At 39.0% G+C, this 144,179-nt stretch overlaps 2 protein-coding genes across 4 annotated transcripts; one reads left to right on the top strand and one right to left on the bottom strand.

The window, feature by feature from the left end:
* The first annotated feature begins 4,822 nt into the window (after positions 1 to 4,822).
* On the top strand, positions 4,823 to 31,375 carry RGMB (repulsive guidance molecule BMP co-receptor b). Of its 3 annotated transcripts, XM_008144517.3 has the most exons (6): positions 4,823 to 4,854; positions 6,716 to 6,957; positions 7,892 to 7,967; positions 11,149 to 11,417; positions 16,404 to 16,912; positions 30,414 to 31,375. In XM_008144517.3, exons 3-6 carry the CDS (start codon positions 7,963 to 7,965, stop codon positions 31,080 to 31,082), a joined length of 1,452 nt encoding a protein of 483 aa, XP_008142739.2. In that variant the 5' UTR covers positions 4,823 to 4,854; positions 6,716 to 6,957; positions 7,892 to 7,962; the 3' UTR covers positions 31,083 to 31,375. The 3 variants fall into 3 exon arrangements, with proteins under 3 accessions (XP_008142739.2, XP_054571016.1, XP_054571015.1); XM_054715041.1 differs by lacking the exon at positions 4,823 to 4,854 and having other exon boundaries at positions 6,893 to 6,957; positions 7,652 to 7,967; XM_054715040.1 differs by lacking the exon at positions 4,823 to 4,854 and having other exon boundaries at positions 6,894 to 6,957; positions 7,647 to 7,967.
* A 29,688-nt stretch (positions 31,376 to 61,063) lies between these two features.
* Positions 61,064 to 141,107, bottom strand: CHD1 (chromodomain helicase DNA binding protein 1). Its single transcript, XM_028149826.2, has 37 exons — positions 141,044 to 141,107; positions 138,770 to 138,965; positions 118,905 to 119,106; positions 116,594 to 116,719; positions 111,539 to 111,603; positions 109,063 to 109,212; positions 108,660 to 108,928; positions 106,420 to 106,645; positions 105,930 to 106,030; positions 105,557 to 105,735; positions 104,571 to 104,698; positions 103,608 to 103,824; positions 102,868 to 102,957; positions 101,694 to 101,884; positions 100,839 to 101,027; positions 98,236 to 98,398; positions 97,253 to 97,405; positions 94,829 to 94,900; positions 94,236 to 94,385; positions 93,924 to 94,072; positions 93,455 to 93,551; positions 93,249 to 93,344; positions 90,190 to 90,366; positions 86,656 to 86,816; positions 85,311 to 85,352; positions 83,842 to 83,972; positions 83,178 to 83,316; positions 82,802 to 82,952; positions 81,172 to 81,294; positions 78,766 to 78,891; positions 78,032 to 78,304; positions 77,559 to 77,699; positions 76,446 to 76,624; positions 69,300 to 69,396; positions 68,332 to 68,383; positions 67,623 to 67,833; positions 61,064 to 63,878 (listed from the first exon to the last, which is right to left on the bottom strand). Exons 2-37 carry the CDS (start codon positions 138,820 to 138,822, stop codon positions 63,533 to 63,535), a joined length of 5,415 nt encoding a protein of 1,804 aa, XP_028005627.1. The 5' UTR covers positions 138,823 to 138,965; positions 141,044 to 141,107; the 3' UTR covers positions 61,064 to 63,532.
* Between the last annotated feature and the right edge of the window lie 3,072 nt (positions 141,108 to 144,179).

Below are 144,179 nucleotides of genomic sequence, written 5' to 3'. Positions count from 1 at the left end.
ATGTTTATGTTTATTGTCTGTCTCTCCCTGTAGGAGGGAGAAAGATTTTTGTTTTTATTCATTGACATATTTCTTAGTTCCTAACTCTTTTCCCTTCCCTAGTGCCTAGAAGAGTATTGGTACATAGTAGGTAGTTCAATAAGTATTTGTTGAAAGCTGACAGACTGACTGGATGAAACAGTGGCTATCTGTTTAAAGTAATTATTAGTGCAGTAATCAAGCTGTGCACTGATGATCTGTATTATTTTCCACTATGATTCTATCGGACTTTTTCCACATCATTACTCCCAGTTCTCTTTCCCAGCTCTGAATGGGGTAGGAAACCACTACTATTACTGTGTACCTGGCACCATGGACACCACTTATGCATTACCATGGGCACACAGCTTTAAATAAGGAAATTGCACAATCTAAGTTGTGAAATAGGCAAGAGTATGTCCATAAGATAATTCTGCTTGTGAATTCATTAGAAACTTGGAGGCCTCCCATTGATGGAGTATGTATCAAAACCTGTACTCCCACGATCATGCCATAGGCTACTGGGCATTTCATCAAGCCAAGAATGGCCATTCAAGTCTTGACAAGAGCTGTAGAGAGTGGCAGATCGTAACTTGAGGAAATAAGATACTTCAGCTCCCTGTACTATTGAGAAGAGAGTCTTGATTAGGCTAGAAGAGGATCACAGATTTAATTTAAAATTTCTAAAAATAATTCTTAAGTTTTTTTTCCAACCAATTCATTTTCAATTCCCTTACTAATCACACTCATTTTATTTATCAGTGGCTCAAAACCTGTATGATGAATCTCTGTGCATTTTAATGCCAGAATTTTCCAATAAATGAAATAGAGCAATGAAGACTAAGAAACAACTGGACTTTCCAATCAGAAAGACAGTTCAAATCCTGTACCAACCATTTCTTATGTATCTTTGAGCAGGTTTTTAAATCTTTCAACCTAAATTTCATCCTCTATAAAAAGAGAATAATCTGTGCTTCAGGGAAAGGTTGTGAGAGTGAAGTTAGATCCCCATCCCCACCCCTACCCCCACCCCCGCCCTACTCTGAGCTGGAAACCAGGTGTCACTCCTGATAGTAATTAAATACATGCTACTTCCTTTTCTTGCCTTTCTGAGGTTTGGGAACAACCAAGAAGTCTCCTTCATTCAAATGCCAACTGGGAATTAAAGAACTGCCTTAGATTGCTACAAATGCACCCAGCAGGTGGTTTTTTGCCAGAGTTTTTCAGTTCCTTGAACACTCAAATATTGTTCGTACTGTTAAAAACAAACATAAATGAAAACCAGACTTGAAAATTCCCTGAACAGAAAAAACAGTTTAGTCGTACAAACAAAGCTTAATTTAGCTTATTTTGCAAGACAAGGGAAGCTAACCTGACCTGGGTCATTTCTTATGCCTCTGAAAATCATAAGCTGAAATTTAAATTGTTCCCTAAAATTGACATAAGGTAAACCACTAACCAATTCTACTTCATTTAAGAAAATTCTAATATTGTAACCAATCACTGTAAAGAATCAACAGTCACTGCCTTCATACTATATAAGCTGCTTAATAACAATATACCTCTGAGCCTCCTTAGTTCTCTGTTTTTATTTGAGTGTTCTTGGTTTGCCAACTGTCTTCTAAAAATTTATGCACAATAAATTTTACCAATTATTACTCCAGTGATCATTGATTTTATTTCTATTCTTTTTTTTTCCTGAACTGTTGACAATACCTTGAAACCTTGACCTCTACCTGCAACCTTTTCTCCATTTCACAGGCCATAGCATATCTTGGAAAGTCCTTCCCATTAATGGTGTTTCTTCTCATCTTAAACTTTATAGCATTATTACAGTTAATTTGTTTATTGACCTGTTGATTCTCCCACCCCCAGAATGTACATTCTTAAGAGTCTTTGTCTGATTGTTTACAGTATCCCCAGGACTTAGAAGATTGCCAGGTTCATTAGTAGGTGCTCAAAAATTTGCTTAATGAGAAAACTAAAACAAAGAATTTGTATTTGGGAATGGGTCAATATCAGATTCTTTCTGTCACAAAGAGTAAGTTTCCTGGATGATGATTGCTTACCAGGGGGCCTGAGAGGCATGCACCCCCATGTCCCTCAGGGGGCCCCCCACAGGGGACAAGGGAAAAGGAAACTCCATCTATTTCACATAGAGCCCTGCACTAGTCATGCATTCTTAGCATTCTTTGTTGATGGACAGTCCCAGCTGGGACAGCTGAACATCAAGAGCCTGACCTCTGAGAATACTTTCCTATGCTAATGCTTTATTGCTCTTCTTTTGAAACAAGTCCCACTCTCAAATTCAGCTGCATTTGTTTCATTCAAACTTCCGATGAACATGCACTGTTTTCATTCTGGGTCCATTCTCAGGCTTGAATCTAACCTTGCTTCTGGCATAAACATTACCTGAGCCTCTGTGTGTGGGTTGGACAATTTGAAATGATAGGACGATGAAACCTGAGAAGATAAGAAAAAAGGAGAATATTTATTATTTTTGTACTTGTGATTATCTGGACACTGATTTCTTTGGCCCCATTATTGTTTCAATTTATTAAAATGAGTTAAAATATATCTCCTTGGAATTTTATCTAATATTGGTAAGATATAAACATATCTCATCTATATGTTATAATACATTTTGTGTGTTTTTTTTAATTTAAACTCTTAATTTGTACTATTGGCTATTAGAATTGAGGGTATCCAATTTCCCAAATATCTTAGATTTCATGGAATTTTAAAGATGGTGGTGTATGTATTGCGTTCTGTCATGTTTTAATAATGTTCTTTTCACTGTGTATACAGATGAGTATGAGGAGAGAGATGTTGCCTCCAAGAGAAACTATAAATTACCATGGTAGGTCTAAATTGTTTCACAGAAGAGTAATTTTACAGTTATTTACCTCTCTAAAGAAGTTCTTTTCCACTTTCTTGAAGTTTATTTTTTATAGAGCAAATGTAATGTAAAAGAATGACTATTTTAGGGATGCATATTTTGCCTCTTAAAACTTATAGCACAGATCTAGAAAAGATTGTGTGTGTGTGTGTGTGTGTGTGTGTGCGCGCGTGTGTAAAATGACTACAATTGAAATAATCAACAAATACAATAGGGAAAAAGGCCGTCCCTGATGTTTCGTGCTCTACTATTTTATACTGTCCTGAATGCCTAAAAGAATCATGACAAGATAGCAAGCAGACAAAACAAGAGCTTTTCTCCTGGCACTTCAAGGAGATTGTTACCTATTTTCTTTTTTAGCACATATTTTTTTCATATTAACTTTATTAATTTAATATGCATTCATTTACCTATTTTATTATGTACATGTGTAGAAATACTTTAGAATTTCAGGGTCTCTCTAGAAAATCAGGCTTTCATTGCTGAGAGAATGTAATAATTTTCATTTGCTAAAGGATATTTAATTGTCCTTGTTATTAGCTACCTATCCAGAGGTATCATTTTTAAAATTTACAATTTACCAGAATTGTTTACCTTAACCATCATGTGATCTGATGGTTCAAGACACCTGTCTTACATCTTTGTACAGAGGGGAAGAAAGCAAAACAAATTCTCACCATTTTAAAAGTAGAAGTAGGTCTTAGATCCTTTATGTTTTTACTCAATTTAAACACTGATCCTATAAAACAAAAAAAGAAAGTAGCATTTTCTCTTAGTATTATTTTTAAATAGTACTACTAATACTTAAAATAGTGTAATATGGCTCAGTAGTTGAGTATTGACCTATGAAACAGGATGTCCTGGTTCAATGCCCAGTTTGTGGGCTCAATCCCACATGTGGGCCATGTAGGAGGTAGCCAGTTGATGATTCTCTCTCATCATTGATTTTCTATTTCTCTCTCCTTTCCTCTCTGAAATCAAGAAAAATATATTTTTTAAAAAGAAAAAATAGTGTAATTAGGATAATAATTCTCTGACAATATGAGTAATAAAAGAATTATTAAATTGGGCATCAATCTGAAACTAGATAGGAATTTCAACAGAACATGCAAGAAAATTAAAATAAGAAATACTAGAAAACAGATCCATATGCTGTTAGATAATTGAGTTGACTCCCCCAATTTACAAAAGGAGAAACAGAAACATCAAAAGTAAGCAAACTATGACCTTTACAACTGGAGAGTTGGATGTATATATTAGCTGAACATTTTAAAACCTGAAGTTCCTATCACCTTTAAGTGGAAATTCAGAAGATGGTGTAAATACACATTGTGTCATCAGAAGGTTTCTTTGCAGTCAATAGAGAAATGCTGAGTCAATTTTACTAAAAAGTGATTTCTTGTTCCCTTTCTATCCCCATCTTTGGTTTATTTTGGTTGATATGAGAAAAAAAGAAAGATTAAAATGAGATAAGAGAAAAATTTGGGAAGCATTGAACAAGATAAAGAAAGTTGGGAGAAAAAAATAAGCACATCTTTTTACAAATGGAACACCCAGTGCTTAATTAGAAATATAAACATTTTGAGCATATATCAATGGCATAGTGTGTGGGGGGGATGGGGGGTGCAGATTGATATAAATGAAAGCAACAGAATTAGACAAGCTCAAAATATTTTTGACCACTATTGTTTGAAGAAACTTATCCCCCAATAAAAGTAAACTTAAGAATACTCTTTAGTAGACAATTTTTTAAGCATGGCTGTGAAGCTAAGCATTTCTGAAATTCTTGTTTTGAAATTGAAGAAGCAAGAGATTTGTAGTTTAAAAATTAATACTTCATTATGAAATATCAACCATTTTTGCCTTGGTTTCAGAAAAGATTCCACAGAAAACAGAGAAGGTTTTCCCGAGGGAGAACTAAGGCTCAAGGTTCCACGGTGAGAAAGGGAGTAGTGAATCAAAAACCCTGGAAAGTATCATAATGCTAAGGAAAAATTAAACATATTGATTTGATGAATTCATTTACGTGATGACTGACAAATTATCATCCAGGTTCCACTGCCCAGTTTTTATGGGGAGGGGGAGGGAGAGAGGAGACTCTGGTAGCTTGGCCTACTATTGATGTACTGTCCAAAGCCAGATTAGCAAGGGAGTGAAGGACTGGGGCTGCCTTAGAAAACATCCTCTGGGCTGGCTCTCGAGCTTGCTTTGAACTCTTGTTCATCATTATTTTATGTGGCAGCTTGTCTTTGTGTTGGTGGAAGGGAGAAGAAAAACAAGACTGCCTTTAGGTTCTAAATCAAATTGCTGCACTGCAGATTGCTGGAGAGGCTTTTCAAAGGCAAAGCAAGTGGGGACATTATGATTCTTTGTCTCTGTGGACTAGGAACTGAGGGGTTTTTTTTTGGGGGGGGGCGTAAATTCTCATTAGAAAAGGTGCTTTTTTAAAAAACATATCTTACATTCTTCCTAAAATATCCTCAGTATTATTTTTTTTCAAATTGATTGGCAGTTGGAGAAGATAAGTAGGAATCTGCAAAGGGTGCGCGGCCTCCCCTGCCATAGAATTTCCTAACCGGAAGAAACCTGGCCATTACCCCTCACACACTCTTTCTTGATGGTGACCTCAGGGTCCAAAGACATTAAATCAGTTGCTTAAGACTCCAACTTAGAAAGTCAGTAGACCCTCCTTGCTGGATCCCCACTGCACCTTCTTTACATTGCCCTATGCTGCCTCTAGCGTTAGGCTGAGGAACTGTAAGAAAGAGTGGGAGCGAGAGAAAGCAATGAAAAAGCTGGAGAGGGTCAGAGACACTCCTAAGAGAGCAAAAAGGAAAATACCTGAGTCAGGATGCTTGAACATCTGCTCGGATAAAGAGAAGCCGCCTGTTCGTCCCAGGCAAGGCGCGCATGGGACAATAGCTACCAGCGGGCCTCTGTGATGCTTCTTTTCAACTTTGGAAGATGAGCCTGGGCAAGAAAGCTAATCTCTTTCCTCCGGCCCTCCACGCCGTCTACTTGTATCCAAGTGACTCTTTCCTCGAACATTTCGTGGGCTTGTTCTTTACAGCACACTTCCTCACCTGTGTCTTAGGTGTCTGTCAATCCTCTCGCCCCTCATAGTTCCCAAGTTGTTATCCTGGGCTTTCTCAAACTGTAAACTCAAGCCTCGCTGGCACCTTAGGTGGATTCCTTATTTCGGCGAAAGTCCAGAGGACCCTTCCCGCCACCCGCCTACCCTCATTTAGACCCACTGGGAAGACCCTCAAAGAGCATTTGTGGAGAAGAAAGGGCGCGTGTTGTGGCCGCTGGTGGGCAGCTAGAAAGCGGTAGAAAGCGGGCAGGGGGCCGCGTCTGTGCCCGTTCGGAGGCGCGGAGTGGGAGCAGCCTGCACGCGCCCGGTGCCTTCCTGGCCCGGTGAAGGCTGGCACATTCACCCGCCGGGACTTGGTGGTGCCGCGGGTGGACCAAGGCAACGGGCAGGCCTGGAGGGCGGCGCAGAGGGTGGCGCTGGCAGCGTGAAAGGTGTCTTTGTGCAGCACTTGGTGGGGTGAATGGGGTGGTGAGAGAGGCCTGAGCCAGGACCCCGAAGGCTGGGGTTCTGGGACGCCGTTACTTGCCACGCCTTAGTCGCGCTGGAAAGATCTGGGTAGTGCCGGCAGGGGGCGGTGTGGTGCAGAAGGGGGTGGGCGGGAGGCCCCGGGGTTTGGTCTTTTTTTTTTTTTTTTTTTTTTTGACACTGAAGGGAGAGAAAGCGGGTTGGAACTGAGGGATGTGCCTCTCCGCCCCCTCCCCTAGGTGTCAGAGAGTTCGCGCTGATTGCAAGGGTGCCGCCTCTCAGCCGGCGCTCACTCGGTGTCGGGGAGCGGGGAGAGCGGTCCCCAAGGCGGAGCCTCCCGCCTGGCCCCCGGGTACCACTGCCCCCACCGAGAGCGGAGAGGCGGGCACCGCGCTGCCCTCCCTCTGCGCCCCGGCCGCGTGGCTTGCGGCTTATTTTCCCAGCTGGCAAGCGTCGCGCTGCAGACAAGGGAATGCCTGTGGTGAGTTGTTTATTTTGTTGAAGTTTGCGGTGGGCCCGGGGACGTGGGGGGCGAGCGGCAGGCAGCGGCCGGGACTGTTTTGTTTAGGTCTCCGTCCACCTGTGTGGTATAAATCTGCCAGCCTCAGGACGGCAGGGGGCCAGGGTGAGAAAACCCCAGCTGCTCCGCAAGGGCCCCCTGGGCCACTGGCAGATCTAGAACCTACGTTAGATTCTCCACTCCCGGAATCCGCTAGATCCCGGCTTACACTCCCCCTTCTCCCCGAGTCCCTGCTCAGCGCTCCCCGCGCCCGCTGCGCACAGGACGGGCGCTCCTACGGGCGGTCAGCAGCCATGGAAGTTCCTCCCCCAGAGGACCGGGGAGCGGGGGTGTGGGTGTGAGGAGCGCTCGTGGAATTAGCGGGAACTTGTTTTGGCTGCTTCTGGCATGCAGTCCACTCAGGGTCTGCCCAGGACTACACACGGGGATCCGGGTTGGCCAGAGTTTCCCAGACTTGAGGCTGCGGGGAGGTCTGCGGTTGGCTCCCGGGGGGGGGGAACCCGGAGGAACCCCAGGGACGGATGGCAGTCACGGCCGCGGCTGCGTTTGCCTGGAAGAACAGCCTAAAACACATTAGCGAGCTGGTAAAGCTTTTAAGGCCTTTTCGGGAGTGAGTGGCTGGCTAATGAGAGGTTAATTTTGTTTCGAAGGGAAGGCTGCGCCGGTTTCCTGAGATAAATGGACAGGAAGCGCATTACCTCCGCGCGCTGGCAAGCGGCTCCCAAATGCTTTTTGCACCTGCCGCTTTGAGCAGCGCGAACCGTGGCGGAGCCCGCAGGGATCGCCGGGGCCGGTGGTGTACGCCCGGGTTAGGAGCTTCGCGCACGCCCCGGGCCCTCTCCTTCCAGGGGCGCAGCGCTCACGCCGGGCTCTGGGGCCCTTCTCTCACACCCAGGGCCTGCGTGTTCCCGAGCTCCGCGGCTCCCTGATCCCGCCAAGCCCCCTCCAGGAGCGGAAGGGTTAAAAATGATGTAAGTACAATCCAGGATCTGCTTGCCACTGGGCAGTCTGACTCCCGGGCTATTTCAGCCGCTGCTTTTCGCACACTGTGGCCTGGGGGAGGGGGGAGGGGCGGCGGGGGAGCCCTCACTCTAGAAGGGGTTGCACAAATGGCAACCCCGGGTCTGAGTCCTGGTTCCCCTGCCCCCGTTGATCTGTTAACCAGGCAGAAACCCTCGTGTTAGATTTCTGGAAATGGAAATATATTAACTGGGGGAACAGAAAAAAGAGACCGCATCTTGTTTAGAATCCATCAATGTTGCTGGCATGCGTTTTAATTCTATCCACTTGCACATTCATACCGTTGCTTTGCCGAGTCCCCTATTTGTACTGTTTTGGCTTCATCTTTCCTTCTTGAAAACAAAGACGGAGGGCGAGAGAATACAAGTGGCAAGAATCGGGGAGGATTTATGAGTTGTACAAGCTGTCACTTCACGGTATTTTTTCCTATTAAAATGTAAAACTTTTTATAAGTCATCCATTTTATGTCTGTGTCCCAGCTCCCTCCCTAGATTTTTCTTTGTGGAGTCCTAATATCCTGCTCAACTTGCAGCATTGGAGCTGGGGGAGTGGATGCTCTATGGGCGACCATTCACCACACTCTTGCTTTCCAAGCGGACTCGGGATCTTGCTAGCAGGCCGAATTTACCCAGCGAGTGTATCAACTGACTTAAAGTTCTGAAATTAGGAACCACCTTGCGGTTTAATTGTGAAAATTAACATTTTCCTCTAGCCTGAACACTTATGCAGCAATAAAAAAAAAGTGAATTGTTAGGCTTATAAATCTTGAGCTTGTCAAATTTTACAACAGAGGAGCAATAAAGCACCTTAGAAGAAGTTTTTCCTCTAGAGCAGTTCCACTTCACACCAGGATTTGCAGTGACTGGAGGGCGCCCTCTATTGATAAGAAAATCAAGAGCACTCATGTACTTAAGGAACAGGATGGGGTCGGGGTGGGGGGAGGGAATAAAGGTAGGGAGGGAAAGTCATAGAAATCACGGGTGAAAAGACAAACTAAACTGAATTTGATCCTTATCTCTTGGTTGTGTGTCTTGAAGTATGTTCAATTCAGTGGGATGCTTCTTTATAGCGGTGGAATTAAATCTTGTGTTAAGGAAAAAGAAACATTTTAACTCTTAATTTTTTTAGCAAAATACTTTGAAAAAGTGTTCACATTTTATTACTTTTAAAAGATGTTTACCAAAATTTCATTAATTTTATTTCATTAATAACATATTGGAATTGTAAGAGTAAATTTTTGGCCTAATAGTATTTACTCCATAGTATTATCTAAACACCGTATCAGCTAACTCCCCCCCCCCCCGCCAAAAAAAGTCATTTCTCCAGTCAACGGTGAAACTATTATTTAGCATATTGTGGATATAAGCAAGGCTTGGAGTATATCATGGGCAATGAAAGGTGTGTTAACCACTGTGTCATCATAGTATGGAATAGGTAATGAAAAGTTACAGTAAAAAGATAGGCATCCTTCATTAGGGATCTAGTGGTTTGTACAATTCGTAATGTGTCTAATAAGTAAGCTGGGGTGATGGGTTTGCCCTCAATTATCCTGGCCCATTGATTTGCACATTGTTACATGTGGAATGTTTACATGTCCGCGGTTGATACGCAATCCCTATTTAGAGATTCTGAGTAATGTAGCGGGTAGAGTTGCCTACTGCGATTTGGATATACCGTAAGTGAATTTAGAATGGCAACCTTGAGCTATTTGGGGAAAGGCAAAGGCGAGGACAGTAGGAAGTGGCTCCCAGACTTTGAGGCCATTCTAGAGATTAGATACCACTTCACACCTACTGATAACAAGTTAGGACCTATTTTCAACCTCTTTTTCTGACAATTAGCTTTTCTCCTCATTTCTTGATCCATCCCATTGCAAAAGTAGAAACTGAGCTGTCATTTAATTAATCTGCTATTAGATTATGAAGTCGTGGAAAAGCCACTAAGCAACAACAAATGATGGCGTAATTACTCTACACTGCGTTAAAAGCTGACTCTCCTCATTAATCTAATTACACTGTAACCGGACACGCTGAAGTTCTCCAACTCTCAGACCCCTCCCAGCCGCTTTCAGGGAGGGAAATGTCAAAGGAACCAATACCGGAGCCACGCACTGCTGCCTGCGGATTTCGCTGGGAGCTGGCGGGTACCTTCCCAGTGCATCTGATCCGTTCCGAACCGCGGGTCACTTTCTGATTTCCCACGCGGCTGGGTGCTAGCTTTACCCGCCATGGGTTCGGAAACGCGGTTCTGCAGAGGTGATTAGATGCGAAGGAATTTGCCACATGGCGCTGGATAAAAGCGCCCGCTTCCTCCAAAGAGCTGGAGGTGGAGGGGCAGTGTGGGGTGATAAAAAAAAAAAAAAAAAAAAAAAAAAAAAAAAAAAAAAAAAAAAAAAACTTGGAGGGAAGTTGAACCCAATAACATTCATCCAAGGAGCGGTCAAAGGCCGGTTTCATTGTAGCGGCGGCCAGAGAGAGCGGCTGCCGCCTCTTTCTACTTGATTCGAGGAAACAGTAAATCGCGGCAGGGTGGACGGGAGAGAAGAGCGAGCGAGAAAGAGGCTGGGCCGGGCGCGGTAGACGGGACCCGCAGCGGGCGGACGCGGAACTCACATTACACTGAACCGCAGGAGGCAGGAGGCAGGAGGCAGGAGGCGGCGTGGAGGGGCGGGCGCTTTGGGCCCTGCTAGCGGCGGGCTGGGTCCAGCGGCCTCGCGCTCGCAGCCAATGGGATGGGAGGGCGGGGGTGGGGACGACGCGGATTGGCGGGCGAAGGGCGGGCGGGGCAGCAGTGAGGGGCTGAGATTGATCGATCCGGGGGCCGCCGCGTAGAGAGATCCGGGCGGCCGGCCGCTGCTCGCCTGGGCTGGGTGCGCCTCCTGTTGGCCCACGCCCGCGCTCCACGCCCGCAGAGCCCACGCTGGCCCGGGCCGGGCGCTCGCGCTCTCGGGGGCCGGACTCCGCACTCGCTCACGGTGTCTTTGTGTCTTCTCTCCCGCTCCCTCCCCCTCCGCCCGCCGCCTCCGGCCGCTGCGATGCCGCTGCGCCCCGCTGCCGCCGCCGTCTCGCTCCGCCCGCGGCGCGCTGCTCGCTGCGGCGGTGGCGGCGGCCCGTCTCCGACGCGGGCCTGAAGGAGGAAGAAGAGGAAGCGAGGCGCGTCCCCCGGCCCATGCAGCAGCCACGGCCCCGGACCCGCCACGGCGCCCGCACCGCCGCCCTCGCCGGAGCCCACGAGACCTGCATGGACGGGCATGGGCTTGAGAGCAGCACCTTCCTGCGCCGCCGCCGCCGCCGCCTCCGCCGCCGTCTCCGGGGCTGAGCAGCGCCGCCACCCCCGGCTCTGCCCGCCGCCCCTGGCGCTGCTGCTGCCGCTGCTGCTCAGCCTCGGACTGCTCCACGCAGGTACGGGGCGCGTGCGCGAGGGGGCCAGCCCCGGGGCCAAGCGCTTTGTTCCCAGCCCCCCCGAGTTCCGCGGGCGCTAGCCGGGGCGGGAGGGCGGCGTGGCGGGACGGGACAGGCCTCTCGAGCCCCTGACAGGCACCTTAGCCGGGCTCGCGGCGCGGCAGCGGGAACCCACCCAGGACGCCGGGGAGGCCTCTTCCCCGCCCGCCCTCCCTCCCTCCCTCCGGCCTTCCCGGCCTTCGGCTCGGACCGTTGATAAATCTCCCCTCTCCCGGCCGCTTATCGGAGATTTAGGGGGCGGGGGTGGCGGGGCTGCGCGCCCGAGACAAATGTTCCGGATGCTTTATTGCTCTCCGCCTTGGTGTTTACTGAGAGTCCGCCTGGGATCAGGTTTCCGCCGCCGCCGCCGCCTCCGAGGGGAGACAAGGAGCCTTGTGCTGCTGCCCTGCAGCTGGGGGTGGCGGCGAGACGGAGAAATCGCACCAGATGCAAAGGTTTTTCTCCCAGCGTTTGTAAACTGGGAGGTTAATTTCGAAGTAACTTACGTGTCTTCAAACAGGGGTGTCTTTTCGTATTTGCGAAAGCTGCTTTTAATTCAGCTCTCGGTCTCTTTGGAAAAACGCGTGCTTCGTGGCTAAGCTGCGTGTGCAGGAGGGGTTGACAGATACGCTGCCTTCTGGAGGTCGGTGCTTCCCCTGTGGAAGCACTAGTGATACCATGTTTCTGTTTAAAATCCTCTCACTAACACAGGGTTAAATCTCAAACTTTCTCAATAAAACCGGGGGGGGGGGGTGTGAATATATCTAGGATGCTCTTTGCAAACAAGACCACTTCTAGGACAAGTTTTTAAGTGCGAAATGGAAATAAATTAATTTTTAGTTTGAGAACTGTTTGTCGTTAGATAAGTTTTTTTTTCTTCCACCTCTTTTTGTCCTGTATTGGTATGATAGCAGTCACAATGCTCCGATCTGGAGAACCCTGAACTTTGAAGCCACCCACATGTATGTGTGTGGGTTGTGTGTGTGTGTAATTTTTACTTATTAAGTCATACCAGCCCCTGCTAAAAATCCTGGAGGTCTTCTAAGTAATGGGGGTGGGGGTGGGGGCGGAATGTGGCATTTGAGGAGAGGGCTTAATTTACTTTGTGTAACTTTGCATTGTGATGTAACAGCAGCTGCATTTTAAGTGTCACTTGGGAAAACAAACTGAAATCTTACTAAAGAATGTAGTGATTAAGGCTTTCAATTAGTGACTTGAGAACCTTGGAAAGTAATGTCAACCTGCTTAACAGTTACATGGGGGGAAAAATTCATGACATGTCAAAAGAAATATTCAGGGTTGTTTTGTGTGAAAAATAAGTGTCTATAATGTTCAGGCGTGGGTTTTTTGAAATGGAAATTGAATTTGCTAGGTGGGACTGTGTGCCCCTCTTGTCCGCTGGGGTATTGTTTCCCTTAGTTGCTGTAGGGTCCCATGACAGGATTGGAATGTGGTCTTTGAAGATTTCTTTGCTGGCCCATGAAAGACCTAAGACGTTGGTTTTAAAGGTTTAGAAAATTATGGTGCCTTAGTTCAAGAACTTGGAATGTGAAACTCCTCTCAGTATCTTAATATGCGCTCACTAAAGTCACCATCAGATTCTACCCAGAATTGCTGTGGTGAGTGATTTCTGTGGACAGCTTGTCGGGAGTGGAGCAATTAATCTGGCTATAGAAAGGAGGGCTCCTTTTGAGAGATCTCTTTGAAGAGCGGCGCTATTGAAATGCAGGGGCTGTTTCTCAGGGCAGGGAGCCTAGCAAAGTGCTCTCTGCAGATGGGCTACCATATGTTTTATGCCTGGATCCATATAATTTGCCTCAGCACCCCATATGGCTCCATATTTCACTTAATTCAGCCTCCGCATATCTTGTTTCTTTTATTATAAACTGGTGATTGTGCTGCAGATTCACACGTGCAGTCCTGGCATTGAGGACGCTGTTTTGAATGGTGAGGTCTTTTTGTCTGAATCATTAAGGAGAGCTCTACAGCTGAAAATCCTTTAGCACTTTCATTAACTAGAAGGAAAATGCTGTCACACTGATCACAGACGATCTGACTCAAGGAAACAGATACCTGTGGTTGCAGATTTTGAACTCTGCCCTTTAAGAAATGAAAAGAGTACTTTTATTTGCCTTCTCTTCAGCAAACCCCTGCAGTTCCTGACTGGCGATCCAGTATGGGAGTTACTTGCTTACTCATACACTTCATGGCCTTCTTGGCTACATCCTTGAGATTGTTTCTGCTCCGCATTGTCTTGGCATGTTGACAGGAGGCTTACTTTACCGCCTGCAACAGGCAAAGTGTGCATTGTCATTATAAATTCATGAAGCCTGGATATTTCTGGGTGTATGCTGCAAATTAGTCATTCTACAGGGGCCTGCGAGGAGGCTGAAACTGCTGACCCAAATGCACTTTCACTCTCATTAGCTTTTCTCCCTCCAATCATCTCGACTCCAAAAGGCTGTTAGAAACCTCATCCAAACAAAAGAGCTCAAGGAGTTGTGTGTTACGTGAGATTTCTCAGAGGAATCAGCACCTGCCTGCTAGGAAGAAGGAATGAGGAAGGAACGGAAAGAGGAGCTGGCATCTCAATTCTGCTGATTCCCCCTTCCGAACAGTTGCATCTGCATTGCCATGCTGTTCTGACTTTTGATATGTTATGACTATTTGAAATAATTATAAGTAAATGTACGCTCAGATATATTTTATAGACCATAAAAAGAACAAATAGGCACTGCAAGTTTAGCGGAAAGTTCTTGTGCTGTCATTTATTTGAAGTCTGAGGGCTCTTCATTACCGGGTGATTTTGGCCCAGTTTTTATTTCCTTGCTTTCTGCTTGCTGTGAATCTGATTTAAAAGGGGAAAATGTGATACTGTAGTTACTTAAACCTTTTTTTTTCCTTTTTTTTTTTTTTAGCTATCAAGTACCATTTTGAGAGTCAGGAATATAGGGGACATGGTGTGTGGAGGAAGGAAAGGCCCACTTCCTGGGCTTCCTACAGCTGTGTATGATCTGCCAGGACAAGGCCTTAACTTAAAATCCCTTCGCCTTGGTTTTCCCCATCTGTTAAATGGCTTTAATGACTTTGGGGTGTTTTGTTTGTTGGTTTGTGATTGATTTTTTTAAAAATTTTGCTTTTGTTTTGTTTGTTTTTTTTTTGGGGGGGGGTTGTGTGTGTGTTTTTTTTAGTAAAAGTAGTTGAAAATTACGATCTTCTTTGGAGAGAGGAATTCTATAAATATCAGCTGCTTTTGCTAACTTTGCAATGAGCAAACATAAAATAGGCCAGACACAAGATGTCTTTGTGATTAATATTTTAATCTCTTTTATTCAAGTTAAAGTGACTATCCAATCAAGACTAACATTTTTCACTTTTTGGACTTTGAAATGTAAGAAAATGTTTGGGGAGATATCTTGAGAAGTGGTCATCTCCTACCCTTTTCTCCCCAGCTGAAGCCAAACACAGATTACAGGCTGTTTAATTTAGATGTAAAAGCAGTTTACCACTGAGAAGATTAAAATACCTTTTTAAATAATCTTTATTTAAAAAACATTTTTAGTAAGTCTTTATCAGATGAAGTCCTAACTCTTGATATTATCCTGAACTTTGTTATGCTTATATTTTTAAATAATTACATATCTAATAGCACTCTACTGACCGACTGTTTCCTCCCACCTAGAATAAGATATTTTATGCCTGAAAAAGGTCCCAAAGTGCATTTTAGAGCAACCTCCTCATTTCTCAGATGGGGAATGTTAGACTAGAAGAGATTGAGACCTGCTCCATTGTTCAGAGGCCTATAAAGAATGTGTAACACAAATACTGTTGCAGTTCCTGTCTATAAAGTTTAAGGTGGATGGCAAAGGAAAGAATTTCACTTTTCAGTAATTCTTAGTGTCCCACTTTATGGAGCAGAATAACAACAAACAAACAAACTGGTGCACGTGACTGACCTAGCATTGGCAAGTCTTGAGATTTTTGTGCTTTGAGGGGTTTTATAAATTTTTATGTGAAGAACTAGTGGCAAAACATCATTTGAAAATTGGCTTTTTAAAATAGTAGGGCAGTAATACTTGGTTTTCCATTACTTAATTTCATCACTTTGCTTGAGCCATTAAGTTTATATGAGTTGTTGATTTAAGGGGAAAATCATTCAGATAACTCTAAGAATTCTGTTGTGTTTCTGAAAAAACATAGTTGGAAACATCTGTTTCTGCAGTGTGATTTCAGTGTCCTTTTTTTTAGTGTACTTTTCCTGGTGAAACTGTTTGGGAGCTGGGATCCCAGGGTGATGGATGTCAAGGGAGAAGTGAATACATAGCTTGGTCAAATGTATCTCTTTTTTTAAGAGAACATTTATACTTTGTGAAAACCAGGAGATTAAGTGATAGTTGATAAACAATTTGTTGATAAACATCTATCAGGAAATGCAGGGAAAAAAATAATGGATTTTTTTTCTTGTTATTCTTTCTCTGTTAGCTATATTAGAATCAGGTAAAGGTGTTTTAGCCAGTCATGCTATAATTTAGGGGTTTCCCCTACCTGAGTTGTGGAAGTTTTAATTGTGGTTTTGTGCATAGACAGTGCTTTCCAAAGCAAATTACTTATGCAGTTTTCAAAATCAAAACGAAGTTCACATCTTTTGCTTGGCCTTAGAGCAAAGGAATCTTAAAATCCATAAACAATAGCAAAGTTGGTAAAATTGCCATTTACAATGGCTGATCCTATAAAGTTTTAAGTTGACTAACTGCATGCAGTTTTTCTCCCAGTGGCTTAATTTGTGAGACACAGAAGCACAATGCAACCCTATTTCTGAAGGCCTTCTTAAAATAGGAGGATATGAAATAGAACAAACAGTCCCCAGAGGAGAATGTCATTTTCTCATGTAGCTCAGGAAGTCATGAAGTGTTTTAAAAATGTGTGGTCTTATCTTCTTTCCCACAGGTGACTGCCAACAACCAGCCCAGTGTCGAATCCAGAAATGTACCACAGACTTTGTGTCCCTGACTTCACACCTGAACTCTGCCATTGACGGCTTTGACTCCGAGTTCTGCAAGGCCCTGCGTGCCTATGCTGGCTGCACCCAGCGAACTTCAAAAGCCTGCCGTGGCAACCTGGTGTACCATTCTGCGGTACTGGGTATCAGTGACCTCATGAGCCAGAGGAACTGTTCCAAGGACGGACCCACATCCTCTACCAACCCTGAAGTGACCCATGACCCTTGTAACTATCACAGCCATGCGGGACTCAGAGAACCCCGGGGAGGGGACCAGAACCCTCCTAATTACCTTTTCTGTGGCTTGTTTGGAGATCCCCACCTTAGAACTTTCAAGGACCACTTCCAGACGTGCAAAGTGGAAGGAGCCTGGCCACTCATAGACAATAATTACCTTTCGGTTCAAGTGACGAATGTGCCCGTGGTCCTTGGATCCAGTGCTACTGCTACAAATAAGGCAAGAATACTTTTTTTTTCCTTCTTATACCTTTCAGGTGTCCGACTCTTCAGACAACCTGGGAAAATGGAAACAAAAGGCCTAGTTTAAAAGGAACTTTGCTTGGTCTTCTTGGCAAGCAGTGTTAGCAGGGTGAATGAAGGATTAAATGAAAATTAGCAAGGAGTTTCTTGGTGAAATTCTAGGGCTTATGAAAAATGTGTGTGTAAATTTGAATAGGCAATGATACAAAAAATAAAAAAGTGAACAGTAATGTTGGATTCTCTTGGGAAAAGGCAGGCCTGCTTAATGAAAAATTGCTTTTTTCAGTGATGTCTTTTTTAAGTGCATATGTGTATGACTCGAGGATATCCGTGTTTAGATTTATCAGATTTGACCGATGTAGGTTTTCTGAATAAAGAAAGCTGTGAAGCCTGAGGGCAATAACCCATCAGGAAATATATTTTATTGGAAATTTGGAAGCTCTGGTAAAAGGTAATGGCTATAAGCCAGCTTCCCAATGGCAGACCTGAAAGTCTGTTAGTCACTGTCCTGTGGTGACCAAGGAAATAAGAATTGGATATGTAGAGCAATGATGTATAATCTCAGGCTAACAATTTAAGTGAGAAGCTGAGGGGAAAACTGGCAAAATTAAGTTAAGCTTACCCTGCCTAGCTGCCAGTATTGTGGTTCTTGTTGCTTGGTTGGTTTTAAAGAAACTAATACTGAATCCTCTAAATCAACTTTAAGGCACCAATACCTTAGTGCAACGATTTTCAACCTTTTTCATCTTGTGCAAGCACACAAAGTAATTACTAAAATTCTGTAGCACCCCTTGCTGATCTGACACACACACACAAAAGGTATAATTTTGATTCATTTTCACCCAATGGCTGTTCTGTTGCTGTTGTCATTTTTTTTATTAAGTCAGGTATTGCATGTTTTAAAAATTCTTGCCCTGGCTGGTGTGGTTCAGTTGGTTGAGTGTCATCCCATGCACTGAAAGGTCACAGGTTTGATTCCAGGTCAGGGCACATACCCAGGTTGCAGGTTCAATTCCTTGTTGGGGTGCTTATGGGAAGCAGCCGATCGATGTTGCACTCTCACATTGTTGTTTCTCTCTCTCTCTCTCTCTCTCTCGTAATAAAACATTTAAGAAAAAACATTCTTGCTTTCTAAGTGCAAGTAGTACATGCTAGGAACTAACTGGGTTTTCAATTGCCAGTTGGCACTAATTCATTCACTAGTAAATAAAGAAGTCGCAAGGGTTTTCCATAATAATAGTGTCCCAAGTAAGCAGCTCCTTCCCTTTCTCCCCAACCACAAAATCACACATGTAGACTATCATCTTGCTTAATTTCCTTTATTTATTTTGTCTATTCATCAGTTGGCTTATACTAAAATATAATTGACAAGGATCAATCTTCTGTAATACTTAGGACTCTTGTTTTGATTCCAGGACACCCTCCCTTGCCTCCAAACCTGTGTGGTATATTTTTAAAGTGAATTTAAATTATTTTACTTGGCATTTTGTGGAGGGAGTTTATAACACCTCCAGAGATATCTGGAGACACCCAGGGGTGTCACACATCTGAGATTAGAAGTCATTGCTCTGAACAAACACTATTACAGTGGTGCAGACATCTTAGGGGAACTGAAAAATGTTTACACTTCAGTCCCAGTACAAGCCCAAGCTGGCCTTTCCAAATCCTACATCTCAAATAAACTTTCCTTTTCTGGTTTTTATAAGTATGCAAATTTTTATATCTGTATATTAAAATATGTACTTGCTATGTTTTGATGTAAAGTTATATAATTATGAAGTTTTAGGACAAGCCATGGCCAAAAATCCATCATTGAAGCAGTCAGGTCACAGAACCTGAGATTAGTCTTTGGGAAAACATAACACTGGAAATTCAAGAAGGCAGTTCCATTGGGAATGGAGAAAATCAGCAACGATTGTGCAAATACTTGATGACTTAGAGAGGTGGTGGTCTTTAAACAATACTATCGAGATTAATAAGTGCTGTGTGCATGGGAAAATGGTTCAATGGAACAATTGACACTGAAGTACTTTATTTAGATCATTCCATTTCAGTTGTGGTTGAGTCTATCATAGTTTTTAGCAAATAAGCAAAAGGTACACCGTTTTTTCTCTTTCAGTTTGTTAAGGATCAAAGGTTTTACCCATTCTAAAGAAAGGAGGTTGGGGGTCTTGTCTTGACATAAATTCAGGCCAATGATGAGAATGCTTGGTCTTTAATTGCACTATTGGAAAGTATTTCCCCACATCTGGTCACCATGCTGTTCAACAAATTACTCTATGGCTTCACGACCTCTAGTAGTTGTATATTTTTTTTCCCCCTTTTTGTTGTAACTCTCTCCAAAGCCCCCAGAAGCATCTGGAAGGTTACTGTTGAAGGTCTCTCTCAGTGCTGGCATGACCTCTGCTGATGAAACTAAGAGAAGAAGACCTAAAATTTTGCAATACAATTTCCTCTTATCTACCCAGGGCCAAAATAAAACCTGTAAAAAATTCTAAGCAATGAAAAAAATGATGGTAATAAAAGTAAAAACATTATGAGGCAAAAAGTACTTATGAAATAAGTTCAAAAAAGAATCTGATTTTTTTCCCCCCTTGATGTCTATGCAATAGTATAAAAAAAACTTTCAGAAGATTTTTTTACCAAAGCTTTGTACACATACGTAGACCAGCTCTTGGATAACCTAGCACTGCATTTTGCAGATACTGTGTCATCCTTGTGATCAAGTGTTTGTTTTTATATATATTTTTATTGATTTCTTACAGAGAGAAAGGGAGAGAGATGGAGAGTTAGAAACATCGATGAGAGAGAAACATCGATCAGCTGCCCCCTGCACACCCCCCCACTGGGGATGTGCCCGCAACCAAGGCACATGCCCTTGACCGGAATCGAACCTGGGACCCTTCAGTCCGCAGGCTGATGCTCTATCCACTGAGCCAAACCGGTTTCGGCGTGATCAAGTGTTTTTAATGACGCATGTGCTTAGTGTCATTAGCTTTAAGACTGACCGATGGTATTGACGAGACTGATCAGCTATGATACTGAAATCATATTTAAGCATCTACTTATTTCCTTGCCTTCAGCACTGAACTCAAGCACTAGACCTGGGTATTTGGGCAGTAAGGTCCCTAAAACAATTCTTCATCCTGGGAACCTGGCTTCTTGAGCAAGCACTTTCATGCTCAGCTTTGTGAGCTCTACCTGACCCTCCATGCCCACTTTTCCTCATCACAAAAATACAGACCTTAGTGGGGGGATATGTAAACAACAAAATGAAAGAAAAGTGAAGTCCTCTGTACTCCAGGGACCATTTACTAGCCAAGCTTCCCCTTTTCCACATGCAGGCAGTGAGCTCAGGGCAGCTAGGCCTGCAGTGCTGGACAGTGTGGCCCGGTCTCCCCATTTGTCACGGTGAGCGCAGGTGTGCTTTCTCAGGGCCTCCAGGGTTTTATGTCCTCTGCCAGCCTGCGAGGCTCCCTCTCTGGAGCAGACTGTGTGGTTGGCCATCTTGCCAGGTAGGTGTGTTCCGAGGCCAGGGCTGGTTTTTCATCTCTCCACCCCCCGGGGCTGCAGGGCTTTCTGGCACAGCTGCACACCTGGGCTGAGATCCACATCAGCTCTGGGCCATCTTCCCCACCTTTGGCTGTGAGAGGCGCTTCAGACCTGCAGGCACTGGGGGAGAGATGAGAGGACAGGCTGAGAACTGGCAGGGTTGGTTACTTGGGAAAGAAAAGCAGTTTTTGTTTGCGGGGAGGAGTAGTTCACACTAGGCTCCAGGCGGACACAAGTCAGTAACTCTCCTGGGCCTCACCAGTGAATAAACAGGTCATCTGTGGAAGTGCTTGACTTCTGTACCTTCTCTTCCACATTCCCCTGGCCAGTCCCTCAGTCTCAGCTCCTGTGTGCTTCTGTGTATCTCTGGATCTCTGTTTAAGTGGACTCAATAAAGATTTGTATATGCTGTGATTATAGAAAGTGATTTTGATATAATTTTATGAAAGGATCTGTACTTTGCAAATATGCTATATTCCTAATAGCCTATAGTATTAAAATAACAGTTCCTGAAAAAATCAGTTCTTGAGGTGCATTTAAAATTACTCCTTTTCCAAAAAACTTCAGGTATGCATTTATTGCACAGCTAAACAATGGTGTTATTTTTTAAAATTATTTTTTACAAGTAATTTAGATACTTCTGCTTTATTTTTTATTTTCTTTTATTGCATGTCCTTTCCCATCACTATAGCTTTCTTATCCTCCAATCTCAGTGAGACAAAATTACAAATGCGGGGGGTGGTAAGCTGGGGATGACAGATTTTCCTGTGCTTCATCCTTTAGTGAGAGAAGGTGGTGTACCTCAAGGCAGTTTGCATTTGGGAAAGAGGTGTGTTCTTTGTGCTTGACCAAGCCAGTGATTGTTGGCCAGGTGAGTGGACACTGAGGTGCCTCATAGGTTCTTGCTGCCGCCACGGGCCACCAGCTCCAGGTTATCCCCATGGGCAGTAGCACTCAACTACCCAAAGCATGGGAAGAGGTCCTTACCCTTCAGGTATCTCTCTATATATATTTATAAGTTCCTAATTATCCCTAATTCTTAAACGCTTTCTAGAAATTCTGAAAACTTTCACTGGGATGATGATGGAAGATGTCGGAAGACTTAGTTTGTTTGGTTCATTCTTGCTTACTATGTTCTTCAAACTGTAAACCCAGTGTGTTCCCTTATTTGCTTGTTGGGTCCTAGAGCAATGCATTGGGTCCTAGAGCAATGCATTGGGTCCTCCTTCTTTCTGGTGCCTCTTTGCATGTAGCTGGCATGTAAACCTGTATATGGCATGTAAACCTGTTGTGGATCCTTCTGTTGGTTACAAAATCAGAGAGTTATGTGCCTGCATTGCGAAGTCTTTCCACTGTCATTTTAAGCATATCTCTGGATCAAGGTTTGGAAATCTGTTCTCTCTTGACCCCAGGCCTAGGGCATTGTTTTTGGAGCCAAGTTTCTGTAACCCATCTGTTTTTTGTATCTTCACGGATAGATGCAGTGTGAGCTACACTGTGGACTAAGGTAGATGCTGCATCCTCCCGTCAGCAGGAGTGTGTTTTAAATATATGAACACTGTTCTTGCATGCAAGGGGATATTTTATTTCCTTCCAGAGAGCACAACTGCTTTGCAGATACATTGTAACCAATCTTTAAAATCTGAGATTGCTCTTTATTTTGTTATGACTTATCTGTTATGCAGGTAATTCTTGCCATCTAAAATTTGCTCCTTGTCCTGGTCCTCCTTGTTTTGCAGAAATTACCAGAGTTGCTTGACTAGTTGAGGTATATTGGGGAGCAGGAGGGAAAGAAGTTTGCAGTTGTAGCTCCCTGCTTAGTATAATAAGTTATCTGATAAAATTTATGATTTAGTTCTGAGTTTCAACCAGCAAGCATCAAAGGACCTACTGTGTGGGGGAGGTGGGGGATGAATGCAGGCTCTGCCTCATTCTAAGCACATAAGTGAAATTTGCAGCAGTCAATGGAGAATTGTGGGGTGTGTAAAAGCAGCCATTTTCAGGGTTTCTTTTTTGAACATTGGTGGCCCACATTCATAAGCTGGTTCCATGTGCAACTACTTGACAAGTTGTTGCAAGTGCCAAGAAGGGCCAGAGAGCCCTAGCTGGTTTGGCTCAGTGGATAGAGCGTCAGCCTGTGGACTGAAGAGTCCCGGGTTCGATTCCGGTCAAGGGCACATGCCCAGGTTACAGGCGCAATCCCAGTAGGGGGTGTGCAGGAGGCAGCCAGTCAATGATTCTCTGTTGTCATTGATGTTTCTAGCTCTCTGTCCCTTCCTTTCTGAATAAACAAAAATATATTTTTTTTAAAGTAATTTTTTTTTTTTTTTTTTTAAAGAAGGGCCAGAGAGATGGGTTGCTATACCCAGAGCACGCTCCTCCATCCTGGTCACTTGTCTCGGGTCATTTTTTTTTTTTTTTTTTTTTACTTCTGGAGTTTGACAGTCTCCCTTTCCATCCAGCCACTGTCAAAGTAGCCCCTTATTTACACCCACATTTCCTCACACCCCTACAACCTAGTAGGGTCTAGAGCCCTGGCTGCCACTTTTGAAAGGTTGTTGGTCTTTGATTTAATCCAAAAAGCTTTCTAGAATTTGACTATCAGAGTCTTCAGTTTTTAAATTCATTTTTCAGGATCCTATCTCACCTTTAAAAGTCATGAAAGCGTGTCTTAGATATCCTTATTTTCCTTGAATTTATTTATTGTAGAAACTATTGAAACATTGAAGAATAGTTTTGAGAAGAGCAGAAATCAGCTATAATTCCAGGTGGTAGTGTTCTTATTTGTCCTTTTTTTGTTTCCTGCATAGCCCTTGTGTATGTATACTGGATTATCAGGTCTTAGGCCCAGGAACTACTCAACTTTGCTTTATATAGTTTCAGCAAATTGCCTGGAGGCAAAAAGGATTTCCAAATGCATGTGGGAAAGAAAGAAAAAGGAGAAGGAATTATTAGCTGTATGGTGTAAGTATAAGTAGAAAAGATCACTTTGTAACATGAATGGGCCTACCTTGGTTATTCTTTGTGCTGTATTTTCCAAACAAGGTTCACCTTTATATTGTCCATACACATTAAAATATTCTGGCTATTGAGTCCTTTTACCATCTTTCTATTCTTTGGAATGAAGAGACAGCAGATTGTTAGTAAAAACTGTCTAAAATTGTGCCAGGTTTGTATCTGCCTCTTTTAAGGCCTGCATTTTGAATCTTCTGGACTGTGTGCCACTCTGTCCCAGATGTGGTTTAGAAGGAGGAGAGGACCTTCCAAATCCCCCATTTGTAAGTGAAGTTAACCCAGGGCTTGCCCTGCCCTAGCCAGGCAGGATTCCATGCGTCCCGTGGGCCTCTGCTGCTTTAAAGCAGATCCACACTCCTCCATAGTTTAAACCAGAGGCACAAGGCCAAGTCTGATGCACAGCTGAGAGTTAGAACTTGTTTTTCTGTCACATTTCCAAGTGTCTCTCTCTGCCCTGTTAAATTTTCTTTGAGTCAACATTTTGAGAGGAAGGGGTGAGAGGGAAACATTGGGTGGTTGGTACTTTTTTTGTTGGCTTCAACTAATGCTAACCAAACATTTTCTGCCTGTGCGGAATGTGGCATGCAAAAAGACTTACCTACAGTGTTGAACAATGAAAAATGCTACCTTACCCATTTTGTCTTTATTTGTTTTGACTGCAGTAGAACTTGCTCTTCCACTGTTTTGAATTTTGTGTTCTTGTGGGTGGGGTAACTTAAGGACTCTTCAAACTGCTCAGCCTGTCAGTGAGTGGTAACTAACAGGAATAGCAACACACTTCTAAGATACAGAATTTAACTGACAGCCTTGCCCTGAAAGCCCGGTGCTGTTGGGTCTAGAAAGAACTTCAGGTGAGACTGGTTCTGTGGAGAGAGGAGTTTATGTCCTGGTTAGCTGGTTATTTTTAGAATTGGAGTCAAAAGAACATTTGGCTAATTCTGTTGGGGTTCTCTCAGTGTTGGAATATAGTATGTGACTGTGAATAGAACTGATATGACAGCATTTCAACACTCACTTTCATAAACGCTGCAATGGGGTCAGGGTTCAATCTTTCCATTTTAGGATGTGTGTGAATACGCACAGATGTGCACGCATGAGCTTACGCAGTGTCGTCTCCCTACCTCGGGAAAATGAAGACAGAGGGATATTGTTTTTGTAGCATTCCTGGTAACCGACTTCTTGAAATATATGGTCAGGGCCTCTAACCACCTTGTGGGCTTTTTTTTTTTTTAATAACCCTGAGAACTTGAACCTAGAAGTGACAAAGTGTGAGTGTAGTATTGTGAAGACCTACAAGCCCTTTTATACCTTTTTAATCACCTCCCAAAACTGAAGGGGAAAAAAAAAAAGATTAAAGAGGCTATGATTTCCTAATCCCCAACGGTTTGGGAAACAGCTGTGCTGAACCTCAGCCCAGAGCATTTGCCCAGAGACCCTCTGGGGCCTGGAATGTGTGGCCCTGCCCCCACGTCCCCTGAGGGGTGAGCTCCCTGAAGGGGAGGGCCAGACCTGCTAGGGCAGATTCTTACCCCTAGAGTTATGCTTCGGGCCCTGGCTCCCACCTTTCAAAATATTTTTAGCCTCTGGTCTGAAGCACAGTGGCAGCCTGGGCCGTAATACTGTCCACACATGCCTAACTTCACATCTAGAAGCATAGTGAGTCCCTACATTTGCTGAGCTCCCAGTATGCAAAGTCTGAGCACAGCCAACCAACAGGAAGTTCCTGTGGAGTTCTCTGAGTGGCTGAGACTTGAAGGACCAGAGGCCTTTTCCTCGTGGCTCAGCACAGCCGTGCTCCGGTCTGCACAAGGAAGCTAGCCGACTTCCCTGTCTCTGAGCCTATTTACACTTCCAGCCTTCCTTGTTTTAAGTGTAAAGAAGTTTTCCTCTTTGGCAGTGGACGTTTTGGGGCCTGTCCCTTTTGTGTGTCATCCCTGGGCCTGCTTCCCTGTCACTCTGGCATGCTCCTCGCAGCCTTGGAGCCCAGCGCTCCTGCCCTGGACCACCCTAGCAGCCTCAGCTGTGGGTGTCCTTCCCTCTGGTTTGGTTTCTTCTTTCTCCGTCTGCTGCCAAGGCGGCCCTTGTTTCTACATGTATTACCTGGGGCAACAGAGAAGAATAAATAAGCTGATCCATTCCATTTCTCTGGATTCCTGTAAGTGTTCCTAGAACAGAGCTCTGTGGAAAGAGACTCTGAGGGGAGAGAAACCTGTTTTGATGTCTCTTTTAAAGGTAGCTGATTCTTAGTCCCATTCAAGTCCTAAAAGGAGTCAAGGGTAAGATTTTGAATCTGCCACCCTCCTTTTAAACATGAATACTGTCTTGTCCTAGTCCAACACAGTCATTTAACAAAATACACTTTTATAAGTCTTACATTCAGCCTTCCTGTAGTAGATAGTTGATACAGAGGCTGAGTAGTGATTGTAAAAGTTCACTTTAGTTCACTGAGATCACACCTTCTTGGCAAATGTTTTTCCTTTAATTTTAAGGAAAATTATAAGGGATATCAGTTATTAACCAACCCAACATTTTTTATTAAATATGCTACATATAAATACCCTCCTGGGTTTTGTTTGAAATTGTTCAAACAGAATGTTATTCTTGTTGAATATGCTTTTTCTCTCCCCTGCTCCTAAAAATGGGAGAGAGTGAGTTCTCCCATCTTTTGTAACCAAAGGACAGGCACCTGCCTCCCAGCCTAGGTGGGTGACTCAGCTCCACCCAGATCCACATGTCCCGGGTCCCTGTCAGGGGGTGGGGTGAGGCTGGGGGTGACCAGGAAAACACTGGAAGGAAGGAGTCTTCAAAGGCCTCTACTTCCTTTTGGTGCTTCCAAGTGTCCTAGGCTTTGACTTCAGAGGTAAAGATCGGGTGTTTGAGAGCCGGAGATAGAGCACGCGTATTTCTTGGAAGCACGTGCTCTTTCTTGTTGGAATGGTTTCCTTTTTGCTCACTCCACAGGACTGAATGTCGAGGCTCTGTACCACTTACCTGTGAAAGGGCCCCTTATCCTCCCTCAGATCACCTATTTTTTCAACCTGTGATGCATCCAGAGAATTTGATGAAGGGGACATATTAACTAATTATATGAAATAAAATTCATTTAGGTTCCTTTAACAAGCAGAATTTTAACCAGGTCCATATCAAAATTGTTTCCCCATGTTCCAAGCTACTGTCTGTGACAATTTCACTTTAGTTTGCTGGCCCATTAATCCAAGAAATGTGAGTCCCTTGACCGAGAAGTCCAGTTCTGGTGTTGGAGGGTTCCCGGAAGGGCCTGATTAAACACTGATAAATGTTTCTTCCAAAAGGCAACGAGCTCACACAGTGAAGTGCACAACCTTTGGGGAATTCTGCTGTTTGAAAACCTGTGCAGAGCACTTGACAAGGCTATCGAGCTTGGGAAAGATACGTCTGTATCTTGGCAAGAACAGTGCCTGAGTTTTCCTTTTTGTTGGCTACCTCGTTTTTTTTTAAAAATACATCCTCCCTGTCCCCCATCTCTCCACTCCCAACCCCCACCCCCTGCAAGAAACTAGAGGCAGATGCCTCTAAATTTTGATATTTCACAGCAAACCTTAAGTCTTTCTTGCTTTTATGTGTGGAAAGGTTGATTTGTAGCTGCTCTCTTTCTCTTCCTGATAGACCTTGTGGGTGGTAAAGATCTCAGGGAGTGAGTATTAAAAATGAATGAGGAGAGCTGGAGTAGTTTGTCTGAGGTGGGGTTTGAGAGGGTCTGGGTGGGGGAGGTTTAACAAAAGGCATTGATGTTTTAAATGCACAGAAATGCCATCCATCAATAATAAATGGTGTGGCATAGAACAGATGTGCCAAATTGAGTTATTACAGCATATGGATCTCTTCATAGAGGGAGAAAAGAAAGCAGCATAGCTGGTGTTTTTAAAATTATCTGAGAGCTTTAGAATATGATTCCGAATACCCTGTTTTTACAAAGCTCTGATAACTGCTAGTTGGAAATACAAAGGTTGGAATTTCCAAAAATTTTTAATTAAGTTTTGAATGTTTTAAAAGAGTTAATGTTCTTTTCTGAAGAGGGAGACAGAATCTGAAAATGCATTTCTGGCCCTTTATGTCTGAGTGCTTGCTGTTTAAGAGCTTGTATTGTAATTATATGAGGAATGAAATTGCATTACAAAACTTAAGTCACGTGAAACTATTAGCTAGTGTTTTCTACATTTACATGGATGGTATCTCTAGGTACGTACTTAAACTACAGAGGACCACTTAGGAAACCCCCTCATGCTTTGAGATCGATGATGCATCACCCTCAGCATTTTGATTCATGAGCTAATTGTTTACAGAGGCTCTGTGAGAATTATGAGAAATATCAGCTTCAGTGTCTCAGGGAAAATCACTCCCAGGGAATTGGACAGATAAAAATCTTTTAGATAAGCTGGAATATTTTGTAAGTGTAGATACTAGTGCAAAGGTCAAGCTTTGAGTTTTACTTGATCTTCACAAGGTGTGTCACAGGCATAGCAAGGGACAGTATGTGTGAGGGTTTGAAATGAGTCCTGGTAGGAATGGGTGTGCTCGGTGAAAACAGCAGAGCCCTGGTAAGACATGAGGAAGGACTCCACTCATCTCAGTATTGACCCACGCTTGCCTTTTTGGAAACTTCTGTGGAACTGGATCTCTGTTTTCCCAACAAAACTAATTCCTCTTTGTTTTTTTCTAAGGTGAACAAAAAGTACTTAATTCTTGCAAATAAGTCGGTTTAAATTTGAGGTTTGTTAGACTCAAAAAACAAATTACTTAGCTGTTGCAGAAGAGTTTGTGGAATCTTTGGGAATGTTCTAATTGAAAACGAGGATACTGATTATATGAAAAGTCTATTACTATTATTTTAGCCATTTATATTAGCATGTTAAGCGCCCAGTCAGTCACCGGTGTCTGATACTATACTTTCCATCCAGAAGAAAAACAGGCTGAGCGCTTAACATGTTAACTTTGAATCTTTCAGGTGCAGAATTTATTTGAATTAATCTTTTCACCTGCAAGGGATCCTAGCTTGCCTTAAAAAAAAAACACACCTTGTCAAACTGTCTTTAGAGCCACCAAATAAATCTATTTTATTGTCCCATTAGATACCTCGCTCAAAGTCCCATTCACTCTGGGAGGTCCTATGTTTGGACGCACAGCCCATGTCCTGAACTCATCCCTGTGCCCACTTGGGGTTGTTAAGGTGTTGAAATGGGAGAAGGCTGGTGGTGAAATTAAATTGTGGCTCAGGGTAATTAGGAAGGGAGAAATCCAAGCACTTCATAGCACATTGTCTGGCCTTAGTTGCAGCTGCAAACAACGGATATGAATTTAACCAATTGCTACAGTGCAGCTGGTTCAGATCTGGCTTTACAACTGGCTGAAGTAAAATGAAATGGCTGGAAAATTCCAGTCAAGTAACACCAGTGGGAACATGTGGGATTAAATAGTGTGAGCAAATGCTGGCTGAGTTCAGGAAAAAAACTTCAGACATAAACTTGAGGGTGGTGGTGAGGACTCAGAGAGAGAGGGGCGGGAGGGGGCCGGGGCATTTTCTGGCCTTTTTAACAAGGGTCTATTGTTTTGATTGGTTTCCTTGCAGGAGGTGGTTTCCTCCATCCAGAGTAATTTGTAGTGTGCCGGCCTGTCTACCTTCCTCCTTGACTGAAGTCACCTGATACTTTTTTTTTTTTTTCCTCCAAGAAGAAAGAAAAATAAGCTGTTACCTCAGTGACTGACAATAACACAAATCTCAAAACGTAGCCCTTTTTTCTTCGGGACCGTTTTCCCACCTTGTGAGACCAGGAGGTCCTCTCTTCCTTCCACCACCTGCACGGGAGATGTTGAGTGTGTTAGAGGCCTAGGTGCTCAAAGGTTCCGTTTTTTAAAATAATTGTTCTGAGGAAAGAAAGTGGGTTCACTAAAGGGAAGCTTTTGTGTTGTCAGGTTTGTTGGTTTTTCTCCATGAATTGTCTGCTTAGTTTGGAGAATTGAGAGTTGGCTGGGAGAATTCTGAGAGGCTAAAGGGCCGTGTGCTATTTGGGGAAAACATTTGCTGTAACTAGGTTTAGGGTATTTATTCTCTGCCAGTGCTTGGGAGCTGTATCTGCCAAGTGATTTTCCTGTCGCAGGGATTAGCCAGTCATGTGAAACATTTGATTAAGAGACTTAGAGAAATCTTTCCTGAGGCCCTTGCTTGGTAGCTGTGTGGTAGCTGCCGCTGGGATGACCCCTCAACTCCCTGCTACGTCCCCAGTGGTCACAAGTAAGTTTGTAGTGTTTAGTCATGGGATATTTTTTTTACAGTCCAATGAAGAAACTTTTAGGAATCAAAGTTCTGGTAGGTATATTGTTAATTGCATCATTTAGAAAGGAATCTTTTCTTAGAACTATACCACTCATCTTAGAAAGAGACAAGATATTATAAACCAGGCGTCCTCAAACTACGGCCCGCGGGCCACATGCGGGTGTTTTTGCCGTTTTGTTTTTTTACTTCAAAATAAGATATGTGCAGTGTGCATAGGAATTTGTTCATAGTTTTTTTTAAACTATAGTCTGGCCCTCCAACGGTCTGAGGGACAGTGAACTGGCCCCCTGTTTAAATAGTTTGTGGACCCCTGATAAACGATCGCTAAAAACCTGCCTATATCCCAACAGCAACACTGTTCTCAGTCGAGACACATTTTCCTCGTGCACATTCCCTGGACTTGTGTTACATGTTCATTCTAAACACACAGGACTTTCTAATTTTCCCTCACAGCAACATTATTCTTTGTGGGGGGGTGAACGTGGAGGTTCCTTCTCTAGCTGTTCAACTCCAGAGTAAGGAAAGCCCTTGCTGCAGAGGGAGGCACCGTCCTTTTCCCTCCCATTGTGTTAAACCCTGTGCATCTTCCTCCTTCCCACAGATCACGATCATCTTCAAAGCCCACCGCGAGTGTACAGATCAGAAGGTGTACCAAGCTGTGACCGATGACCTGCCGGCTGCCTTTGTGGATGGCAGCACCAGCGGTGGGGACGGCGACGTCAAGAGCCTGCGAATCGTGGAAAGGGAGAGTGGCCGCTACGTGGAGATGCACGCCCGCTACATAGGGACTACGGTGTTTGTGCGGCAGCTGGGTCGCTACCTGACCCTCGCCATCCGCATGCCCGAAGACCTGGCCATGTCCTACGAGGAAAGCCAGGACCTGCAGCTGTGTGTCAATGGCTGCCCCCTGAGCGAGCGCATCGACGACGGGCAGGGCCAGGTGTCTGCCATCCTGGGGCACACCCTGCCTCACACCTCTCTGGCACAGGCCTGGCCTGGCTACACACTGGAGACTGCCAACGCTCAATGCCACGAGAAGATGCCGGTGAAGGACATCTATTTCCAGTCCTGTGTCTTCGACCTGCTCACCACTGGTGATGCCAACTTCACCGCAGCTGCCCACAGCGCCTTGGAGGACGTGGAGGCGCTGCACCCGAGGAAGGAACGCTGGCACATTTTCCCGAGCAGCGGGCACGAGGCGCCCCGAGTGGGCAGCCATTGGTCTCTCAGTCTAGGACTCACATGCTTGATCCTTGTTGTGTTTTTGTAGGGGTTGTCTTTTTTTTTTTTTTTTGTCTATAACAAAATTTTAAATATATATTGTCATAATATATTGAGTAAAAGAGTATATATGTATATACCATGTATATGACAGGATGTTTGTCCTGGGACACCCACCAGATTGTACATACTGTGTTTGACTGTTCTCACGTATGTTGGATGTAGTGTTCTTTGATTGTATCGATTTTATTTTGCAGTTTTGTGAAATGTTTTATAATGTCCCTGCCTGGGGACCTGTTAGAAAGCACTTTATTTTTTATATATTAAATATTTATGTGTGTACCTGGTTAGTATGTATAGTACATATACAGAGACACCATACCCAGCAACCCTTTGAATATGACCAGTGATGATGTGTGTAGCTGTTCTTGGCCGCCCCCTTCTGCCCTTTCCCATTGCTACTGATCCCCACAGTGTACAGCCTCCCCGTTCCTTAAAGCTCCTCACCTCTTCTGTCCTCACTTGATTGGAAGTTAACTCCTTACGGTGCTTTTTGGCAGTTAAATACCGATGTTGAAGAAGCCTCTCTAACAACTCACTTTCCCAGGGGGCAGGGAGAATACTACTATGACCCGTATTAAACTAGGATTGTTGTATGTAAGAACTTACAGCATGTTAAGTTGAACCATATGAAACTGCTGTCTTTATAGGTCAGAAGGGGCAATTTCATCAATAAATAACGAGGCATTTTGCTAGACTCCCATAGCTCTCAGCCTTTCTTATCCCATGTCCCTTTTTAAACTATCGTGTTTTCCCCCGCCCTCTTTCCACTCTTATTTTGCATTGAACAAAAAGGCAAAAAAACAGATTTAGCCTTGCTGTAGAATTAATGCGAGGCCACTTTCTTAGCCTTCTTTACTGAGGCCCAGATCCCTTCACAAAGTCTCCCACTCTTCGTGCCCTCCACACAGTCTGACCTGTTAGTCTGCGTGATGGAATGGACTGGGTGTCAATGACAAGCTTCCTTGGCCTGACTCCAAGTGCCACCTAATCGAGACATTCTCATTAAGCAGCATTTCTTCCCAGGTGGTCCTTTCTAATCACATTCTCCCTCTTAACATTTGTAGGCGAATATTATTCAGTCAGTTGCTCATGTAACTTGGTAAAATCCCCATAAAATAGAAAAACTCCTTACCTCCTCACGTCCATTGTCGGCACCCCCCTGCAAAAGGAAAATAGCAGGCAAGGCACGCGCAGTAACTGAGAAAGTAAACAATAGGTAGGTTTATATAGTCGTATCTCAAATGTGTTTGGTTCCAAGAAAAAGTGATAGAATTTGTGCTTTACCTTAAGTTTCCATTAATGTAAGCAACGGTTAATAAACTTTAAATACCATAGCAGTTTGGGTCAAGACTGTGCTAAATTTCAGTTAGCCAGGTAACGTCTTCCCTTTACCATGCGCCATGGATTAGCACTGCCAGAGGCCCAAACTGGCAGGAAGAGAGGATGTCATTTTCCTGAAGTTCTTTTGCTTAGTGAACTGCTCTGTCATCATCCAGTCCCAGGATGGAACTGTGGGTTCACCCAGAAGTGGCAAACGTCCTCTCTTTCTTGTGGCAAATGAGAGAATAATCTGGCCGGGGGGGGGGGGGCGGGGGGGCGCGGAATGAGGACATCCTGCTGCTTAACAAACATTCAACACCAGAAAGTTGAAACTCAACCTGTCATCCTTTTATAAAAACTAGGGGCCTACCTACCATCAGCTCCGAACTGTGGCTGCTGCTGCTGTTCACTTAGGGAACCATGTGCCTGGGTCAGAAGCTACAGCTAGTAATTTTGTTTTGGAATTGAGAAGAAATGGGGTACTTCTAACCACTATGTTTGTGCAAATAGTATAAAAGTAAAAACGAGTAGAAAATTCTGTAATATCTGGGTTTGGAGTGTGTATGATTAATATACCTTGGTCTTTTGTAGCGAAAGCAAAACAAGCACCTCTACTAATAGTTGGGAAAAGAAAATTGGACCATTTTGCCATATTGAACTGGAAAGGATGCTTAGAAGCACCCTACACCACTAGGATGAGTACCAGTGTACTTAGCTATTCTCTCTTAATCACCAGTGTCCCTGTACAACATTTACAATCCTCAGAATTGTTGCAGAAACACCGGTGTTTCTCTAGAGAAGGGCCAGCTTTATTTTCTCCTGTTTCTTTTCTGGGATTTCTAGAGAAAATGCAACTTGCACATGTTGGTTCTTGAAATTCTCCTAAACCAGACGAGTTTGGGTGACACCCAACATGTGGACGGGCTGTAGCTGTTCCAAGGTCTCCTGGGGAGCCTCAAACTTGGAGGGAAACACTGGATTTCACAGATGCTCCACATGGCTGTCTTTCAAAGACTCAAAACATTTTTGTCCCCTTTTTATGCTTGGAAACCCCACAGTGTGTCGAGTCTTTAGATGTGGTTCATAGGTATATGAATAAGTATCTGTGTAAAACAGTGAGTGTGCAGTGTGTAAATACTTTAAATTATTATGCTAGAAAAATAAAGTTAACATACCAAGCTGTGGAATGTTTGTTCTGTGGTTATAGTGACACCTGCTGGAAGAGCTGAGAAACAGCAGAAGGAAGGAAATGAGGGTGTTTGTGCAAAGTCCTTTATGGCTATTGACAGCAAGTTGTACCACCTGCCCAGGAACTGACTTATTTTCTGAACTGTATGATTACAGTAGTTTTTCCTTTTTTAATTTTAAGCAATTGCAAATAAGTATCTGCTTGACTGGTCCACTGGTGTTATCCCAGAGGTCTGTCCTGAGTTAATAGTTTTGGTCCCTCGCAGACATGGGACTTACACTTTGGTTCTTGAAGGCAGTGTACACTGCAGCAACTTACTCCTGGTGGGGAAGGTCGTGGGGGCAGGACTTTCTAGCTTTGCAACTTTTAAAATCCCTGCTTCTTGGGTGTTCTAAAAAGAGACATCACAAGAGCACACATTTAAGAAACATGCCAAAGGGTAAAAAAAGTTTGAAAAAGAACCCAAAGACACAGGAAAGCACTGATACTGCTACTAGGTAGAATGGTACATGAAGCAAACGTTGATTGAGGGGAGCAGACACGTAATCGTTGCTTAAGTGAAAAGCTGTGTAGACCAGTTCAGAACAAATGAAACAGGAAAATAAATTGTCAGTTGAACCACACAAAGACTGACAGCAACATAGCCACTGAGTACCTAGTACATCGGTCTGTACCAAGTGAGCACTAAGAAATAATCTACAGCACAATGAAGTCTGTGCTTAAAAGGCAAACATTCTTTTCACATACTCTATGGCCAGATCCTCCAACTTTGCAAAGATTGAAACTTGAGCAACTGTCCAAAAACCCAAAAGGGAGGCACTTAGCAGCATTCTCTTGCCTGGAATCAGCTATAACAACAGTCTTGCATTGCTTCAGTCCTTTCTGAGCAAAGATACCTTGAACAGTTTTCCCTCCTGTTCCCTTAAATTTGCACGTGAACCAAGGAGCATTCCCCCCACCATTGAAGAAAGAGGAACCACTCCAGTGATTTCACTGCCTTGCACACCAGTGCTTCTGCTTCCATGCATTTTCTGTATGTCTTCCAAATGGACAACTCATACTCATACTATCATTATTTAAACTAGAGGCCCGGCGCATGAAATTCATGCACGGGTATGGTCCCTAGGCCTGGCCTGCAATCAGGGCCATCTTCCCCAGCTACTGGCAGCCAGCCCCACCCCTGCCACCACCCACCCCCAGTTCCCCGTTCCCCATCAGCAATCAGAGCCTGCAGGCCAGGGGAAGGGACCAAGAGGTTGGCCGACAGGCCCCAATCAGGTGATCGGGGCCTGTGGGCTGGGGGCAGCTCCTGCATTGAGTGTCTGCTCCCTGGTGGTCAGTGCACATCATAGTGACTGGTCGTTTGCCATTCAGTCGATTTGCATATTATCCTTTTATTATATAGGATGGTCTTTTCCTTTGAATTGACTGCTCTTCTTCCCTTAAGTACCCCTAGTAAGCAAGATGTTTGACATCAACAAAATAAAATATATAGTCCCTTATACCCAACATGTGATGTCTGTGAGGTATGTGCATGGAGTGGGGATGTCTTTGTGTCTCCTCCCCCTTGTACAGGTGAACAGGGAGAGTGGGGCCTCCAGTGCCCAAGGGGATACACTCACAGAACCTTCCGAGATGGGATGTACACCCTTGGCCTCATTAGAATGAGGTTCAAACCAAATGAACAAAACAGTCCTATCAACTAGAATATATCAAAATCAGTCCATCCAACTCCAGCAAGAAGAAAGCAACAGGACAGTTTCCTAATTGCGAGTTCCTCATGGGGGACAGTTCCATGACCCATTTTTTATTTCCACTTAAGAAGAAAAAAATGCTAGCATTTTGCTACCAGATTGAATATACATGATCAACCACATGCAAATTAACCAAGTAGAAATTGCATCTGCCATAAGTGACTTTTCTTAAAAAACAACAACACAGGATTACCTCCACAATGCTATGGGATGGCACCAAGGACTTACAAAGCCTTCCAACAGGAAGTAATAAGGTAGGAGTCATTGAAAGTGAGGGTGAGAGGGGACAATAAATTTACTTTCCAGCAAGACTGTCTTGTGAGCTGCCAAAGATGTAGCACTCGGAGACAAAAAAAAAAAAAAAGACCCCAAATAGCTGCAGCAATCCTGAGAAAGAAGAACAAAGTAGGTAGGAATCTCAATACTAGATATCAAGCTGTATTACAAAGCCACTGTTCTCAAACCAGACTGGTACTGGCACAAGAACAGACACATAGATCAATGGAATAGAATAGAGAACCCAGAAATCGACTCAAACCAATATGCTCAATTAATATTTGACAAAGGAGGTATGAACATACCGTGGAGTCAAGACAGTCTCTTCAACAAATGGTGTTGGGAAAATTGATCAGATGAAACTAGACCACCAACTTACACCATACACAAAAATAAACCCAAAATGGATAAAGGACTTAAACATAAGATGGGAAACCATAAAAATACTAGAGGAATCCACAGATAGCAAAATGTCAGACGTATGCTGAAGCAATTTCTTCACTGATACCACTCCTAGGGCAATGGAAACTAAAGAGAAAATAAACAAATGGGACTACATCAAAATAAAAAGCTTTTGCACAGCAAAAGAAACCATCAACAAAACAACAAGAAAGCCCACTGCATGGGAGAACATACTTGCCAATGTTATCACTGATAAAGGTTTAATCTCCAACATTTATAGGGAACTCATACAACTTAACAAAAGGAAGATAAACAACCCAATCAAAAAATGGGCAACGAACCTAAATAGATACTTTTCGAAAGAAGACAGAAGGAAGGCCAAGAGACATATGAAAACATGCTCAAAGTAACTAATTATCCAAGAGATGCAAATCAAAATGACAATGTGGTACCATCTCACACCTGTCAGGATGGCTATCATCAACAAATCAACAAACGACAAGTGCTGGTGAGGATGCAGAGAAAAAGGAACCCTCGTGTACTGCTCATAGGAATGCAGACTGGTGCAGCCACTGTTGAGAACAGTATGGAGTTTCCTCATAAAACTAAAAATGGAACTCCCATTTGACCCAGTGATCCCACTTCTAGGAATATATCCCAAGAAACTAGAAACAGCAATCAGAAAGGATATATGCACCCCTATGTTCATAGCAGCACAATTCACCATAGCTAAGATTTGGAAACAGCCTAAGTGCCCATCAGCAGATGAGTGGACTAAAAAACTGTGATACATCTACACAATGGAATACTACACTGCCATAAAAAAGAAGGAATTCTTACCATTTGCAACAGCATGGATGGAACTGGAGAGCATTATGCTAAGTGAAATAAGCCAGTGAGAGAAAGATAAATATCACATGATCTCATTCATTTATGGAATATAATGAACAACATAAACTGATTAACAAAAACAGATCCAGAGACAGAGAAACATCGATCAGACTGTCAAACCTCAGAGGGAAGGTAGGGGAGGGTGGGGGTAAAGGGGAAAGATCAACCAAAGGACTTGTATGCATGCATATAAGGCTAACCATATGTAATACCTTAATCAATAATAAATAAATAAATAACTTAGCACTCAACAAACGTCCTTCAAATTGTTCCCGAGATGGAGAATTCTATGTTCACTTGGAGGAGCACTTCCTAGCACCACACTTGCATTTACACCCCTTATGTTCATTCTAGAATTTAGAGCTGAGTCAACGATCTGTAAGCATCTGAAGTTAGACATATCCATGAGGGGAATGAGCTACAACAGGGTTCTTAGGAGAATAGGCAAGACCAAATGCAAAAGCTGTACACCAGGTGCCTCCCGCTTGCGTCCTCACTGCAGCCACCCAGGAATCTCAGCATGAACTCCCTAAGACCCCTGCAAAGAGAGTAATCCTGACTGTGAGCAACCATTTGTCCCAGATAGAAGTTCATGGATTACGGGTGGCCTGGGAACAGGAAGAACTCTAAAGAAAAGCTGCCACTGGTGAAATTATTGCAAGAGATTTCTGGTCATGTATTATACCCCTCAGCAAACAGGAGTCCCAATGGAGAGAGAGACAGCTTTGGGAAAGGACACTGAAATGCTTTCACAGATTGGGTTGCATGTACTAGTAAAAGGTTTGGAAACAAGGCCTCCAGTGATCCCATCATAACCTTCACTCTTATCCATAGATCCCTGGTTGTTCACACTAGGCCAGTTACAGCATTCCTATCCTATCAGAATTGCTTGTAGCAGGAAGTGGAGAAAGTAAAGAGGAGAGCTTACCATGGCCACTGAACAACATAGATTTGCTCAATTGAGCAAAATCCTTCTGCTCTGTGATCTTAGGATTTTTTTCTAATGTAAGAAGTGAGAGGAGAGGAGTTGTGAGAAATTGTCACAGGCACTCAATAAAAAGGCATCATGGACAGAAAGTTAATGAAAAGAAAAATGTTGAAAAGACTACAAAAATAATAGAAATGAGAAAGAGAGAAGTAAATGGTGAAGAAAGGATGTTTGAGAAAAGTTATAAATAAACACGGAATAGAGACACAAAAATGCAGGCAGTGCTTGAGGTATTTATGGAGAAAAGTAGTGGCATAGAGGAATCAAATTATTCTCTGGTTCTTCAGAGAAACAGAACCAACAGAATATGGATATAACCATATCTATACATGGTTGGCAAAAGTAGGTTTACAGTTGTTCATATGGAAAAATACAAATCAATAAATAATAATACAAGAATAAACTGTTTCATGTATTCACAAATGTAAACCTACTTTGTGCACCCCTGTATGTATGTATGTAGGTATGTATTGTTACAGGCAGCTGGTTTAAGTTCCAGAGTTTGAAGGTCCAAGAACCAGGAGCTGAGGATCAAAAATGCAAGGAGAGAGAGAGAATGCGCTTTTCCAATTTTTTGTTTCATTCAGACCCATAATGGAATGGATGATGCCCACCCACCTCACTCACATCAGGGAAGGGGAACTCTTTACTCAGTCTACTGAATCAAATGCTAATCTCTTCAGAAACACTCTCATAGACACACCCAGAAATAATGTATAACCCAGGCATCCCTTAGTCCAGTCAATTTGACCCTAAAATTAACCTTCACATTCTCCTTTTATATATATTTAAAGGTTATTGTACATCCCTCGGGCATTAAAGGGGCAATAATTGGTCAAGTCTTTTTTATTTCATCAAGTACAATTTGAACTACCTCAACACAAAGAGGGAAAGATTTATTGAAAGGTCCCAGAGGTATCTTGATGGAATCCAAGGGCAGAAATGGAGCCACGCCCACAGGCTAGAAACAGAGTCTGAGAGGCTGTTAGGGTCTCGTCGCTGTTTCTGACTGTACAACACTTTCTTCTCTCTCACTTTGCAAGCTGATTTCTCTACCTCACAAGTAGTCTTGGTGGAATATGGCCACCTCACAGAGTTATGGTTCCATCCACCTACAGAGAGTTCACATTCCTGGTGGGGCTGGGAGGATTTCTTTGTGATAACTGAGTATAACACAAGATGGGCAGTGGGCATCTTTCTCACTTCGCCACAGGCCTTTGTGATGTTTTGGCTCTTTGGAGCTCTAGGATATTGGTGTAGAGGTCCACTTTAATCACTCTGTGAGAGGCCCACTATTACCATCCTACCTAAAATGATATCCCCTCCCTCACCTTCTGCTTCCAAACCCTGCTTTGTTTCTTCACAATCTTACAATATACTGCATCTCATGTTTATGTGTTTAGTGTCCTTGCTAGGATGTAAACTCCATAAGAACAGAGATGTACTAGTTACTGTTTTGTCTCCAGAGAATACAATGGTGACCACTATGTATCAACAGAGTATTTGTGGATGGATGGAAGGAAGGAAGGAAGGAAGGAAGGAAGGAAGGAAGGAAGGAAGGAAGGAAGGAAGGAAGGAAAGCTGAAATTGAACTTAGGGATGTCTAAGTAGTAGGACAAAGGCTGAAACAAGAAAAAAAAAAGAATGAGGGAGTTAAGAATTAGCTGACAGGTGTGATGATCATAATCAGGAAGACTTCAAGCTTAGGGTAACCACTTTCTGTTAGCACTATCCAGATGGATGTTATGTGAAAGGGAACCAGCTGATTCTAGAACTAGACTGATCCTGCATCCAACAGAGGGGAAGCAAAGGGATCTAATATTTGTTGATCATCTACTATGTTCTAGACATAATGCAAGCCTTGCAAACTTTATGAGATTTGAGGAAATTGAGCAAAGAGGTTGAGTAATTAGACTGTGGTCACCCAACAATGAGGGATAGAACTTACACTGAAATCCAGACCTGCTGGGACTGTAAAACTCATGTTTGCCATGTGAAATCATGCTCTAGCTCTGTAATGTTTTACTATTGCTCTATGATTTACACTAAACTTTAGTAACTCCTTGAAAGAAAATGCTAACAGAGTCTGGATAAATAGCCCTATTAAACAGACTTTCGTTTATAGATAAGTAAATACAAGTTACCATTTTAATTTTTACTAACAGGCATATAAAATATTTGAGAATATTATCATGAGATAAATAGCAAATCTATAATCTTACTTATCAAATACTTAGTTTAGACATAAAAATGAACCTCCCTTTGTATATTTCAAACCCCTTGTTTGAGTCACTGGGGTCAAAAATCATGTTTAGCCTGTTTTATGTATAAATACCTATATAAACTCATATGTATATTTATGTAACATTAATAAAATCTTATATAAGTTTTAACATTACTAATCACCTTCCAAATATGTGTTGAAACTTGTCATCTTATCAGAACCACATTCTTTGGCAATCATGTGATAAAATTATGACTTCAATTTATAAAATAACTCATTGCAATTGAGCAAGGATTTCAATGAGTGAGAAAATTGGATTGAGTGTAATGTGAAAGGGAAGAGATATTCATTTAGCAACCATTTATTGAGTATCTACTAAGTACAAAACATTACTAAATGTTCAAGATTCAAAGCCGAATGGTCATATTTCCTTACCTGGAAGAATTTATAGTCTAGGAATAAGGAATGTTATGTTTAGCCCTCTGAGCTCAACTTTGAAAGAAAATGTTTTTAAATGGGATAATCTAGTTTTCATGTATCACATGTAGTTCATTTCTATAATGTCCATCCACAATTTCAATAAGGTAACGTACTTTCTCATGGTTCTGTGGATTGGCTGGGCTCAGCTGGGTGGTTCTTTCTTGGGCTCTTTCATGCAGTGGTCAGAGGCCACCTGGGAATGCAGTGGTCTGAAGGGTCCATTGGGCTGGACATCTAAGATGGCTCACTCAAATGCTGACAGTCAATGGTGACAGCTGGGAGGTCAGCCAGAGCTTGTGAACTAGAGTACCAGCACATGGCTTACCATGTGACTTTGGCTTGGGCTTCTCATATATAGCATAGCAGCTCTGAGGGAAAGCATGTCAAAAGTAAACATAGTGCAGGCCCTAGCCGGGTAGCTCAGTTGGTTAGAGCAGTGGTCGGCAAACCGCGGCTCAAGAGCCACATGCGGCTCTTTGGCCCCTTGAGTGTGGCTCTTCCACCAAATACCACGTGCGGGGGTGCACGTACAGTGCGATTGAAACTTCGTGGCCCATGCGCAGAAGTCCGTTTTCAGCCTGGGCGAGTCTATTTTGAAGAAGTGGTGTTAGAACACTCAAGGGGTCAAAGAGCCATGTGTGGCTCGCGAGCCGCGGTTTGCCGACCACTGGGTTAGAGCATCGTCCCAATACACCAAGGTTGTGGGTTGATCCCCTGTCAGGGCACATACAAGAATAATCCAATAAAGATTCCAGTCAAGATGGTGGTATAGGTAAACATGGTACATGCTGCCTCCCTCAACCACATCAAAATTACAAATAAAATGAAGAACAACCATCATTCAGAACCACCTGAAATCTAGCTGAATGGAAGTCTTACAACTGGGAATAAAAGCAGCAGCACATTGAGACTATTGGGAGGGGTGAAGATGTGGGGCAGAATCAAGGAACCAACTGGTTCCACACTACTATGTGGTGGTTTAAAAATCAGGAGGGATATCTTGGCTATGGAGGTTTTGTTAAGGAGTGAGGGGTCCCAGCCCCATATCAGGCCCCCCAGCCCAGGGTTCCAATGCCAGGAAGAGAAGTCCTCATAACTTCAGGCTGTAAAAACCAGTGGGGATTGTGACTGAGTGACCAGGAGGCTGCTGGAGCCCCGGGCAGTTCCTCTTAAAGGGCTGGCACACGGACTTACTCAGACTCACTCCCTCTGAGCTCTAGCGCTGGGACATTTGGGGAAGAACTAACTTGCCTGGAATCAGGTCAAGAGCTGAAGGGACAGCTTTCTTCCAGCTTAAAGAGGTCATTATTCCATTGCTGAGCCCTCCCTACCACAGAGCTGGTAGACGGGGCACCATATCTGAATCCCCATCAACCTGGCTCACATTTTCCACCCAATCCTGGTGATTCCCTGAGACCCAGTCCCTCCCTACTTGTAGGCTCATCCAAGCCATTTCAAGTGGCCTTTCCATACAATTGGCCTCTCTTGTCTCATGTTTTGGATTTTCCTAAAATCTCTCAAACAAGAAGCAGCTGGCCTCAGCATGCCCAGTACCTCTCAATAAGTGGCCCCTCCAAGGTCAACACACGTAGCAGCCATCTGCAGTTTGCTTTGTGGCTTTGGGAAGGGTACAAGCAGTGGTTGACTTTGCACCTCCCAGGAGGCTCCAGAGCCAGTGCATCCAGTGGTTAACTTAAACCACATTGGATTACAACCCTACCACCTCCACTAGTGACACACTCAAGGGGCGGACTTGGTGAGCACCAAAGCCCCACTGAAGCAAGTCCTGCTCCATAGAGCTGGCTCCTGCAAGGAGCTCTTCTCTTGTAGTCATAGCCAGTCCTCCCAACCAATTGGCCTGGGGTCAATCCCTCCCAGGGACACCGACATTAATCAAGGCTCAACCACAATAGGACAGTGTACACATCTCACTCAGGGCACACCTGGAGTGGCCAGCTCAGGTGACTGGGGAGGCTGAGCCTTTGGGTCCTACAGGACATCAACTACACAAAGCCACTCTCCCAAGTCTGGGAAACATAGCAGATCTACCTAATACATAGAAACAAACACAGGGAAACAGCCAAAATGTGGAAACAAAGAAACATGTCACAAATGAAAGAACAAATCTCCAGAAAAAGAACTAATTGAAATGGAAGCAAGAAAACTACCAGTTACAGAGTTCAAAACAATGGTTATAAGGGTGCTCAAGAAACTTACTCAGAACTTCAAGGAACTTAGTGAGAATATCAACAACATAAAAAAGGACCAGTCAGAAATGAAGGCTACACTACTGAAATAAGGAATAATTTGCAGGAAATCAACAGTACAGTAGAGGACACCGATAATCAAAACAAGAATTTGGAATATAAGGAAGCAAAAAATACTCAATCAGAACCGCAAAAAGAAAAAAGAATCCAAAAATATGAAGATAGTGTAAGGAGCCTCTGGGATAACTTCAAGCATACCAATATTCACATCATGGGGGTGCCAGGAGAAAAGAGTGAGCAATAAATTGAAAACCTACTTGAGGGGCGGGAGAGATGAAAAGAGATGGCGCCCTGTGTGTCCTGGCCGTGGTGCCCTGGGCAGGGGAACGTGCATCCTGGGTGCCTTACCTGAAAACAGCTGGTTCTGATCCTGCAACCCTGGGGTGAGGCGAGAAGGACCCACCGAATAAAAGCTGGCCTGACTTTGACCGCTGGAGAGCTCTTCGCCGCCCACTCTGCGCGCTGTTCTGCAACGGGCCCCAGCTAACGCCACAGAGGCTACAGGCAGCTTTCCCTTCTTGTGGGCAAGGCTGCAGGGCACCCACGCCAACAAACTGGCTCTTCCATCATCGATATGAATGGACATCCAAGCTGGGTCCACAGCACCCCCTTCAGCGTCAATGGTTCACGAGAAGGAGTCACAGAACTCAGAAGAGCTATTACACTCCTGGTTATGGTTCATTGCAGTGAATGGCTACGGATAACATCAACAAATGCAAACGGCACAGAGGACGGAATCCGGGAGAGACCTGGGCGGGTGTCCTGCTATCCTCTCCGTGGAGTCAGGTGGGCAGTGCTGAACTCTCCCAGCAATGGCGTGTGACAACACACGTGAAGTATTGCCAACCAGGGAAGCTCACCTGAACCTTGGTGTCTGAGGTTTTTTGTTTGTTTGTTTGTTTTTAAATTTCTTTATTGATTAAGGTGTCACATATTTATCCTCATCCCCCCATTCCCATCCCACACCCCTCCCCATGGATGCCCCCGCCCCCCTGTTGTCCTTAACCATTGGTTAGGCTCGTATGCCTGCACACAAGTCCTTTGGTTGATCTCTCCCCCCGACCCCCACCTTCCCCTGCCCTCCCTCTGAGGCCCGATAGTCTGATCGATGCCTCCTTGTTTCTGGGTCTGTTCTTGTTCATCAGTCTATGTTGTTCATCATTTCCCCTAGATGAGTGAGATCATGTGTTACTAGAAATATACTTATAAGAACCGAATGTGAGACGAGCAATAATTAAAAGTAGAATAAAAAACAAACAAACAAACAAACAAACAAACAAAAAAAAAAAACCTACTTGAAAAAATAATGACAGAAAACTTCCCCTACCTGGTGAAAGAAATAGACAAGTCTAGGAAGTGCAGAAAGTCCCAAACAAGATGAACCCCCACACCAAGACACATCATAATTAAAATGCCAAAAGTTAAAGACAAAGAAATAATCTTAAAAGCAGCAAGAGAAAAGCAGTTAGGTACCTTCAAGGGAGTTCCCATATGACTGACAGCTGGTTTCTCAACAGAAACTTTGCAGGCCAGAATGGAAAGGCAAGAAATATTCCAACTGATGAGAAAGCAAGGACTTATAACCAAGATTCCTCTATCCAGCAAAGCTATCATTTAGAATTGAAGGTCAGAAAAAGAGCTTCCCAGACAAGAAAAAGCTAAATGAGTTCACCACCACCAAACCAGTATTACATGAAATGTTAAAGGGTCTTCTTTAAGAAGAAAAAGAAAAAGGAGATCAAGAATAGGAACAATAAAATGGCAATAAATACATACCTATGGACAAGCAGAACAGAAACAGACTCATACATACAGGAGACATTTTGACATTTGCCAGATGGGAGGATAATGGGGACTACTGGGGGTGGGGGTGGGGTGGGGAAGGAAGGTGAAGGAATTTAGAAGTACAAATTAGTCATAGCAAATGGACAGGTGAAAGCTTGGGATGGGGTGGAAGATGGGTGGAGGTGGGCAAAGGGAGGAAATGGGGGACATCGGTAATACTCTCAACAAAGGAAGTATTTTAAAAAATAATCAACCAGTGAGTGCATAAGTGGAACAACAAATCAATGTTCCTCTCTGTCTCTCCCTCTTTCTCTGTCAAATAATTTTTTTTTAAAGTAAGCATAGTGCAAAAGCAGTTTCCTAATAGCAGAGTAGGTAATAAATCAAACACAGTTAAGGAACCAGCAGTGTCACTTCCACTGTATTTTATAGTCAAAGCAGTCACAGAGCTTATTCAAATTTAAGAAAATAGAGAAATAACTGTCTCTTGATGAGTATCAAGATCACATTGTAGAACATAATGTGGGATTAGAGTTATCTTTAGATATCTTTGGAAAATGCCATCTGCCACAAATAGAAAAGTCATTTGTTTTGAGCAACATTTCATTTCAAATTATTTTAACCTAGTATTAAAACTTTAAATGCAGTAAATCATCACCTATCTTGCAACAAGGTTATCCTATCTATACTTTCCTAAGGGAAAGATGGAAATACCTTAGTTGAGGTAAGAACTCCCCTTAGATTGTTAGACAGGTACTAGTTCAGGTCTAACATGTACACCACACACCCCCACATCACACAGAGCACAGACACAAGGCTTTAATATCCAGCGCAAGGTAATAAATTCAAACACAGTCCTCAGTGATAATAAATCTAAATGCTTATCCTAGAGTACATTATCCTTTCAGCTCTCCATCAATTCAACAGAAATTAATTTATTGAAATCATCTATATGATATTGTTAAGTGTATAAAAGCTTGTAATCCAGAAATTGTCTTCATAAAATTTACAACCTATACCAAAGGGCAGAAAAATACTGACCCTTCTTAAGGATGAGTCTCAGTGGTTGATGGGTCTCTTATTATTGGGTGTGTTGGGATTTTTTTTTTTTTTTTGGCATTTTTCTCCCAAATGGCTACCAGAATAAGTAGCTCAAAATAAGAATTAACTTTTGAGTAGGCTGCCTTTCAATTTGCATTAATTTAGAAACAGGTTCATGCATCTCTTGTTTGCCCATCAATAGAGAAGATCATTGTAAATATCTCAACATTTTTTCCTAGTGCTCCACATAACAGAGAAATAAATATTAATAATTTTAACAATAACCAACATAAATTAACTTTGGGAAAACGGTCATCAACTCTTTATGTTTGAAATCATTAGGTAGGCTTGGAAAGCACCAACATATTCTCCCGATGCTTAAAACTTTCTAGTTCTCTGTATATTTTAGTCTTCTTCAAAGAATAATTTACTTTAAAAAAGTCCAGGTGAGCCCTGACTGGTTTGGCTCAGTGGATAGAGCATTGGCCTGCAGACTGAAGGGTCCCAGGTTCCATTCCGGTCAGGGGCATGTACCTTGGTTGTGGGCATGTCCCCAGTGGAGGGTGTGCAAGAGGCAGCTGATCGATGTTTATCTCTCGTGGATGTTTCTAGCTCTCTATCTCTTTCCCTTCCTCTCTGTAAAAAAAAAAAAAAAAGTCCAGGTGGTAAATGTGTAAGTTTTGGCATGTCGGGAAGAGAGAAACACTTCAAAGAAGGTTGCAGATTTTCCTGACAAGAACTTCTTCCTGCCTCACTTTTTGGTACATTGGAGAGCAGGGCTTTCCTCACCTCGCACTGTCCATGAGCAAAGATTCCGTCCCCTTTCCCAGCTCCCATCTTCAGCATGAGCCTGGCTGCCATTTATCAGGATGGACAGTCCTGATGGCTCCCAAGCTTTCTGGTTGATGAGGTTAAAAAGAAAGTCATAGGAGGCTGGTTTACTGGAGGGCACTTTGAATTGATTGTGAACATGGGTTATGTGTGTATGTTAATAAATTCTGGGAGTGGGCTCAGGTGGCTCAATGAAGAAGGTTTACTTCCTTTGGGCTACCTTTGACCTCAATTTAAGAAATTTGTTTACAGTTGTAATAGTGTAGTTTGAACATGACCTTAAATTGAACAAGCCAATTGGCAATGCAATGATCACCTCTTATGAAGCACACATTTTTTTTTTTTTTCCAGGAAAGAGATGCATTTAGATTTTTGGAAAGAATTTGATAAAGACCAAGGTGGTGGACATGTGGGAAGAAACTTCAGAAACAAAGGTAAATGATTTATTTTTAATGGAATAAATGGATTAGTGTTCCAAACACTATTTCATCAATCAAGTTGGCAGCAGCATCAACAAGCTCAATTGCTAGCAAATGATTATCTGATTGAAATGGGAAGAATATGTCCAACTAAGTAGAGTCTGGACTAAATTTTATAAGATTTAAAAATACTCCTAATGCGTTCTTTACTATGTCATGCTGAGTCACCCTATTTTTTGTGAGAGAAAAAAAAATCTCAAGGATTTGCTTCTTCTTTACAGACTACACATTCCTTATTCTCTTGAAAATCTTTAGTTCTCCAGTTTACTGAACTGCAATGGTCCACTTAAAAAACAAAACTGACCTTAGTTAACCTTGTTCATGCTGCTAAAAATGAACTCCTTAAGGTCATTTTGTGTTATACTGTCCATGCATTTTGTTGTGCCAGACCCAAATATCTCTAGATATTTAAAAATGTTTAGGGTAAACAATGAAATCACTAAGTGAAAATTGGATGCAATCTGCCCAAATTTCAGAGGAGAAGGAGTGTTCTTTCCACTCACCCAGGAAATGTGAAAATGATAAAGAGAAGCACTGACTCTTTCTCCGTGGCAGGCAGGTGATGTTTCAGGTGGGTACAGATGGGCATCTAAGACTTTCAAGCTCCAAGCCCCGGGCCTTCAACGTCTCTTGGCAATACACTTGGATGACTCAGTGTGATAGTCTGGTTTATCTGGTCCCTACTCACCTGGAGCTCTTGCTTAACTGATCTATAATATATATAACAAGATGACTTTCCCAGAAACACTCCTGCACTCTCCTTCTCTCATGAAATATTTTGTAAGAAAGCCCTCCCGTTGCCACTTCACTCAGCATGACACTGTATCCTGTGTAGATTAACATTGCATTTGTCCCAAGATCATCTATCTGGCAAATTCAACTATCCAAAACACAGTCAAGAATAAATAGAAAGATAAAAAGTCACCTGAGCCACCGAAGGATTCTTACAGAAGAATATGTGCTCAAAATCTTGTGCATTTTACTCATAGGAGAATCTCTGGCCATCACTCAAGGCTTCTTATATTTTTTGATGCAGTTCTTACATGCTAATCAACCAACTTCTTTTTCAATATCAGAAGAGAAGCAACAAATATACAGAGGGAATAAAGAAGGCTGGTAGAAGCAGGCACACTGGCAATAACAAAAAATAAACCTGACAACTGCTTTGGATGCAGAAGTGAGAACTTTAAAAAAACATACATTGGAATAAAAGACACAATATTCTAAACTAGAGCCGGGGAGCAAGCAGGCTTAGGCACCTCAGCGTCTGTGAGGCCACCACTGCTGTTCATTACAGTGAAACTGAGCCATCAGGAAAAAGGTTAAACTATATTTTGAATTCAGCAAACAAAAAGGCAGAATATGCATTGCCCATTATATAAGTTTTTGTCAATAAAAATGGCTGAAATAAAGGATTTCATTCATTTTTTTATTAAATAGACATGGAGTGTTTACCATAAGCCAAGCTCCACTCCCAACCCCTGCCTTTCGTTTTTAACTTTAGATAACTTGAGGCCTGGAAGATAAGCTATCTACTCATTCCTAACGACATTCTCAAAGCTACTCCTAGACTAAGCCAGGTCATAAAGATAGTGCGTAACTGACCGGTGTCCCACCTTCTGCAGGTTTGCTGCTGCCCCAGTTGCTCTCATGAATTATTTATGATGTGACTGAAGGGGGTGATGAGACACTGCCCAATAAAACCTATTGCTTCATTAAGTATGATAGACTTTGTGGAAATCATAGACATTAGGACCTGGGGATGCATGTCTCTCTGTTCTTAATATAAGAAATAATACTATCTCTTGACTAAGTTATGGGCTCTATGAATCATGGCACTGGTCACCTTTCCTCTCCTGCCTTGGTACCATAAAGCTCAAGGCTAAGATAGTCTGATCCACTTCTCATAAATGTAAGGGCATTAATAGATAATTAAAAACTAAGGCACACTGCCCTAGCCAGTTTAGCTCAGCGAATAGAGAGTCAGCTCTGGGACTGAAGGTCCTGGGTTTGATTTCAGTCAAGGGCACATATCTTGGTTGCAGGCTCCAATCTTGGCCCAGGTCAGGACACATGTGGGAGGCAACCAGTCTCCCTCAAATTAATGTTTCTCTGTCTCTTCCCCTCCCTTCCACTCTCTCTAGAAATCAATGGGAAAAAAATATACTTGGATGAGGATTAACAGAAGGAAGGCAGGAAGGAAGGAAGGAAAAATATAGATTAGATCTCTAGGTATAGGTGTAAATATAGATATGTGCTTAAATTCAAATGATTTTTAAAGTGATTATTGGACTCCGGTGTATTGACACTCTTGTGAGGGGGATACATACAAGGTAGCAAGGTGGCGTGAAATGCTGTCTTGTATTATGGATAGTAAATGTATTTTGATGCTTCTGAGCCCACAGGTGATATAGGAGTTACTTTAAGATTAAGGTAGACTATCAATTGCTGGAATATTTTTTCTATGATTTGCAGGCATGTTTTTTACATGGTGGGTCATGTATCACTGTAAATGGTATTAAAAATTATCTCATACCAAAAAAATAAAGTGGTTATTGGATTCTTGAAGACCCTAAGACACTCTATGAACTAATCCAAGACAACAGGGTGGGAAATCACTGTAGTCTGAGGCTTCGTGGACTTCCTCCTGCCTCCTGAGGGATGGGCTCCCGCTTCCTGATCAGGTGGTCTGTGGAGCCTGTACACGTGTCGGCAGCAGTGGTCACACAGCTTTCACCTTGTGTCATGTAATGAGAGTTAACCACCACTTGGTGAATGGCCTCAGCTGTCCATCTAATTGGTTAATCGTACTGTCAGCTCAGACAAGACTAATCTCACTACCAGGTACAAAATGGCAAAGAAAAATACCTTTTGAAGCCTTACTCACTTTTAAATAAGCCCCAAAATGAGAACAGAAAACAAAAAGTCAAATTTTGATGATTCTAAAATAAATCCATATTCCCTAAAACCCATGTAAATCAGGTGTGAATTGGAGAATGGTCATCAGAGTGAAGAAACACCCAATGCAGGTAAAGAGATGAAGGGAGATTTGGTGGTAAACAAGTCGGTTTGCCCCATAACACTTTTTGAAAGACTCAGGAAGGGGGAAATCTGGTGCCAAAAAAGGCCTGGGTGATTCTGACAACTGAACACAGGGACATTATATGTGAAGCAATAAGACCCCACGTTTCCACTCAAAAACTGAACCAGAGAAACGACCTAATTATTGGGAAGGCCAATGAAAAATGACAACTGAACACACACTGCCCTACAGTGAGGCTGCAATTGGTAAGACCCACTATGTACACGTTGCTTTCAACGAGCCTTTGAGTGCTCACGCCTTCACATGAATGGAGAACCTGGAATCACCAGCAAGTCAAGGGACACCCCTACATGACTGACACCAAACTTCCACCCCAAGCTTGAGAGAGAGAGAGAGAATATGGGGACAATACAGGGGGGATATACTCAGATGTATATCCACAGTCAAGAAATTGGATTCTATTTTTTATTAAAACTAGAGGCCCAATGCATGAAATTCGTGCACTTAGAGGGGGCCCCTCAGCCCGGCCTGAGCCCTCCTGAAGTCCAGGAGCCCTCAGGGGATGCCAACTAACCGCTCGGCTCAGCAGTGGGACATCCTTAGCGCTGCCGAGAAGGTGAGAGAGGCTCCCACCATCACCACTGCACTCACCAGCCATGAGTCAGGCTCAGGGCTTCTGGCTGACTGGTGTTCCCCCTGTGGGAGCACAATGACCACCAGGGGGCAGCTCCTGCATTGAGTGCCTGCCCCTTGGTGGTCAGTGCACGTCATAGCAACTGGTCATTCTGCCATTCGGTCGATTTGCATATTAGCCTTTTATTATACAGGATACTAGTGGCCTGGTGCATGAAATTTGAGCATGGGGGGGGAAGTGTCCCTCAGCCTGGCCTGAACCCTCTCCAATCTGGGACCCCTCAGGGGATGTCCGACTGCCAGTTTAGGCCTGACCCCTGTGTGGGATCAGGCCTGAACTGGCAGTCAGACATCCCTCTCACAATCCAGGACCGCTGGCTCCTAACCACTCACCTGCCTGACTACCTGATTGTCCCTAACCACTCTGCCTGCTGGCCTGCTCGCCCCCAGCTGCTCCCCACCACTGGCCTTCTCGCCCCCAACTGTCGCCCCTTGCCAGCCTGCTCGCCTCTAACTGCCCACCCCCCCCCACTGGTCTGCTCACCCCCAACTGCCCTCCCTGCCAGCCTGATTGCCCCCAACTTCCCCCCCTCCCCGCCAGCCTGATCACCCCAACTGCCCTCCCCTCCTAGCCTAATCACCCCTAACCACCTCTGCCTCAGCCCCGGCACCATGGCTTTGTCCGGAAGGACATCCAGAAGGTCTCCTGGTCTAATTAGCCTATTATCCTTTTATTAATATAGATAAGAATAAATAAGGAGCTATGGGCACTTACACATAGCAGAATTAAAGACATCACTTGGAGAACTGGAAAACAAGTCTAGGAAATGTTAAAGAAGGTACAACAGCAAAACAGTGTGATGGGCAACAGAAGAGAAAAATTTTGTTTTGTTTTGTTTAGAGCCTCGGTCCTGGATGTGAACATCGACTCTCAGGCCGTCCAGAGTAAAAGTGGAAATAGAAATTGGGAGGAGAACTGTAGTGTGAATGGCTATAGAATGCACCTGCAGAAGCTAGAGCAAAATCTAACCTGCAATGATTCTGCACACATAGCCAATAAAGACAAGTGTGATTAAGTATGATGAGGAATATACAATGAATGAACTTTATTGGAAAATTGATCCCCTGACACCAGTCCCAGTGCCTTATCTGTTAAAAGAATCTCTAGTAGCAAATATCCCTAGAGGATTTCATGCATAGTGACTGTTCTTGTAAAATCAGTCAGAGTTTTATAAACTATGCAAAATCATTCTATTTGCTTAATTTTTTTCTGATGGCAGAGAAATGACCAAACTACAGACTGATATCTATTCACATTTATACACTTGCTACCATTTATTGCTGTGAAACCTTTGAACCCAAAAAGGTCAATATCATATGTTATGTGGGAGAGAAAAACAATAATTTTGAAGAAAAACATGTCCAAACATGTCTATCAGGTATCAATAACTTATAGAACACCATGACAACTAAAACAATGATAGTGCTTCAGAATGAGAAAAATAAGTTAGTGAAACAGAATAGAGGCCAACAGTTGATCCTAACCTACAGAGGAATTTGATATGCGATGGACTTGATCATTCAAATTACTGGGAAAAGAAGAAGGCATTTAACAGTGTGCTTGAACTGTTTGCTCATTAATATGCAAAAAATTATCATCGTATCTTACCTCATTCTACTTGAAAATAAATTCCAATGGTTTAGAAACATAAATGTCAAAAGAAAAAGACATTTTAAATGTTAGAAAATATAAATGTTTTTATAGAGAACAAATTTATAATGAAACTTGAATACCAACAATTAAATATTCTTATCTGCCTGCCAATAGAGATAAAAATTAAGCCATTGGTAAAATTCCTTTTTCAAAGGACACTTTTAGATGTTATGTAATATCAATGCCATTATAATATAGTATATGGAAGGGCAATCATTTTCTTCTATGTGCTAGCAGATAAATTTACTTCATTGTTCACTGAGGGCCAAGGTATGATTCAGATTTGGCCTCTATGCAGTACATATAAGGCAGAAGTATTTGATGGTATCTTTTTTGTTTTGCTTATCACTTAAAACGTGGACTACGTACGAATAGAATTCTGATTTTGTGATTTTTGTTTTGTTTTTAAATATGTTTTTATTGATTTCAGAGAGAGGAAGGGAGAGGGAGAGAGAGATAGAAACATCAAAGATGAAAGAGAACCATCAATCAGCCGCCTCCTGCATGCCCTCTACTAGGGATCGAGCCCGAAACCCAGGCATTGCCCTGACCGGGAATTGAACTGTGACCTCCTGGTTCATGGGTTAATGCTTAACCACTGAACCACACTGGCCAGGCTTGTTTTGTTTTTTTAAGCCATGACATAGGGCAGGGGTTAGCAAACTATGGGCCACAGGCCAAATCTGTTCCACCACCTGTTAGCCCACCAGTTAACAATGGCTTTATTCTTATTTTTATTTTTAAATGATTAAAAAAATGTTTTAAAGAATGAAGTTCCTGATATGTGAAAATTATGTGAAATTAAAACTTCAGTGTTCATACATAAAGTATTTTTTTAAATACAGGCACATTCACGTATGTATTGTTTATTTCTAGTTTGATGTTACAAAGATTGGGTAGTTGCAAGACAGACTGTACGGCCTCCAAAGCCTAAAATATTAACTCTCTGGCCATTTACAGAAAAATTTGCTGATCCCTGTTCTAGACTATACATGTATCTCTTAAAACACTGCAGCTGATATGCAGGAAGAGACAGACACTGCAAGTAATTTATAAGTTAGCGCTAATGTACATACACACTGCCTTATTCACAGAGAATGGTTATGTAGAAAATATAACATTCAATCCTGATTCAGCACTGAATGAAATTGTGAAAATTATTAATAATAATTAAGTTGTGGTGATGACTAACTGATTTTTTCATGTTATGTGAAGAAATAACGTGTAAGTAAAAGGCTCTGCTGCTAACATCCCACGGTAAACTGGCTTTGGAAATGAAAGTTGCTTATGCAGTGGATTACTACATGGCCATAAAAAGGAAGGGAATCTCATTCTTTGGGACAGCATGGATGAACCTGGGGATTACTAAGTGAAATAAGCCAGTCAGAGAAAGACAAATACCATATGATCTCATTTATTTGTGGAATCTAATGAACAAAATATACTGACAAACTAAATAGAAACAGAGGCATGGATGCATGGAACAGACGGACAGCTATCAGAAGGGAATGGGGAGGGGGGACTGGATGAAAGAAGATGAAGGAATTAGCCAAAGAACATATATACATAACCCATACACACAGACAACAGTGTGGTGATGGCCTGAGGGAAGGAGGGGTGGGGGCTGGGTGGTGGTAGGCAAAGGAGGGCAAAATGGGGACATCTGTAATAGTGCCAACAACAAAAAATAAAATAAAAAAATAAATAAACCAATTAAGTGCATAAACAGGTGGAACAAGTCAATGTTTCTCTTTCTCTTCTCTTCCTCCTCCCTGCCCCCCCCCCCCAACACACCAATCAATCAATCAATCAATCAAAATACAAGGAGAGGCCAGGCAGGGTGGGGCTAGAGGGGCACCACCCACAGAAGCACGGGTCCCTTGGAGCACTCCCTCTCCTGCGCCCACCATATAATTTTTAAATGGATGGTAATGAGTATCAAGTTGCCATGGTATTTAGATTTGGCTTTAATATAAAAAAATTTTGTTATAACATATAAAAATTACCTACTTATCTCAAAAATTTTTGGAAATAAAATTAAACTGTTGGAGGAAAATTTATAATTTTGAAATTACTTTTCTAAGTCTGAGAGCAAAAAATTTTCAGAACTCCTGCCAAGAAGTAACAGCTTTTCTGTGTTTTAGTTTAATGAGTAGGTTTATACTGCCCTCCGGTGGTTCAAATGGTTGGAACATATGACTTACAAATTTGGACATGTGGCATCTTAGAAACACAGGAATTCTACTTCCTTTTGTTGCACTATGTTATAGAGATGACTACATCTCACACATTCTCACAAGTAATTATGAAAGGATTTTGGAAATTAGAATTTTGCAATGGATCAAAAAATCAGCTTGTTCTCCTTTAATAATTATAACTTGGCATTGACCAAGCACAAAAGATTTTTGCTTATCAGAGACATCCAGACAGTACTACAGAGTCCAGAGAAGTGACACACTTTTTTCAGTGGAGAAAATTGGCCTGTAGATTGCTCTCAGTGCAACGGTGGTGAAGGTTTACCTGTATATGTCTCCCAAAACGTTCTCTCTTTGCCCACCTCTGTGCTCAGGGACACCAAGGCTCTGCTGCTATTAGTAACTAGGATGTTCATAATGCAGAAAGCATTCTATAGCATAAAGAGCAGTAGATACAGAAATTTGAAAGAACTATATCTGAATTTTATCACTAGCTGTGATCTTGGGAGAATTAACTCCTCTTGGTCAGTTTCCACAGTAAAATGGTCAAAATACTGGCTTCACAGGTGCCATGTAAAACTGTAAAAACACATAGAAAAGGTGCTCAATAATAGCAACCAACTTTATAGAGTTGAAAGATAAGCCAATTTGCCTACTTGGAGGATACAGAAGAGAGTCACAGGGAATCACTTGTTGGAGTATCTTGGTCATTTTTACTTAATCATAGCATAACATCACATACTATATCTTCTAAAATATTTTCTTTCCCATTCTCCAAGAGAAATATTTCCCTTTTTCATCTTGATTAAACTTCCTTCTCTCTTATCCTACAATCTTGTGAGCCTTAAAATCTCAGATAGATAGATAGATATTCTGTATGCATAATGTTTCTCTGGGAAACCCTAATTCAAACACAAAGAACAAGCTTGGTCATAAGAAGTCTTCCCTGTGATTGAAGAGCAGGTTTAAGAGACAAGATATGGGAGTGGCTCAGCTGTATTTTATGCAATGGTTGTCAATCATTGCCAGGGAACCTCCTTTTGTCAGCATGTATTTCTTGGAAACCTGTCTATTCAGATCTCCTGCCCATTTTTAATCAGATTTTATTGTTTTTGAGTTATTCATATATGTGGGATATTAGCTCTTTATTGGAGGTATCATTTGCAAATATTTTCTCCCATTTGTTGGTTGCCTTTTTATTTTGTTGATGGTTTCTTTTGCTGTGCAGAAGCTTTTTAGTTTGATGTAGTCCCATTCAGTTATTTTTCTTTTGGGGTCCAGTTCACACAAAATCCTCTGAGATCAAGATCTATAAGTTTAGGGCCTATGTTTTCATCTATGCATTTTATTGTCTCGGGTCTTATATTCAAGTCTTTCATTCATTTTGTGTTAAATTATGTGTATGGTGTCAGAGAGCAGGTTTGTTTCTCTTTTTTGCAGAGACCCTCAAACTTATTTATAGCCAGTTGTACATGCTCAAGTAGAGATTTGCCAAAATATTAAAATCTTAGCATCTATTCATTACTATTCATTATGTCATCATCAATTCAAATAAAAACAATTAATATTAGTTAAATTAAAATACCAATCTCCTTTTTCAAGCATTTTTTTCTATTGATATTGATGTTTCGTGACTTTAGTGGTTAGAATTAAAGTAAGAAAAATACGTTGGAACCCTCTGAATTCTTGAAATGAGAGAGGTGACAGTTTCAAAAGATATCCTATGTATAAAGGGTCCATTGTAATGGAGCAAAGATGTGAGAGGCCCAAAGAGAAGAGAAAGGAATCTGACCACACATTCTGGCAGCGGCAGTCACTGGTAGTCTTCGCTAAACCTCTACTCATTTTTCCTTAATTCTCAGAAAACTGAGATTAGAAGGGAAATTCCTAAATAAGATAAAGGTCATCTACAAGAAAACCCACATAGCATACCCAATGGTCAAAGACTGAATTCTTACCTCCTTCAAACCCATACAGGAATAGTCAAGACGCCCATTCTTACCAACATACTAGAGGTCATAGAAAGTACATTAAAGAGAAGAAAAGGCATAAGGATTGTGAAGATACAATTTTCTTTTCATAGAAGATATGATAATTTATGTAGAAAATCTCAAAGAATCTGGAACCAACTATTAGAACATTAGTGAAATAGCAAGGTCAAAAGAATAATGATCAAATATAAATATCAGTGAACACTTAAAAATTGAAATTAAAAAGTAATTTATAATAGCAGAAAAATATGAACTACTAAGGGGTAAATTTAACAATAAATTGTGCAAGATTTGTACACGGAAAAAACACACAACACAGTGATGAGAGAAATTAAAGATCTAAACAACTGTGTCCATAGTCAGAAGTCTCGATATTGTTAAATTGTCAATATTCTCCAAATTGATTATAGATTCAATAAAACCTCAATCAAAATCCCAGCAGGCTTTTTGGTAGAAATTGACAAGTTGATCCTAAAATGTCTGTGGAAAAGCAAAGGAATTTAGGAGACCAAAACAATTTTGAAAGAGAACAAAATTTAGATAGTGTAGTACTGGCATAAGGACAGAAATACAAATTAATAGAACAGAACAAGGAGCTCAGAAACAGACCCACACATAATCTGAACTGATTTTCAATAAGGCAAAATGAAAATTCAGTGGACAAGATAGTTTTTTCAACAAATGGTGCTAGAAAAAAATGGATATACATATTCAAAAAACAAAACCCAAACACAACTTGGATATATACTTTACACTATATACTAAAATCATAGACTTAAATGCAATTCCGAAAAGTATAATTCTTCTACTAGTAGAAAAAAACAGAAAAATCTTTGTGACCTCAAGTTAGACAAAGATATTCTACACACACACAAAATGAAAAAATGATGGATAAACTGGACTTAATAAAAAAATTTTAAATTCTGTATTTCATCCGGCTGGTGTGGTTCAGTGGTTGTCAACCTATGAACCAAGAGATCACAGTTTGATTCCAGGTCAGAGCACATGCCTGGGTTGCGAGTTCGTTCCCCAGTAGGGGCATGCAGGAGGCAGCTGATCAATGATTCTCTGTCAGCATTGATGTTTCTATCTCCCTCTCCCTTCCTTTCTGAAATTAATGAATGGTGTATGGTGTCAGAGAGCAGGTTCGTTTCTCTTTTTTGCAAAGACCCTCAAACTTCTTTATAGCCAGTTGTACATGCTCGAGTAGAGATTTGCCAAAATATTAAAATCAAAGAGAGAACAATGGCAAATAAACACATTTGCCAAAATATTAAAATCAGAGATAACACTGGCAAATAAACACATTAAAAATGTTGAATATCATTAGTCAGTAGGAAAAGGCAAATTAAGTTACCACTAAACACCCAGCAGAATGGCTAAAATGAAAAAAACACACACACACACACAAAACCTTCAATACAAAATGTTCACATGGCATCAGAGTAATAAGAACTCCCATCTGTGGCTGGTGGGAATGTAATCCACTTTGAAAAAATAGTTTAGTAGTCCTTATAAAGTAAAAAAAAAAAAAAATACACTTTATCATCCCAGCTTCCAACTACAAGGTATTTACCAAAGAAAAATTAAATATGTCTATCCAGAGACCTATACACAAATGTTTATTGCATCCTTATTCATAATAGCCAAAAGCCTAGAAACTGAGTTGGTGAATGGATAAACAAATTGTAGTACACCCTGAACAAAGACTCCTACTCAGAAATAAAAAGGAGTGAACTATTGATAAATGCAAAAACATGTATTTTTAAAACATTATGCTAAGTGAAAGAAAGGCTCAAAATACTAAATCCTGTATGATTCCATCCATGACATTACAAAAAAAGTAAAACACTAGGGTAAAATCAGTGGTTACCAGGGCCTAGGTTGGAACTATCTTGAATATGTTGGTGGTTGCACCCATAGTATAATATGTCTAAGTTCCTCATACTGTATACCTAAAAAAGAGGAATTTACCTTATGTAAAATGACCTTTTTAAAAAATCTACTTAAAAGTTTTAAATGGGAAAAAAGCAAAAAGCAGTTACCAGTGAGAGGGGATTATTTTTTTCTATTTCAATTTAAAAGCATTGAAATGCAATGTATTTCTTTTGCATTATAATGTCTTTACAAGTAGGGAAAGATAGTGTATCATGCTATTTTCTTTTCCTGGCTGACATGGCGGAAACTTACATGCATATTACTAAGTGAACAAAGGCTACAAACTGTATGATTCCAGCTATGTGCCTTTCTGGAAAAGGCAAAACTAAGGAGACAGTAAAAAGATTAGGAGTTGTCAAGGGTTGGAGGGAGGGAAGGATGAAAAGATAGAACACAGAGGGTTTTATGGCAGTGAAACTATTGTATATGATGCTACAATGGTGGATACATGTCCATCATACATCTGTCCAACCCCATAGAATGTAAAACACCAAGAGTGAATTCTAATGTGAACTATGGACTCTTGGGTGATCATGATGTGTCTATACAGCTTCGATTGTAATAAATGCACCACTGTGGTGGTGGTGGTGGTGGGGGGTGTTGAAAGTGGGGGAGGGGGATGAGGAATACATTGTGGGGTGAACCTAAATTTGATCTAAAAGAATACCAGTTTAAAAATAAAAACATACTTTCTTTCAAAGGATAAAGAAATAATATAGACAAACCAAAATGATTTTCTTATTCCATACATACATCTCTTAATATCTGTTCAAAGAATCATACTTCCTAAGTAGCCATAAATAAGAAATCAAATTTTCATTTATGTGTATTATCTACCTATTAAAGTGTAATTAATCTATTATTCAAGTCAATGAAATAAATAGTAAAACCCCTAAAACCATATTAGTTGGGGCCTTTCTCTGCCAATTTTATTTTTTAAGTACTTTTTATTCATTTCAGATAGGATGAGGCTCAACCATTGATGCCAGCTGGGCTCTCTTCTATTTTAACTCCTAGAAATGAGACCTCGGTGTTTTTATATTTCTCAACACTTCAGGTGATTCTTATTAATTAAGTTTAAAACTGGAAGGTAGTAAACAGATTCGAGTAACAGAGATACTGATAAAGCATATAAAAGTTTCCAATAAAACTAACAAACCAGGTAACAGTGGCAAGAAAAAAGTCAGTTAATGAGGCATGGCATTTCTTGGAAAAATACCAGAAAATAATGAAAAAATACAATTGTTCTGGGGTACTGTTTCACATGCTGGGGATACAGCAGTGAAGAAAATAAAGTTTCTGCCCTAATGGAACTTACATTCTAGTGAGGAGGCACTCAATGACAAGTGATAAAATATAAAGACAAGTACTGGTAAGTGCTGGAAGAAAAAGCAAAATAAAGAATATATAATGACAGGGACGTGAGCACTCCTAACCACTCTCAGTTTGGCGCTGAGGGCCAAATATATTTAGATACACTTTTACTGAAATAAACTTAAAATTAACAAGCCTCCACTTACCTTTGAACAGTTCTGTTGTCAGAAGAGGAAACCAAAGGAGACATCCCACCACGGTCTCAGGAGCAATGAGCAACCAAGCAAATGTACCTGTTCAGTTCCATGAGCTTGCTGTTTCTAGAGGTGGTTGGTGGGTAAGTACCTCTCCAATGCTGGACCCTAGCTCTGCACTTTTGCATGATGAGCTTTCAGACTTTATCTGAGCATTTCTTTTTCCCCACCAGATCTGGAACCCAGCTGGAGTCAGACTGGGTGCGTGGTGGGGCCACGTCCGACGTAAGCTTATGTGGGGATTATGGGAGGCCTCAGGTGAATAACATTTGTTTTAAGGCTGAATGAACAGGTTAACTCAATCAAACAGATGATCTTTAATTACAGTTGCCATGGTAAAGTTAACCAAGAATTCATTGTTAAACAAGGAGGCCTTTAGACTCAGGTGGCTCCAATGCCATGTTGCTCACTCTACTTTGAGTCTTGATAGTTTGAATTATAAATCTATGACATTTATGGTCCAAAGATCATTTTCTAGTAAAAAACAGTCATATAGTGCACATATAAGAATTATGACGTTTATCTCTAGTGTATACTCTTTTTTAAAAATATATTTTTTTAATTGTTTTCAGAGAAGAAGGGAGAGGGAGAGAGAAAAACATCAATAATAAGAGAATCATTGATTGGAATTGAACCTGATCTCGTTCATAGGTCGACGAACAACCACTGCACCATGCCAGCTGGGCCCTACTGATAAATCTCAAGAAAGTAAACTGTGTAAATCAGTATAAAACCTACACAACCCTTTCATTATTTAACTACAAAAAGATTACAACCAGAAAGTTATCATATGTAACCTACTACAACTGTAAAGGTTCTAATTTTAAACCACTCACTCTGAAAATAATGAACGAACCATTCACACTCATTTTCCACAGCTTTCCAGTCTGCAAATTATTTTCTAACATATCCTAAACAAAAATATTTTCTTTATAAGCAAACAGGCCATTGCTTTTCATAAGAATCATTTATTGTAAATTATTAAAAGTGTAAGGTTAATTGGTACAGTACTATGCATAATCTCTTATCCTTGAAAAATTAAAACACAAATAGATAAAAATGCAAAGCAGAATGAGCATGTAAAAGACAAAAATAAGCATATTTTATAGAGAATGTTCCCTATTATATCTATGTACTAATGTTCTTCCCCATTGTTTTAATAAATTTATGGCTTATTCCTCTTCTATATAATTACTTCTTACAAATGAACATATTTTCCATCAGTTAATAAATGCTACATAGTTTTAGATATTTCATTCAACTCCACTAATTAGTTGACTGAAATATCCAACTAAATGTAAAATTGTTAAGAATCCATTCCATTGTCTCAAAAAATGCAATACTGTTCTTTTATGAAATTTGCACAATAGGATCTAATCCAAATGTCCCAACTACAAAGTGATGATTTAAAAATGTCAACCCTGATTTGTTTTCTGTATTATGACCTCATTAAGCATTACATTTTTTTATTCACTGCTATCTTGTGGAATAAATAATCACTTATACAGTGAAAAATCTTAAAAAATGTGTACCAGTACTGAACTGTTTTATCACTTTTATATTGATTTTAAATGAGATATTTAAAAATTGAATTATTCCCCATGTTATGTGAGATATCAGGAAAAAAAAAAGACCATCATTCTTCAGAGTAACTAAAAGAAGAATCACTGCTTAAAAAAACAACAAAAAATGGAAAGCAAGCTTTATTTTGTACCCTTAGTGTAAATTTTAGACCTAATTAGATAAACAGAAAATATTTTAAAAATACATCTATGAACAAATTTCTGTAGATTGCTCCCACAGCTAAATCAACAGGGACACACTTAAGAATATTATTGGAATATATCAATATATTTGTCAGTTAAGATTCAAATTTGTTACATTACAGCACACATCCAAAAATGTATGCTATACACGTCAAAAATTCCCATTGAATATAACAAAATAAAAATCTGTGAATAAATATAAGGCATTTTGAAATAATATCTGCAGAAAACCAAAAAGAGGCCAACAAAAATTCCTATGACCTAAATTTTACGTCATAGATTCATATGGTCTTCAAAATAGATTTAGTTGTAGTGCTATACATTAACTATATCCAACTGCTTACCAAAATATCCATTTTCTGGCAGCTAAATGTTACTACTTAAAAAGAAAAAAAGTTAAGTGCCTTTTTTCTTAAGAGAGGGAATAAAAATGCAGCAGAAAATTACAGGAGCCCACATATCCTTTTTCTTAAATTTAATTTGTCATATATAAGGTTTTTATATACAATCAGTGTGCATTGTAACAGTTATATTATAAAAGTCAATCAAGTTTATCTAAAATGTTACCTGGCTGCATAGCACATTTGACATTATTGCCCACATGAAAAGGGAAAACAAATGGATTTACAATAACTTTTGGCTATTTTGAATTCTGAAAGTGTTCATACACTTACCCCTTTTTAAACCAAATGCATCTGAAAATGTTTCCAGAGCATGCAGTTTAGATTTTACGTATTATCTCACCATTTTGCTACTACATACACACTATTGACCAAAAAATAAAATAAAATAAAAAAAGTAAAAGGAAAGAAATAACATGTATCTAATAAAATAGTCAATATAAAAAGAGGACTAATGGAATTAGCCCCTTTCCCCATTTTTTACATTCTAAACAATGATTCCATCAAGACAAATCATTAAAAAGTGTTGTTACACTGATTTTTTTTTTTTAAACAATAAGAAGGCCTGAGTTGGTAGGGAAAGGAACAGTCAAAAAAAGCCTGAGAAAGGGAAGTAAGTAAGGAAAGCTCATTTAATCTATTTACAATAATTTACAATTTTTTTTGTGTATGTAAAAAGGCATAGTAATAGATCACAAACAGGAAGTTCCTGGCTATTTTACAGATATAAGTACAGAATTTAAATATTCAAGCTTGTGATGAAAAGCGGCAAGGTGGTCGCAGTGTACAATGTAAACAAGTAGCTTTGGAAAGTGAACAAAATCCTTGAGTGTTTTTTCTTTATTAAGAAAAGAACTCTCTTTCATTCCTTCCTGAAACATGATCACAGGTCAGAGTAAAGTTCATATACAAACATAATTTAAATGGAGGTCAGTCTAAAATCACTGACTTAAAAACAGTTTATCCAGCCTATATGGAAGGGCAGTGTTGAGGTCCCTGTAAGAGTAAACATTTTCCATTTCTTTAAAAAAGAAAAAAAAAAGTACTACAATATTTGTAGCACAGTGCAGCATAATCCTTAAATATAAAAATATTTTCTCTTCTGTTGGGATAATAGACCTTGCATCCTGGAAAGAAGTAACAATACTGCTACTGATAGAAGATCTGTTTATATCTTTCAAGTCATGTAAGGCAATTACTGTGTTGGTTTATGATATATGGCTAAAAGAAAAGTCCAGAACGACAAAATATCAGTTTTTGTTATGTTTTCCGATTACTCCAGGTATGCTCAGGTGTACTTTTGTGTTCAATTGAATGTTCAAATGGAGATCTGGAGCCATAAGGAGACCTCTGATCTAGTGGTGATCTAGGCCCACTACTGGAAGCTCTGTGGTCCATTTGCCAATCTGAGTGATACCTATAATCCCTGGAAGATTTATGATGTGTATATTCAGAACTTGACCGATGATCTGAATGTAACCGATGATCTGAATGTAACCGATGATCTGAATGAGATCTATCTTTTAAACTTCCTTCCAAATTTGACCTGTGATCTCTGCTTCTGTGATCATCCAGTTTTCTGTGTTTCTCTCTATCACTGTAGTATCTAACAAAAGAGAAATTAGAAATATTATTTAAATTAATAATACAAATTAAATGTTTCCAAATGAATAACATCTTATTAAAAATAAAACAAAATACTTTAAAGTATACTTTTAATTGTATAAAAGTTCAGTATTTCATTACTTAAAAGTCACTGGAAATAACTGTGTGCTTTTGAAAAACTATTTGATTCATAAAACTAAAGTGAACCATACAGACCACCTCAAAGAGCATCTAATTTCACATGCCCATTTTATGATGTTTGGTACTTTTTATTTTATGCATCATTTGTATTAATGCATCTTAATTATCTGGAAGCTAGAATTAAGATAAATACAACTATCTAGAATACACTTGAAATCAGAACCTTTTTATATGAGCCTCTAAGCCAGTGGTTCTCAACCTTCCTAATGCCATGACCCTTTAATACAGTTCCTCATGTTGTGGTGACCCCCAACCATAAAATTATTTTTGTTGCTACTTCATAACTGTAATTTTGCTACTGTTATGAATCGTAATGTAAATATGTGTGTTTTCTGATGGTCTTAGGCGACCCTGCTAGCGGTTCTCAACCTGTGGGTCGCGACCCACAGGTTGAGAACCGCTGCTGTAGAGCCTAAGACCACTGGAAAACACAGATATTTACATTATGAAAACAGATATTTACGATTAATTAACAGTAGAAAATTACAGTTATGAAGTAGCAACGAAAATAATTTTATGGTTGGGGGTCACAACATGAGGAACTGTATTAAAGCATCGCGGCATTAGAAAGGTTGAGAACCAATGCAGCAGAAAAAAATAAAAACCTCTAAAATGAAGTCTATGAAATAACTTGTAAAAGAGAATTTTCACTGGTTTGCTGATGACTTTTAAAAGGTTTCCTGAGGTTTGATTAATAAATTGAACATTGATGTTTTTTGGTTCATGAAAGATCCTTATTATAAACTAGAGGCCCAGCAAGCGATTGAAATTGCGCAAGGAGGCGCCCCGCCGTGCGAGGAGGCACCCTGTGGGGGGCCAGGACCCACGCCTGACTCGCAGCATCCCCCGGCCCCCCTGCCTCTGTCTCGGTCTCCGCTCTGGGCCTCACCTGCACACGCAACCTCCTCCTGTCTGGTTGTGACCCGTTAAGGAGTCCCAGCCTAATTTGCATATTACCTCTTTATATTTATATATATAAAAGCCTAAGTGAGTGTTACAACTGGATGGTAGCTATGACCTGCACTGACCACCAACGGGCAGATGCTTGATGCAGGAGCTGCCCCCTGGTGGTCAGTGCACTCCCACAGCCAACCTCCCGCTGTCCCCCTCTCCCCCCGGCAGGCCTGCTCTGATCACTCCGATCGCTGGCCAGGCCGATGGACCCCACCTGTGCACGAATTCGTGCACCAGGCCTCTAGTATATAGATAATATAAATTATTTCTATAAGTCTGTGAAGTTATAAATATTTACTACTATAAATGTGGTCTTTTCATTTTATGCCCTTTTCTAAGTTTAAGAGCTATTCTACAATTATGCATTTATAATGTGACTGTGCTTCTCAGAGAGAATTATTGCATTGAGCACAGTTAAAATACAAAGAAAATCTACTGACTTCTTTCTCATCTTTACTTTTTTTTTTCTCATCTTTACTTTTATTCATTTTTATTTTGCTTCTAGTAATGATTACTAACTAGTAAAAATATTCTTTTATTAATAAAGGAACAAAACATATTATGTTGTCATTATAGTCAGGTTGTTTAAAGGCTTTAAAAAAAACCCCAAAACAATCCTAGATAATAAAAGCATAATATGCTAAGTGTCCAGTTGGCCGTTCAACTAATCAAAGCGAAATATGCTAATGATATGCTAAGGCCATGCAACCACTCGCTATGACATGCACTGACCACCAGACAGTTGACCGATAGACCAGTTGCTATGACATGCACTGACCACCAGGGGGTACACACTCAACACAAGAGCTGCCCCGTGGTGGTCAGTGCGCTCCCACAGGGGGAGCGCTGCTCAGCCAGAAGCTGGGCTCACGTCTGGCGAGCACAGCGGCGATAGCAGGAGCCTCTCCTGCTTCCATGTTAGCACTAAGGATGTCCGACTGATGGCTTAGGCCTGCTCACCACCAGGAGCGGGCCTAAGCCGTCAGTTGGACATCCCTCAAAGGCTCCCAGACTGCGAGAGGGGCAGGACAGGCTAAGGGACCTCCTCTCCCCAAGTGCATGAATTTTGTGCACCGGGCCTCTAGTCTATAATAATGGGTAACATGCTAATTAGACCGAACGTCCATCCGGACAAGGTTGGGGCCAGAGTGAAGCCTGGATCCTGGGTGCCTGCCAGCGGTGGCCGGAGTGAAGCAGCCCGGGTCCCGGGTGCCTGCAGGTGGCGGCTGGAGCAAAGCCCAGATCCTGGCTGCCGGAGGGAAGTTGGTGCCGGCAGCCGGGGGAAGGAAGGCCTACTCTTGCACGAATTTTTGTGCATCGGCCTCTAGTCCACAAATAAAACATCCTGATTTCAAGGCTATCTCAGATGCTGTGATTAAATTTAACTGCAATAAGGTGTTTTCAAATAAAAATTTTCCCCATGATTTTTAAATAGAGTGTAATAAAGAACTCCCTCCATCAAATTTCAGCCATATTCCACCAAGCTTTTATTTTACCTTACTAGAGGCCTGGTGCACAAATTTGTGCAAGGGTGGGGTCCCTAAACTTGGCCGGTAATCAGAGCTGATCAGGGCTGTCTCACCCAGTCCTGATCAAGGCCGGGCCAATCAGGGTGTGCCAGCGGAGGGCTTTGGGGGGGGGGGGGGGGGGAAGGGACCACAGGAGGTTGGCCAGCCAGTGGCGGGGAGGGACCAGGGGAAGTTGGCTGTGGGAGCGCACTGACCACCATGTTGTGTGTCTGCTCCCTGGTGGTCAGTGTGCGTTATAGTGACTGGTCGTTCTGTCGTAATGGTCGCTTAGGCTTTTAAATATATAGACTACAGGCCCGGTGCACAAATTCGTGCATGGGTGGGGTCTGGCTGGCCCTCCCCGATCAGGGCCGATCGGGCCAAGCTGGCTGGGGGGAGGGATGTAGGCATTTGGCTGGCTGGCCCCACCCCATGATCGAACTCCCAATCGAAGGAACAATTTTCATATTAGCCTTTTATTATATACAATTATATTTTGAAGAGTTTTTAAGCCAATATTCTCTAAAACCAACAACGAATCCTGCGACATAATTATAGAACTCCCTATGCTTTTTTAATTTTTATTTTATTGATTAAGGTATTACATATGTGTCCCTATCCCCCCATTACCCCCCCAGCCCCCCACTCATGCCCTCACCCCCCTGTTGTCTGTGTCATTGGTTAGACTTATATACATGCATACAAGTCCTTTGGTTGATCTCTCCCTCTTACCCTCCCCCTCCCCTACCTTCCCTCTGAGGTCTGACGGTCTGATTGATGCTTCTCTGTCTCTGGATCTGTTTTTGTTCATCAGTTCCTCCCTATACTTTCATCTCTTATTAAACTTTGATCTTAAACTTATAATTTAAAAAAAAACATTTTATAGAAAAACCCAGTTCTTAATATTAACAAAAAGAATTAGAGTTCATATTTTTCTTATTTATAAATAAGCACCTTTATTTCACATAAGGCTTGTTTGATTAGTTGATGTTTGAAGTGATAATAAGGTCAAATATAGTAAATAAAATAAAAAACAGAAAGACACGAATAAGCAAACTTTAAGAACTGACTGTCAGGTTTACCTGCTGTCTTGCTTGTAGTGATCCCAATCACGATGATCTTTTCCATTACTAAAAGAAGAATAGGGCCTTTTCCTAGAGTCACTCTTTTTGTAAGAATCTCCCTGATGTCGGTCTTTATGATGATCATGATACTGAGATAAGTGTCTATCAGAAGAATAACTGTCTCTGCTGCTATCATCGTGATTTGTATTCTCTTTTAATCTTTCCACATCTGTTAAATTAAAAAACTCAACTTTTGTTAATGAATTTAACTTTGCTGCTACATTATAAGAATTTCTGTCTTAACTCCAGCTAAACAAAATCAGTTCCCAAATATAGGTAGTTAAAGCATTTAGAAATGGTCTATTAAAACAGTACTAAGAGTTACAAAAGGGGTCACTTTATTCCGAAATGTGAAAAATCACAACTGAAACATATAAGGCCCATTTCCTTCTGAGACAGACTATACTTTTGTGATTCTTGTGTAGAAAAAATGCATTACTGCATTCTAAATTGATTTATTATCATTTTAATAATTTATTATATTTTAACAATTACATACAGTTTCTATAAACTGGTAAAAGGTGACTTATGGAAAGGTTAACAATAAGCAGAAACAGATTAAGATAATAGATTCAATATAATGATGTGAGTATGTATTATCTAAAACCCCAAAAAGGAAAACAATTTTAAAATGTGCTTTTTAAAATAATTAGTAAGACTGACTTACCTGGATTTCTAACCACTTGAATATTCACGTTGCTGTTCTGGTCATTATTTTGCTAAAATAAATGCACACATGTAAGAATCTTTTAAGTGGTATAATAAACTATAACAAAAAAGGGTGGGGGGCCCTAAAAAGAAAACCTCGAGGCTGAAAGAAGCCCTTACATAAGATACTAGAATGTATACATGTAGCATTTGCAGGTATCTTTTAAAAAATCATAAACTATTTGTCACATGACATTACAAAATTTGACTTTCCCATAGGTCTTTCTTACAGCTGCTCCTAATGTTAGTATCTTATATAACCATGGCATAATGATCAAAACTAAGTAGTTAACATTGGTACAACACTATTAACTGAACAACATACTTCATTCAGATTTTACATTTTTCCACTAAGATCTTTTTTCCACTCCAGGATCCAATCTGGAACTTCATATAACACTTAGGTTTTATGTCTAACTTATTTTCCTTCAATGTGGGACAGCTCCGTTGTTTTTTGTCTTCCATGATCTTGACACTTTTGAAGAGTACTACAGAGTTACTGTGTGGAATCTCTCTTACTTGCCATTTTTCTGGAATTTTCTTATGCAAACCACAGAAGTGATGTACCTTTCTAAGTGCATCATACTCAGGTGGTCCATGATGTCAGTATGTCTTATTTCACTGTTGATTTTAATCGCTTATTTACAGTGGTGTCAGGCAGGTTTCTTTTCTAAATGTTATTCTTTCTTTTTGTAATTAATAAACATCTTAGAGGAGATACTTTTAGACTATGCTAATATCTCATTTCTTGTTCACTAATTTTAGCTTCCTTCAGAAGCTCTTACCTGCAAAAGTTCTTAATGTGGTACTCTAGTGGTAATTTTCTATTTCATTCATTCCTTCTACATTTATTAACTAAATTCTCTAAGGAAGAATGTCTCAGTTTTAGTAACATAAATAAGGAAAAAAAATGATGTGTTACTTTACCTGAGATTCCTGCCGTTTTTTAATAGCATGTTTATATAACTTATGTAATTTTCTTGCATCAAACTCAGTAAACTTAGATACGAAAATCCACAGGTTTCTAGAAGAAAAAAAGTCTAATTAGTCTGGTGAAAAATATTTAGCTTTTTCATAATCCCCGAAACACACAAACACACATACTTTGCCCTCTATGTAATAAAGCCTAAGAAGATTATTTCTAGTGTTTTTCAAAACTTCATATATGGATAAAACGCTAAATGAACCTAAACATTAAGTTTGATTTCTCTTCCAAATCCCTTCATTTTATAATTTTTGGAGTGAAAAGCACTAATCAATCCTAATTTGAAACCAGAGATGCAAATTTACAAATCAGGAAAGGACTCATGTTATTCAGATTAGTTATAAAAGGAACAAGCTATGTTCCTAGTCTGAACAATTATACCATCAGATAATATCACTTGTGAAAAAAGGGCCCTAACAGTTCTGCCCGGCAGTTATACTTTAGAAAACAACTGTCATTTTATAATTGTAACTAGTAGCCCATTTGCAGGAAGAATCCTGCAAGCGGCCGTTGGGGCCGCGTACGCTGCCGCTGCCCTTTTCAGCCACCGTGCCTGCACCAGCTCGCCACTGCCGCCCGCCCAGCTCCACCCCGCTCCGCCCCGTTCTGCCCCGCCCGGGCTTTCCCTCTGGCAGCCACCTTGCTTTCCGCTTTTCCTCCCTCTTCCTTCTAAGTTGTCTTCAGTCTTCACTCCTCCCTCCCTCAGCGTATGCAAATTAGCCACCATCTTTGTTGGGTAATTTGCATACTCGCCTTGATTGGCTGGTGGGCGTGGTTTTTGGCGTAGCGAAGGTGCAGTCAATTTGCATATCACTATTTTATTAGGTAGGATGTAATGGTCATGAGAATAACATGACCAGACACTACAAACTATGGACAACATGGAGTCTTTAGGCCTCTCTTCCTATCCCAAGGCAAGAATTAGTAACTGATCATAGTACTTCATGATAAATTCAGGTGCAGCCTATGAATACTTCTTAACACGGCTTCCTAAACAGTCATTCATAATCAGTGACACTTAAGTCTATCTGCTATCACTGAAATAGTAATGGTTTTACATATTCACAATTTTTTTCTTAAATATTTTTCAGTAGGTATTATAAAGTATGACTTGAAACTTGCTTATATAAACAGGGTAGAGAAATTACTAATTAGCCGATGATAGAGTTTAGCAGATTAGCCAACATCAACATCTTCAACGAGCCAATCAATTAATTTTAAGGAAAAAAAAACATATATATAAAATCCTCTGTATGAATAATGACTTCCCAAAAGAAAGCCATCTTCCAATGACACTGGTTGAAGGAAGATGGTCTTAGAAAGCAAAAATTCTTAGCTGGAAAATAACTTTTCATTCTATTTTATGAGAAAGTATATGAAAGCACTTAATTTGGGGATTTCTAAATGGCTGACACATTTTTTAAATATCAAGCACCTATTACTTATAACTACAAAGTAGACATTAAGTTATAAAGCCTTGCATGGGACACTATTGGTGACAGGTATATTAAACTGTTTTTATATTTTCAAAGCTCTTTCCTATTATTTAATTTCACAAATAACCTTTAAATAGGTATAGTAAAAATAGCAGCCAATTTTAAAAATAAACAAGCAAATCAGGTAATGAGGCTAAATGACTCATATAGCTAAGTAAGGCTAGAAGACAGGGCTCCTAATTTGCTTTCCACTAAAATAAGTAATTCTCAGCTTTCTGATTTTGAGCATTGATATGTAAGAATAGCTGCTGGCTAGTAGACTACTAAGAAATTGCTATGTATTAGTAAATTTTGGGATATAAGTCTGTGAGTTATAAATTAACTGCAGAATTATCCCCAGCACATGTGCATAAAGAAATGTCCGTCTGGTGATTTTTCTAGACGAATTCTTATCAGTGTTAAGTCAGTTGTGGCTTTCTGTGTTTTATTAAATAACCATTATTAAATTTTGTTGAATTACCATTAGTATTATCAATTTAGTTTGTGAAGGTTCTTTGTTTAACTGCAACATACAATGATACTTTTTTTCATCAATATTTTGGCCTATAATTTTGCAAAAATGCATTGCAATTTAAAGAGCCATCACCTATGTCTTCATAGTTAATGGGCACATATATTCATAATACTCTCAAAATCTGCTCCTTATAGTGAGCGATACTTCATAGCCTGTAAAACCGGGGCACTGAAATAAATTGCAGCATATTAAGGTATCAAGACTAACATTATCAGGCTATTTTAAACGAATGGGACACTTTCAAAATACATATGCATAGATTATTTTGTTTCTTAATTTTTTTCAACCTCATGAAAAATTTTCAAACATACATCAAAGATGAAAGAATTTTACAATGATTACCCACATACCTACTACCTATATTCTATTATTAACATTTTACTATGCTTGCTCTATGACATATTTCATACATCCATCTCTCAGGCAATCATTGTAATTTTTGTTTGCATTTCAAAGACAAATGGAGGTGTTGGTATTTCTCACCCTAAATACTTCAGTATGCGTAACATTAACTAGTCAATACCTGTTATTTTCTTTTAAAAATAAAATGTACATAGGATAAGATGCACAATTTTTTAAGTTTACACTTGCTGAGTTTTACAAATTAATATAGTTTATAACCCCAAAACATATTTAAAAAGTTCTGTTTTGCCTTTTCACAATGTCTAAGTCCTTTTACCAATGGAGAGTTTTAACAGACAATGGGGTATGTCAGAAATGGTCCAAAAATTGAGAAGCATTCCCTATATCAGCGGTCGCCAACCGGTGGTCCGCGGACCACTGGTGGTCCGCGAGGTCTGAAAGGTTGGCAACTGCTGCCTAGACTACATTTCCCCATGTAATCGATTATAAGTGAAGTCAAGGTAGGTAAGAACTAAGTGGGAGAAAAACAAAAATAAGTTGCTCAACTGGGTAAAAAGAAGAATTAAACCTTTGGAGGTCAAGACAAACATAAAGAAATAAGTCTCCTGGCTACTAGTCTCTTTTGCTTTAGAGATTTTCTCTCCCTGCCCCCATTTGTGTTTATAAACTAAATCTAAAATAGCATATATCTGTATTAGTCACTATATAATTTCAACAAGATACTTATTACTAATCTTTCTAGCAAGCAAAATAGATTTTCTCCCTCTCTACGACCTCAAAAATCTGAACTCTAATTATAAGGTTTCAAAATATAGTACACTGAAATATTTTCAGATGGAAACCAAGCTCCTTTACACTAAAAAGTAGGAAAGACGTTTAATATAATCCTTTAAATTAACGAAATTTAGCTCTAAGAATAATTCACTCCATTTCCTTTATTTTCCCAATTTTACCACAGCTAAGCGACAATCAAGAACATGTTTGGGAGCCAACGGCAGAGAAAATTTAGCTTTGGATCTTCAATGTAAAAAGATAGATTCCCATGAAAGCCTAACATATATAATTGAACTTAACTGTATTCTTGATCTATGGCTCTGAGCTTGGAAATCGTAAGATGAGTTGAAAAGGATGAAATAACTGTTTATGGTATTTGAGGAAAGAGTTAATGCTCCAGTCAGTATATATATTCTAACAAAAAATAAAAGATTAAGCTAGAATATATGAATATATCAATATAGTACTTTAAAATTACTGTCTCCCATTCCTCACAACATATCTTCTTATTATTCAATAAGTGAAAAATATGTAATGTCTTACAATTTATAAAGAGCTTCATGCCTGGCCAGTGTAGCTATGAGGTTGTGGTTCAATTCCCAGTCAGGGTACATGCCTGGGTTGCAGGCTCAATCCCCAGTAGGGGGGCATGCAGGAGGCAGCCGATTGATGATTCTTTCTCAACATTGATGTTTCTATCTCTCTCTCCCTCTCTGAAGTCAATAAAAATATATTTTAAAAAAAGAGCTTCAAATACAGGGCTGGCTAGTTCTGCTTAGTGGTTAATAGCGTCGGCCCACGGTCCGAAGGGTCAGGTTTGGTTCTGGCCAAGGGCACATACCTTGGTTGCAGGTTCCCCAATTCTGGTAGGAGTGCCTATGGAAGGCAACCAATCGATGTATGTATGTCTCCCTCTCTCCCTCCCACTTTTCCTAGAAATCAATGGGAAAAATATCCTAGGGTGAGGATTAAAAAAATATATATAGCTTCAAATACAGATGTTATCATTTCACCAGTGATAATACCAGGGGGCTCAGAGATATTGTTCAAGGTCAAAAAGCCCCAAATGAGCCAAGGTGGGGACTGAGCAGATCTTCTGATGCCAACTCTAGTGACTACTCCATGGCATTATAGGCACAATTTAAGGATATTATTGTTCATACATGGCTTTAGTTTCTTTAGACATAACAGCAAAATTTACATGATCAATTTCCTATCTCCTCTCCCTAAAATGGGTCCTGGTTGAATTTAAGGATAAAAGGAATAAGTGTAGAATTTTTTTTATTTTAGCGTAATCATAATCACTCCTCCAGAAATATATTACCGGTTTTTTGTTGTTGTTTTGTTTTGATGTGTAGCTGTATTACTATCAGGGACTTGTTTGTGTTTATTTTATGTTTTTCCCAAGTTGTGTAGTAGTTTGGTTTAACACTGATCTGGGTCTGGTAATCATTACGTGATTTGTATAATAATATAGCAGTTCAGTTTTACAATGTTAAGATCAACTGTGTTGCTACTGCTTCTAAAATAAAGGATGATTCTCCATTTTACATTGTTTGAGGATATTAATTTTTACAAGGTGTTATACTCATACTCAAAGACAAATTGCTAAGTATACTTACATAATAATAAATTTATTTGTTTGGCATACCAATTTCTAAAGATACTACTGAGAATAATGTATTGAATTGTGAAAATTTTTAAAAAATAAAATGCAAGAGAGAAACCAGGGTGGCGGCATAGGTAAATACCTAAACTACTGCCTCGCACAACAATTTCAAAACTATAACTAAAAGACAAAAAGGACATCATTCAGAACCACAGGAAGGCTGGCTGAGTGGAAATTCTACAACTAGAAGGAAAGAGAAAAGCACACTGAGATTCAGAGGAGCTGCAGAAGGCAGAGGTACAGAGGCGCGCACGTGGAGAGGGCTGGCAACTGAATACGCAGCTGGCTTTCTCAATTGGGAGGGAGACAAAAGCTCCTGACGGCTCTGAACTCCAGTTCCGGGCGAGAATCTGGGGACCCAGACTCATTCGGGGAGAAACTGGACAGTCTGGCAGCGGGCAAAACTCGAGAGCGGCTTTCAGAGGTGCTTGCAGTGATTACTGTGGGACACTGAGACCCAGAGGCCTCTTAGGGAAGGGCTGACGGGAAACCATTGCTGTCTGCTCCACCCTGAGACTCCGCTCCATCCAAGCTGAGCATAGAGGCTTTTGCAAGTCTTGTCTCATAAGGGTGTCTCCAGCACATAAGTTCTCCCAGCGTAGACACAGCTTATCCTCACAGCCAATTGGCCTGGAGGTCAATTCCTCCCAGTGATACCAACAACAATCAAGGCTTAACTACAACAAGACTGTGCACACAGCCCACAAAGGGGTACACCAAGAGTGTCCATCTCAGGTAATAAGGGAGGCTGAGCCACTGGGCCCTATAGGACACCTAGCACACCAGGACACTCTATCAACACAGGGAAGCAGCCAAAATGTGAAGACAAAGAAAGAGGTCACAAATGAAAGAAATGGAGGAAAGCAAACGACTGGATATAGAGTTCAAAACCACGGTTATAAGGTTTTTCAAGAATTTTCTAGAAAAGGCTGATAAATTTAGCGAGACCCTTGAGGATCTGAAAAATGACGAACTAGAAATTAAGCATACACTTACTGAAATAAAAAATAATATACAGAGATCCAACAGCAGACTAGAGGATCGCAAGAATCAAGTCAAAGATTTGAAATACAAAGAAGCAAAAAACACTCAACTGGAAAAGAAAAAGGCAAAAAGAATCCAAAAATATGAAGATAGTGTAAGGACCCTCTGGGACAACTTCAAGCGTACCAACATCAGAATTACGGGGGTTCCAGAAGAAGAGAGAGAGCAAGATACTGAAAACCTATTTGAAGAAATAATGACAGAAAACTTCCCCCACCTGGTGAAAGAAATAGACTTACAAGTCCAGGAAGCGCACAGAACCCCAAACAAAAGGAATCCAAAGAGGACCACACCAAGACACATCATAATTAAAATGCCAAGAACAAAAGACAAAGAGAGAATCTTACAAGCAGCAAGAGAAAAACAGTTCGTTACCTACAAGGGAGCACCCATACAACTGTCAGCTGATTTCTCAACAGAAACTACGCAGGCCCGACAGTAGTGGCAAGAAATATTCAAAGTGATGAATAGCAAGAACCTACAACCAAGATTACTCTACCCAGCAAAGCTATCATTCAGAATTGAAGGTCAGATAAAGAGCTTCACAGATAAGAAAAAGCTAAAGGAGTTCATCACCGCCAAACCAGTATTATATGAAATCCTGAAAGGTCTTCTTTAAGAAGAGGAAGAAGAAGAAAAAGGTAAAGATAAAAATTATGAACACTAAATACATATCTATCAACAAGTGAATCTAAAAATCAAGTAAAGATTTATAAAATAAAATGCAATCTAAATTTTAATGAAACAGCTTTTATTACTTTTTATTTAAAGGCAGAAATAGCCCTAACTGGTTTGGCTCAGTGGATAGAGCATCGGCCTGCGGAATGAAAGGTCCCAGGTTCGATTCCAGTCAAGGGCATGTACCTTAGTTGCAGGCACATCCCCAGTGGGAGGTGTGCAGGAGGCAGCTGATCGATGTTTCTCTCCCATCGATGTTTCTAACTCTCTATCCCTCTCCCTTTCTCACTGTAAAACATCAATAAAATATATATTTAAAAAAAAAATAAAGGCAGAAATACCAGCTATGATTATCATGATGCATAATTAATTGATCACTCATGAATAAAAAAAGCTTTAAAGGGAAAATAGTAAAAACAATTATCCTCAAGTTACCTCTCTAAACATTACTATTACTAAATTTCAAAAGTAGAATAAATTGAAATATAAGAGACAAATAGATTATTACATACCCACAAATTTAACACTTCCTAAAAAGTACATTACTTACTTTCTCCACTGCTTGATTTGTTCAGGATTTGTATACTCTTTCAGACATTCTGTGATATGGTCACCAATTTTTATTAAACATTGTCTAGTATGCTCTAGTTGTTCTCTTTCTGAAAGGCCTTTCTCAGGCCTATCAAGTTGTTTCAAAGCTGCTTTAACAGGCCTCATTCTTTCTTTACACTTTTAAAGGGGGAAAATAAAAACATAAATAGATGTATTAAACATAAATTCAACAAACATCTTCTTTCAATATTTACATGAGTAAATATAGCACTGTTTGATGCTAAAGTAACCATTAAATATCACCTCACAGCTCTTAAATGCCAGGGATTTCCCCCTCAGATTCTCTTTGGAAAGCAAGGCTTTCCTTATCAGTCTTTGTGTGAGTAATAACTTTGAATTTTATTTATCTTTTGTAAAAATGGTACTTTTTACATTGGAACAAGCCATTCTAAGCAGGCTTAAGCACAGAATGATGACAAGCATGGTAGCATATAAAACCAATATATTTTAGACCAGTGTTACTCCAAGTGAAGTCTATGAACCTGCACTTGGTTCCAGGGAATAGGCAAAGAAATTTTAGAAACCTTTATATCAATCTGACAGGGCAATTTTTGTCTACTGAACCTAGTAATAAAACATTAGGGCTTGTATTTTGTATATTTTTTTAAGTGTTCACTTTTTTTCTTTATTATACTTCCTAAAATACTAAAAAAGAATCTAGGTACTCCTTCACTAAAGATAAGAAGCAGTATCATATAGTTAATAGGTTCAGAAATTAAATGGTTTAAATTCTATCCTTGGAGAAAAGAAGTTCATTCAAAGTAGTCGTTAAATGCCTCTCCTTCGAGTTCTTCATTTATTAAAGATTTCCCAAATTGATTCTAAATTTAAATTACCTTTCAAACATATTGTTTTTACAACCTGAATTACAGTAGCAACAAATTAAAAGACATTTCTAAATTAAAAGCAGCAAAGAATAAAACTGCAATTTAAATGTTATATGGATTATTACTAATAACCAGTCTACTACAGCGGTCGCCAACCTTTCAAACTTCAAAGACCACTAGTGGTCTTCGGACCACCCGTTGGTGACTGCTGGTATACTACTTACAATGCTGAATGTCTTCTGATCCAGCTCTTCGGATTCTTCGGATATGGGAACTGGTTCACCACTTGCAGTGATATGAACTAGAGGATCAGACACTGAAGATTTCTTGGATCTTTCCTTACTATCAGATTTGGATTCGCTCAACTAAAGAAAAAGCAAAAATAAAAACCCAACAGTAACAAAGGTAAAATGATTAACACTTCTAAAAACAATTGTTTATTCACTTTTAATATCCCTATCTATTTTATCTTTCCTCAATTTTATTTGGAGAAAACATAAATAAATAAGGTTACTCTGTTACCCTATAGGTAAGGAATTTTAAAAAGGATTCAAGCCTATTTTTCTCTTCTATGAGATACCCACATGAATTGAACTCAGTTATTGAGACTAACATGGGCTGATAGGCAATTTGTTCTCCTAAAATATAAATAAGCTGACTGTGTAACTTTCTAAATTTTACATTATGATTTGCATACCTTTTCTTCCTTTATGTCTTTTTCTTTCTGCATAGCTTCTATAGCTTCTTTTACTTTCTTTTCTCTCTTTTCTTTAAAATCTTTTTCCTTTATATCTTTCTTATCCTCTTTTTCTTCTATCTCCCTTTTAAGTTCTCTTTTATTTTCCTTTTCTTTTGCTTCCCTCTTTTCTTCTGGTTCCTTCTTTATAAAAACATCTGGCTCAGGTTTTTCTTCACTGTCTCTTTCTGTTTTAAGTTTTTTATTTGGATGTTTCAAAGAAGTGACCTCATCCTAGAAAGTGCAAGTATGGCCAATGTATTACTAACCAAATCTTGACAAAAATTAAATTTCTTTTCTTTGCATGACTATGATTGCATGTATGCAGATTCTGAAAAATAATCCAGAATCCTATTAATAATGACACATGCAATATTTACCTTCCTATAAAAACTAATGTAAGCCAGTCCCATTCAAAATTCATAATAAAATTGAAGGAGACAGAACCTCACTCAAATGGTAATGTTTGAAAGGAAGGACCTTTGCTCTTTCTCTCTAGTGATATATGATCTTCTATTGGATGGGTGAAATACTGTTCTGTAAATGAGACTGCATAAGAAGCTACTTTTTAAAGAAAATTTCAGTACTAAAAAATAAAATTTCAGGTCTTAGTTCAAATTTCAAATGTAAAACATACCAAAACATGCCATGTTCCTTTCTATTTAATGGGTTGCTTTTCTAAAACACATTCTTACCTTATCATCTTCATCGGACTTTTCTGAGAGCAGAGGAGAAGAATCACTCTTTATTTCCTCTTTCACTTTTATAGACTTCATTGATTTATTCTTCTTAGCTCTTGCTTTTCTCCTCTTTGAACCTCCCTAAAAAGAATTATTTTTATTATAACCAATTCCACAGATTCCATTTATTAAAAAAGCTTCTTAAATACTGAATCAAAAAGGTAAAGAAACGAATAGTTTGATTCAATCCTTAGCCTGTTGGTAAAAAGCTATACACCAAGCTTAGAAGGTCAACAAACGTCATATCTATATTATAAAAACCCAGTGGTCCTAATGCCGTAACGACCAAAGACTGGCAAGGGTGGGTGGGACTGTGCGAGTGGCGAGGTGCGTACAGGTGGGCAGGGCTGCGCGATTCGCACTCTGCGCTTCTAGCAACTTAATAAAAATGAAGTAGAAAGAAACAGAAGGAGGGTTTTGTCCCATCCTTAAGTTATTATCTTCAACTAAATTCAATACTACCAGAGTAGCATTAGAAATTATTTTTAATGGTACATATGTAATTATGACATTGTAGTCATAGGTAAATTTTTAAAGATTTCTACAGTTCCAATCACCTTTTAGTGTCTTCTTCCTACTTTTTTTGAGCCCCTCATAAATAAGCTCAGTGATCTTTAATGCTACTACTCCTTAAGCTTTCCAATATCTCCAAATAACACAGTAATGGAGGCTTGACCTTTCAAAAAGGACTCCATTCTAAACAAGTTACCCCCACTCCCTCTCTAAATACTAAAGAAAAAAAGTAATCTCACTTCCGAAAGACATAACTCATCAGTGTTAACATGAATGCTGAGATAATTTAACCCTTTGCACTCGCTTGCTTTTTTCTCGATTCCTTTATTCTACTCGGGATTTAATTTTTTAAATACCCCAGATTTTACAAAGCGCAGCAGTAGAATAAAAAACTGGAGTTTCTTTTCATACAAACTTATTTATTTGGATTTTTTTATATTTCAAATTATTGATACATTCAAAGAGTATAAAAAGAGCTGCTACCGATGCTAACCGTGTCAAGTCACACTCGACATCCGAGTGCAAAAGGTTAAGGCAAAATATTACCATATTCAAGTGACACTACTAAATTATGGGAAAATACACTTGTAAGTTCATATTAACCACAGATGTCTTTCTAGGGCAGCGGTTGTCAGCCGGTGTGCAGTGGCATACTGGTGTGCTGCAAGAGACACACTGGTATGCTACAAGAATTTTTAAAATATGCAATACTGGACTATGTAGTCATGGGCACTTGCCTCTTTTTCCTTAGATTGTCAGATATAAGAATGACAACAGCCAGCACAACAACAGCTGTCTGGTGTGAATGAATAAAAATTATTCCTAATTTTTTGTCAGATCAGCACAAAGTATAATTTTTAGTAGTCCTATATAATAAAAGTCTAATATGCAAATAGACCGAATAGCAGAACAACCAGAACAACTGAACAACCATTCACTATGACGTGTGCTGACCACCAGGGAGCGTGCATGGAACATGTCAGGTGTCGGCTGCGGCGGGATGGCGGAACAGGTGGGTGGAGGGCACCAGAACGAGGCGGGGCACTGATCGCTGTCATCAGGGCAAACCCCGGGTGGTTACTAAAAATTCTTTGTTCCCGTGCGCCACAGTCCCGCCCAGTGCTTGCACCTGCTGCCAGCGCCAGCCCTGCTCGCACCCGCTGCCAGGATCAGAGACACCATTCATACCCACTGCTGGCACCGTCAGCTGGTGTGAGCAGCAGCTGCCAGCCCCAATCGCCCCTCAGGGCTTCTCCACCTCCCCCTGGCTCCTGAGGGGAAATCAGAGCCAGCAGCTGCCTCTCACACCCGCTGCCAGCGCCAGCCCCACTTGCACCTGCTGCTGGCACCTGAGCTGCTGCTTGCACCTGCTGCCAGTGCCCAGTGCCATCAGTAGGTGCGAGCAGCGACTGTTGGCCTTGATCACCCGACGGCTTCTCCACCTCCCCCTGCTCCTGAGGGGCAATCAGGGCAGCAGCTACCACTCACACCTGCTGCTGGCACTGGCCCCAATTACTCCTTGCCTTCAGAGGTTGCAAGTGGGGCCGGTGCTGTCAGCGTGTGGGAGTGGTGGTGGCAGGTGCAGGGCTGCCAGCAGACAGGGACTGAGGGCCGCGGTGGAAGAGGCCAGGTGGGGGCATGGAAGATGGGCCGAGACCCACCCCCATGCCTACCGCAGCCCCACGGCCCACAGTTCCTTTCAAGGTGCACAAATTTGTGCACTGGGCCCCTACTTAGTTTATGTTTATCATGAGAAGAAAATGGTTGAAAATTGCTGGTCTAAGGCAATCAGTAAGCTAGACTTGTCTTAAAAGTAAACTGCTCTTTAGCATCTGAATTTTAACTTACTGCACCAGAAAGTCTTTGAGCTTCTTTTTTTGCAAGATCTCTACTAAGTAATTTGATGAGGTAGTCTGCCCGAGTCTGCAACTGTTTTGCTTGTGGTTTTTTATCAGGGTCATCTGGAAGAATCTGAAAAGCAATTATTTTTTTCAGTTTGTCTTTAATAAAATGAAAAAATTTAAAGCTAAAAAGTGCTTATTTATTTTTTTAAATATATACAATTCACTAACTAATTATAATTATTTCAATATTTAGGAATAAATTTAGAATGAAAAATACATTTTTTAATATCTATGACACAGTAAAGATCAGTTTACCAGGAAAGAATTTTAAATAAATACACAATGGAGGGGGAAAAAATCCCTCTTCAAAATGTGAATACACAGTGTGAGGTTAAAAATTTCATCCAAATATACAATAGTGTATTTAGCATCCAGTGTTTATTAAACACTAGAGGCCCAGTGCATGAAAATTCATGCACTGGGGGGCGGAGTGTGTCCCTCAGACTGGCCTGCCCCCTCTCACAGTCTGGAAGCACTCAGGGGATGTCCTACTGAGGAGGCGACTGGCCGATCAGGGGAAGGCACTACCCCCATCACCCCCTCGCTGCTGCTGCCTCTGGCCTCCCTCTGCGGGAGGCGACTGTGCCAATCACGGGAAAGCGACACCCCCATCATGCCTCTGCTGCAACCACTGCCGCCCACTGCGACTGCCTGAGCCTCGGCCCTCGCAGCCACCTCGGCTTGCCTGAGCCTCAGGCAGCCACTGTGGCTTTGTCCAGAAGACGTCCGCCCTAATTAGCATATTACCCTTTTATTAGTATAAATTATGGTATTCTTAGATTTCCTTCCTTTCTCATTATAGTATATGATCTATAAAGTACACAAAACTTCCTAGAATACAAGGTAGCATCTATCTAGAAGATGACCCACAACAGGCACTGTGGAGGAAACTTTTACAGGACTCTAGTTTTGCTTCAAAGAAGCAAATGACAAATTTCTAGTATCTCAAGATTCCCATTTGTCTGTGAAGAAGTAAAATATAAAACGGGAACTTAAATGATAAGAATAAGGCAATGCTTTCAGTGGTTTCCATTCTAGGCAAATAAGTGATTTCATTAAAGTGGTAATATCAAATAATCAGAAAACCTAAATATGGTTTGACATTACAAAAATTATAAAAGATTTCAGAATCTTTTTTCCCCATGAATAATCTAGTTAATTATGGAATGAAAGATTTACTTTTAAGCTAAAGAAAAATGTCTTAACAAAAATATAATTTTAGAGGTAAAGCAAAATCTCAGAGAATATTTAAATTAATGAAATCCCTTCATGAAAACCAGATTCTAAAGAAGCCAAGGTCACACAACTATCTAGAGCCTTTGTTTCCTGACACCTAGTTGAGTTTATTTCTAACATAATTTAAAACATTTTTTGTATAATTTGAGAGAGGAAGAGAGCAATAGGAACATCAATGATCGAGCCCGCAACCCAGGCATGTGCCCTGACCAGGAATCGAACCATGACCTTTGGGCTCACAGATTAATGCTCAATCCATTAAGCCACACCAACCAGGTTCTAACATAATTTAAAAGCAAAATTAAATTCAACATCAGAATCAAGAAATATGTAAGTACCTTGTGTGTTAGACTGAGGTCAGGATCCATTTTAATCATTTCCCAGCTTCCATATCCATATTCATATATGCCAATTAATAAATTGGAATCATCTTCTTTGCCCCAGTCTATATCAAAATGAGCAGCCTTTGTATGGCATGGGATAGTGTACCTAGCATTAAAGTTAATAACCAATGTCAAGTTTACAATTGCCTTATTAAAAATTAATTTTTAAAAATATGTTAAGAACATATCTGAATCATTCAAAATTTAATTTTATGTTCAAAAACATGTCAGTCAAACCAGCCAATGACATAAAAAACATTTTAACCTACATCCATATCAAAATTATTGAGTAACAAGAAATATTTCACAATGGAAAAAGTAAGCAACTCACTGCTTTCTTTCTTCTGGATCTGAAGGAATGGATTTATGTAATGGTATTAATTCTTCTTCATGGGAGATGACTAACTTGGCATTCACTTGTACTCCTGATATTCGGAATGTTGGACCTTTTACTTTTCCAAGTCTACCACCTTAATTTTTTTTAAGAAAGAGTAAAAAAAGTATAAAATATATAACTACAAAATAAAAAAGCAATGTATGCTATTATTTATTTTAGTAAGTATTACTTATATTTACTTATTAGTATTATTTATGTCTGGGGGGGAACTTGCTGGCAAACTTTAAATTTTCACTACAAGATTTTTTAATACATATTAGTGACTGTAATATAGGAGATGTGGATTCATAAAAAGCATTTCATGTACTTGAGTGTTTTATCTACTGCAGAAGGTACATCAATCTATTGATATGATCAATTTCTCAGTAAGATTTCCGGTATGATTTTTTTTTCAGTACATCTGATTACTAAATCTTATCTAAATATTTTTATTTAGTGGATGAATTATAAAATAAGCATAATGAAGTAACTATGCCCCAAACTAATATTCTTTTAAGACTGATGAACAGGTAACTTAAAATATAATACCTAACTCAATAAAAGCATATTTTAAAAGTTCCATTTACCTCTCTTTAAATCATTCTCATTTTAATATTACCTGTCCGTTCTGTTCCTGAAGAATTATCCTTCAAAGCTTTAATGCAACCATTATGTACCAACTCTCCTAGTCGTCTGAGGTCTGTCTCTGACTTATCAACTAATTCAGCATCTCGAGCTATTGCATCCAATCTATAATAAAATAATACAATTTTCAGGTAAATATGCAGACTAAATTTCACTTCATCTCAAGTTCTACAAATCACACTATTTTATGCTTTACAAATTTTAGTTCATATAATTGGCATAAGATAAATAAAAACCATGAAGATTTGATGGGGAAACAATTCATCTATATATTCAAAGATAATAATAAAGTAAACTAATTCATTACAGAACAAGTGGTATGCTCCACATTTGAAGATTATGTAGTAACTAGAGGCCTGGTGCACGAGATTCATGCACGGAGGGGGGGCGGGGAGGATTGTCTCTTAGGCCGGCCTGCGCCCTCTTGCAGTCTGGGACCTCTCGCTCCTTACAGCCTGCCTGCAGCAGAGGCGGGAGAGGCTCCCACCACGGCTGCTGTGCTCACCAGCCATGATCCCGGCTTCTGGCTGAGCGGTGCTCTCACTGTGGGAGTGCACTGACCACTAGGGGGCAGCTCCTGCATTGAGCATCTGCCCCCTGGTTGTCAGGGCATGTCATAGCGACCAGTTGTTCCGCTGTTGGGTTGATTTGCATATTATGCTTTTATTATATAGGATTTTACAAAACCTTTTTATAACTGACCAGGTCTTAAATTCAAAAGAAGTGCTTACTATGTACAGAGTAGATAATATGATTATTAATGTTCACAGTGTTTTCATCATCATATAAAATAATTATTCAAGTCTTGTATGCAAGTCATCTCAAAATAAAAAAGAAAATATCTTTATTTTAAGGAGTTGTGTAGAGAAAAAATGTTAAACGAATTTTAGTCTTTGCTATTCTATATCCAGACAATGGGTTTACCATAAAAAAGAACAAAGAATATCCAAATCACAGACAATGACTAAAATTAACTGATAACAACAATATAAAAACCTGTCTTAATTTTATTTTAGTAGTTTGTGTAAGAGGAAGCTGTATTTAGGAAAACGAGGAAATTTCCCTAGTAAGAGAAAATAAAACAGGTCTTTAAGTAAGGTGGCTAGGTAAGCAACTCAGTTTTTCTAAGAATGAAACTGCTAGTTATATGTTTCTCATTTAAAAAATGATAAAGCCTTTGAAAGTACCTTGAAAATTATAAAAATGAAAAGTATTTTATAGAAAAATTCATTGGCAGGTAAAATTTTAGACTAGGAAGAATTAAGGATGGCAGTAAAACATTTTTCAAAACTACTTGAATTTTGCTTTCTACAGATTAACTTTGTAAATGTCTGTTAAAAGCAAATTTAACAAAGTACCTAAACTAAATATTAGTATAAACAAAAAACCCTGACAAGAACATAAAACATACTATGATTCTATGAGAATAACAGATGTATTTACCTTTCTAGAGGGCCACCAAATTTCTTGTAACTCTTGATAAACCTAGCAGAAAATAATTGTTTAATTTAAATGCAGGCTTCACTACCCATTAAACAATAAATTTATAAATATATAGAAAAAAGGAAATACTTGTTAGAATCAAATTAATTCAAGGTAATTACTGACAAAAATGAATAAACTATGCTAGAAACCAAAATGTTAAAACATTAAAACATACCAAGTAAGACAAGAAATTAACACCCAGGATGATGTTTAGAAACCAATATAAATAAAACAATAGAAGCTAAATTTTATTTTAGAAATTACTTTATTTTTTTTCACAAGACAAAATAAGGTTCAAGGCTACCACAGGAAGTGTCTCCAGAATTATCAATCATATTGCACCTCCTAACATTCCAAGTGTTGATAAAATTTACTGAAAATAGCTTTAATTCAGAATTAGGGTATTATACCAACAATGGAAAATAAAAATTTTACTTAAGAACAAAGCTACCCAAGTGGTTGATGGATGAGGAAAAATATCCAGGAAAAGTTGAAATGCCTCTTCAACTAAAGACAGAAAGTCCAGCAAATCAGGTGGTCATAAAATACCCTTAATAAAATCTATAACATATTTAATTTTCTGGTAGAAAGAATGAGGAAGAACTTTATCGGTCAGGTCTATGATGTAAAAGAAAAGAGTTACAATGGCTTGAAAGAAACAAACTCTCAAAATACAATAATGAACAACCTTTTTACAAATTTCATAAGCAAAATTATTACATAAACAAAAGTAAAGTTATTCTATTCCCCTTAAACATATCTGTATATACACATAAATATATTTTGAAAGAAAACTACAATTTATCTTACTACCCAATCTTACCTCAATTCCTACTTGAACATATCAGAAATACCCTTAACATGGTTAGTTTCAAAAAACCAATTACTCGAGAATTAAAAAACTAGAAAAATATGGAACTAAATTATCCCCACATAAAAATAGTAATGTTGTGAGTCAGAAGTGCAGTGAGAATTTTTATTAAATAAGTCTAATGTATTGAAATATACATTCATTATTCAAAAAGGCCACTGTTCTGAACCACATTAATAAAACCAAAAGATTTTAACAGTCTAAATAGATTATCAATAAATAAATAATATGCAAAGATTAGATGCCAAACATTTTTTTTTCTCAGTTATAATGAACACACAAAAGCAGAACCCACCCAATTCCTCAATAATTTTCATATATTTGCTTCCTCTAACACTTTCACCTTCATCTTTAAAATGTTGGGATTTCTGTATTTTAGTTTCACCCTCTAATAAAAATAAAATGAAGTAAAATGGTGTCACATCATCTTACCGCCGAATTTCTGCATCACTAAATCCTTTAATATTCTCTCGAGGGATAGTTCGTGGTCTTCCACGTTTCTTTGGCCTTTTCCTTTCTGAGATTGAATCACTATCAGATCCAGAATATCTCCTGCTTCTACTGCGCCTCCCTTCACTTCCATTGAAACTAATCTGGAATTTGAACAAAAATTTACCCAAACTTATAGCAAAGAAAATTATACAAGATTGACAGAATTTAAAAACTTCAAATGCTTTTCTATAAATCAAAAATATTCTATAAAAATAAATTTTAAAAAGCAAACAGAATAATATAGCATGTTAATGATAAGAGTTATCAATAACCTTAATACGTAACACATTCTTATAAATCTAAAGGAAAACACTACTGTCCTTTTGTAAAAATGAGAAAAGCTTATTACCAAGCAATTAATCAAATAACATAAGCATAAAAATCATACAAACTCATTGGTAACACTTTTTAAAAATGAGAATTAACAATGAAATGGAATTCTTTTATTAATCCATCAATTTGACCAATACCAACTAAGCAATAATAGCTAATATTAGTAATGGGATAGAAAAATGAACAGTAATATACTTCTACTGGGTATTTAAACTGGGACAGAAGGCAATTTAGCGATATTGTATTAAAAGCCTTGAAAATTATCATTCTGCTGACACAGCAACATCATTCCCAGGCATATTTCCTGAGATGAGAAATGTGAGGGAACATTGGCCAATAAAGTCATTTACAGCAGATTTCTTTTTTAAATAGCAAACAATCTAAATCAGGGGTCCTCAAACTTTTTAAACAGGGGGCCAGTTCACTGTCCCTCAGACCGTTGGAGGGCCGGACTATAGTTTAAAAAAAACTATGAACAAATTCCTATGCACACTGCACATCTTATTTTGAAGTAAAAAAACAAAACGGCAAAAACACCCACATGTGGCCCGCGGGCCGTAGTTTGAGGACGCCTAATCTAAATGTTCATCAAAGAAATTGGACAAATAACCTATACAATGGGAAGTTTAAGAAAGCCATAAAAAACTGTGTTGTAGCCCTGGCTGGGTGGCTCAGTTGGCTGGAGCACCATCCCACGTCCCAAAAGGTTATGGTTTCAGTCCCCAGTCGGGGCACATACAGGAGGCAACTGATTGATGTTTCTCTCTCACATCAATGTTTCTCCCTCTCTTTCTCTCTCAAATCAATAAAAACATATCCACAAGTGAGGATTACAAAAAAAAAAAATTTTGTAGAATAACATTCATTATATACTGTTAAAAGAAAGAAAGCAACTTCCAAATTAATACTCCAATTAAATTTGGCAGATATGTATAAAAAATATTGGAATTATATATACCATATTATTATATTATTAGTGATTACCTCTGGGTGGACAGATCATGTGTCATTTTTATCTGTTCTCCTAAGTATCCACTTAGTAGTATTCTAATTAGGTTGAACAGATATTTAAAAGAAAAAAAAAAAGCCAGTTGAACCCACATAAAAATAACTAAATATCCATTAATTGTTTAACAAATATACCAAAGCATATTTTCTGTAAGTCTTTAGCATTTTTCCAAAGTCTCAGTATACATTCTGAATACCTTTAATATGCTGAAAGCTTATTGAAAGTTAAGAATGGGCACTTAGTTTTTACTGTTCTAACCGCCTTTCATAAGATCTAATATAATGCTATGCTTCCCATCCACTGTAAAAGGAAACCATTATAGTTTGAAAAAAATAAACACAAACAAGAAACTACAAACATGGTCACTTTCAGGCCAAACACATTGTTTGGCTCCATATCTGCGTGGTATGTATGAAGTTGGCAGGTTGCTCCTTCCATAACAATAAAAATCATAATCTCTAAAATCTAATTTAAAAAATCATCACTTTTTTTAAACACATAAAAATCACAAGGCAACCTAACAGTCTCAAATATAAGGAAATACAGCAGCTTGTAAGAAGAGATGGGGCTCAAATACTGGCTCACTTGGGAAGAACGTGAATGGTAGACATCAAGTACTATAAAAGCAGGTAAGAGGAAGTTAAAAATTTGCTAAAGGCTGAATGTGGGCTGCCCTGAGAGGCATAGAATCCCTGGGAACCAAAGACAAAAGGAGAACCTGCACCCACTCACAAGCACTTTTCTACAAACCTACACCAGGTGCTCATGAGAGAAATCAGAGAAAACTTGACTTTGTGGTGCAGCCATGAAGAAAGGGAGCAGTCACCTTTCAGAATACAGGCAGGAAATCTTGCCAGACCCATCGCAGCTACTGAATTGAGTGCATAGGAGAAGACCTAATATAGTTGTAGGAAAAGAAAACTAAAAACCCTACCTTAGGAGAAGAGTAGCAGGCCAAGGACTAGGGTGAGGCAAGTCCCTTAGTTGCCTCAAAACTTAAGGAGGCACCAAAAAACTCAGTAATAAAGACAACTATATTATAATGCAATATCCTAAAAAACAAAAGTTAATGCAAAAAATCTAGTATTAAGGTTTTTTCCTTTAGCAGCAGGATTCAAAATAGTTTAGCATGGCACTGTTACCATTATCTAAAAACCTGACTATTTTGTTCATTTGGGCCACAAAATAATCAACTATTTTTTAAAACTTCAAACCATACAGGGAATGCTCTCTGGCCATAACAGAATTAAACTAGAAATTACTAACGAAGATATTTGGAAAATCTTCCAAATATTTGGAAATTAAACAACATACTTCTAAAAAAGAAACCAATGGGTGAAAGAGGAAGCCACAAGGGAAAAAAAAATATTTTGAATAAATGAAAACACACCAGATATCAAAAATTGGAGATTCAGAAAAGCAGTACTTTGGGGAAACTTGTAGCATTAAAAGCTAATATTAGGAAAGGAAGGTCTTGATGCAATGGTCTAAGCTTTTATCTTAAGACAGAAAAAAAAGAGCAAATTAAAGCAAAAAAAAAAAAAGGATAAATAATAAAGAGCAGAAATCAATAAAACTTAAAACAGAAAATCAATATACCAAAAGGTAGTCCTTTGAAAAGATAAATAAAATAAACCTCTACCTAGAATGATCATGAAAATATATAGTATTAAGAAGAGAGGGGAATATCTTATAGACACTAGAAGGATAACAAAGGATATTATGAATAACTTTATGCCCATAAATTAAACAACTTGGATAAAATGGACCGATCTCTTGAAAGAAACACACTACCAAATTCACTTAAGAAAAAGATATTCTGAATAATTCATATTTAGAAAAGAAACTGAAGTTATAGTTTAAAATTCTTCTAACAAAGAAAACTCCAGGCCTAGATAGTTTCCCTGAAAAATACTACCAAACATTTAATTAAGAAATATTAACAATTTACACAACTCTTACCAAAAATAGTAGGAGGGAACACTCTTCAACTCAATTTATGAAGCATTATCAAATCAGATGAAGACATTACATGAAAACTATAGACCAATATCTTTCATTAACAGAAAAAAGATCAATCCTGATATGAATATTCTTTCATTATAAAAATATCTTTAAAATTAAAAAGTCACCTGCTTAGCACAGTTTCTCATTCTTGGAAGCATATAAATTTCTTCAAGTTCTTTTTGTCTTTCTTCCTCTTCTAATCGTCTTCTTTGATCTTCTGGAATGATTTCTTCCCAATTCTTTGAATTTCGTTCAGGTTCCAACTCAATGTCATCCTCATCCATGTTTGAAAAGTTGGCAACCTAATGAATTCCAGAATATTATCAGAGTAAGCATTAAAAAACGACTCACATTTAAATTTTATTTTTCATTTTTTTGGAGGAGGAAGTGGCATAAAAGGATAATGAATATGACTATGAAGTGAACCAAGTATGAATGCTGAATGCTAAACTATCTAAGTTTATTTCTTTATTAGGTCAAAGTAGATCAAACCAAATGACTTCTAAGAATTCTTTTTCAGGAATGATTCTCTTTTGTCCTGCTATTCAATAAAACTATTACAACAGAACTAGAGAAGGTTAAGAGAATAATAAAGTAATTTATATTAGCAACATGCTAAATTGCCTTCTGCAGGAATTACCACACCAGTCCATTAACTACTATCTGCTATAGAACAATCCAATATTCTTATTTTTATTTTAATAAAAATAGTACCTCAAGAGCTACTGACAAGCTACAGGAGCCCCGAAACACTAAGTTTATTTAGGTTCCCCAACTCCTAGTTTTTCATCTCTAAAACAAAATAGCAATAGTACACTAACTTTTGTGAGGTTTAGATAAGATTCTATATTTAAAGAACTGTGCTGTCTGGTATAAGAAAGTACTCATTAAAGCTAATTGCCAATATTAGTACATTAAAATTTATAGATAACTGGATGAAGATAAGAAAACTATGCTTATTCTCTATAAGGAATGAGGCTGAAAACAGTGTTTATTCTCTCATGTCTATTATTTAAAGCCAGCTTTGTGTGAGTTATCAAATCACTGGTATAAAAATAAAAATCAGTCTCACATAAATTTATACTCTAGTTAATTTATCAGTGATTTTTTCCAATTTTTCAATTATTCAAAATAAAAAAGCAAATAGTGTATCTTTATGTAAAGAAAGTTAATTAGACTGTAGCCAGAGTCAGTGCAAGTTTCAGAAACATTCACTTCTCATAATTACTGAAATAATCTTCAAACTTATCTCCCTGCTTAATTCTTTCCTCAATACAGTACATCCTCTACTGTGCAGCAGAGTGATCAATTAATTACGTAAGTTTGTATTCACTGTTGTGTCCCTGAACATGGCACATTACATTGCAGGTACTCAATATATTGTTGAGTGAACAAATGACAAACTGAACTGATCCTTAAAAACTTCAGTTCATAGACACTAGCTAGAATACAGAGAAACCTGCTTTTTTATACTAGAGGCCCGTTGCACAAAATTCATGCACTCGGGGCATGGGTGGGGGAGGGGATGTCCCTCAGCCCGGCCTGCGCCTTCTCGCAGTCCAGGAGCCCTCAGGGGATGTCCGACTGACAGCTTAGGACATCCTTAGTGCCGCCACAGAGGTGGAAGAGGCTCCTGCACTGCCACTGCTACACTTGCCAGCCATGAGCCTGGCTCAGGGCTTCTGGCTGAGTGGCACTCTCCCTGTTGGAGTGCACTGACCACTAGGGGGCAGCTCCTGTGTTGAGTGTCTGCCCCCTGGTGGTCAGTGCACATCATAGTGACCAGTCGTTCCACTGTTTGGTCAATTTACATATTAGCCTTTTATTATATAGGTTAATTGGTGCACAACTTACTTTTTACTCTACTAGAGGCCCAGTGCACGAATTCGTGCACCAATGGGGTCCCTCGGCCTGGTCTGCGGGATCAGGCCAAAACCGGCTCTCCAACATCCCCCAAGGGGTCCCAGATTGCGAGAGGGCACAGGCCAGGCCGAGGGACCCCACCAGTGCACAATCGGGGCTGGGGAGGGACACAGGAGGTTGGCCAGCTGGAGGGCTCCAGGATGTGTCCGGCCCATCTAGCTCAGTCCCAATCGGCCGGACCCCAGCAGCAAGCTAACCTACAGGTCGGAGCGTCTGCCCCCTGGTGGTCAGTGCATGTCATAGCGACTGGTCAGCTGTCTGCCTCCTGGTGGTCACAGCACGTCATAGCAAGCAGTTAAGCGGCCTTAGCATGTCATTAGCATACTAGAGGCCCAGTGCATGAAAATTCATGCACTTGGGGGATGGGGGGGGGGGTCCCCCTCAGCCCGGCCTGCCCCCTCTCACAGTCTGGGAGCCCTCAGGGGCAGGATTCGACCCGGCAATCAGGGGAAGGCGATGCCCCATCATACCTCTGCTGCTGCCACTGCCAGCAGTGCTAGCCTCGGCTGGCCCTGGTTACCTGAGCCTCAGGTGGCCCTGGGTGGCTGGGCGCCGCCATATTTGAGGGTGTGGCAGTCAATTAGCATATTCACTCCTTATTGGCTGTGGGCGCCACCATCTTTGAGGGCGGGACAGTCAATTAGCATATTCCTTCCTTTGTGATGGCATGAAGGTCAATTAGAATATTCCTTTTATTAGATAGGCTTACTCTTTGATTGGTTGAATGGCCGATCAGATGACCAGACACTCAGCATATTAGACTTTTATTATATAGGATGAGATCAGTTGACTTACATTGCTTTAGGATTCCTGGCAGCCTTTTAGCCCTCATCAACCCAAGAGTATAAGTATTAATAGGAGATTACAGCTTACTTTGACTGATTTCAAGTTTCTTAGTTGTGTTAATGCTTAAATTAACCTGCTGTCTAAAACTGCTCCAATAAAAATCAGATAAAAGACTTAGCCATGGAAATCTAAAAAAGGGACCACAGTCATTCTTTTACCAAAATATTATGAGGACATGCTATTGGCTGAGCACTGTTCTAGGTGCTAATTTAAGGAAATAGTATCCCTCCCCACTCTACTAAACTTAACTATTCATAAATGATTTGTTCCCTTTCAAATTAGCTACTGGTTTGTCAGAATAAGAAAAAAATAATTTTATGCATCTTGGCAAATTTTAAAACAAAAAATATTAAGAAATTAAGTCTGTTTCTCTCAATTTATATAATAGTAAAGAAATATTTTAAAGAAAATTTACCTTGAACTGGGAAAGCAATTCATCTCCAACAGTTAAAGGGCCTGGTTCATTTTCATGAGTTTCAGCCCTCTTCAAGATTTCATCGATATCCATTTCCTATAATTAGAAAAAAATCTTTCAACATACTTTAACATATTTTAAAGTAAACGTACTTTGTAGTTAAATATAGTTTAAATAGATAACACATTTTGAAGTTTTTTTTTTACCTGGGGCTCTTGTTCTTCTCCTTCAGGTTCCTTAAAAAGTTCCTCAGCACCAAATTTTAAAATGGCAGACAACTCTTCTTTATTGAAAGGAGTAGAACTAAAATCAGGAAAAGCAAATAAGAACACTTAACATTCACAGTTAAAAATTTAACATTTTTAAAGCACCTTTATTAATTATTGTTATAATCACCTTATAGCATAGTTAGATAGGTAAAGCATCATAGTATACTTATTTTACAATGAAAATAACTTGAAGCCTAAATGTTAAAGGGATTTCCCCTAAGATTACAAAACTAGAGTGGTAAAATCAGGTATTGAATTTATGTCTTTGACTAGAAATTAGTCCAATGCTTTAAAAAAATATATATTACACTAAAAATAGTACTTCAATGATCTGCTTACAGTATATAACATTAAAAAAATGAATGTAGTAAGATTCTAAAATGAGTTTTTACAGTAAAGTAACTACCTTGAGGGGGCAGAACCTGTATGTAGCACTGTCTTCCCAGTTGTGTCCATTCTTTGAATCACAAGATGATCTAGAACCATCTTCTTTTTGGCCCTTTCAAGAATATCCTCTTCCACCGATCCCTTCGTAACTAGACGATAAATATTCACCTGTGAAGATATGCATGATGAAACAAATTGAAATGAAAAGGATTTGTTTTACTAATCTGAAGTACCCAAATATTGGAATATAGACTGAAGCTCATCCCATGTGAAGTTTTCACTGATTAAAAACAAACTGGAAAAAAATAATAATTAGGGGAATAAAAAATACCTGTTTCTTTTGCCCAATACGATGAGCTCTAGCCTGCGCCTGAAGATCATTTTGTGGATTCCAATCAGAATCAAATATAACCACAGTGTCAGCTGAGGCTAAATTAATTCCTAGACCTCCAGCTCTTGTGGAAAGCAAAAAGCAGAAATCCTATAAGGAATTATAAATAGGCACAATTTTAAATTCTTCCAAATTATAATTCAAAATAATCAATATGAGAGTTTTATTATTCACTTTTTGAACTTAAAAAGTGTCTTACCAATAAAACTGAAAGGTAGTTTTTAAAAATGGTAACAAAATATATGCACCTCTACAAAACCAAGTAAGATTCCAAAATATAGCTATACATGGGAAAAATAAACATCAAATTAAAAAAAATTTTTCAATGAAAGTGGGCTAATTTACTTTAAAGCAAATTAACTGTCTTATGCTGAAATACTATTAAGAAAGATTAACATTCTATAACATACAATATTAATTTAAAAACCTGACTTGCAAATCAAATAGGTTCCACCAATAAGATGTTTTTTAAAGACTACAAGTATGACAAAAATAATGAATAAAACAATTTACAATTTTAAAAGCATCCATACCTCTGATCCTTCAGCATTAAAATGATCTAGAGCTTGTTTCCTCAACTCCCCTTTTATTGATCCATCTAATCTCTAGAATAAAACACATTAAAATACCACATATAAAGAATTTAAAAATTTTTAAAGGAATTAAAATAAATTATAAAATTATGTATAAAAATTCAGCATTGTTTTTGCTAAAACTATAAGGGTAGAAAGTACTTTTAGGCAGTATAACAATGACCAGGCATTATGTTTCTGGAGTCTGTGCTCTTAACCACTAGGACTGCTTCCCCGAATAGTAAATAGCATAGGTTGTCATTCTGCCTGAGACCCTATGTAAGCAATACATTTTAGAAATGCAAATTATTGAGCTCCATCCCAGACTGATGAAGCTCTGAGGGAGTTCCAGAAAAAGCCCTCTAGTTAATGTTTGAGAATCACCGATTTGGGGCTCTGGTCAAACAGCCCACATTTTAGTATTAATGAGTGGCTTGGACAAGTGATTCGGCTTTTCTTCTTGTCAGTTTCATCCTTAGTAACATAAGAGTACTATTTATTTAATAGAATACAAAGGATTCAGTGAGAGAATGCAGTAAAACACTTAGCACAGTGCCTAAATACTAAGTGCTTACTAAACATTAGCTAACCAATAGATGTTCAAAATAAATATAAAATTTTAAAGTGTTTCTTTTTGACTAAAAATTATAATTAGGAAAAACTTTTGCACTGGCTGGTTTTGCTCAGTGGATAGAACATCAGCCTGCAGACTGAAGGGTCCTTGGTTCAATTCCGGTCAAGGGCACATGTCCGAATTGCCCGCTCAATTCCCAGTAGGGGGCGTGCAGGAGGCAGCCAATCAATGATATTCTCTCTCATCATTGATGTTTCTATCTCTCCCTCTCCATTCCCCTCTGAAATCAATACAAGTAATAAATAAATAAATAAATAAATACTTTTAAAAAATAGTGGAATATCATTTTTTGAGGTACGACCTAAACCAAAACAAAGTTAAAAATGATTCTAGGAAGTGATCTGGAAAGGAGAAGTAATTAGGGGCAGAGAACAGTTGCTTACAAATACTTTTGTAGCCCCCCCCCGCCCCCCCCCCCCACACACAGAGTATTCCTGTGTGTATATATACTTTCTTTTTTAAATCCTCACCTGATGATATGTTTTCATTGATTTTAGAAGGGGGGGGGAGAGAAAAACATCAATCTGTTGCCTCCCATACGTGTCCCAACTGGGGAATGAACCCAAAATTTAGGTATGTGCCCTGACTAGGAATCAAACCTGCAACCTTTTGGTATACAGTACACTCCAACCCACTGAGCCACCCAGCCAGAGCTGTACTCTATTTTTATTTGACCATGTACACATAAAAATTTCCCTAAAAACAAACCAATATAGATGGGGTGGGGATGTGGGGTGGAATGGGGAGACAGAGGGTGATGATGTGGGGTGGAATGGGGAGACAGATGGTGATAGCTAAAGTGTACAGTTTCTTTTTGAAGTGGTGAAAACATTCTACAATTGACTGGTGATGGATATATGCGATTATATTAAAAACCAATGAATTACGTACTTTAAATGGATGAGCTGTATGCAACAAAAATTACATCTCAATAGAGCTATTTTTTAAAAATCAATGGTGTTCTTCTTACTTCTTCCCTTAAATGACTACATATTTCTCAACCATGTTCATATCACCAAACACCTGTCCTTCATAGCACTTACCAAAGATGTAATGTTATATTTGTTTGTAATTAACTGCTTAATGTCTATCTCCCACACCAGGCTGTAAACACCGAGCAGGGATTATGTGTGTTGAGGTTGATCATTATGATTCTACTTCCTGAACCAAATACACATAATTCACTAGCTGTATATACTGGATTAAGATTATAAAATATAAAATTCTGGAAGTAGCACCTGACTCTAACACTAAACACTCATCCATATTTGCTTTAATTATGTTGAATTTCAAAGTAAAGACTGAGTAAACAGAATATAAACCAATTTTAGTCTCTATCTTCTCTAAGGTCATCAAGTTTTATTCAGCAAATTATGCATTAGAATAATTATGAGCACATAAATCTTCAGAATCTGCAACTGTCCTGATAACACTGACAAGGAGTGCTCTCTCTTTTCATTCCTCAGGCTAAAGCCTAATACATAAGGCTGGCTCCTTTAGATTTGAGCACAGAAGAGAAATACAGAATTGAAAGAAAATAAAAACTGAAGAAAAATTGTTTTGCTATTAAATGTAAGGTCAAGAAGAAAAAGGAATGATCACAGATAGAATTTTTAAACATACATTTTCTTAAATGGTAAGTAGTTTACATAAAAATCTTCATTTACAGAAGAATTTCAAAGGTTTATAAGAATATTTTGAGGAATTCCATGAAATTTAAATAAACAAAAATGACAAAACGAAATGCTTACTTGAAAGGGGAATTGACGATATTTCAAATACTCTGCAAGTATATCTAACATCCGCACCATTTGAGAAAAAATAAGAACTCTATTGCCTCTTTCTCTTAGGCGAATTAACAGCTTGTCAAGAAGAATCAATTTTCCGCTACTACGGATTAAGTGCTAAGGAAACAATAAATTACAACTGTTACAATTTTTAAAATAACTAATCAAATGAAACAAATGCCCCACCACTTAAACACGAGTTTAATTTTAAATTGAGATTTTAAATTTTCATAAAGTTGGAAAACAATTTGTTTTCAGTTTATGAAATCTTCTAGGGAAGGCCTTTATCATTTTGTTCCTATGCTTTAGGCTAAATATTTTCTTGCCACTTGGTACCTAGGTTTTTGTTATATTTTCAAGAGAAAAAAAAGAGAAATAGTCTCACTCTATTTGCCATTTATTACACTATTTCCCCAAAAATCTAAGCTGAAAAACAATACACTGGAAGTAAGCATTCCAAGGTTTTGAAAGAGTAAGAAAATGTATTCTAATTTATACATATAGAACTTCATGATCCTAGCACTTCAAAGCAATACTGTGACTGAATATCAACTACTTTGTTCACACTTCTCATTTGTCTTTCTGAAGTGAGATGGGTAAGATCTGAAGTCAAGATATCCTTAAGACTACCATTTGCCATCATTACATATTCAGCATAATCATTATTAGTGATTTTTTTTCACAATTAAGAATACAATAAGATTTGCTGGATAAATTATAACAGCTCATAATTAGAAAAATCCATTTTTAGAAAATGATCAAAATAATTGGATAAATTATAATTTTAAATGTATTGATAAAGACTAAAAGATAAAAAACACCATTACTTAGATATACATTAGCCAGAGAACTTCTAACCAACATATTAAAGCCATTTTCAGTTTTAACTGAAATAAACATTTCTAGAATTTTGTTTTACCAAAATTAGAGTATTTAAAAATTCTTACTTGTAAGGCCTCCTGTTTGTTATAGAATTCATTATTGTCTGGTGGTTTAATGAGGTAGCAGTGATTACAACATTTCTTTAGCTCCATCATAATATTCAAAAAGCCTGAGGTACTGCCCTTGGAACCTTTGCTGAGGGCTTTGTAATTCCTAGTTAATATCCATCTGTCCAAAAAAAAAAGAGAAAAAAATGAAAATGATGTTTAGAAGAGGACAATTACCAGGATGAATTCTAAAATCATAAAAAAAAAAAAAAAAAATCAAGCACCAAAGCAAAAATTTACCACTAGGAAGTTAACAGCTTCATATAATGGACCAAATCTTGTTCACAAGACTAATAGACCTCATTCATAAGACTAATGATAACTTATCTGAACCATTAATTAAAAATGATAAAGGTTTAATGTAACATAGTTGAGTAGAGTGTATTTATCCTTTCCCAAAAAATGTACTTAAAAAATGGTCAATTGTATTGTCTATCTTAACCTTTCCATAAGTTTCACTCCATAGGTAGCTCATGCACAGACCTAAAAGAAATCTCATGAGAATACCTATTTTACCCACAATGCTTTCTCTAAATTACAATTACATAATACATACACAAGTTATGAAAAAATTATGGGTGATTATTTTATTATTCCAAATTATACACAATTCTTCTCGTCATGAACCACTTTGTTTTCTATCACCTTATATTTTCTTCCTTTTTACAATGTTAGTCTTCAAAGGAACTTAAAACAGTTATATCTCTCATTTGCTTCACAATGATAGGGGGTGGGGGAAGTTGAGGAGGCTAGATAAAAGACTGGATGAGTTGAAAAAAACTAAGTGGAATGATGGGAATTTATTACACTAACCTCTTTTTGTATATGTTTGAAATTTTCCATAATAGAAACCTAAAATTCATGCAATAAATTTATTTCTTTAAATGTACGGCACTTATAGAGTTTACTATAAAATACGTTTCTGAGAATTCAAATGCATGTAGCAGTACATTTTATGCAATTAAATATTTAAATAGATGTTTCATGCAATTAGATTTTTTAATTCATTACTATATAAGATCTGACATGCATGATTTATACAAAATGATTTATTAATATTAAAAAAAGCAGACCTAAATATTTTTCTAAATTTCTCTTTATGGCTTCTACCTCTATCTGCCCATTATGTAATTATCATATTTATATTTACATATATATATACACACACATACATACATACATACATATATAATATATATGTGTGTGTGTGTGTGTGTGTGTGTATATATATATATGCCTAAATGTCCAGCTGACTCTCTGATACCTATGACATGCACTGACCACCAGGGGGCAGACGCTCCACACAGGAGTGGAAACCATAGGCATGGAAACATGGAACAGACTGATGAATCTCAAGAGGGAAGAGGGGAGAGGGGAGGGCGGGAAGAGATTAACCAAAGATCTTATATGCATACTAGAGGCACAGTGCACGAATTCATGCACGGGTGGGATCTGGCTGGCCGAACCCCAATCGGGGCAGATCAGGCTGGGCCTGTCAGGAGGAGGAGACAGTGGGAGGTTGCCCAGCTGGCCTGCCCAGATCAGGGCCAGGCTGGCTGGGGGGAGGGGCCGAAGGCAAATGGCCAGCAGGCCCCTGCCCCCGATTGGGGGAGTGGGGGGACCGATCAAGGGTCAGCGGCTAGGCAGGAAGAGGGGCTTCAAGAGGTTGGCTGGCTGGCTCCTCCCCCTATTGGGATGGGGGGAATCAGGGGCAGTGCCAAAGGGGTGGGGGCTGCAGAAGGTTGGACGGCCAGCCGGCCTGCCCCCTACTGGGGTACAGGGGAGGTGATCAGGGGCAGGGCTGGCCAGGGAGAAGAGCCGTGGGGGGTTTGGCTGGCCGCCCAACCCTCAATCAGGGTGGGAGAGGCTGATCTGAGCAGGGGCAGGGCCAGCCGGGAAGAGCTGCCACTGGAGGGTGGCCCCACCCCCTTATCTGCCAGTTCACTGGCTGCAGTGGGTGTCATAGCGACCAGTCGTTCTGGTCGTTACACCATTCTGGTCGCTGGCTTTTTATATATATAGACTAGAGGCCTGGTGCACAGATTCGTGCACTGGTGGGGTTCCTCAGCCTGGCCTGCAGGGATCAAGCCAAAACCAGCCCAGTGCAATCCATGCACCAGTGGGGTCCCTTGGCCTGGCCTGCAGGGATCGGGCCGAAACTGGCTTTCTAACATCCTCTGAGAGGTCCCAGATTGCAAAAGAGCGCAGGACAGGCTGAGAGACCCCATCAGTGCATGAACCCGTGCACTGGGCCTCTAGTAATTATATAACAATGCCTCAATACCATGGAAATCCTAACACTGAAAAGTAACCCTCTATAAAGTATGAAATAGAAAACTAATGATGTGTTAGAAGGTTAATGACTTAGTCTTGTATTACCCATGATGGGTGATGCCACTGAACATGCCATTAAATCTTTCTTTGCCCCAATATGCCACAGGATTTAAGAATTATTATTGTTTTAAGACCCTATTGGGGGGATGGGGACACCTCAATGTCACAAGTATAGGGGGCTTATTTATAATTAAACGCTTAGATCATGTGCTTAGTTTACAACTTACTTGTAATACTGTTTCTGTAAAGCACTCATTTCCATTCTTAAAATCTGCTCAACCTTAGCAGGAAGTGATTTTTCCACATCTTTCTTAACTCTGCGTAACAGAAACGGCTCAAGTTCCTTGTGGAGGCTTGCATAACCATATTCTCTGCCTTTGCCATGCTCTTCTTCAAAATCTTCCCAGGAAGAAAACCTTACAAAGTTAAGAAAATGGAAGAATCACTAAAAAAAAGTCATATTGCAGATGAGATTTTTTCAGGGTATTCATATGTAAACAAAAAAATTGATTTTTTTAAAGGAAAAAATTAGCTAAAATTTTTCAGTTTTAATAACTATCCTTCCCAAAAAGTCCATTATATAGCCATAAAGATAAAAATATAAGTTGTTTTATAAAAATTATGAAAATCCTTGAGTTAAATAAAGATGAAGTTTTTTCAAATATGGAGTAATCATCACTAAGATATTTCTCAAATGATATAATCTTAAAGTTCTGAAACTACAGGTAGAGTATGTATGTGATCCTGAGAAAGTTATTATACACATTTGGTCTAGTTTTTCTCATTTAGAAAATAGGATTACTAGCAAGGTAATCAGTTTTGAGTGTTTTAAGCAAGGTATATTCTGAACATGGGGAAAATCAACTTTTATTATAAATGGGCTCAAATTTATTTACAAAATGAGAAAATTAAAATAGCACTTACAAATATAAAATAGCCCATTTTCCTTTTTTCCCTTCTTAATAATCTGTGGGCCAATGTTTTAGGGCAACAAAATCTCTTACTGACCTTAATATTACACTATTACTTCCTGCTAAACTTAGCATAAAAACATTAATATTGTATATCCCAATTTATCTTACTTTTCTGGCATAATGAAATGAAGCAAAGACCAGAGCTCTTTGAGGGAGTTTTGTAGAGGAGTTCCAGTGATAAGGAGACGGTGATTGGACTTAAAGTCTATTAAAGTTTTATACAGAAGAGAATCATCATTCTTTAATCGATGTGCTTCATCTACACCTATAAATGCCCAATTTAGACCACCAAGGAATGCCTTAAAATGAACAGAAAAATATAGTTAATATTTTGAGAGAAAAATTTAATTCAAACGTATGCTTCTCATTTGACTGTAATTCTAATGATTAAAATGAGGCAAATTAAAATTAAAACCAAACCTAACTCAAATTTCAAATGAAAATTTTATCATTTTAAGATTAACTGGAATTCTCAAATCAAGTAATTAAACATGAAAATAAAGTTCCTTCCACAAACAATTTAGCCATTAGAAAACAGATCATATGAAGTGAACATTTTTATCAGTTTACAGACCGGAAAAAAAACCCACAAAGAAAAACACTAGTATCATTAAAAATTTTTACAAGAGATTTTTAACCCCAGTCCAGGAAAAGCCTTTATAGTCAACTTAGAGAAAACATAATACAAATTTGAAACTGTATCTTACTCCAATTATAGAATTCATCATATGCTTCTAGAACTATACATTTCTCACATATAAACACGTGTCTGACTTAAATCAGAGAGAGGCCTTATTCTGTTAATAGTTGTATGACCTAAGGTAAGTTCATTATTCTTTTGTGACTTGATTTTTCTTTCCAATAAAATAGAGATAGCAGTATCTTGTAAAGTAAATGAGAATTATTTGAGATATTAACCATAAAGAAACAATAGCTATAAAGCATTTAGCACAGTGCTACATGCAGTGATAGTTCAATCCTGCTAGCTACCTACCTTCCTCCTCTTATAAATCAACAGACAGTGCACCAAACTAGTTTCATGTAAGTTAAGAATTGGCAAACTTTTATTTAAAGAGCCAGGCGGGAAATATTTTAGGCTTTCCAGACAAATGTATAGTCTCTGTTGCATATTGTTTTGTTTTTACAACCTTTTAAAATGTAAATACTCTTCTTAGTTCAAGGGCTACAGTGTGCTGACCCTTAATTTACTATCTCATTCTATCCACAACATATTATAAAGAAAAAATTGATATCCATCAAACAGAAACATAGGAATACACACCTTATCCTTCAATAAAATTTCATAAGTTGTCAACAGTATATTAAATTTTAACCGTTTGGTCTGGGGATGCATCCATTCATGAGTTCTTATCTATCAAGAAATTTTAAAGATAATTTTAAGATACACATTTTAAAAAGTATAACTTTACTTGAATTCCTAAAATAAAAACCATTCAAAACACACAAAAATTATGTACATGTTTATAAAATAATTTAAGTTATAAAATAAAATAGTTTAACCAGCTATGTTAACTATGCAAGTAAAATGTATCAAAATCTTCTATAAAATAAAACAGACATGTCTTGTAATACTGTACACTTTTCACTGAAGAAAGTTAATACAACACTAGTGATTAACTCATTTAATAACATTTATGGATGAAATATGATGTCTGCGGTTTGCTTCACAATAATTGGGAGGAAAATACCAGGTAGAGGTACAGATGAAACAAAACTGGCAATGAGTTAAAATTTTGAAGCTGCAGATAGGCACATGAAGGTTTTATTATACTCTTCTGTTGGATTTCATGTATATTTGAAATTTTCCATTAGAAAGAAAAAATAATCTATAAAGTAACATTAAACCAAAATTTGATTTTTAATTACAGCCAATTAAGAATGTACTGAGCACTTACTTTTTGGCAAGTTCTATGCTAGAAACTAAGACCAAAAAAAACAAAATATTTCTCTTCAAAGAAAAGTATGAAACCTATATTTCATAAATTTGTGGACACCACTTACCATGTTTCTACTGTTAATGTCACCTAAATAAACCACAGCATTCATTTGAGAAGCCCATGTCTGAATTTCCCTTTGCCAGGAAGTGAGAGTGGAGAGTGGTACTACTAATAGAAAAGGTCCATATAATTGATGTTCATGAAACAAATAGTTCAGAAATGAGATCGTCTGTATTGTTTTTCCAAGGCCCATTTCATCGGCAAGTATGCAACTATTTCCTCTACAAAATTAAAAACAAAAATCATGTATGCAATAAAGATTTAAAGTTACAAAGAAACTTTTTACATAAGCCATGTATAAGTTTATATGACCAGTTAAATAAAATTAATCTGAAAGGTATTATATACAATATACCACTTTTATTAGCTATAAATAACAAATGTAAAGGTGTAAAAGAAGCTGAGGGAGTTTACCATTTTAGGGCAGAAGAATCTTAGAAATTGAAAGTATTTTCCAATTAATCAACTATGTAGCCAAAAAATCCATCTTCCTCCAATGGTAGAGTTCGAATATATTAAGTAAAAAGTAAGAAGAACATATAGCAGGAAAAACTATAGCTATGGTAAAGTTAAAAAAAAAAAAAAAAACACCCTAGAGCCACCTTATAGTGCTAATAATGGAACCGTAGACATGGGAGAGAGGGGGGAAATAATGGAAGGGCTAACTGGATATTAGAAATAACTGGGAAGAAGAGAAATAGTCCAGGACTAGTGTGGAATAGGAATATATATGTTCTGAGTTTAAGATGAATAAAAACTTATTTAAGTACTGTAACAGGTTAAACTAAAAACAGCATTATTTTTTCTTCTTAGTAGGTAATAAGTATTGTTTATGTACAAGAAATTCAAAGACCTGCATATAAATACTAAAGGGTCTCATCCTTTATGTTGGGAAATCTTTTCCAAATCCTATAACTGTAAAACTCTTACCCTCTCAAATTGAATAGATGATTCAAAATACACTTACTTGCACCAAGAGTGAGCAAGCCAGTTTAAACCATTCAGTTGATAATCTCTTAATTCTAAACCTTCATGTCCCCCAATATAGGATGGCTGCTTCTTTAGGGCTACAAATCTTGGCCTTTGTTTTAATACCTTTAGTAGAAATAAATATTAATATGAAAAATTATTACATGTAAGAAATTATATTAAAGGATGAAAAATCTCAGCTTTTCCCATAAATTTTGAGATATCATCTCAAATCAAATTCAGAAATTCCATGATTCAAAATATACCTGATTCAGTTAAAGGAGATTATGTTCTATTACTATAACAAGAATATGCAGTGAAACATTTGCCCTCCTTTTGAATGAAAAATTAAAGATAATTAGGTTCCTGATGAAATATTTGGGTCTTGTGTATTTCAAGCTATGTTATCCATTCACTTTAAGCATTCCTAAGCCCTGAATTAGAAATAAACCATAAAACTGGCTTACCCTCCTATTTGATTTCTGATTTCTAAGTTACCATTATGAATTTAATTCAGTCTTATAATAAGAAATTCCAGTGGTACTTAGACCCTAAAACTATCACTAATAATAACTGAAAGTACACAGATCTTATATTAGGCATGGTAGGCCCGGATACCCTCTTATAGGTACATGACTCTTTTCCTTTCCTACCTTCAAAGGAAATATTCGCTACCTTTTAAACCAATCATATACACTTAGTTTCCAAGGGATGTTCTCTATTTTTTTTTCCCAAACTTACTCACCACAACTACCACAATTTATCATCTTTCTGACACAATTTTACTCACCAAAGCTAAAAGACAGTGCCACCTCTAAGATCACACAGTAAATAGAGGAATATAATTTCCTATAAGATCTACCAACCAAGTAATTCTCTTTCTTAGCCTATCCAAAATCAGGATCCAACACACTAACCTGGACTTGTAATACTTATGATGCACAAATACATTTTCAATAATTAAAAACGTCAAACAATACTCACTTTGCAATCTTTAAAAGGAGTGGTTTTTGACTGATTTCTGCTAAAATATTCATCTATACATGCTTGAAACTTTTTGGAAATGAGAGCACCATCCTCCCAGCTGCACTCTGAGTATGGAAGGCCCTGCCATTTGCAATAATAATCAGGATAACCAGCTGCTGACTTTTGATTGGAATGAGCTGTGAGATAGATCAGATGTTTTTTACATTAAATCTTATCCAATGAATAATTCTTGTTAAAAACTACACAAGTAAAAATTAATCATCTGTTTTACAACACTATTATTTTGTAAAAGCAAGCAACTGTGTTTAATATGTAAGCAGTAAATTTAAGATTTTTTTCAGATGTTTAATTAGAATCATTTATTACTAACCAATTATTCGCTCCACTATTTGATACTGTTTATGCAGATCATCTGTAAGTTCTTGCTGGCAATTATAATATTCCACATCTTCTGGAGAAGCATTTTTCAACCTGAAAGATTAAAGCAAGGAACAGGCTTCAAAATCTTGCCTAAATAACCTGTCCCCCAAAAAACTATCAGTAACACAAAATCTACCACTTTGCCACTTATCTTGTGAGCCAGTTTAAGTAATAAAGAAACTAAAAGAGAAATAAAGTAAAGCATAATTAATTTTTAATTTTAAAAATTTATAGTATATGAGAGACATACTAGTGACTATTGTCAAGAATTTAGGTATGGTTATTCCTAAGAACTTTTAGAAGATCAAATACAAATTTCTCCATAAATAAGTTATTTTAGGTTGTCCTTTGATTCTTCACAATGTACTCCTTGCTAATAAAAATCTGAGTAATAATCTTAGATCTATAAAAATGTTAATAATAATACATATCATATTTACCATCTTTTTGTTTCCTGATCTTTTTTCTTATAATTATCCAATTTTTTCATTCCTCTAACATTCTGCTGTTTAAGGGTTTCTTCTGTCTCCCAAGTATTATGAATATGGGACCATCCTTTCCATTTAATTAAATATTGGATTTCTCCTGGTTCCTTGTTTTTTTCAAATCCTGCATTTGGGTCACCATCTGCTTCAACTGCATAGATGGTTGTTGTAGCACCAGTAGCTGAAAAAAAACAAAGCACAATACATTCCCTGTAATTCTGTTATAGGAATATTTCCATTCAACTTAAAAATTAAAGAATATGAATAGAAAATATATGCTCTTAAATAAGTCAAATATCAGGACACAGGAATTTATGTGAAGTTATGTTATACGTATGTAATAAAAACTCAGAATTTTAGAACAGAAAAATCATCTAATTTAATCACCTCAGTATTAAAATTAGAAAAAACAAGGTCAAAAGGCAGTGGCAAATCTAAAGAGTATACAACAATATACAATAACTGTTGATTGGGAGACTGATAATTAGAAACTAAAATAACTTAAAATCATTTTTAAAAACTGCATGCCTGAAATAACTATGTCAAAGAAATATCTGCACCCCCATGTTCACTGCAGCAGCATTTATAATAGCCAAGACAAGGAAACAATTTAAGTGTCCATCCATCAACAGATGAATGGATAAAGAAGTTTGATATATATATATATATATACACACACACACACATATATATGAATATTATCATCCATTACAAAGGAAGGAAATCTGCCATTGTGACATGGACTTTGAGGGCATTATGCTGAGTGAAATAGGTCAGACAGAGAAAGGCAAATGCTGTATGCTCTCATATAAGAAAGCTTTAAAAAAAAAAAAAAAAAAAAAAACTAGGAGAAAAAGAGATTAGATTTATAGTTACCAGAGGTGGGAGGAATATGATGAAAGTGGCCAAAAGGTTCAAAATTCCAGTTATAAGATAAATAGTACTAGGATGTAATGTATAACATGACTATAGTCAACACTGCTATATGGTATATTTGAAAGTTATTAAGAGAGTAGATAGATAGATATATTGATTTCAAAGAGGGAGAGGAAGAGAGATGGGAACATCAATGATGAGAGAGAATCATAGATCGGCTGCCTCCTGCACGTACCCTACTGGGGATCAAGCCCGCAGCCCTGGCATGTGCCCTTGATTGGAATCGAACCTGGGACCCTTTAGTCCGCAGGCTGTTGCTCTATCCACTGAGCCAAACCAGCCATGGCAGATTCTTTTTTTTTTTTTTAAATTAAATTTACTGGGGTGATATTGGTCAACATGAACATATAGGTTTCTGGTGTGGGTTTTTATGTTATAAGATTTGTATATTGCATTGTGTGCCCACAGCCCAAAGTCAAATCTTCTTTGTCACCATATATTAGGACCCCCTCTGGCAATCACCACTCTGCTGTTTGTATTTATGAGTTTCAGTTTTATATCCCACATGAGTGAATTCATATGGTTCTTAGCTTTTTCTGACTGACTTATTTCACTTAGCATAGTCTCAAGGTCCATCCATGTTGTTGCAAATGGCACTATTTCATCCTTTTTATGGCTGAGTAGTATTCCATTGTGTCTATGTACTACATCTTACTGAGAGTAGATTCTAAAAATTCTCACAGTAAGAGAAATTTTTCTTTCTTTCCTTTTTTTTTGTTTTATTGTATCTATGAGCTAATGGATGTTACCTAAACTTATTGTGGTAATCATTTCGCAATACATGTAAATCATTATGCTGTCCAACTCAAACTTATACAATGCTGTATGTCAATTATATCTCAATAATACAGAAAGGAGAAAAATGCATGTCAAGAAAAATTAACCTACATATTTGAGATCAAACAAAAATACATTTTTTAAAGAAACAAACTTTCAAAAAACAAAACAAGAAATAAACCAGTCTTTGTGAACCTGAAAACACCTAAATAACTATTATTTAGGGATGGCAACAGAAAAACTCCAATACAAAGGTTAAAAATTTTATATTTATCTAAAATACATGAACTGAGATCAAATACCTATTTGTTGAGAAGAAAATACTCAAGGCAATGCAAAGTATATTTTACAGCAAATACAAGTAAAACAAAGAAAATCTACAATCTTGGCTTTCAAAATTAAAACATTTTCAAGAAATATTTTATTTAATCTAGTAATGTTATTGAAACCACCAAACAGTAAGTGTTCTTAAAAAAATATACCTCCTTTCCTCCCAATCCGACAATCCATAAATCGTTCTATTGTTTCGAATTCCTCTTCCTCGGGTTGAGGAACATCCTCTCCACAGACTTCAAGGAGGTCATCAGAATCTGTTTTCATTTCTTCATCTTCCTTATAGCTCACATTGACAGTTGCTTGTCGACGAGAACTTCTTTTATCATTATCATAATCTTCATCATCCTCCTCCTCAGATGAATCAATTTGTCTCTTTTTTTGTCCAAGAATCTTCTTTCCATTTTTTGACTTAGATCTAGGAAAGATGAGGGGGAGAGAGGTGTTTTACAGAAACAATGTCATAAAACCAGAAGTGAGAAACTATATACAAAAAGAATAAACACCTTCTATAACCAACAATTTTCAGCATCAAATCGAGAATATACTTACCGATTTTGAGGTTTTCTACTTTTAACTTTGTTTTTTGGTTCATAATCAGATTCTGTTTCATCACAACTGCTTTTATCTCCTTCTTCTTCAGATTCTGAATCTGAACCAGATTGAGATGGAGATCCTGATGCAGACATCTGCCAATCTTCACTGTACATAAAATATATAAAATATTTATTTATATTTACATCCTATTGCAAATTTTATCTCTGATAAAATACAAAAATAATAAAATAATAAATTGTATTATAGTAAATATTAAACATATTGTTGCTTTCATGCATACTAAAAACACTTAAATGTCTGCAGAAAAAGAAAAACATTCTAGAAAATATTTGTCATAGATTTCTCCCATAACTCCAGAGTTTTATTAATCATTTACTTTATACCTCAATGAATGGCGGTACATAAATGTTATTTTGATTATCACTATGGATGAAAATAGTATGCTAATTTTAAGAAACACAGGGTTCAACTTTTAAAATAATGTATTACCCGCTCAAAGACAAAAATTCAAATCTCTTACAATTATCTGGAGATAGTGAATATAAAAATATACCCTTCAAAACTGATTTTTAAAAATAGTACATGTTCATAAAAAAAACTTGAAAGAGTATAGAAAAATATATTTTTGAAAAATCAGCCCATCTTAATCTTCAATTATAACCTTTATTACTATTTTTTTAGTCTAATTCCAATCAACATGAACAGAAAAAACAGTGGATGCACATTTTAACATTCTGCCATAATATAAATTCCAAATGAAAGATACACACTGAGTCCTATATAAGATCTGTCTCATAGTCACTGCTTTTACTCAATTGCTCTGAATCTCTTGTACTAATGACTATGTTAATGGTTACATGAGAGTACATATAAGATTTGGTTTATAATAAAAACATAATAGAGAAACAAATTCTTTTTTATCTTGAAATCTTTTCAGTTTATACATTAGCAGTAACAAGTGGCAGAATATATGAAAAGTTTTCATTTTATATTTTTATAATATAAATTATGATTTTTATATCCAAGCAAGTCTATTAATCATCCGACATATATTTTTTTTAATATATAAATTTTATTGATTTTTACAAAGAGGCAGGGAGATAGAGTTAGAAATATTGATGAGAGAGAAACATTGATCGGCTGCCTTCTGCACACCCTCTACTGGGGATCGAGCCTTCAAGCAAGGTACATGCCCTTGACCAGAATAGAACCTGGGACCCTTCAGTCCACAGGCTGATGCTCTATCCACTGAGCCAAACCAGTTAGGGCCCAACATTACTCTTATTCTTTGTTTGCATCTATGCTGAGTTTAGAAATTACTAACTCTGGAGAAGAGTTACACATCTGATGAGACACAGTAGTTGAAAATGAATTTAGTAAAGTAGAAAATGAACTTAGTAAAGTAGAAGACAGATTTGTGAAAATTAGCCAGATTGTAGCACAGAAATAAAATGATATAAAACATGACATAGTAAGATTCATGGAAGATAGAATAGGTGATCCAATAAATATATACAACAGATATGATCCAAGACAAATTTACATCTATTAATAGTAGTACTAGAAAGAGAAAATATCCAGATACAATGACTGAATTTTCAGAAATAAAAGATATGCATCTTCATATTAAGGATGCATAAAATTAGATGCAAAAGCAGAGTAACAGATTAAAAGCTAGACATACCAAAGTGAAAATGCAAATTACCAAAGAAAACTGAAAAAGAGACCATAGAAAAATGCTTTCAAAAAAAAAAAATCAGAGGAAAAAAACTCAAACCATCTAAGTATCTGAATTGAGAATCTGAAGTACTTCTAATACTTGAAGAAATTATAGTGAGTTCCTAAATGAGTTCTATCAAGTAAATTGCATGTGGAGATGAATAGTAAGGATAACTGTTAACATAAATTAACAGAATCACCCCAAAGCCATCATCAGTTGATCCCTTACACCCTTATACCAAAGTTAAGATGTTTTGACATTATCAATAAGCAGATATTTTGAAGTTTAAAAATATATAAGGGAGAGGAGTTATAGGAGATAAACAAGTGGCATAAAAACCTTAGGTCATCAGAGAAAGATAAATGTTAAGAATTAATGGTTTAGCCCAGCCGGCATGGCTAAGTAGTTGAGCGTTCACCTATGAACCAGGAGGTCATGGTTTGCTTCCCAGTCAGGGCACATGCCCAGGTTGGGGTCTCAATCCCCAGTGGGGGGCGTGCAGGAGGCAGCTGATCAATGACTCTCTCTTATCAATGATGTTTCTATCTCTCCCTCTCCATTCCTCTCTGAAATCAATAAAAATATATTTAAAAAAAAATTAATGGTTTAAATTAACCTAATCAAATGTCATGAACCAAGAGTTTACAAAAGTCCATTTTTTGGCAACAATTTCTAATAAAGGGAGAAATACAGAATCATTAGGATTTTCTTGATATGAGAGTAAGTAGTCAATTGAACAAAATGACATACTCTTTATGCTTTTTCCTTTTGGTCTCACTCGATGTGTCATCAGAATCTTCACTGCTAGAGGAATCCTGTAGGAAAAAAATAAAGTTAATGATTATTAATGATTGCAATTTAACCATCATATCAAATTTTTGCATGTCACAGTATTTAAAGTTCACTTTGCTAATAATAGTAAATATAAAACCTCTTTCCCCCATGTTGTGATGTTTATACCATTAGCACATAAAGTGATCAATAATGCTTCTATTCAAATTTATAATATAGCCAGTGAAATTAGGTAAACATTACATGGTCAGCGTTTTGTACAAAACTTTAAAATCTGTCATCTGTTACATATAAGGGAGCTTCCTCAACAGAAACTTTGCAGATATAAAATATTCAAAATGATGAAAAGCAAGGACCTACAATCAAGATTACTCAACTAGGCAAGGCTATCGTTTAAGATGAAAGGAGAGAGGAAGTAGAAGGAGTTTATCACCACCAAACCAGCATTATAAGAAATGTTAAAGGGACTTCTTTAAGAAGGAGAAAAAAAAGATAAAAACGACAAATAAAATGGCAGTCACCACATACCTATAAATAATTACTTTAAATGGAATGAATTAAATGCTCCAATCAAAAGACAGAGCAGCTGAATGGAGAAGAAAATAAGACAATAATTTGGCAACATGCACAAGAGAACCAATTCAGATCGAAAGACACATACAAACTGAATGTAAAGAGATGGAAAAAGCTATTTTATGCAAAAGAAAATGAAAAGAAGCTGGAGCACCTATATTTGTATCAGATAAAATAAGATTTTAAAAATAAAAGCTAGGAGAAACCAAGATGGCGGCCATAAGGTATACACCTGTACGTGCTGCCTCTCACAACCACACCAAAACTACAACTAAAAGACAAAACAGCTATCATCCAGAACCACAGAAAAGCTGGCGGAGTAGAAGTTCTACAACAGAAGGAAAGAAAAAAGCGCAATGAAACTGGGTAGGAGGTGCAGAGGCGCAGAAGAGCAGAGGTACAGAGGCGCGCGAAATGGGCTGGCAACTGGACGCACTGTCTTTTTCAATCAGAAGGGAGATACAAGCTCACGACTGCTCTGAACTCCAGTTTCTGGCGAGACTCTGGAAACCCAGACTCCTACAGGGAGAAACTGGAATGTCTGGCATCGGGTAGGAAAACGAGGGTGGCTTTCTCGCAGCAGAGGTGCTCGCAGGGATCATTGTTACTGCGTGGGGGTGTGGGACATGGGGATACAGAGACGCAGAGACTGAGATGCGGAGATGGCTGACTGGCAGCCATCGCTGTTTGCTCCGCCCTGATGACTCCCTGAGACCCAACCCCACCCAACTTACAGCCCCACCCAAGCTGTGCACAGTGGCTTTTGCATATGAATGGCCAGTCCTTTCGCAACCTAACCTAACAAACTGCAGCTGGGTCAGAGAGCTCCAAAACTTCCAAACCCCAAACAAAGAGGAGAAATCTGCAGATCTCACTGTAGCTCCTGCTGGATGGCCTCAGGAAGTGGTTGACTTTGCACCTCCTTGGAGATCCAGGAACCAGTGTACCTAGTGCTCAGTGTGAGACAATACCAGATTGCAACTCCTCACATCCATAAGTGACACACTCAAGAGGCAGACTCAGTGAGCACCAAAGCCCCACTGAAGCAAGTCCTGCCCATAAGGGTGTCTCCAGCACAGCAGTTCTTCCATTATAGACACAGCAGGTTCTCAGAGCCAATTGGCCTGGAAGTCAATTCCTCCCAGTGATACAAACAGCAATCAAGGCTTAACTACAACAAGACTGTGCACACAGCCCACAAAGGGGTGCACCAAGAATGTCCACCTCAGGTGATTAGGGAGGCTGAGCCACTGGGCCCTATAGGACACCTACCACACAAGGACACCCTATCAACACAGGGAAGCAGCCAAAATGTGGAGACAAAGAAACATGTCACAAATGAAAGAAATGGAGGAAAGCAAACTACTGGATATAGAGTTCAAAACCACAGTTATAAAGTTACTCAAGAATCTTCTAGAAACCTCCGAGGAACTTAGTGAGACCTTCAAGGATCTTAATGAGAATGCCAAAAAAATGGAAAAGGACCAGTCAGAAATTAAGCATACACTGTCTGAAATAAAGAATAACATACAGCCGAAACCGGTTTGGCTCAGTGGATAGAGTGTCAGCCTGTGGACTCAAAGGTCCCAGGTTTGATTCCAGTCAAGGGCATGTACCTTGGTTGTGGGCACATCCCCAGTAAGGGGTGTGCAGGAGGCAGATGATCAATGTTTCTCTCTCATCGATGTTTCTAACTCTCTATCCCTCTCCCTTCCTCTGTAAAAAATCAATAAAATATATTTTAAAAAATAAAAAGAATAATATACAGAAATTCAACAGTAGACCAGAGGATCCCAAGAATCAAGTCAAAGATTTGAAATACGAGGAAGCAAAAAACACCCAACCAGAAAAGCAAAAAGAAATAAGAATCCAAAAATATGAAGATAGTGTAAGGAGCCTCTGGGACAACTTCAAACATACCAACATTCGAATTATGGGGGTACCAGAAGAAGTGAGAGAGCAAGATATTGAAAACCTATAGTAAATAATGACAGAAAACTTCCCCTACCTGGTGAAAGAAATAGACTTACAAGTCCAGGAAGTGCAGAGAACCCCAAACAAAAGGAATCCAAAGAGATTCACTTTTTGATAGATAGGTATTTGTTGTCACTTTGTTGTTCATAATTTGAACATTAATTAATGTTCATAATTTGACACATCATAATTAAAATGCCAAGGGCAAAAGACAAAGAGAGAATCTTAAAAGCAGCAAGAGAAAAACAGTTAGTTACCTACAAGGGAATACCCATACAACTGTCAGCTGATTTCTCAACAGAAATAATGCAGGCCAGACGGGAGTGGCAAGAAATTTTCAAAGTGATGAATAGCAAGAACCTACAACCAAGATTACTCTACCCAGCAAAGTCATTTAGAATTGAAGGTCAGATAAAGAGCTTCACAGACAAGAAAAAGCTAAAGGAGTTCAGCACCACCAAACCTGGATTATATGAAATGATGAAGGGTATTCTTTAAGAGGAGGAGGAGGAAGAAAAATGTAAAGATAAAAATTATGAACAACAAAGTGACAACAAATACCTATCTATCAAAAAGTGAATCTAAAAATCAAGTCAGTAAAAAATCTGATGAACAGAATAAACTGGTGAATATAATAGAATCAGGGCATAGAAAGGGTGTGGACTGACGATTCTCGGGGGGAAGGGAACATGAGAGGTGGGGGAAGAGATTGGACAAAAATCTTACACCTATGGATGAGGACAGTGGAAGGGCATGGGGTGGGGAGGGGGTGACCGGGTGGAGGGGGCAAAAAAGAGGAACATCTGTAATAATCTGAACAATAAAGATTTATTAACCCTTTGCACTCGCTTGCTTTTTTCTGGAGCTGCTACCAACGCTAACCGTGTCGAGTCACACTCAACATCCGAGTGCAAAAGGTTAAAAAAAAATAAAGGTTATAATGCCCCGCGGGTGTGGCTCAATGGTTGAGCATTGACTCATGAACCAGGAGGTCCAGGTTCGATTCCTGATCAAGGCACATGCCCGGGTTGCAGGCTTGATCCCTAGTAGGGGGCGTGCAGGAGGCAGCAGATCAAACATCACCATTGATGTTTCTGTCTCTCTCTCCCTCTCCCTTCCTCTCTCTGAAATCAATAAAAACAAAAAAAGAACATTGCATATACAATACCCAAGATAAGTATCAACCAATAGACAATCGGGATAATGATGTGGTACATATATAAAATGGAATAGTACTCAAACATGAAAAAGAATGAAATCTTACCATTTGTAACAACATGGATGTACCTAGAGGGTATTATGCTAAGTGAAATAAGTCACATAAAGACAAACAGCATATAATTCCACTAAAATGTGGAATTAAAAAAAGTAAGTGAATAAAAACAGAAACAAATTTATAGATACAGAGAATAAACTTATGGTTGCCACATGGGAGGAAGGTTAGAGGGCTGAGAGAAAAAGGTGAAGGGATTAAGAAGTACAAATTGGCAGTTATAAGAGTTACAGAGATGTAAATTACAGCACAGGGAATATAGTCAATAATACTGTAATAACTATATATGGTGCCAGGTAGGTATTAGACTTATGGGGGAAGGGGACCACTTCATAAGCTACATAAATGTCTAACCACTATGATGTACACCTGACACAATATAATATTGAATGTCAATTGTAATTGAAAAAATGAATCTATCAACTCTGGAGACCATTATTATTGCCTACTATGGCCTCAAAAAAGAATCTTAATTGTTGGTATGTCAAATTTTAATATTTTTCTCCCCTATTAGGCTCACATACAGATAGGAACTACAATGTTTACAGCTGCAGCCTATTCTTTTAAAAATATGTTGAGAATTCTATTAATATTCTGTACAAATATGATTTAAACAGTATATTATTTCTTCATTCATATATGTGTAAACACATACATATGTCTATTTTCCCAGTATTCACATTTAGTTTATTTCTAGTTTTGCTTTGATGAGCAAATGCACACCAATTTCCATTTCTTGTTTTGGATTAATCCTTATAAGTACAATCCTATCCTATATAATAAGAGAAGAATATGCTAATTATCCGTTACGCCATGAGACGTAACGACCGGATCACAGATCTGCAGGAGGGTGGGGCAGTGAACTACAAGCGGGCAGAGGAGAGCTACAGGGGGGGGGCAGGGCAGCAAGCTATGAGGCGGGGGCGGGGGGAGTTACAGGAGGGCAGGGCAGCGGGCAGAGAGATACAGGAGGGCAGCAGAAAGCTACTAGTGTATGGATTCATACGCAGGGCTACTAGTTATTAGATAAAATCTCTATATTTCAAGACTCTTGATACACATATTTAAATGTAGTGATCTCCTATCCTTTAAAAACACTTATTATTTCTAATAATTTCTTAATTACCTTCCTACTTAAATGATTAGGCATCATGTCTACTTTTAAAATATTAGCTTTCATGATGAAAACTCACCTCTTCTGATCCACTATTAGATGAAACTTGTTGTTGTTGTTGTTGTTGTTGCTGGTGCTGCTGCTGCTGCTTCTTGAGCATTGCAGATCTCTGAACAGCCAGAATACTAGGGCTGGATTTCCAAAACTATAATAGAAATATGAACCAGAAAGGATAAAGTTTTGAAAAAAACTGAAAAGAGGTTATTTTACTGAAAAGCAGTACCAACATTTTCACTGCCTCCAAATAATAAAGACTACCTTCCTTACTCACATGTAATATAATATTAGTGCAATCCAATAAAAATAAAATGTTGCCAAAACCGGTTTGGCTCAGTGGATAGAGCGTCAGCCTGTGGACTCAAAGGTCCCAGGTTCGATTCCGGTCAAGGGCATGTACCTTGGTTGTGGGCACATCCCCAGTAGGGAGTGTGCAGGAGGCAGCTGATCGATGCTTCTCTCTCATCGATGTTTCTAGCTTTCTATCCCTCCCCCTTCCTCTCTGTAAAAATTCAATAAAGTATATTTTAAAAAAAAAAACACAAAAATAAAACCCCAAAAAACTATTTCAATATAAAAATAAAATGTTGACCTTTCGTTGCATATAAATATTTATGCAAGTTTCATAGATAGACAATGTTCTTTGGTGTTACAAGTTAACTTTCAGAAAGAAGCGATAATATGAGACACCAATGTTACTCAAAGTATGGCTGCTTACTTTTTCTAACTGGTGTGAAGTGAACATGAAGAGCTTAAGTCAGAATGCAAATCAACTACATTACTAAGAACTTTTTTTTTTCCCCTCCTGACAATATTTTCTCCATGAAGAAAGCTATGTTTATCCATATTCTGGTCCAAGCATCTTATGATTGGATCTCTAAGTAATACTATATATGCTATTATGAAGTATAGACAAGTTTTATTAAGTCTTGTAGTAGCTTTTACAAACAGAATGTCCCTTAGTCTATTCTACCAGGTATCTTCAAGGAAGCAGAGTTCTCCTGCTACTAGCAATAAAGTATTTCCATGAAGATCTTGAAAGAAGAGATCAGACACTGTAGAAATAACAAAAAGATCTCACAACTTCTTTAATTTTTATCTGTTAGACACTAAACATTTATGAAATTCAATGTGTGCCTCACAAAGAGGAAGAATAGGTTTGGTGTGTGTTTATTTTGTATTTGCTGTTTTATAGTTATAGATTATTTTCCAAGCCAATTATTCCACAGATATTCTATCTAATAAAAGAGTAATATGCAAATTGACTGTCACTCAACACACAAGATGGCTGCCCCCATGTGGTCAAGATGGCTGCCCCCATGTAGACACAAGATGGTCGCCACAAGATGGCCAGCAGGGGAGGGGAGTTGGGAGGGACCAGGCCTGCAAGGGAGGGCAGTTGTGGTGATCAGGCCAGCAGAGGAGGGCAGTTGAGAGGGACCAGGCCTGCAAGGGAGGGCAGTTGGGGGCGATCAAGCCTGCAGGGGAGGGCAGTTAGGGGTGACCAGGCCAGCAGAGGAGGGAAGTTGGGGGCAACCGGGCCTGCAGGGAAGTGCAGTTGGGGGGGACCCAGGCCTGCAGGGGAGAGCAGTGGGGGGGGACCAGGCCTGCAGGGGAGGGGGGGGTGACCAGGCCTGCAGGGGAGGGCAGTTGGAGGTGACCAGGCCTGCAGGGGAGGACAGTTGTGGGGGACCAGGCCTGCAGGGGAGCAGTTAGGCATCAATCAGGCTGGCAGGGGAGTGGTTAGGGAGTGATCAGGCTGGCAGGCAGAAGCGGTTGGAAGCCAGCAGTCCTGCATTGTGAGAGGAATGTCCGACTGCCCATTTAGGCCCAATCCTACTGGTACTGGGACTAAACGGGCAGTCGGACATCCCGCGAGGTGTCCCAGATTGAAGAGGGTGCAGGCTGGGCTGAGGGACACATCCCCCGTGCACGAATTTCATGCACTGGGCCTCTAGTTTAACCATAATTGAAAATCACTTGAAAGTAAATTTTAATGTTTAAAATTAATGTTTATAAAAGCTAGAGTAAGAATGCTATAAATTGTCTGGCTATTGTGGCTTAGTGGTTGAGTGTCAACCCATTAAGCAAGAGGTCCCCAGTTAATTCCTGGTCAGTGCATGTTTTCCACTCAGGGTATATGCCCAACTTGTGGCTCAATCCCCAGTGGGGAGGAAGGCGTGCAGGAGGCAGCCAATTGATGCTTCTCTTGCAGATATTTCTATTTCTCTACCCATCTCCCTTCTCCTCTCTCTAAAATCAATAAAAACACATTTTTAAAAAAGAATAATCAATGTTATAAATCTTCCTTCATTGGATACTTTATTTATTACCTCAGCTCCATCAACTTTTGGTGGTTTTGCTTGAACTTTGTTCTCTCCAGAAGTGTCTGACTCAGACTCTGACTGACTCCCCGATTCAGATCCAGAGTCAGAGTCACTGCTACCTGACTGGCTACTGCTTCCATCACTACTGCTTCCAGAACTGGAACCAGATCCAGAGCCTGAAGCTGACCCAGAATCATCATCGGACTGGCTGCAATATGAAAATGAACAGATTTCAAACAAAATTCATTAGGAATTGAATCTTTCTTAAAAAGTCACCAGAAAGCCCCAAATCATTAAACCTTGTTTATTTCATATTTCAAACTTTCTATGGCCAAACAAATAGAAAAAGGAAATAAGGTTAATTTATAGTAATAACTGACATGGTTAATAGATTTCGTACAATTTGAGCCAAAACTTAAGTAATCAGATCACAATCTTCCTCCAACATAATGAACATATTCTACCAAGCCAAATCCTGGGCTACAAACTTGGAAAGTTTAAACACAAGAATATCCTGAAGAGGCTATTTGGCTGTAGTAAATATAAAGTAGGTAGGAATTGTGAAGAAAAGGTTAAAAAAATGTGTTGAAAATTCTCATGGTAACAGGTGGAAATTTATTTGTAGTTTCTACTTGTTTTCAAGTTTATATCTATGTTTTATCATTTTAGGAAAATGTGGTTTATTATAATTATGCTAATGTAAAATACATGGTACTAAAAAATAAAATCAGTAATTGTTTCTCTGAGAAAATCATCGACTCTGTCATGATGCCACAGTAATAATCTAAAATAATAGCAAATTCTCACAATATTTCCTAACCTCTATACACACAAACGTGAAAGCAATTAATAGTTTGAGAAACTATCAATTTCCCCATTACTAATTTTCAGCTCAGGGAAGCCTAGATATGGCCTAACTAAACAACTGATTATATAAATTATTATTATCCCCAAGGCCATTTGATCATGTGGCGTTCACATCTGAATTGTGGAAAATTACAGAATAAAATTTTTGATACACAGACAGCCTTTGATGTAATTTCATCTGGCTTTATAAGCAACAATAGGTAATGTAGTTTATCTATATCTCTATATAGAAAAACTCATGCTTCAAGTCTTCTGTTGTAATTTTCAGAAAAACCACCAGATGGAAGTATTACTCTATGAAAATAGATTTCAATATTAAAAGTAATTACTTCCTAAAAGTAATTCTCCTTTCCAAGGGCAAGGAGTTAATAGTTTCTACATGGAAACAGTGACATAAAAGTTTGCAAGAAGAGTTTTTACTTCAAACATGAGATATAATTAAAATTTTTAAAATGCAAATATATATAGATTTTTTTCAATGGAAATATAGAAACAGTAAACAAAAATTTGGTTCCTAAGAGCTATGATATAAAAATCATTTTTGTGACAATTCCTATCCTCTGATCACATGGTTCTGAGGTCCAAGAACAGCACACTGCCTTTTAATTAAGTAAAACAACAAAAAAACTATCCCTTAAAAAAGGGGGAGGGGGAGCATATGTAATACTTTCAACAATAAAGATTTATAAAACAAAATAAAAATATCACTATTTTACTTGAGTCCCTTGAGAGAAGTTTCAGCAAGAACATTAGAGAAGATATTTTTCCTTACATACAATTTCATTCTACTGTGACCTGAGAGGTAAGAGACATCTACTTATTCAATAAACTTAACCAAGAACTACCATGTTAGGCACTGGAAAGATGGAGATGAGACAGTCCTTTAGAGAACTTCAAGCCTGGTATAGAGAGATGGTCATGTCAATCAATAAATACCATTCTGTGCTATATTTAAGATAACGGATCCAAGTATAAAGGGAGCACTGATGATACAACCAAGTTTGGTACAGTAATATCAGAACATTTAGAAGAAAGCACAGTCGAACTAATTCTTTAGGAAAGAATAAATAGGCAAAAGGGATATCACTTTAATTGTTTATAAGCTTTTTGAGGATATTATTTATTTTTCCAGAGTACCTACCATAGTACCTTTTACAGGTGGCTACTCAAACAAATACTTGGAAAGTAAATAAATTATTTAATCTGGGGGTGAGTGGCCCATCATGGGCCTATATTCTTAATCATATCTTGATAGCCCTTCAAGATGAATAGGGAGTCAACATTCCTTGTTATTAGGCAAGACATAGTTCTGGCTGGAGATAAAAGCAAACAGCCTGAATCTAGGCTACTCTAGTGAAATAGGTTTATTATTAGAATGTCTTTACCTTAGATATTAGAAGTATAAAGTATTTATTTACTTTGTTTAGTTATTCTTAATAGGGTTAAGAACAAGATTTCTTTACAATTCTTTTTGTTCTTTTAGGAAAATTCCCTCCCATAATCATATTATTGTCATAAAGTCAACTGAAAAAAATCTAATTCTATAAGGCCACTTGATTTAATTAGGGTCATTTGCTTTTTATTCATTTTATTTTAATTTTGCTTTATTATTTACTTTTATAGTCAAAGCCCAGCTTCCATCCTATCTCCTCTATACTAGGCCCTCTCTCCCCATTTAGTAATTATTTTTAAAAATTTTATTTATTTTTAATTTAACATAAGCAAACTATGAATAAGAACGTTTATATCCCCCTTTCATAAACAGATTTATACTAATATAAATATACAGGTGTGTGTGTATAATATATATATATATAGAGAGAGAGAGAGAGAGAGAGAGAGAGAGAGAGAGATAAATATGGGGTGAGAAAAATAGGAAAATGCAGCAAAAAGTTAAAAATTAGTGAACCTGTGCAAAAGGTATATAAAAAAACATTCTGGCAAAGAACTTTTATGCATAGATGCATAACTCATGAGCATAGACAATATTGTGGAGAAGGCCTGGCGTGGAGGAGGTCAATGGGGTAAAAAAGGAGACATCTTTAATACTTTTGACAATAGAGATTAATTTTTAAAAATTCTTGGTACTATTCTTACAACTTTTCTGAAACTGAAAATGAATTCAAAATAAAAATGTCAATAAAACAAAAAAATTTCCAATACCACAAGCTTCTGTCATTAATATTCAAAACTATGAAATCTCATTTGCTGATAATAAAACATAAAAAATGAGAAAATTTAAAAGCCACAGAAGTCTAATGATTATGAAGTTGGTAAACATTTGGTAGTATGAAAAAGAATCTATTATACAGTTAAGTCGATAAAATGTCCAAAACACAGGTGAAGTATAAAAACTACACAAGCTTTTCCTAAAGCAACCTGGAAAGTAGAAATATTAAGAAAGGGAAATTGAAAACCAATGGTTTATACAGCTGCCTTAGAAACTGCTAGCTGCCTAACTCAGCATATCATCTTTTCCTTAATAACAGAAATACCAATGTTATGGTCACCCAGTATAAAAGAATGTATAGCACAAACTCCGTGCAGGTAACTGTGCTATTAGTTCAAGTTCAAATAAGATATTAAGCAGAAATGTTGAGTTGTACTTCCCAGAAAAACTGTTCAGTGGGGGCTGACTAAAGTAGGCAGTAGATACTCCCTTTTTTGCCCTTCTGATTTGCTTTCAGAACTTTTAAAACTTGCGACTGACAGAAGAAAAGATGGGAAAAGTGCTCAAAGTTTACATTTGTACGGTTCGAATAGTATAGAGGGCAATATCTTTTTCCAATATTCGGAGGGTTATTATAAGCCAATGTTGCTAATAATTTGAGTGACCAGAAAAATTACTATTCTGTTCAATAAGGCATTTTAAAACTTTTTTCAAGTAAAATTTTTAGTTGCTTTATAAGTGCAGCTATCGTCAGTTATTTACTTCCTTGTGAGTTCCATGTAATTAAAATGTTATGATTCATTATCTATGGAGTAGATTGGAGAAATGCTTTTCAAACTCTAAACCAGTATCAAGATAACCCCATCCCTCTCCAATTTTTTAACTGCATATGCCTAGGCCCAATCCCATAATCTGTGTTGAAGCCAGCACAGTGAATCTGTGCAAAAAGTATGTAAAAAACATTCTTGAGGGTTTAAATGGCTTACCTTTGTTCTTATGATAAAACTAGAGGCCCAGTGCATGATTGACTCATGCACGTGTAGGGTCCCCTACACGCTTTCGCTTTTCGCGGTGGAGCTGGGTGCCTGTCTGCTCCGGCACCAGGTCTTTCAGAAGCAGACAGGCACCCAGCTCCCCCGCTTTTGATGGTCCTCGGCAGCTGAGGGGGGCTACCCTGCTGTTGAAAGGCGCAGGGGGCGGGACTCCCGCCTCCTGCACCTCTCAATGGCCACTGAGGGGGGCTGCCGCGGATCTGGCCATTGAGAGGCACAGGGGGCAGGAGTCCCCCTCTCAACAGCAGGGTAGCACCCCTCAGTGGCAGCACATCCATGCCTCTCAATGGCCGATAGGCCACCCCGAGTCCTGCCCCCCAGCCTCCCACCGCCCAATCGTGGGCATAGCAGAGTGATGGTAATTTACATGTTACTCTATTATTAGATAGGATTACTAAAAATCTGACTTCTGCCTACCTCTCCAATTTCATCTTAAAACCACTCCCCTATCTCTATTCTGCACCCTAGCCTCACTTCTTTCAACTCTTAAGTTTGCCATGCCTTCGCACCTCATAGCCTTGGTATAAAACAATTCTCCATACCTAGAAAGCTTGTTAATCCCTCCTTCTTTGGTACTCCTACTCTACTCATCCTTCACTTCTAAAATTTAGCTTTTCTTAGACCTCTGCCCCAATTATATAAGACAACTCAGGATGGCTGGTACTTAGTACGCACTCAGCATAAACCAGTAGGGGGTGTTTTACTTAATAACACTATCCCTACTTTCTAGCACTTTACCTGACAAACTCTGAAAATATACATATTTGTAAATTAACCCTTTGCACTCACTTGCTTTTTTCTCGATTCCTCTATTCTAATGCTAACCGTGTCGAGTCACACTCGACATCCGAGTGCAAACTACTTCCTCTTTGCTTTTTATTTAAAAACACCATAGCTTAAGTCTTACATATAATATTTCTTGTTCTTTCCTCCTGGTTTCTCTGCTTCTAATTTTCTCCTTTTGTATTTTTTCTTCCTCCAAGTCATCTATCTAATTTTAAATTGTTTGGGGGGGGGGGGATAATTTTAAGAAGCTACTTTTAAAGAAGCAGACATTTGGAAATATTGGGTCTACTTCCCACATGGTCACAAAGTAGCACTAGTTCCTTTCAATGATGCATGATATCCAATTCATGATGATCTCCACCCCCTTATCCCCAATGTCTTATACCTGGACAGCTTTATTCATGTATATTAACTGCTTGGCCCTTATGGCTCTTTCTCTCATTTATACACCAATTAAGACAAAATTTTAAATAGCTCTTCACAGCCTCCAAAATATTTTCATACTGTATTCCATTTTATCTTCACAACATCAACAAAAAATATATTTATAGGCATATACAGTGAGTTTTTCTAGATCCTTTGCAGAGGAGGTAACCTATCAGGGTCTCAGCTTTAAGGAGACGTAATTCCATAGTCAAATAACTTAATTCCAATCCCAACCCAACCTCCTGTTCTGAGGGCCTTACATCCTTCCAATACCCCATCCTCTCATATTTGTTCAGAATTTACTGCTCCTTCCTCCTCTGACTTTGATTTCCTTTTTATTCCTGGCAAGTGGAAAGTTTTCTCTGAAGTTCAGCCATGCACCTACTTTGATCCCCAATTTCACTTAGCATTTTTCATGTGTTTGTGGGCAGCAGTGAGTCCATATTATAAAGTAGTTCAGCCCATAATATGGCAGAATAGCGATCTCCCTTTTCTGTATCCAAATATCCACTCAAATCAATCCTTGGAACTAAGGAAAATACTGAGACCTGTACTGGATACATGAGAACAATGTGTATTCTCAAGTCAAAACAAAGATTCCTTTATATTACAAGTATTCTTTGCTTTTTTTATCACAGGAATTTGAAACTATTCTGCAATGGAACATAAAAAAATAATAAAATAACAAATGACCTTCTAAGAAAATGGTAGCAATGAGCAGTTGCTTTTCTTACCACAAGATCACTAATAGAAAAAACTGGCTCTGATAAATCTTGGAATAGATTTTAAAAAGTCAAGAAAGTAAAATTGGACTGGGTGTAAAAGTACTACAGAGGAATGAAAAGAACATCTCAAAACAGTAGCACTAAAGAAAAAAAGATTGCGTGTTTAAACATATGTAAATTAGACTACCTGTATCAAAGAGAGAAAGGACCATAAGGGCCAAGCAGTTAACATAGGTATTCATTAAGTTAGGGCCTTTATTTTAGTTATCTTTATAGACCATTACCCACTTTAACAGAACTAGAAAAACAATATGGAAATTAATAGGCATTGAGTAAATAATTACAATTTTAAAAAACAAATTAGTGGCCAAAGGCCATTAATGGCTTTCAAATTTTTAAGACCATAACTTATATAACAAATACGTTTTATATCATGAAGTATATATGCGTGTGTGCTCATGTATACATAAAAAAGCTTGATGAAATAATACTCTACAACAGTGCATTTTCTATTCTAGTTTATATTATTTCTTTCACTTAAAAATCTTATCATGATCCTGTAATGTGTTGCAACTCACTATTTAAAATATATTAGCCTCGCCCTAACCGGTGTGGCTCAGTGGACAGAGCGTCGGCCTGCGGACTGAAGGGTCCCGGGTTCGATTCCGGTCAAGGGCATGTACCTTGGTTGCGGGCACATCCCCGTAGGGGGTGTGCAGGAGGCAGCTGATCGATGTTTCTCTCTCATCGATGTTTCTAACTCTCTATCCCTCTCCCTTCCTCTCTATAAAAATCAATAAAATATATTTAAAAAAATATATATATATATTAGCCTAGAACAAGTCATTGAGAAAATGAGGTTTAGCTAGACAGATGATGACCGAGATCAGACTACCTTTAAATTCTATAAAATTATACTGTTAAAATTTGTTATCCATTTTATCTTTTACTACAAACCATAAAATAACTATTAAACATTTGAGCCCTGCTGGTGTAGCTCAATGGTTGAGCGTAGTAGACCCATGAACCAGGAGGTCATGGTACGATTCCCGGTCAGGACACATGCCCCAGTTTGCAGGCTCAATTCCAAGTAGGGGGCACGCAGGAGGCAGCCGATCAATGATTCTCTCCTATCATTGATGTTTCTATCCCTCTCACCCTCTTCCTTCCTCTATGAAATCAATAAAAGTATATATTAAATATATATTTGAGAAAAATCTGGAAAGCATCTATCCACCTATATGGTTCTGAAAACTTAGTGCCACTTCTTTTAGGAATTGAACAACAAATACAACAATTCCTTTTAGTTTTCTAAATTACCAATCCAAGACAAAAATCCTATTATAAAGTAAACTTTCTTAAAGCACAGTACAATTCTATCTCCTTAAAGTCTCTAACTGAATAAATGAGAATAAAGCTGCTAGAAATAGATGCTAGGAAGGATAACATTTAGCATGACTGTTTGGGTTTAATCATGTTGAATCTAAGTTAAAGACAGTAAATTCAAAAGTTTCTGTAATACAAGCATTCAGGAATCAGATGAGAAATAAGGCCTATGTATATATGTTTATACTTGGAAGTCACTAAATAATAGTTTCATAAAATACATTAAATTTGTTACTAATGACATGATACATCTCAAATTACCTATATAATTTATAATCACAACAGGTAGGTAAAGCTTGATAACGATTTTTTTCCTCATTGGTATTCCCTATCACGTGGAAGTCTAACATGTAGAAATTACATAATGTTTCAAAATAATCTTTAAAATAATTGTAGGAGGGGTCAGTAGTAGGTAGAATTTAGAAATTAAATTGGCCGTGAGATAAAATACGTTGAAGCTAGATGATATGTACATGAGTATTCATTTTATTGTTGTCACTACTTTTGCATACGCTTGAAATTATCAACAATTTTTAAGTTAGTACAAATAAAATAAATGTCTACATTTAAAACTTCAATTTTAAAAAGATAATCCATTTATATGAACCCTGGCCAGTGTAGCTCAGTTGGTTGAAGTATTGTCCCATAAACCAAAAGGTATCGGGTTCAATTCCCAATCAGGACATATACCTACATTTCAGGTTTGGTCCCTGGTTGGGACATGTACTAGCATGAGAGGCAACCAATCGGTGTTTCTTTCTCACATCAATGTTTCTTTCTCTCTCTCTCTCTCTCTCTCTCTCTCTCTCTCTCTCTCTCTCTCTTTCTCACATCAATGTTTCTCTCTCTCTCTCTCTCTCTCTCTCTCTCTCTCTCTCTCTCTCAAATCAATAAACATATCCTTGGGTAAGGATTGGAAATATATGTATATATTTATATGCTTTTAAATTACTTTAATGAATACCATCATACACACACACACACACACACACACACACACACAACTACAAAATTTCCAGCACCATATGCCTTGCTTTCTAACAAAATTATTTGTAATTTGGTGTTTCATCACAGTCTGCATATACCCATGGGAAAGTTTACACATAAAAACAACCTCCATCTACCGTGAGTCATATAGCAAAAAAAGCTAATCAATGTAGTATAGTATGACTGGGATAAGCTGCTGCACATTTGGCAAATGCTTTGATATAAAATACATGCTAAAATTGGAATAAAGAGATCATGTTTTTGTACTTGTGTACAACTAGTTGTAATTCTTTTCTTATAAAATTTCCTTTCAGCTCAAACTTGCTTTTATTAATGAATTCAGAATTTAGTTACAGAAGTGGAAATATTGCAGTAGTTCCATCAAATGGCAATAATCATATTATAATCTACCTCAAGCACAAAAAAAAACAAAAACAGTTTTCCCTGAGGGCATTTAGACTGTAACTCCACTCTTTCCTTATGGCCCCATTTCTTTACGTAAAAACTCTTCAGCAAAATAATTATTGCCTTCTAACATCATTTTTCCTGGATATAAAAAGTACTTTTTGTTTTATGAATTAGCCCGTCAAAATACCTCACCTTATAAAAACCACATTGCCAGGACTTTTCACACACATCAAATTTAAGATTACCAGGGTTTTAAATGATCTCTCACAAAATTTTTTTTTTAAACTTCATTCTGTATTTGGCTTGATGCAGAAATTAACCACCTGTCTTATAATCAAACTTCTCTGTCTCCTACATTTACACTGCTGAGGACTCTTATCTCTGTATTTACCATATGCACATGATAGTACAAATATTTAAGGCTTAGGTTTCTTGCTTGATTATAAACTTTAGAAAAGAATCCCCAATTTTAGCATTTTAGGATATCTATGACTTAGTAGTTGCTCAATCACCTAAATCAGCAATTTTCAACCAGTGTGCCTCAATAATTTTTAAAACACGCAAATACCTGACTACTTAGGGGAAATGACCTCTTTTCCCTTAGATTGTCACATTACAAAATGACAACAGCCAACAATAGCTGTTGCGTGTGAATGAGTCAAAATTATACCTGTTTTTGGTCACATCAGCAAAAGTATTTTTTTTTTTTTTTTTTGGTATGCTGCAGAATTTCAGTGATTAGTTTGTGTGTGTCACGAGATGAAAAAGGTTGAAAATCACTGATCTAAATTAAACGACGACACAGAACTTTATTTATAAAAGCAGCAACAGGAGAGATGTACAATGGCTACTAGGAATGGTTCATTAAGAGCTCCCCACTATTTTTGTGCCTTATGCCTCAACTCTGAGAGTTACTATAGATATTGGATCCTAGAAACCAATAGTTTATCCAGAACTTTGAGTGTCTACTGTATTTTAATCTCAATAATAACTATATCTCACCTAATCTATACATATTAAAGAAATTTTCAAATGTGGTTTAAATTTACTTAAAGTTGACTTAACTAAGCAGTCACCTAGCATCACAATGACAAATAATATATTCTTAAATATAAATATAAACAGTAATGTTTTCATTCATATAGGAGAGAACTTGATTCTGTAACAATAGATTCCTCAAGTTTCTCCCTAAAACCAGAGGTTCTGACCAGTCCATAGATTATAATAATCTTTCTTCAAGTTAATTTATAATTTTAAGACAAGGCAAGATACTGAACGACTCCAGATGAATAGCTTCATATATACGTATATGAATTTAGTATGTATACACATTTCCTTGGAACCTTGTTAAAATGAAAATTCTGATTCAGTAGGTCTGGAACACACACAGGAAATTTTAGGATGAAGGAATCTTTCTATACAGCACTTGGGTGAGGATTCATGATTCCATGTACTTGTCAAAACCCATAAAACTGTATTTCAGAGAGTAAATGTAATATATACAAATTTTTTTAAAAATCAATCCATGTGACTAAGGATCCCAGGGGAAGAATGCAAATAACAAATGAATCTAACTTCATTACAAATTTGTGATTTAACCATAATGAAGAGGGGAAGAGGGAGAGCTAACTTGAGTAACTTGGGAAAACAGTTTTTTAATTAGAAAACTGTAAGGCTAAATATACATAAATATTGTATTCTAATAAATTTGTTTCTTCTGGGAGTATTGCTTAAAAATTCCAAAACTGCACTCAGCCAGCGTTGTTCAGTGTTTGAGCGTTGACCTATGAACCAGGAGGTCAGGATTCAATTCCTAGTCAAGGCACATGCCTGGGTTGCAGGCTTGATCCCCAGTGTGTAACATGCAGGAGGCAGCCGATCAATGATTCTCTCTCATCACTGTTTCTATCTCTCTCATCCTCTCCCCTCCTCTCTGAAATCAATAAAAATATAATCAAAGTTCTTGGAGAAATGGCTGATTCTAGGGCAAAATGGAAGTGAATAAAAAGACATAGAAGCCAACCTGAAAGAGAACTCCCAATGAGCAAACCTAGAACAATGTGAGCCACAAAATAAATAATTTATTGGCTTACAACCCAAAGTATAAAATCCATACACGTAAGTCCATGTTTATATATAAATGAATAATTGAATAAATGGGGGAGAAATGACTTCTTTATAGAATTCCACTTAATATATGTATACTAGAGGTCCAATGCATGAAATTCGTGCAAGGGGCTCGGCCCGCGCAGCTGTGAGAGCTGCCCTAGGCCCTCACAGCCACTGCGGCTGCCTGGCTTCGTCCGGAAGGTAGTCCAGAAGGACATCTGGAAGGTCGTTTGGCTGTTTGACACGGGGCCACTGAGGTGGCCGCATGCCGAGGATGAAACATTTGTGAAATAATGTTTTTTCCTCAAAGTGACTCACTACCCGAGTTATGCTCAGTTTTTTGGCGAAGTTTGACACATCAAGCTCAAAAGGTTACCCACCACTGCTCTAGTGACATGCTTCAAAAGAAAACAGAATGGAAAGGGAAAAACGGTAATTTTACAGAGGAAAAATGTGGCAAATACTTAAGTGATGGCCAAGTGATGGTTAATATCATCAGTAATGCCACATGGATATTATGCTCCCCATACAATGTGAATAGAAGAGCATTTTCCCTCTGTAATACTCTTTCTAAAAACTGATAACCCTAGCTTAGCCTAATACAGGCACCAGACAAATATACAAATTTGGGGACACACTACAGGAGCGTTACTGGCCAGTAACTCACAAAAGAGTTAAGGAAATCAAGGAAGACTTAGAAACTTTCCCATACCAGAGGATACTGGGGAGAGTTAACAACTAAATACAACATGGTGCTCTGGATTGAATCCTGGAACAGGAAGAGCATGTTAACGGAAAAAAAACAATGAAATCCAAGTAAAGTCTGGAATTTAGTTAGTTTTTTCAAAAAGATTTTTAAATATTAAATTGGGTTTCCCCTCTGACAAGTGGGAATCATCACTACTGTGCACATCACAGGAGTTTTGTGAAGATGAACTATGATAAATTCATGTAATGCACAGTGCACTATGTGTGTTATGCCTGGCTCAGTCAGAGTAAGAGTTCAATAATCACTGGTTGCCATTATCATTGTTTCTTGAAAAATGAAATGTACCCAGCCTCTTACTGGCATGGCCTATGACACCATTTTTGTGGGATTCCCAGAAAATAAAAAGCATGTATAATAACAACAGCATTAATAACAAAAAATAAATAAAAATGGCAAGGTTCTTAATGACTCCAGGCAAATAGTTTCATATACACTGAGTGGCCAGATTATTATGATCTCTGAACGCATAATAATCTGGCCACTCAGTATATGTGTGTGTGTGTATGTGTGTTTTAGAGGTCCGGTGCATGAATTCGTGCATGGCTGGGGTCTGCCCACCCTGGCCAGGGGAGGGGACATGGGCGGTTATCCAGCCTGCCTGCTAGTCGAACTCCTGGTCGAGGGGACAATTTGCATATTAGCCTTTTATTATATAGGATATACACTGAGTGGCCAGGTTATTATGCGTTCAGAGATCATAATAATCTGGCCACTTAGTGTATATGAGGCCCAGTGCACAGATTGTGCACTGGTGGGGTCCCTCGGCCTGGCCTGCAGGGATCGGGCTGAAACTGGCTCTCCGACATCCCCCAAGGGGTCCCGGATTGCAAGAGGGTGGTTTTCAGGTGATGCACCCCAGAATCAGGCTCCCTCCTCTCTGGTTCCGAGTGCATCACCCGAGAACCGCAGCTGCCAAGTCACTACAGCTCAGCAGCTTCTGTGTTGAGCATCTTCCCCCTGGTGGTCATTGCACGTCATAGCTACCAGTCGGATGGTTGCTTAGGCTTTTATATATATAAATTTAATATGAAAACAAATCACTTGGGAATCTATTTAAAATGAAGATTCTGATCCATTAAGTCTGAGGTGGGGCCCAAGGTTGTATATTCTGAACAAGCTCCTAGGTGACCACAACTGGAGCTGCAACTTTTCTATTTCTGTATGTTTATGAATTTTCCATCAAAAATGTAAAACGAAAGTTTTCTCCATTTATTCGTCATCTCTTCACTACAAAGTACCCATGTAACCCACCAGTCATCGAGATATTAAATAAGCAACTTGCCTATGTAGATAAAAGTAATGTCTTTGAGAGTCAAGTCATACACAATTCTCTTATCCTAACGAGTCACCAATAAATCTGAATAATTTACAGTAACCTAGACTAACCACAATCCTAGGAAATTCTGTGAAAATCTTGATATAATCAATTCTACTTGGAGAGAGTAACCTATAACTTAAGCTCCTACTTAACAGTTTGAATTTTTAAAGCCTAAGAAATGATCTTGAACGATCTTAAATTCAATACATGTAAATTTGAGGGGGGAAAATTAATAGGAAAATATGCAGAAAGCACATACTGAACTGAGAAATTAACAAAATATGAGATGCAAAAGTCATACTTTCCTGCAATTAATGGCATCACAGGAAATTTTAAAAAACAGTTTCCTTAACTCACTGATTTCTAGCCATTCTGGCTTTGAAATTTCATATTTTCATATCTTCCTTAACATGCTCCTTAGTACAAATTTTTGAAATTTAAGAATGAACTTTTTTTTTTAAACTGAGATAACTGCGAAGTAAGCTCAAGAAACACCATTTTAATTGGCATGGCCTTTAAAAATTGTTCAAATTAATTTAGTGAAAGAAACAGATTCTGATAGCAAGAAATCTTTCTTTTTAAAAATATATTTTTATTAATTTCAAAGGAAGGGAGAGGGAGAGAGAGATAGAAGCATCAATTATGAGAGAGAACCATTGATCGGCCACCTCCTGCACACCTCCTACTGGGGATCGAGCCCGCAACCCAGGCATGTGCCCTACCAGGAATTGAACCCTGACCTTCTGGTTCATAGGTCGACACTCAACCACTGAACCATACCAGCCGGGGCAGAAATCTTCGTGTGTGTATACATAAGTGCAATGTTGCCAAAAACGGTATAGCACAATAGTATTCAACATAAAACTGTATATCGCAGAGTAAATGTAATATATCCAAGTTTGAAAGAGTTAGATGGTGAAAAATGTGACCTGTGTTCAGTTTAACCTAGACTTGGTGTTCCTTAAATTTAACAGGTCATTTAGACTATAGGGCTTCTCATAACCATTAAAAAGTATTTTAAAGACTGAATTTCTGTAAAGGAGATTTTCAGTTAGAACATTTCCATTCATCCTAATTCCTACTCACTGCCTACCCAAAACACTTTAAAAGTTGAGATCTAAAGATGCTTGAAGCATAAAACAATAATTAAAATATTTTCTATAAGCCAAGGAAATATAAGTGCAACAGAGTTCCTCTAAGTAAATATAAAATTTACACACACGTATTTAACACATATGTAAATATATTAAATCAAGCATTGTTAATACTATAAAAAGTAGTAATGAAAAAAATACAGAATTCGGAGGAACCAAGATGGCGGCATAGTTAAGCAGCTAATCTGCTGCCTCACACAACAATTTCGAGGGTACAACTAAGGGACAGAGCGTCTACCACCCAGAACCACGGGAAAGCTGGCTGAGTGGAAGATTTACAACTAGGAAGAGAAAGGAGCACAAACGCTGGAGAGCTGAGGTACGGAGGCGCGCGAATCGGGCTGGCAGAGGGTGACTGGGCGCGCGGTTTTTCTTCAACCCGCAGGGAGACAAGCTCCCGATCACTGAAATCCAGTTTCTGGGGACACTCGGGGGACCCAGACACCTACGGGGAGAGGCTGGACTCTCGGCCATCGGGTCGGAAAGTGAGAGTGACTTTTCCTGCGGTGGTGCGCCCAGCAATCATTGTTTACTGCGCTGGAGCGCGGGGCGCAGGGACTTGGAACCGTGGAAAGGCAGAGAGGGCTGACGCCAGCCATCGCCGTTGGCCACGCCCCAGCCTAGGGACGCCCTGAGACCCCGCCCCGCCCTGAGGCCCCGCCCCGCACATTCTACAAACCCGCCCAGGCTCCACACAGCGGCTTTTGCATATAAATGGCCTGTTCTGTGGCAGCTCAACCAAATTAACCGCAGCTCCAGTCAGACTGCTCCAAAACCGCCCAAGCAAAGGAGGAGAAAACTAGTTCTTGCTGTAGCTCCTGCTGGGGGACACACAGTACACAAGGGTACACCAAGAGTGTCCACCTCAGGTAACTGGGAGGCTGACCCGTTGAACCAATAGGACACCTAGTACACAAAGCTACCCTACCAACTCAGGGAAGCAGAGAATATGAGAAGGCAAGGAAACAGATCACAAACCAAAGAAATGGAGGAGAACAAGCGACTGGACATAGAGTTCAAAACCACAGTTATAAGGTTTTTCAAGAATTTCATGGAAAAGGCCAATAAATTCAATGAGACCCTCGAGGATATGAAAAAGGACCAACTAGAAATTAAACATACACTGACTGAGATAAAAAAATATTATACAGAGACCCAAAAGCAGACTAGAGGATTGCAAGAATCAACTCAAAGATTTGGAATACAAAGAGGCCAAGGACACTCCTCCAGAGAAGCACGAAGAGAAGAGAATTCAGAAAGTTGAAGATAGTGTAAGAAGCCTCTGGGACAACTTCAAGCGAACCAACATCAGAATTATGGGGGTACCAGAAGAAGAGAGAGAGCAAGATGCTGAAAACCTATTTGAAGAAATAATGACAGAAAACTTCCCCCACCTGATGAAAGAAATAGACTTACAAGTCCAGGAAGCGCACAGAACCCCAAACAAAAGGAATCCAAAGAGGACCACACCAAGACACATCATAATTAAAATGCCAAGAGCAAAAGACAAAGAGAGAATCTTACAAGCAGCAAGAGAAAAACAGTTAGTTACCTACAAGGGAGCTCCCATACGATTATCAGCTAATTTCTCAACAGAAACCATGCAGGCCAGACGGGAGTGGCAAGAAATATTCAAAGTGATGAATAGCAGGAACCTACAACCAAGACTACTCTACCCAGCAAAGTTATCATTCAGAATTGAAGGGCAGATAAAGAGCTTCACAGATAAGAAAAAGCTAAAGGAGTTCATCACCACCAAACCAGTATTATATGAAATGCTGAAAGGTATTCTTTAAAAAGAGGAAAAAGAAGAAGAAAGATAAAAATTATGAACAACAAATACATATCTATCAACAAGTGAATCTAAAAGTCAAGTGAATTAAAAATCTGAGGAACAGAATAAACTGGTGAACTTAATAGAATCAGAGGCATAGAATGGGAGTGGATTGATAATTCTCAGGGGGAAAGGGGTGTCTGTGTGGAGAGTATGGGAAGAGACTGGACAAAAATCATACACCTATGGATAAGGACAGCGGGGGGGGAGGTAGGGGCAGAAGGGGGTGGGAACTGGGTGGTGGGGAGATATGTGGGGAAAAAGGAGAAACAATTGTAATCTGAACAATAAAGATTCATTAAAAATAAAAATAAAAATAAAAACAACAGAATTCTAAGAATCAGGCCCACAAAGCTCAAATGCCAGCTATAGATTAATGACTAAAAACATTATCACACATCACCAACAAGTTCTGTCACTCTATAAGAACTTTCAAGAGCATAATTATAGTGATTCAAATAAATTCTCAAATTTACATTAAAAATTTAATCTGCAAAAAAACAAAAAAATTAATCTATAGGCAATCAGAGTTCTTCTGAGTATTAAGCATGTATAGCAATCATTCTAAATTTAGTAAATGTGACTATTTAATTCTGGTCTTAACCCATAAATCTATTTCTGAAGTAAATCATCATTTAAGATAACTGAAAAAAAAGTATTACTAGGATTAGAAAACTTGGTTGCATATAACAACATAAATTCACACAGCTAGAAACTGATGCTTTTAAATCTTCCCCTAGTATCTTTAGAAAGCTTAACTTCAATGAGATTGTAGACTTTGTGCTGAGTTGAAACTGATGTACAGGTGCATCCTGACCCACATTTCTTAGTAAATAAGTTTCAAAACTGACAGTTATAGCATAGCCAGAGACATTTTCCTATGTATATTTTTCCTTTCAGTAAATAGTTATAAAGAGCTTTCTATGTGGAAAGAATAAAAAAAAAAAACAAAAAACATTTTTAGTAGAAAGCTTATTATATACCAAGCCAAAATGTCAAATGACCTTTCTTAATTCTATTTCATTCCAGGAACTTCCACAAAGGAAAAAAATAATCTGAAGCAAAAATGCATTTAAAAACTCTAGCCAATAAAAAGCAAATTTACAATGTATATAAGTTTTTCAAGCAGAGTGCATTTCTCCTCTCATTACTCTATATTAATATTCATAGTTAGGGTAACTTCTGGTTTTTTGCAAGAAAATCCCTATATCTATGAAGTTCAACTCACTTTTTTAACTAGACACAATCTCCCTTCTCTGGACTGGCCTGTTATTAAAGCTTGGAATGGGGGGTGGGAGAGAACCTTAGAGTTAGTAACTATGACAGCAGAGCAAAGAAAAAGGATAGCACAGCAGCAATAAGGAAGAAAATGAAAGTAAAATAGAAGCAGGTTCTCCAGATAAACACCAAGGCAGTTGTAAGAATAGATAACACTTCTGAAGATATAAAGCCTGTATGGGTGAAATAATGACTCAGAATAATTAGAGAATATTCAATTATTTAAAACTAGAGGCCCAGTGCACGAAATTTGTGCACGGAGGGGGGGTTGTCCCTCAGCCCAGCCTGTACCTTCTCCAATCTGGGACCCCTCGAGGGCAGTCGGACATCCCTCTCACAATCCAGGACTGCTGGCTCCCAACTGCTTGCCTGCCTGCCTTCCTGATTGCCCCTAACCGCTTCTGCCTGCCGGCCTGATCACCCCCTAACTACTCTGCTGCCAGCCTGTTTGTCCCCAACTTCCCTCCTCTGCCGGCCTGGTCATCCCTAACTGCCCTCTCCTGCAGGGTTGATCACCTGCAACTGCCCTCCCTTGCAGGCTTGGTCCCTCTCAACTGTCCTCCCTTGCAGGCCTGGTGCCTCCCAACTGCCCTCTCCTGCCCTCACCTTGTGGTGGCCATCTTGTGTCCACATGGGGGCAGGATCTTTGACCACATGGGGGCAGCTATATTGTGTGTTGCAGTGATGATCAATCTGCATATTACTCTTTTATTAGATAGGATGAGTATGCATTATAAAAGATTAAATAAATTGATTTTTCAGGGTTTAATTTCTTTCACCTATACTATCAAATTTCACTTACTACTGTAGTCACCCCTTTGCTTCAGATATGGCAGCAAAATACATAAAAGATTACTGAAACAGGTCAGAATATAACAAAGCATAATCTCTTGCTCTCAAGAGTCTTATTTCCTATTTTGTGGGTAATTTGGTTCCTATGTTTCCTCTAGGTATTTCTACCTCTTAACCATCTCACTGCTCACTAATGAATAAGAGAAAATGGACAATGTGATTCTCCTATTCACTTACTACAGTCGGTATACCTGTAGAGATTGAATCAAAGCTGAGATTCATCTTATAATTTAGCCTCTCAACACTGATGATTCCAGTCAAACTGTTGTCTAAAACATTATTATACTAATATACATTAAGTAGTAAGATGAAATTTCAAAATCATATAAATTCTTGTTTTACAGTTAAGAAATCATTAAAAGAACTAATTAGTGCAAAGATGGTGTCAACTTCTGGTTTTATTAACTCCTAGACCAGTACTTGTTCAACTAAATAGTGCCGCTCTCCATAACTGCTCCTTTTTCACTATGATGCTCTTCTTATCCAGTCTGCCTATGAAAGCTGATAAACTCAATAGCCAGCAAGACCAGAAAATCTCAAGGCTCAAGTCAAACACATAAACTGTTTCATTGTCTAGCTAACATTTTTACTGAAATTCTAACTGCCAAAACTTTCCTGTTTCTTGTCCATCACTATAATTAATGTTTCAGTTATTTAGTATTCTGTGTTACATAAAATATGATGCAAATTATAATAAGCAAATAAGGAGCGCACAGTATATCAGGAACTATGTTAAGCCCTTTACATGTAGCATTTCAATCCTTAACTTTAAATAACATAAATAATACCGTAATTTTATAAGTGCAAAAATCAATTCCTAAGAAGTTAATTTGCCCTAATTCACACAGCTAATGCGTAGAACTGGGATAAGATATCAGGCAATCTGACTCCAACGTCCATATTCCCGATTTCCACATATAATAGCTACAGGGATTGTATTATTGTTGTGCAGATAACTCAACTTTGAGGTCTATAGATAAATTTAAAGACTCTGTATTAGAAAAGGTTTCTTACAAATTAAAACAGCTTAACATGGCTTATTCCCATAAACGGTATCTTCTTTGCAAATACATGGCTCAAGTAAGAACCTTTAACTCATTCATATACTAGTATAATTACAACTCAAATGTGAAATTAAATGGCGGAGGGCAGAGCACTGCAGCAATACTTTAACAAATGTCAGATCATTGACATTGTCCAGAACTTTTTGCAGTGATAGAAATGTTTTTTGTCTGTGTTGTCCATCATGGTAGCCACTAGCCACAAGTGACTAGTATTGGAAACGTGTTTAGTGTGACTGAGTAACTGAATTTTGACTATTTTGTAAGTTTAAAGAGCCACACATGGCTAGTGGATACTATATATTAGACAGCACAAGTAGAGAAGACAAAATGCCAGAAAAATATAAGTACAGACAATCTTACTGCTTTTATTTGGAGAGTGCATTAACAGTCATATCAATTTAAATGCCTCCTTTTTTTACTTGCTCTTGCTTTAATTATTATCCCAAACAATAGAAACCTCCAAAGATATAAGACAAACTTTCTATGAACTCTTCTTTGTGTACCTCAATGGAAAGAAAATAATTAAAATTTATTACCAAACAAGCTTCATATATTAGATACTTTTTAGTCTTTGGATAGCTAAGGGGAAGAATCTGAATCTGAAAACTCTGACACCTTTTAGGAAACTAAAAATAATCACAAAAATTTTCAATTCTCTCCATAAATACTTGATAATAAGTGCTTACCTTGATTCTCCACTACTGTTTCTAACACTTTCTTCATCACTATGTCCATTCATTGTAAATATCAACAAGTTTTAAAATGGAATATAAATCTTCCCAGTTTAAAAGATGAATATAAATACTCTTCCTTGAATATCAAAAACTGACAGATGAATTTTCTTCAACAGTCACAGGTTTCTTGGGACCCTTTTTGATTCACCTAAAAAAAACATATTAAGAAAATTTCACTAGAAGAAAAAAATTAAAAAGTCTATTTAGAACTTACACAAATTTAAACCACTTAGATTAGAGGTGGTAAGGAAGGGATAGAGATATTTTATTCAAAATACCCAGGCTTCTATCAACTACATTCCTGACTATTAACTAGAATTTAGCACACCATTGCTTACTTTTGACAGAAGAAATTAAAATATTTGTGGAGTGATAAGACTTTTTAGACTGATTGCAACTGTGTAGCAATAATAGGTAACTAAAGCAAAGTGGTAGTATATAACATATACATACACCCAAAGAATAGAAAATGGAGTCTTATTAAATACTTGGTCAAACAAATTAAGGAGGGAAAGGTTACCTTTAATTGAGCACTAACACCTATCGCCTAGAGAACTTCATATACTCAAGTGAGGGAAAGTTTTGCAAATGCTCACATGAAAGCAGAATAAAAGGATATTAAAGGGTATCATATAATCTTAACAAACATGTATAGGTCAAAACAAGTATGTCCGTCCTTTCACAAGTAAACCGATAGTGGACTGAAAAAAATTTAGACAATATTTATCCAGGTTGGACTTGCAGAGATTCCATTTTTTAAAAAAGGTAATAAAATATATACTATTTATTTTGTAATAAGGGATTTAGGGCAAAAATCATGGATCAAGACACTGCATTTCCACCTTTCAAGACACCAGCACAACACTGGAGATTCACCTACAAGCCATCCACGAATAAACAAAGGAGATCTCTGGCAGGGGAGGGAGAGGAAGAAGCGGGGGAAGGAGACGTCAGATCCTTCCCCAGCCAGAAAGTACCGAGACAGCCAACTGAGCAGAGCTGTCCTCCGACCTCAGCAACGAGAATTCACTCCTGTGATTTCCACTCCACAAGGAAAAAGAGGGTGGGGGTGGCGGGGGGGAGACAGGCCGTTGCCAATTCAATCATAGCAAACTCTGCATTAGATCGGGATTTTAATTCTCCAGAGACTACCGTCCAGTAGACTCTGCAAGAACTTGGGTTATCCAAAAAGTAACTATACCCTGAAACATTTATTACTGATGTGAAACATTCGTTGCAGCCAGTCAAAGAGCTTTACTATTAAAGTAGTCTTGCTTAAAAATCTAGATACTCTAGCAAACTGCCTCCCCCGAGAAGTCTCCCTTCGTAGAGAAAGTTCACTCCTCTTTCCGTCCTTTCCTTTTCACCTTCCTTTCGCCCCTCAAAATGGCTTTCTTTGTACACTGTAACTTCCTTTCCCCCCCGCATCTTCCTTCTCCAAGTCCTCTTTCTGAGACCCTTCTCACAAGTTCTGAAGCTCCAAGCGCACGCAGCTCTCTCCGAGCCCTTTAAGCATCTTAACGACGACTCTTCCCTAAGTCATTAAACCTCTTCAGTCCTCTCTATGTGCCCTGTCTCTGAACAGTTGTTTTGCTTCTGCTAAGTTTTCGAAGCAGTGCTCGACAGGACGCTAGGAACCTTCCTCCTCCCTCGCTCCAACGCAGTTTCCAGGCTACCAGCCTCCCACCGGAACGCACCCACCCCACTCCCCGCCTCCGCCCCCGGGCCTCCCCGGGCCTCCATCACCGTCCCGGAGTCTCTCTTCCCGCCTCAAACTTCCCACAGACCCGCCCCGCGCCCTCCCAGGCTCGCCCCGGCCGCCGCCCCCTCCCCCTCGCCGCCGCTCCCCACGTGCAGGGAGCCCGGGTCGCGGTGGGATCGCTGCACCAGCCGAAGGCTCGCCGCCTGAGCCTCGCAGCTCTCCCCCTCGCGGCCCCGCCAACCCCACGCCGAGAAGGCCCGTGGTCGGCCGCCCGGCTGCCAGTCCGCCCGGCGCGAGGATGCGCTCCGCGGCGCCGGCCTGCGCTCGCCACTCACACGCCCCCTGCGCGCCGAGCTCGTCCGCCGCCGCCGGCCCTCGGAGAGCTTGCTCGGCCTTCGCCCGGCGTCCGGCCGCTGGGCCGCCGCCCGGGCACCGCGCTGCCTCCGCCCTCCGCCCGGCGGGTTCCCGTCCTCCCCGCCACATCCTGACCCGCCCGCCCGCCCGCCCGCCGCTCCCTTTCTTACCGGCTGGCGTGCAGGATTCGCGGGGCGGAGGGAGACGACTCGGATCGGCTGTCTCCCCCGCGCCCGGGCCCGCAGTCTCTTCAGCCGAGTGAGTCCTCAGGCTCCAGGCGTCTCGGGGTAAGCCGGAGTCTGGGGAAGGGAGGGGAAAGGGGAAGGACGCGGCGGGGAAGGGGAAGCCCCGACCCGCGGCACCAATGCGCGATCCCCTACGGAGCGGATCCAACAATCAATTCATTATTGAAGCACCAACGGCGAGGGCAGCAAGAGCGACAAGTAATCAAGCCGTCGTCGTCGCCGCCGCCGCGGCCACGCGCGCGCTCCCGCTCCCGCCGCTTATCGGCTCTCAGAAGCCGCCATGACGCCGAGAGAGCGAGAGCGCAACCGTCTCGGTCGTAGCCGTCTCCGCTGCCGCTGCCACCGAGGTCGCCGTCGCCTCCGCCTCCCGCGCGACGTAAGCTCCGCGGCTCGCTCCCCTTCCTCACTCTGCGCGAGGCAAGCTGGCGGGCGGGCGGGCGCGAGCACGTCGAACCCTCCGACTGGCGCGCGGGCGGTGGGAGGAGCCACGCGGTGGAGTCGTAGGGCGTGTGGGAAGCAAGCGATTGGTCCAGAGTCCGGGCGGCGTGCGAGTGCGCGCACGCGCGCTGGTGGGGGCGCGCACGCCGACTGCGCGGAGGCCGGCGGACTCTGAGACAGGGCCGTGGGCCGCTGATCTTTGACTGGGCGCCCTCCCCTTAGCGGCCTTGAGTTGAGTTCCGGGAAGTGGGAGCTGCCGGCTCGCTCCGTGCGGGTATGGACTCTATTCGGGGCCGTTGCGCCAGGATGTCGAGTCTGAGAGACTGAGAAGGAAAGAGGAAGCAGAGGGGTGGGGAGGTAGCGAAGACTCTTTAACGGGGTTCGGGTAGCCGCGAAAGGTTCACACTGGATTAGTGAAGGGTCCGGGTCGAGCGTGGGGTCCGGTCGCCCAGGCCTCGGCCGGGGCTGAGTTGCCTGTCGGGAGGCACGGGGACGGGGCCGCTGCGTCACACCAGGCAGCCTGGGAACCCAACTGTTGGGCAACTGTGGTCCCCTCCCGCCGCCCCGTGCGCCCAGGCGACCTGCCACCGAGGCTCCCCTGGGGGCCTAAGGCTCGGCGTGGGCGGGGCCGCACCTGGGAGGACGGAGGGAACATAGAGACCAAGTTGTTGACATCCTGTGCCGCTTCATGATTTCATTTTTGGGCAGCCCAAGCCCTGCTCAGGGAAGAAGAAGAAAAAAAAAAAAAAAGACAACAACTTTTACAACCTTTCTAGGTTCCTTCCCTGGAAGGCGGGGTGGAGGGTGCGGTTCAGAATGGCAACAAAAAAAGCAGTTTGTAGGACGTTAGTAACTGTCTCAGGTGAACGTGCTGCAATTTAGTTGACGGTTTCTCTCGTAACTGTAACTGCGGGCCTCGGATACAATCCTTGAGGCGAGTCGTGGGAAACTTTCCAAGCACGGCGGTGCCCTGATCCACTCTTTGCAAGCATTTTTTTTTTTTAATAAAAAGATAGTTTACACTTCATTATTTTTCTGCTCCACGTCAATCTTGAATCACTCGAAGTTAATAATTTTTGAAACTTTCTAAATCCCATTCTTCAGTTATTTGATTTGATGTAAAGGCCCACCTTCCATGAGTTTGAATGGGATGACTGCATTTCCAAGGTAATTCTTTACACGTGTGGGAAAATAAACTTATGTGGAGTTTGTCAACTCTTATAGTCAACTTTTATAAACAGTTTGGTTCCAAGCCTGCAAAAAGATCCCAAAACCTAACCCCAAGTTATGTGTTCTTTGTATGGAAGGGGACCTTCATCTTCACCCTTGGGGCGTAGGGAAAGGCAAAAAGGTACACATGGTCTGCTCGAAAAACATGTATGTCTGATCAATAAATAGTGAAACAAAATGAAACACTACTGTACTTTGTAAAATTATCCGTGTTGAGCCTCTTTTGTTTTATTCCTTTCCCCCTAGTTATCAAGTAGCTAGAATGCTGGGTTGTGAGGAATAACTCCATCTCTGAAGTAGCTGACTGCTAATTTTTAATATTACGTTTTTTAAATGTGATAAAGGTGACTGAATGATAGGAACTTTCTGTGCTTCCTACTGATTTCTTTCTTGGATTACTAGAGTGGTAAGTAAAAAAAAAAAAAAAAAAAAGCCCCAAAAGCAGTAACCATAGCTGATAATTTTGTAATCAGAAGTATTAATCAGATAAAGTCTTTAGACATAACTACTAGTATACTACACTTATCATTACTGTATAGGCATATTCTGTATTTTCTGAAAACATCAAATCTTTTTAAACTACTGATTTGCCATTTGTATATGATATGCTGCACATATACATATGTGGTGCTTGGAGATTTACATAACTGGTAAAGTCCTAATATAGGTATGACTCCACAAAAGGTTATTTTTTTCTTTTTACTTTTTTCTTTTTACTGAATTTATTGGGGTGACACTGGTACAGAATTTTCGATGACTGTTGACAATGTGGAGAAATACAAGGTAAGTGAAAAACTATAACAATTTTTTTTTGTTAACCATTTGTTATCTGCACAGTTAAATTCTCAACCTATTGGTACTGAAAACAAAAAATTGTTGATAATCTCAATGTATCACTTTTAAAAATCCCTGAAAATTAACATCAATCAGGAGGTCTTTATTACTATCTGATTTTCCATTTGATAAATTTTATATTATTTAAAAAGAAGATTACTTTTACAGAATCAAGGACAGCATTTTGTGGGTCTTTAATTCTGGTATGCTTTACTAGGACTAGTTACCAGTGAGTAGGTACCTTTAGGTGGAGGTAGATTGAGAACCGCTTATCCATAATTGTGAGACAATGATAACTCTGCTTTTCTGTTAATTTTAGGATGCCAAGATAGAATTTTAATTCCATAATTATGTTCTTGTGGCCTAGAGAATTTTGCATATGAGAAACTCCTAAAACAATCAGTATTAAAATACTCTAGAATCTCAACCTCTGACATAATCCCCCAGGTCCTTGACAAACAGGAAGATACTTAAATTTACAAAGTCCTCTAAAAATAGAACCCATAAAATTCCAAATCACCTTATAGTGAAAATTTATTGTACTTTTTTTTTTTTTTTT

Source organism: Eptesicus fuscus, chromosome 4 (assembly GCF_027574615.1).
Source record: "Eptesicus fuscus isolate TK198812 chromosome 4, DD_ASM_mEF_20220401, whole genome shotgun sequence".
NCBI lineage: Eukaryota > Metazoa > Chordata > Mammalia > Chiroptera > Vespertilionidae > Eptesicus > Eptesicus fuscus.
This window is presented reverse-complemented; position numbering and strand designations above follow the sequence as displayed.

Excerpts from the sequence above, each read along its gene's own strand:
- RGMB (XM_008144517.3), top strand. Across the intron at positions 11,418-16,403 it reads CCTCGGACTGCTCCACGCAG|GTGACTGCCAACAACCAGCC; the intron begins GTACGGGGCGCG and ends TCTTTCCCACAG. Across the intron at positions 16,913-30,413 it reads GTGCTACTGCTACAAATAAG|ATCACGATCATCTTCAAAGC; the intron begins GCAAGAATACTT and ends TCCTTCCCACAG.
- CHD1 (XM_028149826.2), bottom strand. The coding sequence starts at position 138,822 with ATGAATGGACATAGTGATGAAGAAAGTGTTAGAAACAGTAGTGGAGAA. Across the intron at positions 101,028-101,693 it reads CATTTCATTATGCCAGAAAA|GTTTTCTTCCTGGGAAGATT; the intron begins GTAAGATAAATT and ends TAACTTTGTAAG. Across the intron at positions 86,817-90,189 it reads TGAGAAACTGTGCTAAGCAG|ATTAGTTTCAATGGAAGTGA; the intron begins GTGACTTTTTAA and ends TTCAAATTCCAG.